This window comes from Artemia franciscana, chromosome 4 (assembly GCF_032884065.1).
Source record: "Artemia franciscana chromosome 4, ASM3288406v1, whole genome shotgun sequence".
In the NCBI taxonomy this organism is placed as follows: Eukaryota; Metazoa; Arthropoda; class Branchiopoda; order Anostraca; family Artemiidae; genus Artemia; species Artemia franciscana.
In genome coordinates this window covers 23614501-23729218 of record NC_088866.1, presented here as the reverse complement: position 1 = coordinate 23729218, position 114718 = coordinate 23614501, and the positions used below count along the sequence as shown (strand labels likewise).

The 114718-nt window shown below is 35.6% G+C and overlaps 2 protein-coding genes across 3 annotated transcripts; one reads left to right on the top strand and one right to left on the bottom strand.

Moving 5' to 3' along the window:
- The first annotated feature begins 4385 nt into the window (after positions 1-4385).
- Positions 4386-74059, top strand: LOC136026173 (probable ATP-dependent RNA helicase DDX5). Its single transcript, XM_065702497.1, has 12 exons — positions 4386-4581; positions 10116-10253; positions 19325-19450; positions 24502-24613; positions 25024-25212; positions 30515-30694; positions 38139-38311; positions 41450-41560; positions 44527-44648; positions 56634-56873; positions 58623-58808; positions 71505-74059. The coding sequence occupies exons 1-12, from the start codon at positions 4544-4546 to the stop codon at positions 71591-71593; spliced, it is 1704 nt and encodes a 567-aa protein (XP_065558569.1). The 5' UTR covers positions 4386-4543; the 3' UTR covers positions 71594-74059.
- A 12306-nt stretch (positions 74060-86365) lies between these two features.
- LOC136026172 (THO complex subunit 4-A-like) lies at positions 86366-114500 on the bottom strand. Of its 2 annotated transcripts, none has more exons than XR_010617225.1 (5): positions 114242-114500; positions 109151-109273; positions 105227-105374; positions 100178-102337; positions 86366-86603 (listed from the first exon to the last, which is right to left on the bottom strand). XR_010617225.1 is itself a non-coding variant. In XM_065702496.1 (5 exons), the coding sequence occupies exons 1-5, from the start codon at positions 114428-114430 to the stop codon at positions 86491-86493; spliced, it is 723 nt and encodes a 240-aa protein (XP_065558568.1). In that variant the 5' UTR covers positions 114431-114499; the 3' UTR covers positions 86366-86490. The 2 variants fall into 2 exon arrangements, 1 of the variants encoding a protein (XP_065558568.1); XM_065702496.1 differs by having other exon boundaries at positions 102188-102337; positions 114242-114499.
- Between the last annotated feature and the right edge of the window lie 218 nt (positions 114501-114718).

Here is a 114718-nt window from a genome sequence, read left to right as displayed (position 1 = left end):
TTCAAAATTTTCGCTTGGCCTTTAAAAATCCCATTTTTGATCGTTTTCTTTCTTTATGTTATTTTGAAGGCTTGTAGTGTAGTGGAGCCATAAGGGATTAAAAGTCTTTGTTAACTTATTTACGTTGAATTTGAAAACCCAAGCTTAAAATCAGTTAGCATAAACGTGACCTAGGCAAAAAAATCAGTTGTGCTGCCATCTATACCTATAGTAAAGTAAATGAGAACACTTGGGGTAGTAAAAAATATCGCCATCTATGAATGTTTATGAATAAATGGCGGCCAGTAGAGAAGTGGATGTAACCGAACGAAATATTTTCTGATGTTACCAAAATTCACTTTATATTATCAAATATTAGTTATTTTTCTTTATCAAGAAAATATGAAAGGGTCGAATTTTCTTATCAAAACCTAAAGATTATGTTTTTGTTTTTTCACTGTTCTTGGGAAATTGGGAGATTAATAAGAGCACTTTGATTATAACAAACTCAGCTAGTTGGTAAATTCTGAGTGTTTTCGTTACCAACTGCATATGCTGAGTTTCTTGTACTTAAAGGTGCTTTTTTAAAAAAATTTATATGTAGTCGGTAACTAAAACTCGGAGTTTCCCAACTAGCTGAGTTTGTTGTACTCAAGTGTTTCATTTAATCTTCTGATACACAGTCAGCAACTAAAAGACTCGACATTTACCAGCTATCTGAGTTTTTTGTACTCAAAGGTGTTTTTTATTACATTTTTTTATATGCGGTTGGTAACTGAAACACTCAGAATTTACCGACTATTTCAATTTGTTGAACTCAAAAGTGCTTGTAATAGATTTTTTAAAGCTCATATAAAAGATATTGCTCATAACTACGTGCTTCCAATAAATTCCACCATCTGCAAGTTCCAAATGGCACTAAAAACACCACTTTTGGTGCCATGTCTCAAGTGGAAAAGCTTGGGCTATTGGGCTAGCCTATTAGGCTAGTAAACCTATAATTATTATAAACCTATTTATAAACCTATAAACCTAGGCTTGTAAACCTATTAGGTTTACAAGAACCCCTTCCGTACATTCCCCCTCCCAGCCCCCTTAGTAAGTTTCATAAATCGTCCACTCATCAGTAAGCTACTGAAACATCAGCAGGCTACCACACATCGTAGATAGATGTTTTATGGCTCAATTAGAAGCTATTGCTTATATTTCCTCGGTTTTTACAAATTCTAGCATCTATGAGATTTCCCAGATTTCAATTTTAACTAGTTTCCGGAGATAATTTGCAATGAACTCTTTGTCATGGTTGAAGCATTAGCTGCAATCTAGTAAAGAGTGAACCACAGGTCATAGTAATTAAAAGCTAAAAAACGTTAAAACGGTCTTTTTTTCTTTTTTTTTCAGGCCTAGCGGGTTAATAGAACATCATAGGGAGATGCCAAAGAGCTTATTCAAAAGCTATTTCTCATACTTCCGTGGCTTATATAAATTCCATCATCTGCAAGTGCCATATGGCACTAAAAAAGGCAATTTTATGCCGTTTATCAAGGGGTGATTCTAGTGGGCTACCAGAACATCTTAGATAGATTTTCGATGGCTCATATAAAAAATACTGCTCATACCAACGTTCTTCCTATAAATTCCACCGTCTGCAAGTTCAAATGGCACTGAAAACGGCACTTTTGGTGCTATGTCTCAAGTAGAAAAGTTGGGGATAGTTGACTACCAGAGCTTTTTAGAGTGATGTTTAATGGCTTACTAGACAACTTTTGATCTTATCTACGTGCTTTTTATCAACTCTACCATTTTTAAGTGAGATATAGCACTGAGAACAGGCACTGAGCACTTTTGGTTCCACTTATTAAATCTTGGAAGCATAAAACGGTATCATTGTAATAACTATGGTCCAAACCTTTAACTGGATGCTTGCAAGTACATCTCCCACATGTTCCTCCTGCAAGCCCCCTTAATAAGCTATGCGCTTAAAGTCCTACAAACGCCAATATATTAAATTACATTATTAGAGGCGTCTTTCTGTTAGTATACCGCTGGACTTCAAATTAGATTGTCATGGGTTCGATTCCAACTTGGATCTTTTTTCAATCATGGTTTGTCCTTTCTTATTATTACTTTTCAGATAATCCACTATTTTTGCAAATATGATGCACTCGCTTTTAATGCATATGCTGAGAAAGCTCATTTTAAACCTATTGCTCATACCTGCGTGCTTTTTTCTTTATCAATTTTTACCATTCATAAGTTCCGTATAGCACTAAAAACGTCATTTTTGATACCACTTCTTAAGCAGAAGAGTTTTAAGCATAAGACAGTACCATTAAAATAATTATCGTCTAAAGCCCTTAACTGGTGTTTTATAAGAACCCCTCACATATAATCCCCCACCAGACCCTCTTAGTTTCATAAATCACTTACTCATCTTTAAAGTAAAAGATTATTGCGAAAACAAATTAACTAAAAGTAAAAACTTTTCAACTAAAGATCTACCAAAAATTAAGCTTGGATGATCAACAGTTTTGAATTGAACCTTTAAACTTCACTCTGCGATGAAGCCTGTGTGCTAGCTCTAACGGGGGTAATTGAGGGAAAGAGACGTCCTTGCCCCCTTAGTTCTTTTAGGTTTTTTTGTTTGTTTTTGTAGACCCTAGACTTTGAAAAACACCTTTTTAGGTCATTCCATTGGAAACGGCACTTTTTTTTCATTTAAAGAAAATGGGGGAAACAACCGAAAGTATAATTTGTGGGAATGTGCCATCAAGTCAAACTTACAAAAAGGCGTTTAGGCATAAAAGCTTTTAAATGAGCCCTTAAACAGCTCTCTTTTGTTACAGTAGCCTTGTATTTTCTATTAGTCAGTAGGCGATTTAGAGAGCCCTGTCTTCATTATGGTTTTTTCAGGCGAAGTCGGCCGAGTAAAAACAACCTTTTGCTCATCGAAAATCAGACGTTCTTGCAAAACATGTATTGTTTTGTGAAGTGTCGATAATGAACTTTATGTTATAGACTGAAAGTTTCTCGTAGCTCTCAATGTTTTCTGCAGTATTTTCGCATCTTATCTCCCCTTGGTCGGTGACAATCAGAAATCATATTAAGTGAGGCATATTAAGTTCATAATAAGTATATAGTTACTTTTTAGAAGTGTGTTGCCGAATTCGAAGATGGGGCTGACAATCCTTCTTTGCAATTTTTTCTGGATTTTATGCTGGCATTGACTGTAAACTTTATTCCAATGCTCGAGCACAGCAACAGCTTTCTGAGTTAAATTTAATAGCGACCCCACTCCACAATACATTTAATCCGAAAATTGTCTCTGATCTTATACATGTCAGAAGAGCAATTCCTGACCCAAGTTCTTAGAAAATCCCAGATACTCCTTTAAGGAAAGCAATAAACTGTAAAGAGTAAACTCCCAAGTTAACCATGTTTCAAAATTAATTTTGTTTGCTTCGCTGAACATGAATTTAATATGTTGTGTCTTATATTTTTATAAAAAGTAGACTATAAGTCAAGTCCAAAAGAATATCTTTTTTAGTTGTTTATCTAGATAAACAACTAAAATCCAGAAATAAAAATGCAATCTTTTTCTTCAAAGTATCCTAAATTACATCTAAATCAATGACAATTTCAAACAAACTAAGATACACCTTGGAAGAACTTGAACAAATGTACCCTATGCATAATATGCACCTGACTTTTTCCAGTTCTCCCCATTATTGGGGTTTTGTTTAAAAAAGGTGAATGAAGATCAATTTAATGGTCTATTTTTGCTTTTCTTGCGTGAGAACAAAATGTTATTTGAAACTGCTGGAGAGGAAAGGCGAAATAGCACCCGACTAAAGTCGATTTTTTTTAATGCCTTGTTTTTCATCCTGCAAAGCAATAGAAGGCTCCAATTCATTTCAAACATAGAAAAGAAAAGGGAGGTTTCAAATTTTAAATTCAGATGCATAACAGATGCCCCTTAAAATATGGAACGGGGATTCTTTTTTTTTTGGTGAGATTATATCAAAAGATATTTTTCAAAATATAAAGACAACAACCATCAGAAATTTCTCTTTTCACTCCCGAAATAGAACCAAGGTCTTTCCGCGCTGATTGGCTGTGGGAGTGCCAGAGGTTAACGCATAGCCTAAAGATGTGTGTTGCAACCCTTCTATGGGCAAGATACGTCTCCGCACAACTGGTGCTGCGCTACACAGCCTAAATAGACACCAGTTACACGGAGTCGTATCTTGTACATAGAAGGATTTCAACACATATAAGCGTTAGCTTCCGGTACTCCCACTGCCATTCAATGCGGAAAGGTCTTGGCTCTATTAACCTCTGGCGTCCCACAGCCAATCAACGCGGAAAGATCTTGGCCCTGCCGTCGGTATCTTGACGATAGCTATGTGTTGCTTTTGAAAAATGTTTGCGCAACTGGTGCCTACATAGGCTGTGCTGTGGTATCTAATAATACCCAAAGAAGAGGTTGAATAATCTGAGATTTGACAAAAATTTGGAAATTTCTTTTTAAAAAATCCAGTTTTCAGTTATTAGAGAAAGAAGAATGTCCTACCGTGGTAGCAGAGGAGGATCGTTTAGAGGGTATATTTTTAAATCAAAACTTCACCATAAATTTGACCATTGGTGTATAGGCCTAGGCTAGCCTATATTAACAACCTCAGCCTTATGTTGGCTTGGCAGTGCCAATTCACAATCCGGGTATTAAGAAGGAAAAACTACTTGCTATTCAATACATCTGAAATTTACTTTATTATTGAAAAAAGCCTAACCATTTAGACAAGTAAAAACCCATTTGGAGTGGTAAAAGGGAATAAATCATTTTTAAACATTGCCCAAAATGGTAGTACTAAAAGATTTGTTAATTGTGAATTTTATTGAATTGGATCATTTTTAACCAGTGCTATGAATATATCATGTGGAAAGAATTGATTTATTATTGTGTAGCATGTAGGCTATAACAACTTTTCTTCACCCATTTCATTTGTCAAAAATAAGGAAATAGGTATCACCTTAGGGTCCATTAAAAGGCTTTAAATTGGATTTATGAGTGAATTGACTCTTATATTTAGAAAGGGTGTAAAAAAAAGCATTGAGTAGTGTGCTTGCCTTGTTAATTTCTCACTTACTGAATATTTGTATGTACTTACCAAATCTTGGAATGAGTCCCACTTCAGGGTCCATTTAAGGGCTCTTAAATTTGATTTGTAAGTGTGCTGATTAAAATGTTTTGGAAGAGCATTAAAAAGGTATTGAATAATGTCTCCATCTTGTCTTCACATAAGTAATAGAATTTTATCTAAGTTTGCCCATTTTTTAACATATAGATATATAGAATAGTTATTCTTAGATTGAATATAACCATGGTAGAATTTGTCTATGGTGTATACACCTGACTTTTATCCAGGTTTAAAATCCCATGTCCAAAACTGCATATTTTTTTTTCCATTTTTAGGCTCAAGGTTAAAGAATGTTTCCATGATTAGGCTCTAATATTGACTATGAGAATCTTTAAAATTGTGTATGGGTAAAATATTCCAGCTTTCCTATTAATCAAGCTAATAATATTCCTACTAATCAATCTAATTGCACTCAATGGTGAAAGCATCCATTTTGAGGTTATATAATAAAGATTTTAATGATTTAATTGATGATATGGTGATTTTGCATCCAACTCCTGGGTATCTTACCCTAGAACCATTGCCTTAGACTACAGTGAGTAATGTTCAAAGTGACATTAATAATATTACATTATTACTGTTCAGGAAGTGGTATGTTAGACAAAGAGTGACAAGATTTAAGAAAGGATTGAAAACAAACTTCCAAGTGTTCCTCAATTGTATTTATTCACCATGTATGTTTATTAAATGCAAGATAGTCTTGTTAAAATAACCAAAGTAATTAAATTTTAAGCCATTTCAATGCTTGGTAAAGTTCTAGTTAGGGAGATTCTTGCCATGTTGGAAAGTAGATGGATTAGGTAAGTAAAATTATCAGGGATGAATTGATGGTCTAATACATAACCTGGAAGATGTTTTTGAATTTTCATTTTTGCTCTTTCTTTCTAGTGCTTAGATATTGCATAGATCAGTGGTTCCCAACCGGTGGTACGCATACCCCAGGGGGTACCCAAAACCCTTGCAGGGGGTACGCAAAGGTCCCAAAATTAATTTAGTCTACATCTTTAAAACTTGTTTCTGACTCAGTTCCAACATTTCCCTCAAAATCAGATAACATAACCCATTGTACATAATTTCAGACTCATTTTCAAAACTTTCGCTTTCAGTAACCCGCTAATTTTTCTCCATAGCCATAAGGTCTTGATTTAAACTCAGCGAGTTCAGTATCTTGTCATCTGTTGAAACACAAAGTTCGTGAATTGTGGTTGCAAACAAAGATGGATAGATTCCTGATCAGGAATAACAAGAAGCCGAATGATGGTACCCAAAACTCTGAACCTGCACCTAAGAAGAAGAAATATGATGAATCATCTGTCAAAGTGCGTTGATATTTGTCAGAATACCTAGGGCTTGGATTTAGTGCGACAAAGTCTGATCCAGTGAATGCACAGTGTGTTCTTTGTGGTCAAGTCTTGGCCAACAGTTCCATGAAACCTGCACATATGAACCGACATCTCAGTACTGTGCACCCTTCTCATGTCAGTAAGTCCATAGAGTTTTTCAAGTGTAAACAAGAAGCATTTGCTAGTAACTGTTTGGAAATTGCAAAAGTGGCATCAGTTTCTTCAAAGGCTCTCTGGGCTTTGTATGCTGTTTCATATTTAGTTGCAAAACAGAAAAAACTGCACACCATCGCCGAATGTCTGATATTACCAGCACTAGTGAAAGTCAGTGAAATAATGTTTGACACGAAAACTGCTACTGCCCTTCAGTCTATACCTGTGTCGAACAATACCATTTCAAGAAGGATAGAAGACATTGCAAGCAATATTGTCATGCAGGTTATTGAGCAAATAAAGTTGACAAAGATGTTTGCATTACAGCTTGATGAAAGCACGGATGTGTCAGGTGAAGCCCAGGTGATCGTCTTTGTTTGATATCAAGATTGTTCTGACATAAGAGAAAATATTCTGTTTTGTCAAAACCTACAGTCAAGAACAACAGGAGAAGAACTATTCAAGGTGATTGACAAATTCTTCGCAGAAGGGGGCATCTTGTGGGACTGGTGTCTATCAGTTTGCAGTGATGGAGCTGCCGCCCTAACAGGGAAGAATAATGGGCTCATGGCCTGGATAAGGAAGAAAAATCCAAAGGTGAAGTGGTTGCACTGCATCATTCACAGGCAAGCTCTTGCATTGAAAAGGATGAACGCACATCTGCACGAGACCCTCAATGAGGCTGTAAAAGTGATCAACTTCATCAAAGCCCGACCACTGAACTCAAGAATGTTCAAGTTGCTGTGCCAAGAGATGGGTTCAGAACATCAACATTTACTTCTGCACACAGAAGTTCGCTGGTTGTCTTGTGGGAAGATTTTAAACAGACTTTTTGAGCTTCGACAAGAAGTTCATATGTTTCTTCTGGAGCAAAAATCTGCATTCAGTTCACTTTTTGAAAACCAGGACTGGGTCTGCAGGCTGGCCTATCTTGCGGATATTTTCGACAAACTGAATGACTTGAATCTGTCAATGCAAGGTTTCTGGATGGACGAACTCTCCCTGAATTTGAAGATGTGTGCTTTCATCAAGAAATTGGAGTTCTGGCTTAAAAAGGTTCAAAGAAACAGCGTTAGTGTCTTCCCGACCCTTGACAAGTTTGCGGATGATAGTGAAATTGATAACCTCAACACAATCTGTGATTGTATTCGTGAGCATCTGACAAAGTTGCGAGATGAACTTGTGTCATATTTCCCATCGATTATGAACCAATATAGAACGCAGGATTGGATCCAAAATCCATTTGTTGAAGACGTGACCTCAAGCTCCGGTCTTAGTGACAAGCTTACAGAGAATCTGATCGAACTTGCCAGTGATCGCGCCTTAGAACTGAAATTCCAAAATGTAACTGTTTCCCAGTTTTGGCTGGAGGTGAAAGGAGAATACAAGGAACTAAGTGAAATCGCCATGTCTGCTTTGTTACCATTCGAATCCACTTACCTTTGTGAAGTGTCATTTTCGGCAATGTCATTGATCAAAACCAAACACAGAAACAGACTGAGTGTACAAAATGACCTTATAATTGCCGTTAGTGACATTGAGCCAAGATTTGATAATATTTTAGCAAAAAAGCAGCCTCAAGTTTCTCATTGATTTTGTACGTACATTTAAGCACCGTCATATTGGACAATAAATCTTGTGTTTTTGAAAATCTGATTTTAGTTAAGAAAAAAGTAAAACAACGATTCTCAAGAAAGGGGTACGCAAACTTTTTGGGCCTTGACTAGGGGTACGCGGACCGAAAAAGGTTGGGAACCACTGGCATAGATGACATTTTTTTACATATCTAAATTTTGACAGAAACATTTCACTATTTCTGGAGGAGGGGGGCTGTCCCCTTTTCATTGGCTAGTTTCATCTAGTTTTTGAAGATGGAATTCACATAGTTTTAGGAGGATTTTGAGCTGTATCAAGGCTTTTTCCTTAATTGAAGAAATAGATTTTCAAATCTTTAAAGCATCATAAATCAGAATTGAATAAAGGCATAAGCCTCTTCATGCTTATGCAACAACTGAAAAAGTAAGGAAATTTGAGTTCTTGTTATGAATAGACCCAAGATTAGTCCAGGTGACATGTTGTTGGTACTCTTCCAATTTTATCATCAGAATTTTAACACCTGAAATGCACTGAATGACAATAGTACAATGCACTGCATAACTTAGTATATAACAAGAATAGAACTATGTTTATGTGAGCTAGGGGTTAACTCTACTCTGGAGTTGAGAGTAATGTGAAATCAGGTGCAGCAACTAAAACTGGAACATCAGTAGAATGCTCTTGACCAGAATTTTTCATTTTTGTTTATCAGGACCTCTGGAAAGTAGCTTTCAGACTTTGAAGCATGATTTGCATGACAAGGTGGGATGAACCTACAAGGAACTACCTACAAGTCCAAATTGGTGGACTACTGTATGTGTAATGGGACTTTTCATTCATGGAAAGTTAGCACCCTGTAAGGTGAAAAGAGGTGTATTTTTGCAATCCTCTATGGCCTGAATTTGGTAAAGGACCTCAAACATAGTTTTGTTCAAATTAGGGTATGAAAAGATGATTTCTAGCCCATGCTTCTACCCCATCTATGTTTGTAAGGCTGCAAAGTGTATTTGGAAAAAGCCTACACCTGGTTTAACTACTAATTAAAAGTTGAATGCACCATGGATTCTTGCAGAAATTTTCTTTAGGGTAGGGACATATTCCTCCAAGCAAACAAAATATGTGTTATAAAAAACTAGAATTTTATGGGATTAATGATAAAAGTAATTTTTTTTAGTAGGGAAGGAGGGATAAAGTTCATTTACACATTATGGGGATGATATTTGAGCTTAACTTTAAATTTGGATAAACCAAACAATTGTGATACTCCAATGATAATTTAAATCACATTTGTGCTGGCCCTCATCAGGGTTGCTGTATTTATTAATAGCCCACCAGGCTACTTGAGCTCAATTTGCTTTCTTTAGCTCATCATTGGAATAGAAAAGCAATAATACACACCTGCAAGATCCTTGATTATAAAACAATCCCTAATTTCCTTTGTCCTGACAATTTCGGAGAGATAAGAGGGTAAATTTGAAATCTTTCATACCATACTAATGCAACAAGTATAGATGTAGACCTATTCCTCTCAAAACATACAGTTAAATAATAAAGTAAAGCTGTGGAACCTAGAGTTTCTGCATCAAGTATTGAAACTTTTTCACATATCTATTCATAGTGTTTGTTCATACTACTAAAGTTCATCTTATTTGTGCAATGTGGCAGCTGATTTTGATGTTTGCCAGTAGCTTAAAGATGTGTCCTTATCACTGACAAGTATAATTTCTGAAAGTACTTTTAACCCTCTGTAAAAGTTGTTCCAGTTGTGTACCCTTTTTAAATAGCCTACATGGTTTGGGTTTGTGTTTTAGTTTCTTTTGTACTGTTTTTTATTTTATGCATATAGAAGAGGATCAGGCCCAAGAAAAAGCTTGGGAAAAAATGATCAACCAGGCCAATCATTAAGAGCACCAAGGTGGAACACATTGCAGCTTGCACCTTTTGAGAAAGATTTTTACATCCCACATCCTGCAGTGCAGCATAGGTAAGCTCTCTCTCTCTTTTGCCAATAGAGTTGTGCTCATTCTTCTTTCACTGCACTATCCAAAGCTTAACTCTTAGCTTCCTCCTTTGAAGTCCTCACCTTTAAATGCTCCCTTTCTGCATCTTCCTACCTTGTTCCTACACTTCTTCAAGGGCCCTGTTCAGGGACAAATTCCTCTCAACTTATATTTTGTTTTTCTCCATGTGGACTGTCAAAAAGATAATTTTTTGACAATCTGTCATATATAGAATTTGACCTAATCATCATCTACGTTACTAAGGGTGCAATCCGGACTCAACAAGTAGCTACTAAATGTAATCTTTATCATTATCATCATCAGTGAAACCATCAGATTGTAACATATTTTATTTATTCCTGATTTACTCTTCTAGTCTTTGATAAGGATAAATAGTGGATCTAAAGGTAAGTATTGAATTGAAATTTGGCCTCTTATGCTTAAAACCTTTTTAAGCATTTAACTGTCTAAATGACTTTCAATTCTTTTAACTGTTTGACCCTAACTGTTTTCACTTTTGAAGCCTTGTCACAAGACCCGACTCTTGTCTTTTTCAACAGAACAAAAATAGTATCTAACTATTTGACTCTAACTGCTCTCACTTTTGAAGCCTCATCACAAGGCTAGACAGATGGATGATCTTTTGCTATATACAGGGATCGGCCCTATTCACTAAAACCACTTTTTGTCGCTTTTTTGGGGCATGCCACCATTTTGGTGAGTTTGTTATTAAAATCACTATTTTTGTTTGTATTTTGAGTTTTATTTGAGCAATTTAGTGAACAAGCGGAAGGTAAGACAGTTAAGTTCCTAAAAAAGATAAGCTCTACTCTTGATATATAATTCTGCCATAGCTGCTCATAGGCCTTTGTGCCCTGAACATCCACTCAAACTGAATCCAGAGAAGCTGCACAGTTTAGTCAAGATTCTTAGTTATGTTTCCAATATTTGCCTCTCTTTTGATGTTTGACTAATTAAAAAACCTTTCAAAAAGACAAGTTTTTCAAAGAAAAGTAAAGAGTTCCATTAAGCCAAGAATGAGCAAAAATAGTCAAATAATCTTCTAAGAGCAAAACTACCACAAATCATTATCTATAAATAAATGAAACTCGAAAAGAACAAAATTACAACAAATAGCTGACTTAAACTCAAGACAAGCAAAAATTAATATGAGTAGGGCCGATAACCCCTATGCCTTCTCAAGACCAGAACACCATTTGCGCTTTACTAAAAAAATAAACAAACAAATGAACGTGGATTATCAGTTAAATTGGCATATACTGACATGTCTTCATTAATGTTTTGATATTTATTCATTTATGAAAGTAAAAATTATTGTCAGCCCTACTCATGCTAATTTTGGTTTGTTTTGAGTTTAACTTGGCTATTTACTGTAATTGTGTTGCAAGAGCAACACCTTGGTTTTGTTGTTTTTTGTTTTTTTTTTTCTAGCACCCCGATTTCAGCTTATTCCCAGAAAGTTGTAAAAACCTCTGCTGTTTTTACAGAAAGTGTAAACCTTAGGCTGGATTGATGAATATGACCTTGCATTTTGGACAGCTTCATAGAACTCTTGCCTGGGGCCAAAAAAGATGGTTTTTGCTTGTGTTTCTACCCATTTCTGTTCGTGATTTTTGCTGAGTTTATCATTCGGTTTTTCGCACTTGGAATTGCAGTAGAGAAATGGTACCAGATAAGTCTCTTAAACTTCAAAAGTTCTCTCATTGCTAAATAAATTAGAGTTTATCCTTTGCTCCTTTCTGAGTAATTACGCTAGAAACTTTGCCTACGGCAAAAAAGTCAACTTTTGAACTAAGACAGAGAGATTTTTTTTTAGCTCTTAATGAGCTGATCAAAGTGTATGTCATCACTTTAGCACATAAGTGTATGGTAGAAAAATTCCTTCGTGAGATATACCAGTTTAAAGGGGTTGACAGCTTCAGTAGTAAGATACACACTGAAACCAAAAATAGGCCTATGCAAAAATGGTATCAGATGTGTCTCTTAAACTTTAAAAGTTCTCTCACTGCTAAAGAAATTAAAGTTTATCCTTTGCTCCTTTCTAAATGATGACGTTAGAAACTTGGCCTACGGCAAAAAGTCAACTTTTGAACTAAGACAGATCGGTTTTTTTTTCGACGGCAGTCAATAGCTCTTGATGAGCTGATCAAAGTATGTCAGCTATTTTTTGGTAGAAAAATTCCTTCATGAGATATACCAGTTTGAAAGTTCAAAGGAGTTGACAATTTCAGTAGTAAGATACACATTGAAACCAAAATTAGGTCGATACCAATTGTGAGACATATAGGGGAGTTTTAAGCAACAGTTGGCTGTTAGCTCATAATCATCTTCGGCAATGAGGGGTTCGTAACTTTTGCTAGTTGTTGTACCTATTATTTGTTTCGGGTGTATTTGATGGTAAGACCAATTTGGTTCCAGTGGCAAGACTTGTAGGGGACTTGTAAGTAATAATCAGCTCATAGGCTACAATCATCGTCAACAATTAGAGGGTTGCAACTTTTGCTAGGTGCAATGAGGGGTTTGCAACTTTTGCGAGTTGGTGTACCTAGTATTTATTTTAAGATCCTTACAGATTAACAGCTTCAGCGTTTAATCGAAGCGAGGAAACAAAACCAAAGTGTTGCTCTCGCAACCCTTTACTCGCCGAAATCGAACAAAGGTTGCCGTATGCCGTAACACCTCACGTTGCCCATGCAACGTAGATCTGGTTTCTGTTTGTTTTGAGTTTTATTTATTTATTGATAGTGATTTGTGGTAGTTTTACGCTTGGAAGATGATTTGACTTTATTTTTGCTCATTTTTAGCTTAATGGAGCTCTTTACTTTTATTTGAAAAAACTTGTCTTAAGGAGAAGTCTTTTTAATTAATTTATGTTCGTTTTTTATTGACCTGGTCTTTTTCATGAAGAAAAAATGTTTTATATTCTTTTCAGTTTTGTACTATAAGAATCCGTAGAAGTAGTAATAGTTGTATCCCCAAAATTTCAACTTAATGCCCCCAGTCTTTCTCGATATATTGCTGAAGTGTCTTATTGGCAACCATTTAACACAATGCCTTTTGATTTATATTTAGAGTACGGTAACATGTAGTTTTAAACTATAATGGGACAATTGCATAATTTTGGGGATTGACATGCCGAATATCCCTAAAGACATAGTTGCTGGACCGTTCTACTCTGCTTAACAAAATGGTTGTCTCACAATTTTGACTGGATGTGTTTGGAAAATGAATGGGCTTTAGAGTAGGGCTGATTGCCATCCAATCTCTTGTTACTCTTAAAAAGGGCACCAGACACTCGCGCTATAACTGGAGTGCATACCCCTTGCTATATCTAGTGAGAACGTTTTAAACAAGCAAAAACAAAGGGAAAATATTTTAAATGTATTTTGTTTTCCACTAAAGTGCAAATTATGTTCTGATCTTGAGAAGGTATTGGGATTGTCAGTCCTACTTCGTGTTAATTTTTGCTCGTTTTGAGTTTGACTCAGTTATTTATTAAATAAAAAAAACAAGTTTTTTTTAACTGAAAGTAAGGAGCGACATTAAAACTTAAAACGAACAGAAATTACTTCGTATATGAAAGGACATTCCTCGTCAACGCCCCGCTCTTTACGCTAAAGTTTGACTCTTTCAACTCTACTTTTTAAAACAGTAAAAAACTTTAGCGTAAAGAGCGGGGCGTTGATGAGGAAGCAGCCCCTTTCATACACGAAATAATTTCTGTTCGTTTTAAGTTTTAATGTCACTCCCTACTTTCAGTTAAAAAAACTTGTTTTTTTTTTTGATTTAATTTCTGAACGTTTTTGAATCAATGCATATTTTGATTTTGGCTCTCTGCAGATGAATAATTAAAAACGAAATTTGCATTTTTTTTTTTTTTTTTAGCTAAATGGCTTTCTCAGAGTTTTGATTGAATGATTTTGAGCAAAAAAAAAAAAAAAGCGGGCGAGGAGGCCTAGTTGCCCTCCGATTTGTTGGTTACTTATAAAGGCAACTAAAACTTTTAATTTTTTACGAATGTTTTTATTAGTAAAAGATATACGTAACTTACAAATTAGCTTACGTAACGAACTTTTGTATTCTCATGTTTTTATTACGTATATGAGAGGGTTCACCCCCTCGTCAGTACCTCGTTCTTTACAGTAAAGCTTAAATTTTGTCCCAATTCCTTAAGAATAACCCCTGAATCACAAAAGCCGTAGGATAAATAGTTGAAATTACTAAAAATACTTTAGCGTAAAGAGTGGGGTATTAGGAGGAGGTGAGCTCATCATATGCGTAATAATTTCTGTTCGTTTTAATGCTTCTCCTTACTTTCAGTTGAAAAAACTTTTTCATATTTATTTTTTCATTGTTTTTTTAACACTGATAGAAAATCCTGCGCTCCCTTCATGAAAATTTTCTTCCCCGACGACAAATTCCTCCAAGGAAAGTTTCCCCAACATATCTCCCTCTTCTCAACCCCCCCCCCAACCTAAAAATCCCCCTGAAAACTTCTGTACACTTCCAAATAACCATTACTATATGTAAGCACTGGTCAAAGTTTGTAACTTGTAGCCCCTCCCACGGGGACTGTGGGGGAGTAAGTCGCCCCAAAGACATAGTTATAAGGTTTTCGACTACGGTGAATAAAATGGCTATCTCAGAATTTTGATCCGGTGACTTTGGGAAAATAATTGGCGTGGGAGGGAGCCTAGGTGCCCTCCAATTTTTTTGGTCACTTAAAAAGGGCACTAGAACTTTTCCATTAGAATGAGCCTTCTCGCAAGATTCTAGGACCACTGGGTCGATAGATCACCCCTGGGAAAAAAACAACAACAAAAAACAAACAAATAAACACGCATCCGTGATCTGTATTCTTGCAAAAAAATGCGAAATTCCACATTTTTATAGATAGGAGCTTGAAACTTCCACAATAAGGTTCTCTAATACCCTGAATCTGATGATGTGATTTTCGTTAAGATTTTATGACCTTTAGGGGGTGTTTCCCCCTAAAAATGAGGCAAATTTTCTGAGGCTCGTAACTTTTGATGGGTAAAACTAATCTTGATGAAACTTATATATTTGAATTCAGCATTAAAATTCGATTCTTTTGATGTAACTATTGGTATCAAAATTCCATTTTTTAGAGTTTTGTTTACTATTGAGCCGGGTCTCTTCTTACTACTGTTCTTTACCACGAACTATTTGATTGTATGATGTAAAGAAAATATGTTCAAAATGTCTTAACTTTTTTAAATTAAAAATTATTAAAACTTTAAGGAATATATATCAGTATATGTAGACTAAACTGACAATCCACAGGTTTTTTTTTTTTTCAGTAAAGGGCAAATTATGTCCTGGTCATGACAAGGTATGGGGGTTGTCAAAGACATAATTTTCAGGCCTTTCAACTACACTGAACAAAATGGCTATCTCAAAATTTTGATTATATGTGTTTTTGAAATTAATGGGCCTGTGGGGGAGGCTTGTTGCCCTTCAATCACTTTTGACTCTTCAAATAGAATGAGCCTTTTTCGAAGTATCTGCGACAGCAAATGGCTATCTTAAAATTTCTATCAGATGCATTACGAGAAAATACGAGGTTTGGAGGGGAGGGGGATATCCATCCTTTGATCACGCTGAATCTTAAAAAGGATACTAGAACTTCTGATTACCAATCCAACGGGCCCTCCTGAAGTATACGATCACCCTTTCTATATATACCTTATATGCCCCCAGGACATAAATAACCTTGTTCTGAGGGCTTGGGAGGGTGGGTTGTCATCCTCAGACATAATTTACGGTCCTTTCAATTACGTTGAACAAAATGGCTATCTCCAAATTTTAATTGGACGTGTTTAGAGAAATGGTGGGCGGGAGAGGAGAGGTAGTTGCCCTCCAGTCACTTCGACTATTAAAAAGGGCAATTGCTCTTTCAATTTCTAATCGAATGAGCTGTTTTCGTATTTTCTACGACAATAAATAGCCATCTCAAAACTTCTGTCAGGTGCATTTCGGTAAAATACGAGGTTCGGTGGATGTATCCACCCCTTATCACTCTGAGTCTTAAATAGGGCACTAGAACTTCTGATTACGAATCCAATGAGCCCCCTTCGAAGTTTATACAATCACCCTTTCTATATTTACCTTATATGCCCCCTGGGCATAAAGTGCAACTCTTGCCCTGAAGGCTGTGGGGGGCTGTGATCTTCAAAAACATAATTTCCGAGAATTTCAATTACGTTGAACAAAATGACTATCTCAAGATTTTAATTGAATTTGTTTGAGGAAATGGTGGGTGGGAAGGGGGCTAGTTGTCTTCCAATCACTTCCAACTATTAAAAAGGGCCCATGCCTTTTCAATTTCCAATCCAATGAGCTGTTTTTGAAGTCTCTACGACAGCAAATTGCGATTTCAAAATTAAAATCAGACGCATTTCGGGAAAATACGAGGTGTGTGTGTGTGGACCAGGGTATCCACCGTCCGATCACTTTGAATCTTAAAAAGGGCACTAGAACTTCTGATTACCGATCCAATGAACCCTTTCCTAAGTTTATACGATCATCCTTTCTATATATACCTTATATGCCCCCAGGGCATAACTTACAACCCTTGCCCAGACGGTCTTGGGGTGTTTTTATCATCAAAAACATAATTTCCAGACCTTTCAATTACGTTGAACAAAATGACGATCTAAAAATTTGGCTTGGATGGGTTTGGGGGAATGGTGGGTGTCGGAGGAGGGTTAGTTGTCCTCCAATCGCTTTCGACTATTGAAAAGGGCACTAGTCCTTTCAATTTCCAGTCGAATGAGCTCTGTTTGATTTCTAAGACAACAAACGGCCATCTTCAAATTTCAATCAGATGCATTTCGGGAATATGAGGTGCGGGGGGCTATCCACCTTCTGATCCCTCAGAATCTTAAAAAGGTCACTAGGATTTTTGATTACCTATCCAATGATCCTCCTCCTAAGTTTATACGATCACCCTTCCTATATATACCTTATATGCCCCTAGGGCATAACTTACAACCTTTTTTTTGAGGACTCTAAGGGATTTGTCATCCTCAAAGACAGGATTTTTTGGCCCTTTCAAGTACGTTGAACAAACGGCAATCTCAAAATTTTGTCTGGATGTGTTTGATAAAATGGTAGGCGTGAGAGGGAGTTACTTGCCCTCTATGAGATACATGTCAGGAAAATACGAGGTATGGGGGGCTTATCCACTCTCTGATGTCTGAATCATAAAAAGAGCACTAGAACATCCTATTTCCAATCCAATGACACTATTCTGAAGTTTCTACGACCAATGTTTCTATACAAACTTTATATGCCCCAAGGGCACAACCTACAACCCTTGCCTTGAGGGCTTGGGGGGGGGGGAGGTTGTCATCCTCAAAGATATAATTTCCGGACCTTTTTATTACGCTGAACAATCTCCAAATTTTGATTGGATGTGTTTGGGGAAATGGTGAGCGTAAGAGGGGGGTTAGTTGCCCTCTAATCACTTCTAACCATTAAAAGGGACACTAGCCACTTCAATTTCCAGTCTAATAAGCCTTTTTAGAAGTTTTTACGACAACAAATGTCCATCTCAAAATGCCACCAGGACATAACCTACAACCCTCGCCAAGAGGGCTGTGGGGGGGGGGCTTATCATCGTCAAAGACATAATTTTCGGATCTTTCAACTATGTTCAACAAAATGGCTGTCTCAAAATTTTGATTGAATGTGTTTGGGGAAATGGTGGGCGTGGGTGGGGGGTTAGTTGCTCACCAATCACTTTCATCTATTGAAAAGGGTACTAGCCCTTTCAACTTTCAATTGAATCGGCCCTTTTCAAATTTTTAACCACAAATCCTTCGATACGAAGTGCCCTGGTCTAAAAAAAAATAATAAATAATACATTGTGCCCACATCGCTCTTCACTTAGGCAGTGCCTTTGTGCTTACTATGATTCTTACCTGTTGAGGATACAAAATTAAAATCTATAAGTGTAGGGGACATCAAAACTTAAGAAGGAATAAGCGTTTTTTCATTGGCTTTATCAGTTATTAATAGAAACAAACCCTGTTTTTGTGATGAAATTAAAGAGCGAAGTTGTAACTTAAAACGAGCAAAAAATATGATCCCTTAATCCGTTCCGTTCTAAAGTGTCTAGAGCTTTATGAAAAGCAAAAAGAAATAACTGGATTAATGATTATTATATCATTATTAGGAGAAACAGTTCCTTAGCTACTAGTCGTGTTTAAATCAATCTATCGACTCTTAGAATTTTGCTAGAGCTCATACCATATGAGCCTTTGGCTCCTCTGACCTCATCACAAGTGCCATATGATCTCTTAGCTTTTTTTTTTTTTTTTTTTTTTTTTTTTTTTTTTTTTTTTTTTGCTTTGTGATGATTTTTTTTTTTGCTTTGTGATGGTTTTTTTTTTGCTTTGTGATTAGACTGGAAAGTAGAAGTGATTTAAGTCAAATGTGTAATCATGATAATACCTAATGTTCAGGTAACAAAGGTTTTTCTTTGTTACTTGAATGTTTTTCATTTTGTCCTGCTAGAGGAATTGAGCAGTAAATTTGTCGATGAGGGAATCTTGAAATATTTGTTGATCTTGAAATATTGATCTTCTACCATATATGCCCACTGTATTTTTTTTTCTGCTTCATGATTAGACCGGAAAGTAGAAGTGATTTAAGTCTAAGGTCTAATCATAACAATACTGATTATTCAAGTAACAAAGGTTTTTCATTTTGTCCTGCTAGAGGAATTGAGCAGCAAATTTTTTGATGAGGGAACAAATTCCTTCTGGCGATTTTCTTTATGTGCGAAAATCGGGTCTTTTTTTTAGCAACTTATTCACGGGGAATTTCTGCATCTGATATTCCCGTGTCGTAAAAATTGATAGATTGTAACGTAACATAACCCTATTCTTCTTTATGGTTATCTACCTCATTAATGGTTGGACGTATACAAACACATGAATATTTATGAGTCGAACCTTTTCATGCAGGAAGGGTAAAAAAAAAACTTCATCTCTTCTTCTTTTTTTAGGTCTCACCAGGAGGTAGAAGCCTTCCGTAGAAGTCAAGAGATCACAGTATTTGGCAATCAGATACCACATCCAATCACCCAGTTTCTTGAAGGGAATTTCCCAGATTACGTCATGAGTGAAATAATGCAAGTTCCTTTCTATCTTATACTTAGGCTATTTGAGTTCTTTTGATACCAAAGTCCACTTCATAAATTTTGTTGAGACTCATTTGCCAAACCGATAACGCCAGTAGTCTAGGCTTAAGTTGTCTTAGATTAAGCATAAGTTAATTTATCTCTTAACTTAGGCTGAAAATTAAGTACCAACTCGATTACATAGACTCTTCATGCTTTATCATCAGTGTCAATCCGTCACTAATGCCAAAATAAGCTATGTTGTGATATTGATAGATAACCTGTTCTCCACAATGTGTGAAGGGAACGTCGAAATACAGTTTTTTGTGTCTTTTTTACTTTTTGTTCAGATTTTTGTGTCGCATCTCTCGAATGACTAATTAACTTTGTAAAAAAAAAAACTTTGGAAAAGAAGAGCTAATTCACAGTTTGAAATTATCCAAACTGTAATACCTGACTGTTTGGCATGCACAATTTCACGTTTTTAGTAGCCTCTGGCCTTTTCCTCCTGTTTCTTATGGGTTTATTTGTGTATTGGGATGATAGAGCGATGTAGTGGGCACAAGTGACGCATCAATGATTGTCTGGTGCCCAGCTACGTAGGCCCCGTGGAAATCGAAGGGAAGTAATTTTTTATATTGAAGGCACAAAAAAGGCATTTTTCAGAACCTAGTGGCATGGCTGTTTTTTTTCTTATGCCTATACCACAAAAACAGTATTTTTTTGTAAATTACTCCCCAGCTGGTGACCCTTCGATATTACCTATGCTGCTCTGTAATTCGTCTGATTTAGGGGGGTTTTGGCAAACCACCACCCCACGAAATAGATTTCAGCATACGTGCCTAATGACACAACGGAACATATTTTTATTTAGTGTTTGATCAGTCGCAATAAGAATCATACTTACGCCCTTGTCTTATGTTGAAATAGTTTTTAAAAAAAGAAGTAAGATTTAAGCCGGAAAATTAACATTACTTTTCCCTGGTAACTTCAGCATAATCATAGCTTCATCCACATTTTTGTTTTGTTTACATCTAACACTTGGACGACACAATGTCCGTGAAAGAGGTGAATAATGGTTTTTCTGATAGCTAAAAACCCGCTGTAATTGGTGTAGTGGCTTGTCTTCATTGACGAATAAAAGTAGTAAGGATACCTCCTTTTTGGGCACTAACGTGAGAACAATGAATATCACTAATAATGCTTAAGTGGAGCACCGTTTTGTTTTCCTTATTTATCTTAGATTTGAAGCAATTCACGTCTACTGGGATAATCTTTTCCAATTGTCTTTTAAGGAAAGGGGAGGCAATAAGAAGGAAAAGAGAGGCAGTAAGAATGCTAAGAAGAGGTTGGTATGACTATGGACTCTTAATCATCTCATACATGAATTAAGACAAGGACGAGATCTGTTCTCCGTAATTTGTGTATAGGATTCTTAAAATATGGATACATTTTGACTCTTTTTTCACCGTTTATTGTGAAGTTCTACCTGATTCTTAAATTTGTGCATTGAAATTAAGATAAAAGTTTAAGGCAAATTGCTGAACTGGTAAAATTGGCAATATAAACTACAACTTTTCTAGAAATATAAGCCTGTACCCGTTTTGATAATCACCGAGAGATTATATGCATATTAGTTTTTTTTGCACTTCGGAGAAAAAAACAGAGATTGGATTTGCTGAAAGAAAAGGTAAAAAAAATGGTACTTTAAAGCAGATAAAATTAGAGCATTTCAAATATAAAGTGTTTGTAGGAGCCCTGGAGTTTTTAGGGAGTCCTGCACTCCTTATAAGCTGAAGGGAGAAAAATAATCTTGGAAGTCTTACAGATCCTCGAAGCCGTCTTCTAGTGATTCTTGACTTCAACATTTCAAAGCTTATAAAAACGTTTACAATTTGATTTGCCGTAGGGCCAAATCGTTGGTTACTATAGTGAATTCTCTGCGCGCCTTAAAAACATTAGGAAAATATGGCAAGTAATCAATGATGTTATCAGACCATCTTCCCCGCCCCCTTCTGTCCCTTCAAGCGTTTTGATTGAAGGTGAAATCGTAGAGAGTAGCTAAAAGTTCAAGATGCATTTACTTTCTAAATTTACCAATATGGGGAAAATTACAGCCTGTTCTGTAAGTCCTTCTTTGTAAATGATCTTAGGTCCTATCTTGGACCACCTTGTTTTAAATCAATGGCTTTAGAGTCTACCTCTAAAGTTGAAATGACCAGAATCGTCAACGGTTTGAAAGGCTCTTTATATTTTGGCTCAGACCGTATTTCAACTAAGCTTGTCAATTTCATTCTTCCTGTCACCGTTTCTGCTCTTACGAAGCTTGTCATTATTTTTTGAAAGTGGTGTTTTTTCAGGTACTATAAAGTGGACTTGTTTTATTGTTCTTTTAAAAAGCTGTTCACTGAATGATCCTGCAAGTTATCGTCCTATATCTCTCTTATCAGTGTTAAGTAAAATTTTTGAAAAAGCTTATGCTTTCTCGGCTTCTTAATTTTCTTAATTTTTTTTTATGATTCTCAGTTTGGTTTTAGCGCAAATCACTCAACTGAGCATGCAAATGCAGCTCGATATATATCTCTTGACTCTGGTCTCGTACCTGTTGCTCTCTTTTTCGGTTTACGAAAAGCATTTGACGCTAAAGCACACAAGATCCTTCTTTGGAAACTATCCCAAGGGAGTACTTATTCTTGGGTTCTAGCATATTTATCTGGTCGAGTCATCTCGATTTATCCACTATTTTCCAACCCGTCTGAAATAGAGTTTGTTCCGCAAGTGATTGGGCTGGTACTCCTTTTAATTTATGTTAATGACCTCATAAATTTGGTTAAAAATCTAAAACCTACCACTTGCTGTTGTTTTGTCAACCTGCATCTGTCACTAATTGTGACAAGATTTTGTTCTTCTCCGATACACTTATTGCTTTTCCAGATGACAGTACTCATGGTACAGCCGGAAGAACCGAGTCTGATGTCCGTTTAAACATGATTGCCCTTTTTGAAAGCTATTCAGTGGCTTGATGTTAATGACTTTGCCTTATATGTTGTAAAGTCATGTTTGCTTATTTTCTCAAGAGTTTCATAGAGTTGCTGTGGGTTAAATGAAATACACGTATCGACGAGTTCCATTAGTAGGCCTGGGGATCGATGTGTTCGATTTTTAGGCATCTTGCTTGATGAAAATCTTTCCTTCAAGCATCATATTGACCTCATTAAATTGAAAGTGTCCAGAAGCCTTGGGATCCTTAAAAAAACCATTTTCAAAACTATATAATAAAGTAAGGACTCTTATACAGGACATTAACCGCTCCCTTCTTAAACCCTTGATTAACTTGAATTCTTTTTATTTTCTGTTTTGTACTTTTTTCAATTTTTTACGGTTACAATGCAAGCTTCCTGCTATCCTTTGTGGTAATTCGTCTTTATTTCTGAGCAATCGACTTCTTATTTCCGTACTTCTAATAACGTAGAGGTATCTTGAACTCCATCAATACGGTCTTACTTCAACTCTTTGCAATCTTGTAGAATGATTTGGTACACTTTCCCAGAGTCTGCGCGGAGCTGCTACTCGTAAAATGTTTAATAGATTTATTTGCTTCCTTTTATTTTGTTTCTTTCTTGTTTTTTATCCTGGCCATAGAGCCTTACGGGAGATACTATATTGAAGTGCTTGTTGTTGTGCTGTAACTATGACTAGCTGTGACAAGTCAATAAGTATCCTTATTAATTCCTGAAAATAACATTGAATTTAAAAAAAAAGAAAGTGTATATGTAATTTTGACATTTGTGATTATATAGTAAGTATATTGTTGTGTTATACTACAATTCTTTTATAAGGTTTTCAGCCAAGGCGATCCCAGGAGTGTACTTTTTGTTTCGATCCAATGACATTTTTAGGTGTTTCAGGCTATTGTGTTTGGTTACTATATGCTGTGTTCGTTCTTTTCTAGGTTGAAGCAGTCGCTGTGACTGTGACTAACCCACTACCTGTAACCTAACCCAATACCATTTATCTAAGCTTATGTCTTAGGCTATATTTGAGAGATTTTTTTTTTTTTTTTTTTTTTTTAAGAAAATACTTTGCATAAGTGATAAAACCAGTACTTTAAATGAATTGCATAGATTTGATAAATAAATACTATTATTTTTCCAGGAAATGCATTCAAGTTTCATTTTAAACGAGAATTATACTATATACAGTATTTATGATGCCACAGGGTACAGAAAAATACCCCTACCCCTGTTGAGAATAACCCTATAACCAATCATTGCGGTAGTATTAAATACTATTTGCTACATGTATAACTCATTGTGAGCTGTCCACTATATATAATTGGTAGCGTTGTTTAGAAAAGTCTGTTTGTGGAAAACCCTTTTATTTTGTATATATTATTAGACTAAGCATATAAAATCAAATACCACACAGGGTTAGCTCAGTTGCTAGAGCATTAAACTTCCAAACCATTTAGTGCTATGTTTCCTTAGTTAAATTTTCGGTAAGTCCACCCTGTTTTGTATCATGGTTGAGTGATGAAGTTGGACCTTTCTGTGATTGTTTTTGTGTGTGGGGTGGGAGGGGGGATAGGTGATTTCGGATTTCCCTTGCACAGGGCAATTTTCTCTGACTCTTACAAAAAAGTGCACTCGACGTTTTTTATCTGTGTCCGTCCTCTGATAGACTTTTTGGCTAGTTAATAGGACTCAGAACTTGGAATGATAATTTTGATGTTTTATTATTTTTCAAGTATTATATTTTAGCACCTAAAACTATTAATAGTTTAATATTATAATCTTAATAGTGTAACTTTTGGTGTCATCAAAGAGTTAAAATTTTAGTGAACGTTCTTTTGGAAAATCATACCTAAACACATGAAGGCGGTAGATAGAGTGGAGAGGTGTATTCAGTCAGCAAAGGGCTGTAAATGCACCCCTCATCTGCCAGAACTTAACAGAAGATGAACACTCGGGGACAACACATTAATCCAGGCAAAAGGCAGGAATAAATTTATTCTATTGATCTTTAAGTAGCTTTAATCAATGACTGCTGATTTTTTTTTGCAGGCGTCAAGGCTATTCTGAGCCAACGGCAATACAAGCTCAAGGCTGGCCAATTGCTTTATCTGGGCGAGATCTAGTTGGTATAGCAATGACAGGATCTGGCAAAACTTTGGCTGTAAGTTAGTTCTTAGTTTTTATTCCCTTGATACAGGCGCGGGGGATTGGAAGGGTATAACGCGCAAAATGCCCAAATCCACCACTTCTTCTTACCTCTGTACCTTCTCCTTTTCTATCCGAATCTTGGCCACTAGCATTCACGTGTATCCACTTCGTTATTTAGTCTGTCCAACGCTTGACATCTTTTAAATGTATTTCTTCTGGTTTTGTGTCTGTAAGAAATTTCAACATCGTTTTCTTTTACCACCTTTGATTTGTGGCAACTGTGTCTTTAGAATAATATATTTTCGTATATACTTATTGCTCTTACTTGGAAGATTTTGTGAAATCTGAATTGTTAGTTTTACTAACTATTTTAATATTTACTATAATAAATCATTCAAAATAATACTTTACTTCCTTTTCTAGTATATATTACCTGCTATTGTTCATATAAACAACCAAGCTTATTTGGAACCTGGTGATGGACCTATAGCCCTGGTTTTGGCTCCAACAAGAGAATTGGCCCAACAAATTCAGCAGGTTGCTAAGGAGTTTGGGGTCTCATCAAGAATAAGAAATACTTGTGTTTTTGGTGGTGCTCCCAAAGGACCTCAAGTAAGTCAAATATTTTGTTCCTGTTTAAGTTTTTTTGTTTGAAGTAGTATTTTGTAAAGAGTGTTGATCAGTAGTAAGGTAGGAGGAATTGAGATGAGACTTAACCAGTCTTAGGCTACATTATGCTAGTCGTCTTAGGCTACTTTCAAAGGTTCATATTCGATTATGCATGGATTTAATCCATACATTTTATGTATTTAAATTGTTTTAAAATTAAATCCAGTTGTCTTGTTGTAGCAACACCTCTCTTTTCTTTTTCTTTAATGTATATATGTTACACGTTTTCGTATATTTCGAGAAAGTAGTAAAGATCTCATCCCTGCAATGGTAGGGGATAGCGTGGACCTATTGTCGGATATTTGAATATCTATCTTAACAAACGAGCAATGATTGTGTGTTTGTATATAGATGTTCTAGTTCTTGAAAACGGCAGTATGACTATCACTGGAATTGACATTTTTCAGTGCGATAAAAAAATGATCTAGATAGGTTACGACTTTGGGAAGATTCGTTTCCCCCTCCAAGTGCTCTTGATATTTCTTCATAAATCGTCTACTGACTGGAATTAGAGACCCCTGAATGCAAAATACTTGAAATAGATTATCTTGAAATGGAAATCCGATGCCTTTACGAAAAAAAAGTGGTTTCTTTGCGAAACCGTTCTGTGCTGATAAGTGACGGGGCTAATCAAATTTGTGTATAGCGATTGCTTCATTAGCCGCCTTGTTCGATTCTATTTAAAAGAACAGTTCAATTTAACTTCGAAAGAAAATAGCAAGGTAGTGATAGTATTTAAATCAATATATTGTTCTTTTGGATTGGAATTTTTGTCAAATAAGTTTTTTTTTGTATACTTCAAAGGCACAAATCCACGAAAATATAGGGCATTTAGTATTTTTTGAGAGGGGGGAATTATCCCCCTCCTTACAATTTTCGTCCCTGACTTTGCTAAGAAAGCTTCATGTTCTTAATCCATCAATGAAGTTAGTGTGATATATTTATTCATTTTAAAGATAATACATATTTTTTTTTTATCGAATTGATCTTTTACGGTTACGGTATATCTTTATCAAGCTGTGAACTTTTTCTTATATAAATAAAACTTTATAGAATCACTATAACTTTTCACGAGCCACAAGGTTCGTATGTAAGATTTTTGTTTGAACTGTTCTAACCTCATGACGTACATGACGTACTAACCTCATAACCTCATGACGTTCTAACCTCATGACATACTGGAACTCTTTCTTCGTATGTACCTGATTAAGAATTAATAACTCAATGGTTTTTCTTAATGAAAAACTTGCCAAAGAAGAGAGTAAACAATTATTACCAATATTCTGATTTTTATAGGCAAGATTAGCTATCCAATAAAGTATTATGAGACTCCTTATTTTTGTGTAGACTGTTGTACAAACTTAGAAATTTTATTTTGTGTTTGGTTCCATTTTTGTCCCTTGACATTATTGTAAGTAACCCAGCATTGGAATAAGATCTTTCAACCTCTGCATATACCAAGGATGCCAATTGATGAGATGCAATTATACTCATGAGTTTGAAAAATATCTCCCCCTTTGTATATTCGCTTTAAAAAAAATTGAAAAATACACTTGTTCCCCTTCCCTATGTATAAGTGAATGGGACCTCTTACTCTTAGTGGGTTTTACTGATTGAAGCTTATACTTTTTACTCTTTTTACTGATTGAACTGTTGATATTTCATTGACTAGGCAACAAAATAAAATGAATGTCATTACAGCTAAATCTAGAATAATTACACACACCTTGGTAACATTGATTCATAGTGCTCTCCCTTTGCTTGATAACCTTTCTAACAGTTCCAAGATTCTTAATTAGTAGTAAAGTAGGAGGACTTGAGATAGGACGTAAAGGTTACTTTTGGACAGCCGTCCGAGTGTGAGAAGAAGTGCTGTTTTACTATTTATTTTAGAGAAGATATTCTGAGGTTGTTCCGCCGAGCTTTGGTTTTTGTGAAAATGTGTTTCTGCTTTCTGTTAGAAACATCTGTCCAACCAGGCGAGTAGGCAGAAATCAATTTGAAATTAAAATCTAACATTTCTCATGATTTATGACTGTTCCCTGACCTCATCAGTAAAATAATTGCTCGGGAATTATATGAGGCATTTAGAGGTTATTTAAATAATTTCTCTAAGTAGAAAATTTTTATAGGTAAAAAGTAGCGTTTTTCCATGGGTCCTTAAGTTTCATTTTTGATTATATACCGGATTGTTTTACGTCAGAACCTCTAGTTGGGCTGTGGTAGCAGCGCTTTGGTTCTGTCTCTTTCTTTCATATGAGTACTGTAATTCATATGCTAATTTTGCCTATTGTGAGAAAAGGGTAAAGTCACACCCATGAGTGTTTGTGGAGAGTGAGGACCTCTAATCGGATCGTTTTATTAAATTTGCATAATTCTTAAAGTAGCAACAACATGAAAATAAAAATATTTTTGACCCTGTGGATTCATCTTATGTATATTCTTACCTGAAAACTACGATTTTCTAAGATTTTTGTTCTAGTTGTTTTGAAATTTAGAAGCTTTTAGAGCAATGATTTTCGTCAGTGTTGCCACGTTGAATCGTGAAAATAAATAAGCAAAACTATCTTTTTGAATTTGACAACATTTTTTGTAACTTTGAATTCAAACATTAATATGTCTGTTGATTATCAATGAGAGATAGACCTAACGGTATAAGATAAACAGTAAAGATTATGCTTAAATGGTATAACTGCATTGGTAATATCGAAAACCACACTAACTTTCCATGATGATAAATAACAGTCATGTAACAGTAACATGATGATAAATGATAAATAGGGATAAATTCTTTCATTAGATAGTAAAGAAAAAAACAATATGAAATATGCTGGAAATTTCGATCACATGTACAGTGATCGTCAACAGCAGAAATACTAAAATAGGACAATTAAGACAAATGATATACAAAATAAAATAATTAAATATTGTTTATTGCTTTTATTTTTTTTCAATCCAATACGGAAAGCAATTCTTCTTGACCTCTTAGGTTCCGGTTCGTTAGCTTTTTTCCTGCTTTCCAATGGAAATCTGTATCCAACCAGGCAATCAAGCAGGTACCATTTGAAGTTAAAACTGTTCCCTAGCACCATCACTAAAACAATTTCAGGGCAATGGATGGAAAAATTTAGAGGTAAAAAGTAGTATTTACCTAGGTGTCTTAAAATGCTCATATCTAGTGTTAAGAGGAATTTCTATCTATAATTAAATAAAAAAACAAGTTTTTTTTTACTGAAAGTAAGGAGCGACATTAAAACTTAAAACGAACGGAAATTACTCCGTGAATGAAAGGGGCTGTTTCCTCCTCATCGCTCCGCTCTTTATGCTAAAGTTTTTTACTGTTTTAAAACGTAGAGTTGAGAGAAAGAGTGAAAAATAGAGTTGAGAGAAAACCTCGCTCTTTACTTTAGCGTAAAGAGCGGGGTGTTGAGGAGGGAACAGCCCCTTTCATACACGGGGAAATTTAATTTTGTTTTTAGTTTTAATGTCGCTCCTTACTTTCAGTTAAAAAAATCAGTTGTTTTTTTATTTAATTTCCAAACTTTTTGAATTAATGCATGATCGATTTTGGCTCTCCGCAAATGAATAATTAAAACGAAATTTGCGTATTAACTTTTTTTTTGCTGAATGGCTTTCTGTTAGTTTTGATCAGGTAGTTTTGAGAAAAGGGGGGGGGGAGGCCTAGTTACCCTCCAATTTTTCGGCGTCTAGAATTTTTAATTTTTAGCGAACGTTTTTATTAGTAAAAAATATACGTAACTTACAAATTAACTTACGTAACGAACTTCTATATTTGTATATTTTTGTTATGTATATGAGGCGGTTTGCCTCCCCTCCCTGTTAATACCTCGCTCTTTACACTAAAGCTTTAATTTTGTCCCAATCCTTTAAGAATGACCCCTGAATCACAAAGGCTGTAGAATAAATAGTTGAAATTAGTAAAAATACCTTAGCGTAAAGACTGAGCTATTTAGGAGGAGATGAGCCCCCCATATGCGTAATAATCTGTATTCGTTTTAAATTTTAATGCTGGTCCTTACTTTCAGTCGAAAAACTTTTTCATATTTATTTTTTCATTGTTTTTTTTTAATAATGCTAGAAAATCCTGCGCCCCCTTTGTAGTCCCGTCCCCCCACGTAGCCCCATCCCCTCATCCCCCCCCCCCCAACCAAAATATCCCCCTAAAAAGGTCTATACACTTCCCAATAACCATTTTTATATATAAACACTGGTCAAAGTCTGTAACTCGCAGCCCCTCCCAGGGGACTTTGGGGGAGTAACTCAGCCCCAAAGACATAGTTATTATGTTTTTCGACTATGCTGAACAAAATGGCTGTCTCAAAATTTTGATCCGTTGACTTTGGGAAAAAATGGTCGCTCAAATTTTTGGGTTGCTTAGAAAGGGCACTAGAACTTTTAATTTCCGTTAGAATGAGCCCTCTCGCGACATTCTAGGACCACTTGGTCGATACGATCACTCCAGGGAAAAAAAACAAACAAATAAACACCCACCCGTGATCAGTCTTCTGGCAAAAAATACTAAGTTCCATATTTGTGTAGATAGGAGCTTGAAACTCCTACAGTAGGGTTCTCTTATACGCTGAATCCGACGGTGTGATTTTTTTTAAGATCCTATGACTTTTTGGGGGTGTTTCCCCCTATTTTCCAAAACAAGGCAAATTTTTTCAGGCTCGTAACTTTTGATGAGTAACACTAAATTTGATGAAACTTATATATTTAAAATCAGCATAAAAATCCAATTCTTTTGATGTATCTATTAGTATCAAAATTCCGTTTTTTAGAGTTTCGTTTACTATTGATCCGGGTCGCTCCTTGCTACAGTTGGTTACCACGAACTGTTTGATGTCAGTTTTGTTTGGGACTGAGGCTGAGGAACGGTATCATTTTGTTCTTCCTAAATCTTATTTGTTCCACTTGCTCAAGAAATTGGTGCCTACCTTTTACTCCTTTCTTATTAGTGACATTTGAAAGTTGTGTCTATGGCAAGATAATCAATGTTTGAGCTAAAAGGAGTTTTTCGAACTTTGTTTATACACTCATGATAAGTCTTGAACAACCAATTAAGATATCATTGTTGGAACAATAGACATTAAGGTTATTAGTTTTTTGTGCTTAATGAGATACACAATTTTGGAAACTTCGAGCGCCAACACCATTGCTTTGTTATTTTATGTTTCATTTTTCAGGCTAGGTGATTATGTTAAAGTTTTAAATTTATTTCTAGCAAAGAGACTTGAGTCGCGGTGTTGAGATTTGCATCGCCACTCCAGGAAGGTTGATTGATTTTTTACAAGCCGGTGCGACCAACTTGAGAAGGTGCACTTACTTGGTTTTAGATGAAGCTGACCGGATGTTAGATATGGGGTTTGAGCCTCAAATCAGAAAAATTATTGAACAAATTCGAGTAAGCATACTTTTTCTTCTTTTTTTCATTTATTATGATTTTAATAAGCGGTATGATAAGTTACGCTGTTATTTTTAAAGAGTATCTTTAAGATACTCTAAGTATCTTTAAGATACTTTAAGATAGTACATGTTTCAAAGTGAAGCAAGGACTTTGACGCTTAAATATCCAGCAAAGTTAAAACCGGAAATAGTTAAATTGCTTTCTAAGAGTGACATTTCGTAAATTTTTTACAAGCAATATTAGTCTCAAGGGTAATGGAACAAAAGTGAAGAGATTTGGACCCAACGTAACTTAGAGCTAAAGGTTATTTTAATTTTTGTGTGATGTTTTAAATGAAATATAGCCATTTATGAGGACATTGAAGAAGGAGATTTAATATAAATGTCTATCATCCAGCATTCTCTTCCATTTCCGATTAGAAAACACCAACACTATCTAGATCATGAAGTGTGAGATGACTGTTAGAGGGTACCTAATATCGTTTCTGAACGGAAAAATAATAAACAGCCAACGCCATTTCGTGTTGCATATTGAACGTAATTCACGTATTTATGTGTTAAAATTGTGAATTAATTCCGTTTAGAGGATATTCGAAGATGTTGTCAAAATAAGTTTTGGAAATAAAATTTTGAATAAGCTACTGACTTACCCATCTTCTGTGCTGAAAGGAAGTTTTTCTGCTCCACAGCAAGTTCTTAGCAAGAGGGGTGGAGGGTTATTCACAAACTAAGTCAAGGTACGAGACTCACTTCGAAAGAAAGAACTTTACCACCACTGCTGCATAGGCTGAATATTTCTTTCCCAACGATGTAGGTTTTCATTTCATATACTGCTTTATGTCAACTGTTCGAACAAAACGCACTTTTTTGCATCTTGTACTTACGTTTTCAGATCTAGATTTTCCTTATCTCTTGGTAAACTGTTGATAATTGGACAGAACTTCCAGGGACAGTGTTCGGTGGTCTGATCCCTTTGTCGTTTTCAACCCGACAGAAAACGAATGCTGTCTTTAGAAATGATTTATGCTCATCGTTACTGGAATCAAAAGAACCCATGTTGAGCAATGCACCCTAGAGTAAAGGAATTCCTCTAGGGTACACCTTAGAGGGAAGAAAAGTCCGATTGCAATAGGAATCACTGCAAGTTGTACGTTTTCAAAGAAGTCATAGCGACTGACAGACCCATCTTTTGCACTGAAAACAAGTTTGTCTACTCTGCAGAAAGCTTGTAGCATTTGTTTTTGGGATTATTCCAGAAATAATTCAATTGGCACATCACAATCAACCTGGGGCTCAGGACCTGGGGCTCAGGACCTGGGCTTATATTGATTTTCCTCAGTCATTGTAGCTCAACATTTGTAGGCATGGATGTATGAATCGAGAGTAATAGACTTGATATTGCTAGTGCAGTATGTCGACTCTTGTTGTGGAAAACCAAGTAGTAATCAAAATGGAGGTAGGGCTCCACAAAGCCTCCATTCAACTGAAAGTTCAAGGGACTTCTTGCTGTCCAGATATAAGCTGGCTTAAGCGCTTCGTGTAGCCTTGTGTAGAAGTATTAGTCCCTGGCCTGCACTGGTTTGACCCATTTCTCTTTCTAAGGCAATAGCAATGTCAGTCATATAAATAATATAAAAATTGCGACTTGGAACTTTATAATGCTAAAAAAAACATCGTATTGACAATTTGACTGACCAATTCAGATATTTTTAATCGGACTTGGTAGGAGTTTCAGTTTTTTCTTAGTAGGATGTGGTTTAAAATCTATTCAAACACTCCGAGTGACGTATCGTTCAAATCCAAATAAACTTATGAGTCTGATAAACCCCTTTGAAACTCTCAGGGCTTTTAATATGTAATGATACACTTAAGTTCTAGGGAAACGCGACACAAGCTACAACACTCAAAAATCTGAGTTTTTTCAGACTTTAATCTTTCATGATAGTTGTCGCTGTACTCAATAAACCCAGTAATCAGACTGTCGTACCTTTTAATCACATGAGTCACAAAAGTGCAGTAGTTTTTGTTCTTTGTGTGCAGCGTAACACAGAAGAAGCTAAGGACTCAGTTGACTTGAGGGAAGAGGAAAAAAAACAAAAAAACAACAACGTCTTGCAAATACCTTATAGTGTTCAAATTAGACCCGGTTTAAAAGCCTTAATAAGGCGAAAATTTGAAAAGTGGAAGCCGCAATACATGTAAAGAAAATGGATGCTGCTTTCTGTCTCCTTTCTTGCATTCAGAAAAGTTGCAAAGGAGAGGGGGGCACCCCAAACTTATTTTTAGATTGAGTAAAGTTTTGGTAAAGTCCAAAAGTATACTGGATCCGAGAAAAAATAAAACAGAATAGTTACAGAAAAAATTTTGGACTTCAAAATTTCAGTCTGATTTCGGTTCCAATTTCAAGATCCTGTAAAGAAGGTCAAAGACTCATTAGTACAGAATTTATCAATCCTGCGAAGGAAGTCTCGTAGTGATATGTTTAGTTATTAAATGTAGTTTGTGCTGAATCAAAATCTAAAATTGTTCTGCAAATTTGAAAACAACTTGAGGATCTGGTTGAATTTTGCGCAAAATTTTAATCTTATTCCTCTATTCTTTCCGAAATCCAAATGAATTTTTTTGAAAGGGATATGGTAAAATGTGGAATTCGTTAACTTGTCATTTTCGTAGTTTCGCCAAATCTGCTCAATTTAAACTAAGAAAATAAAATCAGGTGTTGCTGTTGTTTGGGTTTGACAAGTTTGACCAATAGGTCATATATGTTTGTATCACTTGGTCTTTCCGCACTTTATATAATCACTAACTTGCTTGGGTGTCACTTCGGACAATATAGGCTATACTGAATTCGTATATGTATCACTTAACTTGCTTTTAGTAGGGGTTGTTCTCCTGCAGCATTTGCTTGCGTTGCAAAGCAAGAATCAAAAATAAAATCTGTTTCTGACCTAAAATGAGCTATTTGCTTACCAAATTTACCGCTTTTGCATTGGTTTGACCTGTTTTGATCTTTTATCGCTAAATTTAAACAGTGAGCAATAAAATAAAATAAGAAAAATATGGCCTTTGTTTGTAAGGGCTCAAGAATATACTTTCAACTCGCGGCTTCTTAGAAATAAACTCAATTTTGAATCGTTGATTTGAACTAAAAGTTTGCATCTGGCTTAAAAGAAAATAATAACGGTTGAAGTATTACCCCCTCCCCCATTTTTCAGTATGTATAATTCGAATTAAATGAAAACTGTAATGGCTTTTCCAATATTATCATAGATCCAAGCAGTGTTTTGTTAGTACATGAAATTGTGAGGTTGTCGTGGAAGATGTTTTATTGCTTAAAAGGGCACTTTTAATCCTCGAAATTCCAAATATCTTGCCACTTTGCGCCATATGAGTCACTTGAAAGACGGAAATTGATAATCCTCAATCCCAAATTTAATATATATAGAAAAAACAAAGTTTACAATGGAATGCGCTAGAAACTAGAGCATAGGGATGAAAAGACCGGGGAATGAAAAACCGGGGGAAAAAACAAAGTTTACAATGGAATGCGCTAGAAACTAGAGCATAGGGATGAAAAGACCGGGGAATGACAAACGGCTCATGGCGTGAGATTGGTCTTGAAAGTGGATCATCTTAATTCTAGATAAAAGCAAAATTGACCTGTAAAGGGGAAATTTTTTGTTGCTCCGAGCAACTTCAAATGAATTATCAAACTAAGCTGCAAGAAATCAAGAGGACTGCTGCAAATGAGAGAATAAGCTCTTTAAGGAATGCTTGCGAAATTTCTGGGAGGCCCAGGTTACCCTCTCCTCCTTAGTACCTCAATGTTCACTGTCTGTAAGCTCTTATTCCCATTTTTTGGTTAGAAATCAATATTAATAGACTTTGAAAAAGTTACTGTGTATACCGAAATCAACAAATTACTGTAAAAACATTAGGCTAAATATAGACAGACCAGGAGATTCGCCGCCAAGATTTTTCCCACGCCGGCGCGTCTTTCATCGGCATGGCTTTGGGGTTTACAGGTTAGACCGCATAAAGCGCTTTATTTAACTGTGCTATCAGCTAGACATTATCATTTGAACTTCGAACAAGCTAAGAAGTGCCTCGCATATTGACAGATATGTAGGATAGCTCTAATTTATGGAGTTAATGATTAAAAAGAAATAAAATGCAAATTTCGGTGATAGATTCAGGTGGTAGACAAATTACCATGAACATGCAGTTGTTATTTTTAATAAATTATTTGCATTTTTTTTTTACCTGCTCTATTGTCAATCTCAGTGAAACATCTATTTTCTAAAAATATGGGAATATTTGGGAATTTAAATAAAAGATTGACACAAAGTCTTGAAATTTTCCCCACAAAAAAACGCCATTATCTTAGGAAACTTAACATGCACATCCTATCTCGTTAGAGAAAAGTATTTTTTTGTGAATCAGACAGTATTTTCTTTTTTACGACTGTTCTAGCAGCCTTATGTCTTTTACTCCTTAAAAAACTGGAAAAACTAATTTTTGCTGATCTAATTTTTTGGTGCTGGTGATTGAAAATAAACAAAGTGAGAATTTTGAATCAGGTTATAGACAAATTACCATGGTCAAGCAGTTGTTATTTTTAACAATTTTTGAAATTTTTAACAAACTATTCTGTTGCATGCCTGCAGAAGCTATGTTTCTCTTGTTGTGTTTGTATGCAAAACTTTAACTTTTGGGCATCATGCGAGCTTTTTAAAGAATTGCGAAAGGAAATATGTTTTCATCAAACAGTCGTTTAGACAAAATAAGACTCTGCATAATACAAAATTACCAAAAATAGGGCTTACGTAGGTTTTCCTAGTTTGTGCTTACAATGGGGCTATACTTTAAGCTCGCTTCACATCGAAAACACCTATAATTTTTCCCTTCAGACCGCAAATTTTTCATATTTATATTTCAATATATAAAAAAGAAATTTTTCAATCAGAGAATTACCCATAAGATTCATCAGTTTATACGTCCAGTGTGAAGCGGACATCGCTCCTTTTAGAAATTTGGCCAGAAGCACAAGAAAGCAAAATGATGGTAACTTCTAGAAAAAGTAAAATTGTTGCAATGAGCACGCCTTGTGCCACGTTCGCCGACTTTAGCTAGGGGGCCTCGAGCCTCATATTAATTCGTAAGCTCTGGGGATCTCTTCCAAAAAGTAGCTACACACGGCTGTCAGGTGTTCCACTTTGGTGTTTACGACTGTGCATTATTTTTATGGTAAGTGATGGTAATTAAAGTTCGAAAGACTTTACTACATTAACATTGATGTTTACTAAAGTTTTAGTCTTCTTTTCTAAGCTTTAGTATTCATGACGAAGTGTGGGCTTTTGAACCAATTCCTGTTAAGATCTGCACAGACCAAGCCAACTGTCACAATGCTTACTTATCGAGGTGTCTGCTTTGTGAAAAAGGAGCAGAAGATATAACAAGGATCAATCGTAGAACATTCAAGGGACCTGCAGTGGAACGGCGAGACCAATGCACCATTTGGCCCAATCTCTTGATTCTGTCAATGATCAATACTAAGCAGCACAAAACATGTAGAAAGAATTTTAAGTGCCATTTGGCCTAATCTCTTGTTTCTACCAATGATAAATACTAAGCAGCACAGAACATGTAAAAAAAATTTTGACAATGAAAATCACACTGAACGTTTGACCCAGCAACCTAGTGTTCGAAATTGTGTGAGCTTCTTTGGAGAAATGCTAAATCCACCCAGCGCAAGAGCGCGTACGGGTGAGAAATTTGACTTCATATTGTTTGATCTTTTGAACACTTAGAAAGCCATCCCAGATTTGAATCTTTCAGTCGCTGAAAAAAAATATATTGGACAGCAGAAGAAGGCAGTAACGAGTATCCTTCAGTGGTGCTTACTATCAAAGGTATCAGAGATGTTCCTGATGACAACCAGCCAAGAGTGTGAGGCACCACAATATGGATTTTTTTTTATATATACAGGTTCAGAAATAAGTCTGGAAGCAGCAACAAGCATGCCATCATCAGCCAATATCTCTTTGACTATGAGATTATTTACGGCCTTCGTAGATCTCATACAGAAAAATTCTCTATTGTAGTCCTTCTGCTTCGTGGATTTCACAGACTCATAAGATGCGTGAAGGTGATGGGCTCCCTAATGGATGCTCCCTAATGGATGGCTCAGAACCCGGGGAAACCATTGTTTGAGCAAGATTTCTTCCAGAAGGCTCCACAAAAAAGTCCTTTCTTTAAAGCGCCAATCGGTTTACCCACAACGTTAAGTGTGTAAAGGATTATTGCTGTTTGGTGGGCAGCATTCATAACTTAGCTAGAAGAGACTAGATTCGTCATGGAGAAAACTAAACACAAAAACTTAATTAACTTGCTGAAACTGTCGAGTTATTTCAAATAAAAAGAGCAGTGACTATGCAAACGTGCTTGAGCAATTGGAGAGCGCTTGAAAATTTCACCTCTTTTTAACGCTAGATATGCCCCGTGTTGCGAGTCCGCGGGAATAGGTTTCTGTAATATTATTGGCAGATGTGAAGCAAATCCTAAACAAAGCATTCTCAGAGCCACCAAAATGTCCAAATTAGACGATGCATATGATGATTAAGTTCTCTATATACGTCTATTACTGTACAGTTAAACGAAAGAAATATACAGAAAAGCGGGTATAATATTTCAGTAAGACAGTGGAAAAATTTGATTTGAATGAAACGGAAATTACTCTGAAATTAAAGTGAAGGATAATATGCGCGAGAGTACGGGATTGGCTAACATTGAGACGATCGGCAGGATCGACAGACATTGGCTAAATTCGATTTCATTTGAGTTTTGAGTTTTTTTTTAAAGTCGGATCAACATGTATTGATTCAATCCAATTTCATCCACATTTGATTTCATATTCAGACTTGGTTTTTCTTTTACGCCGGACTGACAGACTTAGCTGGGGCTGCGGTATAGCCCTAAGAAGTTAAAATTTTAGCTAGAGAAATTTCTACTTATTTTATCTGGTTGGATGTAATCGGTATTTATTATTCGATCTCCTTTAAACCAAGAATATATTAAATGCAATGTAAAGAATACATTTCAGTGTTGAAGCCCCATCTGTTCTCCATTCAGATACGAACGCAGATAGCGATGCTAATTTGCAAAAAATCAGGGGGCAAGAGGATTTTTCTATTTTTATGAAGATAAGCAAAAAGGCTTTTTCAAAGTCTACGGGGTAACCACCTCTTTCCTGCCTCATATTTCCTTCAAGTAGTACCCCTAGAACCATAGTGGGGAATTAGAGTCAGTGCCCTTTCCAAAATGTTCTTATAGTCTCTAAAATTCATAGGCATTTTCCGCTCTCTGGTATATTCCGGAAGTTGTTTCGAATTCAATTTCTTTCCGATTCAAATTTCGTATTCAGATTTTCTTTTTCTTTTCAGCCGGACCGACAAACTCTCATGTGGTCTGCTACTTGGCCTAAAGAAGTCAGGACTTTGGCTGAAGAATTTTTGACTGATTATATCATGTTGAATGTTGGGTCATTGACTTTGGCGGCCAACCACAATATTCTCCAAATTGTCGATGTTTGCTCTGAGTACGAAAAGGATCGAAAGTATGTGTATATGTTATCGTGAACGTCTGAAATTGATGAATGTTGACATTCACAGGTGAATGTCAACATTCAGCAATTTCGGACATTCTGAAATGTCGGTAATGTCCGAAAAAGACATTCCGAAAATGTCTGAATGTCTGGAAAAGGGTATATTTCTTTGTGGTTACTTCATTTATCCTAGTAGAGACGTAAGTAGAATTTGGTTTTGACTGAGGGGTAGTTAGGAGATGCCTTGGTAAATTTGACCTTAAAAAACACCAAGTTGATTTGAACTTATTATAATGGTTCTTAATTATTCTGGGTAAATAAAACTGAAATTTTATTTTCTTGTACGAAACTATGATTTTCCCCCACAGAGGATCAAGTTGCTATTGATTGAAATTTTTGTGATAGTCAATCGTCTTAAAAGTGTCATCAAAGTAAAGCTCAATAGCTTCCCACTTTCAGAAGAAGTAATGCCGCATGGTGGCGCATTCGTTCCTGAAAAGTCACATAGCTCATATAAGATAAATGGTTAATATGGACATTTAATCTCAATGCTTGATTTGACTAAGTTCATATATTCGATTTTTTTTAAATTATACTTAGTGATGTATAATCACGCATCAGCTATTATGAAGGAGAGTGGTGGGTCATTGTGTAGGCGCGGGGTTGGGGGTTGCCAAACACCTTTTAGAGCCTATTCTAATGCCCAAAGAACTTCCCATTTCCGTGATCCTTTAGATCAACATAGACATGTAGGGATGCAGAAATTAATCTCGTCTCCCTTCATTTAGATTGAACCGGGATAAGAGTGTTGGAGGTGAGGATATTTCTTCTTATTGCAGAGAAGTGTTTCTGACATTTGTTTCAAAGCTTCATTTAAATAAATTAATTTGCTTCATATTTGGTAAAATATATGCAGTGATGCTCAAGTGGGCATCAACTATTATGAAGGAGGGGAGGTGGGTCATTTTTTTTTAGGCTGGGGGGGACAGATGTCTCAAAGATTGCAAGTTGATCTCCAAATATCCTAACTGACATTGAGTCTTCAGATAAATATACAATGATTCTTGGTGGAGAGGCGGAGACGTAAAAATTGATATCTAATACTTTTTGATATCCGCAAATATTTTTGGTCTGTACCTTTATTATTGGTGCTGGTGAGGGGGGGGGGGTTAGTTTGCCCCTCTTGCTCTTACAATCTTTTTCTGTGTAGCATAAAATATTACATTCACATTCTCACCGGAACAAGGGTGAAAAAGGTGAGGCGGCGCATCATGAGCCTCACGAGAAAATTTCCTAAGAGGTTAAGTTGGTATGTGCTACCAGAAGCTTTGTTTTCGGCGATTTTAAATGATATTACTTCTCTCTTCCTCTTTATTTATTATTTTTAAATGTATTTAAAAATAAGTAGTCAATGTGTTTAAACTTCAGTACTACTAGTAGTATTTATGCTAGGTGCATGTTAATTGCTAAATTGGTGCCAATAATACGAAATCAGCGCTTTTAGTAAACTAATTTGAATCCTGATGTTTTCATCATCACCAGGAGCTGCAGTTTTTCTTTTGCAGCGAATACTGAATAAGAAAATAGGTTAATAAACCAATAATATTATGAATCTAAAATCCAATGAAAGTACACAAAATAACAAAATTGTATATCAGATAACGTTTTTCTTCTAAAAACAAACTTTCCTCAAACCATAGACCTTACCTAAAGCTTTTTGTCCTCCTTCCTTCCGCTTTCCCCCTTTCAGTTAGAAAATCTGTTGGGGCCTTTGGTCAAATTATAAAATAATACGAAGTAAACAATAATAGAGAATTAGAATAAAAAAGAAGGAAGAAGTAAAATTCCACAATTTATATCAAACAGTTGATAATGAAATAAAAAAAAAATAGATAAGATAATGATTCTAATATTGGTTTTAAATACACAAAAAGTACAGAATTCTTTGCCAGATTATGCTTTTCTTCTAAAACAAAAAATCAATCAAACTCTAGCCCCTGCCCTTTTCGACTTTTTTACTTTCTTTCCCTCTCCTCTCTCGGTTAGGAAATGTGTGAATGTCTCTTATTATATTATAAAATAATAAGGTGCAAATAATAATAGAGAATTAGAATAACAATATAATAAGAAATAAAATTTCATGCTTCATGTCAAATAGTGAATAAGAAAATGGGGTAAGACGAATTAGACAATGAATTAGATAATGAACGTAAAATTGATTTAAAATACACAAAGAGTACAGAATTGTTTACCAGATTATGTTTCTCTGTTAAAACAAAACTTTTTTTTAAACCCTAACCCCTGTGCAAGATTTTTTACTTTCTTACTTATTTTTTACTTATGAAATATTAAGATGCAAATGATAATTGAAAAAAATGACAAAATAGTAAGAAATGAAATTTCACACCTTATGTAAAATAGTGAATAAGAAAATAATGTGATAAACGAATAAGATAATGAATCAAAGATAGACTGCTATTATGTTAAAGCTGCAAATATGAATGCTAGATTAAGGTTTTCTGCTAAAGCGGAACCTCTTTTCAAACCATCGACCTTACCCTAAAATATTTTGCAGTCTCCCCATCCCCCATCTTCATTAGAAAATATGGAGGGGTCACTGGAAAATATAGGTAATAAAAATATAAAACGTGGAAAGTAAGAATTAAATAATCGTAAATATAAAGAATAACACAACAAATAAAATTTCAGATTCTACGACATATCGTGCAAACTGAAAAGAAAATATTTTCTTCTTTAAATGAGGGTCAACTATCTGTGTTTTAGACCCCGAGTTAGTCTTTCGTCACAACAATTTTTAGTCAAAAATTTCATAATTAAAAATATCATGAAGGTTCATTTTCAAAACTATTGAGACCTTTTTTGATGATGAGGAAAGAGGGATTAGTATTAGTCGAGGGTGAAATTATGCCGCATCAGTGGTATCAACTCACGAAAATCTATGGGGGAGACAATTTTTCATTTTCTTGGTTTCGCTGACAATGCCTGAAAACGGATTTTTCAATGAAAATATCAAAATTTTCGGCCGAGGAATCTAGGAGGCCCAAGCCCCCACCCACCAATTGACACCACTGTTCTATGTGACGCTGCTAAGCTGGAATGTGGCTAATTATATTTTCGAATTTCTTCTAGGTTAGCTCAACTGATTGAAGAAATAATGTCTAATGACTTAAATAAGACCATGGTCTTTGCTGAAACTAAGAAAAAAGTGGATTCAATTACTCAAAGGCTTCGCCGCGACGGGTATGCGTTTAAAAATTATTTATCTAGCGCCGTTATTTTTACTTTAACCAGTGTAGTTACATACTCGGTGACGTATGTCGTTGTGCTATCCCTAAGCATAGAAAGGTGGGTCCATGAGGCAAAAAAATGCTATATTTTGATGTCCTTGGTGCTTTAAGCTATGTTTTTATTTTAAAGTGAAGTATTATATTCTTTCCTTGCATAAACTCGAGTTTAAATTCAAAACTGGACACTTTTATGTCATGCATCTTTTATGCCTTACTCTGCTGATTAAGGAGTAAGAAGAGTTGCCATGGAAAAAGAGATTTCTAATGTCAAATAGCTTAAACGTGCTATGAAAATTTAAAAAACATCTTTCCAATTTGCGTGATGGATGCCCTCCGCTCTACTGGGTAGTGGCAATACCAACTCACTGGGTATTTAAAACCCGAAAGTTGTAGCTTGTATGACTTGTCTTCTTGGGGAAATATCTTTGTGTGGCAACAACATTGTTGGTGAAGGATCCTAAGCGTCATTATGTTAATATATTTGTCCACAAAGTAAATGAACCGTGTTTATCTCGTGACTTTGTTGGATTTATTGCAGTCGGAATTTTTAACTTTTTCATGAAAGTAAGCAAGGCTAGACTCTCAAGAAAGTTTAGCCAATAGCCGAAGACTTCTGAAAAATGTCAAGTAAAAACCAATAGATAAATGGAGTCTTTAAGCTGAACAATTACTCAGTTGTCTAGTCATCAATAAACCATAGATATGTAGTATAATAATAGTGTCTACTGACCTAAGCTTTTGTGGGGTAAGAGTGTAAAAACAGCTTTAGATGTAACACCAGTTCATTAAGGGGGGGGGGAATGATCAAAAATATGTTTCTTGTTTTCCTAGCTCCACGTCTGATTAATTCAAATTATTTGCTTCAAAAAATTATAGTCAAGTCAAAGTTGAAATTCTTGTGTGAGTGGAAATAGCGCCATAGGTATAAAACTTGTTAAAGAAAAAAAGTCTTAACTTTAACGTCGTGGAAGCCCCTCCTAAGAAAAACCATCTTTTGCTCTTAAGCTGAGTCTTTATTTGCTTTCGCCAGGTAGCGACGGCCAGGCTCATCCAGGTATGTATGAATTATTAGTGTATTTTGACATCCCCTGGTCATTTTCGCTAGAAACGGGCAAATGAAGACACGACCAAAGTTAATAGATGATCAATAGGAGCTGGATTTTCGGCAATTTAACATGAAAAGAAGTGGATTGAAAACTACTAGCCCCACAGACAGTGTAGCTCCTGACGGCTTTATTAAAAAATTAGAAAATTCGAGTATTTATCAGCAGTGGTACAGGATTAAAGCACACACGTTTCTATAGCTGATATTAATCAATATTTTTTATAATGAAACATTTTAAGTCAAAATCCAGTCTACATGAGTTATTCATAAGATAACTGGGGGAAATCTTGGTAGGTTAAGAGGCTAGTTGAATTTAAAAGAGTAGGCCTGCTGGTGATATAGTTCTGTTTCCTTTACCTTGCCCTACATTATAAAATATCTGAAAAACAAGTATGTTGCAGTTTAGGATAGTCTGAAGAAAATGAACAAGATCACCAAACACTAGATGACTTTTTTTTTTATTATTCTCTTTGCCACTAGCACTAGTTTCCACTCTTATAAATCTGCTCCCATACTCTTTAGATATGACTTTGAATTTAGAATTATTCAGATAAGATGAAATACCCCCTTAGAATTGATCATTGGAAACGTAAATGGAAATTATTGTTTTTGCTCGAATATAATAAATGCAATTGAGACGGAGGAGGAGCTTGCGCAGCTGTGTTGGCCTCAGGCATGGTGCTGCGGGGAGTTGCTAGTTGCAGGAGTAGTTACTAAATGCAAATAACAAAAGAAGCTCATTCTTTTCAATCTCTGTGCTTTTCTTGGAAAATCTTTTGAGATTTCTCAGGCATTTCGATCGGAAAGTGCTCTTTCGATGTGCAATTGTTTTGTGCGTCGGTCGGAAATTGTTTTTGGATTGAGTGTGTTATGCAAGAAGTTTGGAAGTGCATATTAATATGGAATTCATCAAATTAGTGTCTAATTAAAGGGTATAGTGTCCAATGATCCAATGTGTCCAATGATCCAATGTGTCCAATGATCCAATGTGTCCAATGATGGAAAAGCTGTTTGTCAAATTGTAGCATTAATCATTGTTTTAGGGAATATTCTGTAAATATGTACCTATGTTCGAACAGACTGCATTGATGTATCATGGCGTAAAAGTTATTTGTCATTAAACAGTACTGATAATTCGATGATATTTATTGTAATTAACTATGTTATGTATTAAATTAATAGACTATTGAATTAATTTAAAAATTTGAATTGAATTAATGCTTTATCAAGACTGTGTCCAGGAGGGTACGGGGTTTGACCCACCCCCGGAACAACGATCCTGAATACGACCTTTTGTTCTATGCTAATTATTATTAATTTTTTTCCATAAAAAGCTTCAACATTAGTAACATGCTGATTCCTTAAGACTACTACGCCTTCAGAGAAAAGCTACATCTTCTCGAGATGTTTGGTGCAAATTGTCTTTAGCTTGTTTTTGGCTGATTTTTCACCCGTGTCTCTTCTTGGGCTTTTTTAATTTGGCATTCAATACTAACAATATATATATATATATATATATATATATATATATATATATATATATATATATATATATATATATATATATATATATATATGTATGTATGTATGTATGTATATGTATGTATATGTATATATTGTATATTAGTTTCCACTCACCATTTCGCTGTCCGTGGTTCTTGGCGTATATTATGAAATATTAATTTCAGTTGTGCATCTTAGTCCAAATTCTATATTTTCGAGTTGTCCACGGCTAGATGGGCGTTTTTACTTGGCTTTAGGACACTGCTAAAGAGCAGTCCCTGCTTATTTGTGATTAATTTTTTTCTTCTTAGCTGGCCGGCTATGTGTATTCATGGCGATAAAAATCAACCCGAAAGAGATTGGGTTCTTAAGGAATTTCGTCATGGGAGTTGTTCCATACTTGTAGCGACGGATGTCGCGGCTAGAGGACTGGGTATGTTTTTTTTTATATATATATATATATATATTCAAGAATGAATTACTCTGGAGAGATAATAGAATAGGCTATTCGATCTTTTGCTTTGGTGAGGAGAAAAAACTGTTAATCAAACGTGTCAGTGACAAAGTATAAGTTTTGTAGTTATCACTTGCTGTCGCAATCCGTACAAGCTATTTTTTTATGTACAGGTTCTGAAATTAAAATAGATCACTAATCTCAAACTTGCACTCCTCCCTAAAAAAACAGAAACAAACAAAAAGACTGAGTCTTTCCATCCTTTAGGCAAGCAAAGGATGTTGCGGCTAGAAAAATTTGTATGTTTGTTTTAATCCAAATATAAAGAAATGAATTACTCTGGAAAGATGACATATTAAGGGTCGCTTAAACTCTTATTTTTATTAGAAAAAAAGTATCTTTTATGTAAAGCGATCATATATTCCGAAGACCACATAATCTGAAAGAGTCAGCAATGAAACTTTACCACAGTGGAGCTGTAAACTGGCCATATCAACTAAATCTAGATGCTTTCGGTGATCTGGCTACTCAATGCAGCCAGGCCAGGAAATACTAATAGGCCCGAGCATAGGAGCGTACAATACTAGGGGGCACAATAAATTATCACTGAATGATTGTTTTCATGAAAAACTAGACAGCTGTTATTTGTCGCCAAATTATCAGATCCACTCCACCGCAGTGCTACCTATTCACAATTAATTGATTTTAAAACAACACAGGAATTCTTTGGCCGCTTATAAACTGTCAGCAATCTCTCAAAATGGTAGCTGAGAGTTTGGTATCATCTCTCTTTCATTATGGCCTCTCCTGATCTTCTTATGTCTAGCAATAAGGAGAGTAATCAAGGACGGAAAGGCGGGATCTCTTTTAAAGGCGAAATATAATCCCCACAGTTCGTGTATAGGCTTTCTAAGGCGTAGAATCCTTGTAACCCTTATTGTAGCAATTATTACAAAGATAAAAGCCATATATAGAGTGTGACAAGAAGGGCCCAAAGGAATTACAGATAATACGAACGATTAAGATGACTAACTTCCATCCACAGTATTTATAAATGTGTGCTACCATCTAGCGTTAAGGCCTTTGAGGTGGCGGTAAGCTGTAAGTTACTACAAAATAAGTCCATGTAATATTGGAGAAGTTGAACAGACTATTCAGTGTTCATTTTTATTTTCGTATATGCGCCTCATCCGATTACCACTTATCAGGTCAGAAAAATTGACTAACTAAAATTTGTTGGTTTCCCTTTTGGTCTGAGTAGGGGAAATGATTTTCAAAAATTTTTAGTTTAATTTTAAAATGATTTAGATTTGTTGGCCTTGTCATTTGCTATTAAAGGTTAAATTAGTATTCTTCCTAAACAGAACAAAAGTAAATCTGAAAATTTTTTGCATGTTATGATTGGTTAAATACTGTCAAAATCAACGACGTGACATTTGCTACCCACATCAGTTTAGTCGCTTGAAATATTCCTATATCTTTTGACAAATATTGTGCTGAATTTAAAACTATACACTGTAAAGAAGAAAAATACCAAAGTTTCATGTCTTTATATCTCCACCTGAGGGTTGCAAAAGCGGAGCCAATTCGAACAATCCGATTAGTTCACTTGTAAAGTGATCAGAATTTATACTGGGAAGTTGAGATGGATCTCCTTGGTACGGGACACATGTTAGTACGCGATAAACTTGATACGGGTTAATAATATATCGTACTAGCCTACCTGTCGCGCGTCGCTGTGATCTGAAAAGAAAGGAAATTCAAGGACCCCCCTTCTTTGGAAAACTTTCTCTTCACAAAAACCTTCCCCCAACAATCCCCCAACCTGTAAAATTTTCCTACATCTAAAATAACAATAGTGTTTTTAGATTCAAACAGATCTTGAAAATCGGATTGGGTTAAAATTATTAACTTACTCCTTGGGCGTTTTTTTTTATATAATTAATATCCAGAAAATGTGAATGATAATGTTGATGGGAGCAAGTGTCAAGTATTTGTCTTCAGGGAGCCTGTAATTTCAGTCAGTGCTAAAAGTATTCAACAGATTACGATGGCCTTGGGGGGGGGGGCTAAGAAAATTGATACCTAAAATCTTCGCAAGGCTGTAGACTGTACTCAACAACTTTTCAAAGCCTCTTCGCTATTGGATGAACAGTATAGTAATGCATACAGAACATACAGACTTACATTCGTTTTTATTATCTCTTATTGGAACGGCTGTAATATTAAAGGTTTTTTATTGTTTAAATTTGAAAATTAACTTTTTTATGAAAACGAATTTCGTGCTTTAGCCGCTAAAGTTTAGCGGTTAAAACACCATGGTATTTTACAGTACTAATTTTCATATTCTACTGATTGAGTGTCCTTTTAATACCAAAAAAATGTATTTAACTCCCCGATCTTAATCAATTTTGTCAAATCGACATTACAGATTACGACATTACATTCTACCGTAAAAATAGGAACCCATGGCTGTTGTGTCATGATAACTTTCTGATACATTACCTTCTATCCATTTGATTAATTTTCTACATCAACAAGATAGAGGCAATCAAGTTTAGTGGTCCAAAGATGACTTCTCATTTCAGGTAAAGTAAGGTCAAGGTTCGAACCAGCGTTTAAATAGGAAGCTTTTATTTATTTGTGAACAAGATTTAACGGTCGAATTTTTTTTTTCAATTGAATTCAAAGAAAAATTAAAGGAGTATTCCCTGCAGGAGGGGTTTTTTCTTCGGGAGATGTAGAATCGGCCTACCAAAGGGAAATTTGACTTCCGTCAGACCCTAGTTTTGTCGAGCATGTGAATAAAAACTTACTGTTCTAAAAGTCTCCTTCTAATCCTGCCAAGAATGAAGCTATTAGTTTCTAAGAATATTTCATTAAATTTGAGATTTAGAAGTAATACCTTCAGAAGAATAATATTGCCAAAAGAATCTCTTTGTTTATCTTAATTTTAGGCTCATTGTATTTACAAAGATGTATATAGAAGAAAAAAACACATCGGCTTAAGGTCGGGTTTCGGTCTGATGATGACAATACATCATTTGTGACGATAAAGAAAAAACGGAACAAGTAAAATATTTATAAGGGAAATACGAATAGATAATGAAATTGTGTTTTTAAAACAATTTATTTCACAGTTTTTCAGAACCACTAAATTTTACATTTTAAACTTTCCGTAGAGGGTATCCGAGAAAAAAAGTACTTTTTTATTTTTTTTATTATTAAAAGTACTTTTATAAAAAAAAATGTACTTTATAAAAAGTAAAAAGTACAATATGAGTAAACAGACAGTAATGGTAAAAGATAAGTGAGTTATCTAGGGAGAATAGAGTGGAATATCATGAGGGATATCTGAGTGAAAAGGGAATTGGAACAACCTTGGTACACTCTAAGCTTTTTAGCAGCCAAAGACCCCCGAAGAATCATACATTCAGAGCATTTAGGCTCGTTAAATTTAAATTTGCAAACCACAGTTATAATTGATTCACTTTTTTATTTCAAATTTGGATACAAGGGATGCACAAATTTATTATTTTGGACGCTGTGGAAATTTTACGATTTGATTATTGAGTTTTCTTTTATGTGTGTTTTCAAGGTATTTTAGGTCACTTATTTGTCATGACATACTATTATTATTTTGAATAATTGGTAAGTGTCCTTAACACTTAGCCGATAGGTAATCTGATAAGGATTTTGTGATGCCGCGTGACAGGTAACATTCTCTCTGGAAAATTTTTACAAGTCAGCTGGTTTTTGGATGGTCACAAAGCGCATATGTTTTTTTTTTTTTCTTTTTTTATGCCAGGAGTCTAAAGGCAAACAAGTATATCATATTTTAGAATTTGCTTTTAGTCAGTTTCATGAAAATGACGAATGTTGCACGTAGATTTGGAAGTGTAATATGTTTTAATAATACTTATTTAAATTACCCTCTTCGTTACTTTACAAAAACGCACTAAAGGAGTATACGAAGAGAAAGAAGAAAACAACGGAAAAGAAGCCTTTTTACGGTACTTTAGCGGTGAAGAAGCCATTCAAGTTTAATTTGAGCTTTTATATTCGTCGCAAAGCCTGCTATGGTGCGTTAACTGCCTTGTACAGTACTTTGTACGTACAAGGCAGTACAATGTACCTAACACTACAATATTTGCACCACTTGCACGTATAATCTCTTACTAGTTCTTGAGTAACGTGATGTACCTACATCATAGATAAGACATCCCCTGTGTTTGCTAAGGTTTTCAGCAATCCTGGTAGCACGACAGGAAACTCCCGGCGCTCTTAAATGATTTCAAACGATATTTTCTTTGAGCTGATTTTTAACATCTTCCTAGCAGGTGTGCTGACACATTCTTAGGGGTTCCTTTCCTGAACTTTGAAAAGAAACCCTGCTCTGTTCGAAAGAAACAAAATTCAAACTTTGTAAGGATATAAGTTTTGTTAAATCTGAATAATCGGCAAAAAACGAGAGAAGTTAAATTGTTTTTTAAGATTTCCGAGAAAGTTGTTGTCGGTTTTTAGTTTTCAGTCGTTTATTCAGTTCTCTTATCCAAACTCTACATGTTATGCTAAGACGGACCAGCCAATTCTCAATAGTTTGGTCAAACAAACTAAAAGTCTGTAATGCTCAAGATAGGGTGATTTTTATTTTTCGCCGTAAATCTTGCTTTTTTCCTACTAACAAAAGTGATTATAGTCTAGCCTGGGCATTTGTTAAGCCTGACCAAAAATCCTTAGAATAATATAGACCACCAGCTAACGCTTTTTAAAACGACCCCTGTATGTATTCTTTTCATGCAGAATATCACTGGTATAGATTACGCGTAGTTCCTATATACCCTGTACCTGTAACACAACCCATCAAGTCAGCTAATTCATATTTATTCAATCCACAAGAAACTAAAGTTATTCCCGAGTTCTCAATGCAGCTTTACCAACTGCTGGAATCCAAAAATATAAGCTCTTATGATACTATATTATTATTATGGACGGATTCACCAAGCTTGGTTGAGGCTCAGGATGTAAAAAAAAAAACCATCAGTAAAAGGCTGATGCCTCAAACATGTGTTTTTTTACTTAACTTGCATCTTTTTCACTGATCCCGGTTGTGTCAGTGTAAGTTCCGTTGAATTGGAATTTTACGAACAAGACGGAAATCATCTCAGCCAATGAACATGTGAGAAACTAGCTTTTGAAAAGTTTGATTGAACTAGCTTTGCAACTGACGAACTTGTTTGTTTTTTTGTTGTTTTTTTTTTGTAAAAAAGGCTGAATAAGAACTGGGGTTTCAGCAGCTTCGCTATTCAATGCTTGTGCCGATCTTGGAAATTATTCTTAGTTTGATGTCTGATTTTAGTTACTATAAGAGATCATAGTGACTAAATCTGATATATATATATATATATATATATATATATATATATATATATATATATATATATATATATATATATATATATATATATATATATATATATATATATATATATATATATTAAACACTATATAGATTATATCTGATTACAGGAAAAACTATATTCAACTTTCCTTCTTTAAATTTATGCTGATGGTTTTAATATTTTCATTAATTCTCTAATTTGATTTTATTTTCTATTCCAGAGGCACCCTAAAGATGACGCGGATCATCTAATCCGCGGCGAACAGGCTGCCTCTGACGATGCTCCTATTGCTTGTCTGTGGTGTAACACAGTGGCGCCGGAGTCCGTTCTCAACTCTTCATCTCCAAGGAAGAATCGGAAATTTTTTTACCAGACTCGTAAAGGGTCCCACTTTTAAGGGCGTCATTATCTATTTGATAGGCGCCAAAAATGGGTGGTTGAATTGAAAGATCACTGCCAAACAAAACCTCATCTGTTTGGACGGACTTCTGCCAGAGTTGCCACCACAGGCCAAGTCCCAATTTTAAGTGGGTTAAAAGTGAATACATTCTTTGTAACGCAAACGTGCAAGAATTTAAAATTTAAAAGAAGTTAAGAATAGTATTTATTAAATCAAAACTGGCTGGAAATTCAAATTGTGTTGTCATCGATATACGTATTTAGACAATTCTCGTCTTTGCAATCTCCGGGCTTATGGTGGAGCATTCATTATAGCATAAGCAGGTGCTCTCATCTTATGTTAATCGATCCCATGCGACATTTCATTCGTGGGGTTATAAGTGCAATGATTTTTTTTTCTCGCTAAGTTTGGCCTAAGAAATATTTCTTAAACTCGATCTTAGAACAAACTGAATTATAATTAGTTTGAAGAAAGTGCAAAAGATTAGATGTTGACACGAGTGCGTTGAATAGCAAAGTGAGACATTGCTCCGTAAGTATAACCCTTTTTTACTATAAACAAGTGCCTTTCACACTTTCTCTACTCAGTGGTTAATTTACGTTACGTTAAGTATAAACTTTCACACTAAGAGAAGCTCTTTCACACTAGGCTAGCGCAAAAATCCATAAAACCATCATAATCATCGTCTCAAACCATCGCCGTCAAGCAAAACTATTCAAAAATTAAAAATTATGGAATGACGATCCAAGCTGTGATCAAGCATGAAAGGATTTCTTGGGAAAGGCCTGTTAATTTCTCTTCAAAATTTATTAATTACTTATGATTATGTTTATTATTTTATCAGTGGCCAATCCAGATATTCTATTTTGTTTCTACCACGGTGACTTTTCAATACCGTAGCGTAAACTTACCTACAGTAAAATTGTATATAGAGCTAGAGTCGTACTTGGCACTGGCTACATTACGGACAAAATTGCTTCGTAAGGTTACACGGCATAGTGTAGAGTTTTATAAGTTATGCTAGCGTGAAAGTTTATACGGCTTAGTGTAAAATAACTATAAATGGTATAGAAAAAAAAAGGTCAAGTTATGCATTTATTCTATGAGACGGATATTCATTTCTAGTACTGATGATGGGAAGTAGTTTTTGTGTCAGTCTGTCCCAACAGATGTCAAAGGATGCAGAAAAGACGTCAGATCCTTCATCGTTCCCTGCTCGCCACTGCTTCTCCTCGAGTCTTTTTCCGTTTTGAAAGCCTATCGTATTTTTGAAGAATCCTGAAAACGTTAATTGCCTGAATGGAAAATTTAGAACCTCTTCAGTCTTTTAAATTAAAATTCATTGGTATTAACTACATATGGTAAAACAGGGCAAATCGCCACTTTTTGGCCTCTGTATTCTGCCGCATCTATCACCACTCTGGACTACAGATCAAGCGAATTTTACGGCGGCACACTCGACGCCATTTCCCCCTATGGTATAAACGAGCTTTCTTATGTATGTTTGCGTTAAATTTGTTGAAGACCTCCGTCCCGTATTTCGATTTGAAGTGGTGTTTTAATTGTTGCCAAGAAATTTGATTTTGGACAGTGTTTTAAACTGTTCAAAGGTTTGAACGTAAAAATTTAGCCATTTCATTGTATATTTTTGGACATAGCAGTAAAAAGTATAAAAGATCTAAAGCCGAACTGGCCAGCCATGGCAAAACAAAGAAATGAATAAGAAGCAGACAAACGGTCTGTGGCAATGAAAGCGAAGAGAAACAACAAAAATCCAACGAATATTTTGCCCGCATATAACAAGGCAGCTTCTGCGTAAAAAAACAAAAACTAAAAAATATACCTAAAAATATGTAACACTAAAATAGAACAACATAAAATACAATTACTTGCATTTACTATTTACACCTATCTTCATAAAACCACGAAAGTTATTTTCGGGGTTTGATGAAAGTAGCTGCAAATTGTAAATGTAAGTAATTGTATATTATGTATTTTATGTTATCCTATTTTAGTTTTATAGATAGGTTTTTTAATATTAGTTTCTAGTTTCTTTTTTTTTGTTTACGCTGAAGACGCCATGTTATATACGGGCGAAACATTTGTTGGATTTTTGTTGTTTCTCTTCGCTTTCATTTACTGGCCATAGCCCCGTTTGTCGTCTTTATGTTTATTTTTTTGTTTTGGTAAGAAGTATGTCAATGTTTTCGTCCCTCCTAATCTTTGGCTGGCTGCCTGGTTTTTATTAAATATTAAAAATAAGTGGTATTTGCGATTTACCTTAAATAAGCTCTAAGACCGTAAGTCAGTAAGTTGGTTATAGGTTAGTGGATTTGGATGAAAATAAAAGTAAATCCTGGAAAAAACTTCAGGTAATGTATTGTATTTGCCGGGTTGACTCTGGAGTGTAGTTAATTACGTTAAAGGGGTGACAGTAAAAAAAAAGCAGCCGTTAGTTCTATGTAAGTAAAATTAATTGTTTTACTGTACAAGGGCCATAAATAGGATTTTGGTTCGGGGTATATGTAAATGTGTGTGTGTGTGTGTATTATGCGCATATTTTGGGGGGTACCAAAAGAAGGTCTAGGGTAGGGAGTGAGGGGGCAAGTCTTTTTGCCTGTATTTTTGCCACCAATTGTCGAGTCGGGTAAATATTTGCGAGGGGGGGAGGGTTCGAAACCTGATAACCTCTCCTCCTCCCACCTGGTTTTTTTGCACAAAAAAATGTGTCCACTGAAAGAAAAGCCCTGCTGATAGCAGGGCTTTCTGCTAACCTGGAGCTGGCAAATTTGAATAGTTTTGCATATGTTGAGTAATATTATTGTAGTTCAGACAGGGGTGCTAATTTATAAAAATATAGGATGAGTTGTGTAAAATATAGGGGGGGGGCAATTTTGTTGTTTTTCAGATAACATACCTAAAATGGTTATTTTTCAAAATGAGGCCGAAATTGAAGCTCCTGTGCGCGGACAGCATAGCAAAGCTTTTAGATTCAATAGTTGGATTTTGCTGTCACTCGTTCAGCTAAAATACCGTCGATCTTTTTTCAAAAAAGAAAAAAAAAACAAGAAAACACTCCAGGAATAGGTAACTGAATTGATTAATTTAATAATTTTACTTGTCATTCTCAAGTGATCACATTTCAATCGTAGATTATTGGAATTTCTAACCAATTTTAATTCGATCATGAGTTCAATTTTAACAATATTTCAATCAAAAAATTTAAACATGCTAAAAAAATTGAAATAGCTGATATATCAGAAACTCTATTAATTGCAACAAAACCTGTTCCAAGCTCCTGGTTCCAAAAATTGATGTTTTAAGCTAAAAAAAAAAGAAAAAAAAACATAGTTCAAAATGTAGCAAACATGTTAGAAATTTTATTAGCTGTAACTAAATCTATTTCAAGCTCCATTTTCCGATAAATTGCTGTTTCAAGCAATTTTCTTGGAAAAGATAACTGAAATTCCATTGCGGGTATTTTTTTTTTACCTGAGAAAATGGATTACAATTTAATTGGATAATGTAAAATTGCTTGCAATTGTGTGATTATTCGAGTGTATCTTGGTGTATTCCTCATTTTTGTAGTCCCTTTTTAGTTTTGTTTCTATGAATACAATTTTAGCCACAAAAGTTGAAATGCCTTTTGTGTCCTCTCAGGTGGGTCAGTTCCTGCTTTTTAACGTCTATTTGAATGTCACCCCATTAGGAGTAATAATTGTTTATTTTTCTGCTATTTTAAACAGGACATGATGAGTACGAAGAACTCTGGAGTTAGCCGGCTTTAACTAAAGAAAGTTGAATTGAATTTTGAAGTTGCTTATTAATTCCCCCTGGTGTCCAAAGGTATTGTAAAGCTTATTTATGCGCTAATTTGAGGGAAGGGAAACCTGCTAAATATACTATGTTTAGTTTCCAAGAGTGTTGGATTTTTATTCTATTTGCCCCGTGTTAATTTGTGTAATAATGGTAATAAGGATTCTGAACCTTAATAAGTCAGACATGTGAAAAAAAAGTTTGCCCCCCTTATGGTTGTTTTCACGAGGATGGAAGGTGACCTGTCATCCCATCTTCCCAAGGATGCCATTGACCTCCCATGGGAGTTCAACTCCCATCCTTGTGAAAATACACCCTAAGATCGATATAAAAATAGATTAAGTACTCCTTCAAAGCCAAGATATATTAGAAAAATAGAATGGTAGTCTTGTTTAGTCTGAATGCCTTATTCACGCTATTATTCAAAAACGAAAGATTCTTATTACCATTATTTATCAATTAGGACGAGGTTTTAAATGCATGTTATTATAAGATAAAAGTTCCTCTGCATTTTCTTTTGTCACGTAATTAGGGTTTGAGTCGCATGGGATCATTACGTTTTTAAGTAAATTAGTTTAATAGATTGCTATTATTTCCATTGATTATAATAAATTTACCATTTTCGTTAGGTACCAATAGCATGCAGTACTTCATTAACGCTAAAGATTGTGCCCTAATACAGGTGCTCCCTAACTTTTCCTAGTTCTATGCCCCTTTGAATGTTCACGTTATGACACCTCTTCAGAATACAGGCTCCCAATTTGGCTAACGTTCAGTTCATTTACTACGGAGAGTATACTAATATATCTTTTCTGGATTCTTTTCATATCCCGAGACGGATCATGGCAATAATTTCTTATGAAAAAATATACTTTGAGTTAAAAGCCGATTTATGAAAGTCAGTTGCAAAGCCAATAGTATAAAATGAGATTTAACGAAGGGAAGTTGTTTTTCTTTCGTTCTTCTTCTATATTCACTAAAATATCCATACAACAATTTTCTAAGTCGCGCTTTGCTTTAGTCAGGTAATTAATAGTGCACCAATCTCTTTTTCATTCGATACGCAACCATTTTGGTTGTTTCGTTAATATTTTTGTATAATGGACCTAGTCTTTTACATTGTAAACTGCAGCTTTCAAATAGCAAAACCTCTTTTTTAAGGTTAAATACTAATATTTCATAAATATTCTTGGGGATAAATATATCATATTCTATTAATAAGCATACGTCTGTAATAACTGTGATTTATGCTCATTGATTTACATCTGGGAAGTAATTTCGTAAGACGTTCACATTACTTCATAAGCGTAAGCCGGAAAAGGAGGCTAATAGGAAGGACAACAAGTTGACTTCGTCTGATTGGTTCTCTTTTGTGAATTTAACGACCTTTGCTTAGTTCCTCTTGTGTCACCAAAGGCACCCACGGCACCTAAAGATAGCCACCAGTCATATGGGAAGTACCGCTGTTAGGTGTGACGAAGCGTATTTTTCGGCCTTCGTATTCTACGATCTCCGCCCTTCCGCTACCACTCTAGTACTTTTCTGGGGGGGGGGGGCTCTCAGCGAAAAGTTTTTTTACTCACAAGATTTTTACTAGTGAGCACTCTGTTTTTATGTTTGTCTAATTTTACGGTTGGTGCTACAAAGCTTTCCCTACCATTTTTATAGAGAAAAGAAGGATATATGGTATTGTTAAGAAATGTTCAGTTCTGATTTTTAAGCGCTTTTTTTTTTCTTGAGAACTTTAGTTGGCATAGATACGACAATCGTACATGCTATTAAGAAATCGCCAAAGAAAACTACACAGACGACTTTTGAAGTTCACTATACGATGGGATGTAGGGGGGTTACCTTAAGATTAGTAGAAAGTGAATGCTTATGCTGGCTAAAGAGGTATGAACATATCAAATATGAAAATAAAGTTTTGATGATTTCATACCAAGTAAAGCGACTTTCTTTCAACTTTTAAAAATCTTTTTTTAATCCTCAAACTTAGGTTCTTTAAGTTGTACTGCTGTCCTGAAGATCGTATCCAGAAAGGTGTTTGCAGATTTGTAAGTGGGAAGAATTAGAGTATGACTGTTTTTACTATCATAAAAAAAGGTTTATAGTTATAACTAACTCCCAGTCGTAGATAGACAAAGAATTGACTTGATTTTTTCTTTTGCTCTGGTGCTGCAACAACAACAAAAAAACCGGAAGTTTGTCTCCACATATAAGAAATCTGCTGTATTTGCACACATTTTTTTAGATAGGGAATTCCACCTATGTACAGACCTAATGTTTCGCATTATTTTGCCCAAACCTTTGGTTTACATCGGATTTTAATGCTCATTATTTCGCTAGATGTGGAGGATGTACAGTTTGTCATCAATTACGATTACCCCAATTGCAGTGAAGACTATGTCCATCGTATCGGTAGGACTGGACGGTCTCATCACACTGGCACGTCATATACGTTTTTCACCACGGACAACGTTGCCAAAGCAGGAGACCTAATTGGTGTGCTCACAGAAGCAAAGCAGGTTGTCAACCCCCAACTGTATGAGCTAGCTGAGCAAGCAAAATATTCAAGCGGTAAACAAGGTTAGTTTTTACTAGTATTATAATAAAGTAATAATTTAGTATGTAACCTTATATACTAGACAAAATATTAAATATCAGATTCGTCATACAATAAGGAAGTATTTTATTGCATAAAGTTGTTTTATATTTTAATTTTGAGTGTTCCTGTTATCAATAAAACGAAGTCATGTTGACCAAATTATAGTGCTGTGCATCTTAGGTGACTAGCATGTAAGATGAATCTTGAACAGTGCTGTTAAATTTTTAGTCGTTTTCTTTTTTTCTTTTTTTTTCTTTTTTTTTGTAGCCAAGTCATCTGATAGCCAGTTCTTGTGACAAATTCTTATGATTCCTTCAAATACAGAGTTTTTTCGTCAAAAATTCTTACGGTATATAATTTAAAGCATTTTCCCGCCTGGAACATACACTAAGCGAGAGAGAGAGAGAGAGAGAGAGAGAGAGAGAGAGAGAGAGAGAGAGAGAGAGAGAGAGAGAGAGAGAGAGAGAGAGAGAGAGAGAGAAATCGGTATATTTAAAAACTATCGTAGCATAGCTAAATTCAGTTTTTTCACAAAAATCATACATTTAAACAAAAATCACACACTACGACTCAGCATTAAAAATTGATGTGAAGAATGGCACAAATGAGTTGGCGTAACGATTAGTTCGTACTTTAGGGGGTACAAGTTTATTTTGTAACCGAGTTCGGCTATTGGGAGGGGCTGGTTCGGGTAGTATTGATCGGTGGCTCTTATTAGCTAGGACGGATTTTCCAAATTGCTGAATAAGGTGTTCAAGCATTGCCTCATAACCTTCTTCTTTTTCTTAATATATCTTTTTCTTCTTTTTAATGCTATAGAACCATTGAAAAGGCTTGTACATGGATATATATATATATATATATATATATATATATATATATATATATATATATATATATATATATATATATATATATATATATATATATATATATATATATTATTTTAATAAAAAAAAAAATAATCTCCATGTATAGTTCTGTAGTTTTTGGTTTCAGTGGAGGATAAATAAAAAAAAAAATATGGTTAAGAAATCAGCTAAAAATAAGGTAAAAACATGTGGTAATAAGCAACTTAATAAGATATAGTCTTCTTTTGAAGGGGTAGTTGTCTTTGGGAATCAAGGAAACTTTATTGTTGGGATATTGGGGATAAAAAGCGTTGTCAAATCTAACTAATCAGTTTTGCTTATTTATTTTCGTTGTTTAACGAGGCGACACAGATGGAAATGTGGTAATATCCTAGTAACTTTATAATTTCCAAACAAACAAAAGAGAAATTTTAGAAAATTGTGGTTTTCAATGATGAATAGACCAAAGAAAGGCAAAAGGGATAAATAAATGTTTCTATTTTGATGTCCTTGGTACTTTAAGTGATAAATGAAAAAATGCGTGTTAATTGTGTCAGCGGTGTGCAAAATGGAAATTATTGGCTTTTTTTTTAAATGAAACTTCCGTCGAAATTTAGATTTTGCCTATCCCGATAAAAACACTTATTGTGGCCTACTTGACTTTAGGAGGTAGAAGGAGACCTTATCTGCCGAAGTTAGTCTAAAGGGCTTTCTGAAAATAATGGTCTGAAAATTTGCTTTTCTTTGATTTTGAGCCTTCCCCCAGGATCGGGAACTACATTTGGCACAACTCTATTTGCCATTGCGTTTAGTAATATTATCTTGCTTTATATCTGGCACCGTGTATGTCACTTAGAATCTAAAAGTGTATCATTTCAGGTCGAAGTCGTTGGGGTGGTCCTCCTCATAGACAAAGTCGTGGAGCTCCTCGTGGTGGAATGGGAGGCAGAGGAGGAGGTTTTTCTCAGAGAGGACGTGGTAGTACTATGTCAAGACCTACTCGCGAAGCACCCTCATATTCTCGTGAGGCTCCCTCATATTCTCGTGAGACTTCGTCGTATTCAGGTAATTTTTTTTGTATTTTCGGATTTGTTTCGATAATGATGAAAATAATATATAATACAGCCTTGACTTACATACCTGACTCGCCCGAAGAATCGCACGAGCAGGATTCATGCCCGGTCGTTCCACAAGCGAACAGATATTCACTCTGCGGCAAGTGATTACAAAAGACATAGGAGTTTCAAAAGAAGGCGTACACGGGCTTTATCGACTTCAAAGCCGCTTTTCAAAGCGATGTTGGCTTTGCTGACGATTTGACACTTTTGAAAAACACCCTCGAAGACGGTTGGGTTAGACATTAGCTGGAGCACAAAAAAAACGCTCATCGATTCAATATTATTTGAATAACCTCCTCCTACAGTCGAAGTATGGCAAATTGAATAGCAGTTGTGAAGAATGTCATGTACCTCGGCTCCATTCTGTCAAGTGATGGATCAGTCGAGAGCGACGTCAATGTAATAATCGGAAAGGCAACTTCCCTCCTAGGGAGACGTAACAACATTTGGCACAACCCTATTGTCAGCCATCTTGCAGAGATGCGGATACATAATGCATTTGTCGTCTTAGTTCTACTATATGGCACAGAAACTTGGCCAGCAACCACCAAGACTTTGAGGAAGCTGGATGTAATCCAAAGTAAAGGACTCCAAAAGATAGAGGAACTTCTAATACGACTTTATCAGCAACACCAACCTGCTGGCCCCTACGATGCAGATTCCCTGCAAGTTGAGCAGCGTATACTGGGATGGTACGGTTACGTCCTCCGAATTTCGAAGAAACCCCTTCTCACATCGTATATGATTTCAGTCTTGTGGTCGCTGGATGAACACGACCAAGTGTCACCCAAGGACAAGATGGTCCGATAGTTTACATCATTTCCTAAGCAAGGCTAGAATAAGACCTGAAGATGTACCCGCGGCCGCTCAAGACTGGATTTACTGGAGGAGAATGGTGTCTACTCTCTCGACGCTGGCCCCAAGTCAGTAGGACTAAGATAATAACCTATAAAAGATTTAAATGTAATAAATTATGACAAGATGTTAATGCGCTTAAAACCATAGGTAGAAAAAAACTTCATAACACTCTTTTCAAATTAAAAATAATTGGTTCGATTGAAAGTTGTTGGAGTAATTTATTGGACAGATATTCGCCTGATTGGTACCCAGATACATCAACGTAAAAGAATACCAATACCAAAATTACAACGCTTTTGCTTTATTTTTTAGCAAAAATCTTATTTCCAAGCTTAGTCATCAAGTTATCCTTGTTGAAATTCTTTAATAAGTTGGCCTGCGGGGCAACCATGATAATCAGGGTTTTTCTTGGGATGGGATATTAATTTGGATGCGATTGAGATAACGAAAATATTATAATTTTTATCTATACAGTTCAAGTTGAAAAACACATCCTTTCTTTACTAGCTTTTTTGTAGATTTTTCCCCATAAGTAATTGACTAGAAACTGTTGTAAACTTTTTTTTCATATATTTTTTCTTTAGTATTTGATTTTTTTTCTATTCTTTATAACCAGTTTTATAGAACGTTTTTGCTTCTTTTTATGGCACTTGGTATTAATCAAGTGACATAGCAATCGCAAATTCTGTCGGTCTGTCTGTCGGTCCCGGTTTTGCTACTTTAGGCACTTCCAGGTAAGCTAGGACGATGAAATTTGGCAGGCGTATCAGGAACCGGACTAGATTAAATTAGAAATAGTCGTTTTCCCGATTTGACCATCTGGGGGGGGGGGGGGTGAGGGCCCGTTAATTCGAAAAAAACTAGAAAAATTGAAGTATTTTTTTAACTTACGAACGGTTGATCAGATCTTAATGAAATTTGATGTTTGGAAGGATATCGTGTCTCAGAGCTGTTATTTTAAATCCCGACCGGATCTGGTGACATTGGGGGGGGGGGGGGAGTTGCGAGGGGGAAACCTAAAATCTTGGAAAAAACTTAGAGTGGAGGGATCGGGATGAAACTTGGTGGAAAAAAAAATCCCAAGTCCTAGATACATGATTGACATAACCGGAACGGATCCGCTCTCTTTGGGGTAGTTGGGGGGGGGGGGGCGTTTATTCTGAAAAATTAGAAAAAATGAGGTATTTCTAACTTACGAACGGCTGATCGGATCTCGATGAAATTTGATATTTAGAAAGATATCGTGTCTCAGAGATCTTATTTTAAATCCCGACCGGATCTGGTGACATTGGGGGGGAGTTGGGAGGGGGAAACCTAAAATCTTGGAAAACACTTAGAGTGGAGGGATCGGGATGAAACTTGGTGGGAAAAATAAGCACAAGTCCTAGATACATGATTGACATAACCGGAACGGATCTGCTGTCTTTGGGGTAGTTAGGGGGGGGGGTAGGTAATTCTGAAAAATTAGAAAAATGAGGTCTTTTTAACTTACGAACGGGTGATCGGATCTCAATGAAATTTGATATTTAGAAGGATATCGTGTCTCAAAGCTCTTTTTTTAAATCCCGACCGGATCTGGTGACACTGGGAGGAGTCTGGGGTGAGGGAACCTAAAATCATGGAAAACGCTTAGATTGGAGGGATCGGGATGAAACTTGGTGGTAAAAATAAGCAGAAGTCTTAGATCATGATTTACATTATTGGAATGGATCCGCTCTATTGGGGGGGGGGGGGGGGGTAATTCTGAAAAATTAGAAAAAATGACTTATTTTTAACTTACGAAGGAACGATCGGATCTTCATGAAACTTCATATTTAGAAGGACCTCGTAACCCAGATCTCTTATTTTAAATCTCAACCGGATCCAGCGTCATTGGTGGGGGCAGTTTGGGGGACCGGAAATCTTAGAAAATACTTAAGGGAAGAGATCTGGATGAAACTGGATGGGAAGAATAAAAACCTGTCTTTGATACGTGACTGACATAACCGGACCGGATCTGCTCTCTTTGGTGGAGTTGGGGGGGGGGGGGGGGGTAATTTCGAAAATTGAGGTATTTGTAACTTACGAAAGGGTGACTAGATCTTAATGAAATTTGATATTTAGAAGGGTCTTGCGCTTTAAAGCTCTAATTTTAAATTCCGACCAGATCCTGTGACATTGGGGGGAGTTGGAGGGGAAACCGGAATTCTTGGAAAACGTGAAAATTGGGGTATTTTTATCTTACGAATAGGTAGATAAGATAAGATATTTATTTCAAAAAATCACTATCACAAGCCCTCAGGGGGCCGAATTCAGACTTCGGAGTCGACTAATAAAACAAACAAAGCAAAAAACACTAATAATAATGAATAATCAAATTATGTATAAAAAAAATTCAGAAAAAAAAGTCAAAAAATAAGTCAGAAAAAAGGGAAGGGGACAAAAAAAAGTCAAGAAATAAACATATATATCTACAAATTAAAAGGGACACTAAAAAAAAGTCCAAAAACTCACAAAAAAAGAACGAAGCATAAAACACACGAAAAAAAATATATGACTTAAAAGGGAAACTAAACCAAAACAGCGGGGGCAAGCAAATTAGTGTAACGACCTAAAGCACCTCACATGAAAAAAAAGGGGAGGGGAACTAGTTGGCTATTTTATTTATTTTTTCTGTGATGAAGGGGACAAAGGTTTTTTCATATCTGGAAGTAACGCAGCGAATGGGAGACAAAACTGGGATAGGCTCAGAAACAGCTCGTGGCTGTCGTAATCTGGATGGTGAGTGACGTTTGGGGAAAATACTTGCCGTCCGAGGGTTCGTTATTGCATTTTTTGAAAAACGGAGGCACAACGACGACCTCCTTCGCTCAAGGGTTTCCAAACTAGCTTTTTTTTAGGAGCAGAGAGTAAGGCACCTTGCCTTCTTTGAAAATTATTCGCAAGGCTCTTTTTTGGATTGACTCAATTTTGTCAGATTCTTTACGGGAGATGCCAGGGTGCCAAACTGGACAAGCATATTCAAGATGCGGGCGGACAAAAGACGTGTACAACCTTAAGGAGTGAGAAGGGGGGACGCTATATTTACTTAGGAGCTTAAGGAGGGCGATAGACGCATTAGCTTTATGGATGATATCTTTAACGTGGATATCCCTCTTAAAATTTGAAGAAATTGTGACTCCAAGTAATTTAACCGAGGATGCATAAATTTCAGGAGGGATAGGATTAAGAAAAATGGGCGAGGATTTGAGGAAACAAATCGGCATTATCATGGACTTAAAGGGGTTTACAGTCATATCTAGGTCCAAAGCCTCACTTCCAATTTCATTGAGAATACTCATAGGGTCGCTTATTAAATTTCTGAAGTAACTTTCAACAATCGTTAGGTCATCAACAAATTTCCAACGGTCAGGAACTTCCTTCGCGAGGCTGTTAACCATGACTGAAAAAAGGAGGGGGCCTAGGAGAGTTCCTTGGGGTATGCCATTGTAGATAGGGAGAGGATTTGAGTAATGGTTCTGGTATTTAACCACCTGGGATCTATTTGTTAAAAAGGAGGCAACCAATTTTACCAGTAAGGGATCAATGTTGAACTCGCTTTTAAGTTTCTCAATTAAAATATTGTGGTTAACAAGGTCAAAGGCTTTCTGCAGGTCAATAGAAATTAAGTTTAGCCAGGAATTAGGTTTTTCGAGGATTTTCCCGATATGGTCAATAAGAGAAACGAGGTAGTGGGAAGTAGAAGTTGATTTTAGGTTTCCGAATTGCTTCAGGTCAGTAAGAGGTAGGATTTTTTCCTTTAGCCAATCTGCAAGGAATCCTTCATACAATTTTGAAAAAATAGGAGTAAGTGTAATAAGTCAAACGCCATCAAAGCCAGGCTTTCCGTTTTTCTTTTTCAAAGGGGTAATGAAACCCTGTTTCCAAATTGTTGGAATTTGCCCAGACTTAGTAATTTCGTTAAACAGGACAGACAAGGGCTTAGACAGGAAGTCACCGAAGGCTCTAATAAGGGGAAACGGGATATCCAAAGGACAAACACTTGTCTTTCTTAGTTTATCAATTCTTCTTTCAATCTCAGACGGGGAAACAGTCGGGAAAAAGGGGGATGGGGTTCCTGTTGATAATTGGATTGGCAATGCTGGAAGGCTCTGGACAATGGAAGCGAGAAATTTATTTAGACTATTTGCAGTAACATCAGGGGGCTCTGGTAAATTGAAATTAAGCTGGTCAAGACTCCTGCCACATATCTTTTTAACCTCGGAATACCAGTTTTTAGGCTTATTAGTAAACAACTCTTCGATCTTATTTTTGTAGTACGATCGTGCCAATTTACGAATTTCTCTTTGAATTGATTTTCTTAATATATTGGCCTGATCGAGTTTACCATTTTTAAACAGCTTCAATTTGGTTCTGATTAGTGTTTTTATTGTTTGATTAATAAAGGGTTTGTCACTTGAGCACCTTTTAAACCTTTTTTCTTGGAAACAAATTTGATATTTATCAATTAGCTTTTTATGAAACTTGGCTGTTTTCTCATCAAGGTTTTGTAAACTATAAGTGTCGGACCAATCTTCAGTACTCAGCCACATACCGAAAGAAAGAAAACCAGAATTTTGAAGAGGGCGGTAAGTGCTATAAGTTTTTGAGAAAGTATGCTTAAAATTTGAGGAGGGGGACAAAATAATGGAAAGATGATAACTCCCACCTAATGGGGGCAAAGTTGAGGGAGGGCTGTAAAAATTATACATATTAGTTAAAATAACATCAAGAGAGGTATTTCCCCGAGTCGTCGGTGTTTTAACAATTTGCTTTACTTTAAGTGAAGCAAAAAAAGAATCCATTTTAAGGTCGTTGGCATCGCCAACTAAAAAAAGGCCAGCATTGGGGTACTTAGAAATAACAAAATCAGAACTTGCCTATAATTGCTGGATAAAATTACGTTTTGATTCGATACTTTGATTTGGGGAGTAATAGAAAACAGCTATTGCAATAATACTAAATGGACGAGGGAGTACTTTTGGTCTAACATTTAGCCAGAGGATTTCATCATACTCGGATAAGTTAGGGACTTGAATAACCTTTGGGTAAAGGTGACTCTTAGTAAAAAACAAAACTCCGCCACCCTTTTTCCCGAGTGGGTGGTCTGAAGGACGGAGTTTAATAAACTCTGAATAATTTGTCAGGTGTAGGGACCCTGGGTCATGGGATTGAACTTCAGTAACAGCTATAATATCTATCAAATTTGATTTTGAAACCATCTCGAGTTCAGTAAGCTTTTCAAAATTAAGACTTTCAGCATTAGTAACTAAAAGTTTAGGAAAAACAAACCGATTGGGGAATCGCGACAGGGAGACTTGATGGGCTTGAGAATTTCCTGGGTAGGGTTTTAATTTAATTTTATTATGCTTTGGAGAAGAGGGGTAAGAGAAGGATTTGCTTTGGAGATTTGGATGTGGCGGGACGGGCAAGGATATGGACGAAGCACGAGGACTTATTATATGACAATTATTGAATGTAAAAAGTCTCAGACCTGAGTCACGTTTACAGGGTAGGCACGAGGGATAAAACGAATGGGCTTTCAAATTCAGCATACAACCGGAAGCCGTTAAGTTATTCCTGTATTCGGGAGCCTGATCCTCTACCATACTAATAGAGGATTTGTCAGTGGGATTACGTTCATGAATAATTGATTTCATTTCAACATTATTAACTTGACTGTTCCGGTCAATGTCATTGCTAATCACCTGGTATGTCACTGGTTCAAACGCCCTTGACCTCTCAATTGAATTTACGAAGGGTAATATAGCATTTTCGGAATTTTTTATTTTCACTTGATTGACTTCATTATTCTTTGTTATATCACTGTTTTGAGCTACAGATAGGGGTTCAGAAATTGCGGTCGAAATGTAGCTTAACAACTCTTCTAGTCTGTCTTTTAATGGTTTAAGAATATCAAGATTTGTCTGGCAAGCAAAATCTTTAACACAGGGATTTGGATACGTTAAATTTTCTCTGGTAACATATGAGTAAGGTTCGGTCTGAACCGATACCTCACGTGAGCAGGTGCGTAATTTTCCAATGGTGGTGTTCAGAGTATAGGATGGGTCGACGGAAGAAAAGGTCTGGCACTCAGTCTGACAAGAAACTTCAAGAGGGGGGGACGTCACTTCGTGTTGTAAATAGGGAGAGGCTAGAGTCAACTTCTGTGAGGGGGGAGCACCGGCGATTTGAGCTCTTTTAAGATATTAAGTATCCTAGCTCTTGAGTTTGGAGAACGAGGGGTGTGAGGTGAAGGTAAAACAGGTGAATTTAAAGGATTTACCTTATTGATTGGCATTTTCTTAGAGGAGCAGTCAGGACAACACCAGCTCTCACTCCAATTAGCTGTATCAATTCTGGCACATTTATCCGCTCCTGCGTGAAACGAGCAATTGCACCCTCCACACTTCACAGAGTTTGAAAAGACTCTAAGCCTACATTCAGGACAAACTAGTCTTTGTCTGACCATTGTTTCTTAAGAGGTTAATGGTCCGGCTGAAAAAACTTGGCTCAACAGTTAACAACACTAGATCCTCACACGTTGGATGCTAGATGAAGACAGTTGTTCAAATCCCGACCAGATCTTTTGACGTTGGAGGGAGAATTCTTGGAAAGCACTTGGAGTGGAGGAATCGGGATGAAGCTTGGTGGATATAATAAGCAAATGTCCTCGATACGTGATTGACGTAACCGTTCTGGGTTCGCTCTCTTTGGGGGAGTGGGGGGAGGGGTTCAGTGATTTGGCGAGTTTGGTACTTCTGGACGCGCTAGGACGATGAAAATTGGTAGGTGTGTCAGGGAGCTGCATAAATTGACTTGATAAAGTCGTTTTCTCAGATTCGACCATCTGGGGGGCTAAAGGGAGAGGAAAAATTAGAAAAAATTAGGTATTTATAACTTACGAGTGGGTGATCGGATCTTAATGAATTTTTATATTTAGAAGGACATCGTGACTCAGAGCTCTTATTTTAAATCCTGACCGGCATAAAGCCTCTGATTTTCCTTTTAAATCAATCTATTTCTTCTTAGAATTTTGTTAGAGCTCATACCATATGAGCTCTTGGCTCTTAGCTCTTCTTGCCTCGTCACAAGTGCCATATGAGCTCTCGGCTCTTTTTATTTTCATTACTTTGCGACTGTTTTGATAAGCATTTTAAAAGAGACCTAGGTCAATAATATAGATGGTGGAAAACCGAGAGCAAATCATCATAATCATAAAGAAAAGAAATATAAAGGGCCTATGTACCGACGTCTGAAAAAAAAATCTTATATGGATTAAGGAGGTGAATGGGGTAAAAATCTTTCAACTAGGAATTCTTTTTGGATTAACACCCTTTCCAGAAATTTTTTACGCTAACCCCTGACTTATTTAAGTTGAAAAGCTTGACTCAATAAACCTGGTTAATTCCTATACTGGGTCTGTGGAACTGCTGACTATACTGCTACTCTCACGTTATTTCATTGTCGTGACTAAACAAATCTTCATCTTTCAGTATATATGATCCCCATCTTCTTTATCTTCAAATCTAACATTGCTTGCCAAGAAAACTTCGCTTTTTTACAAAGCCGGTTTATCGTCCGAATGTGTGCACTGAAATAAAACACTGCGGCCTACCCTTTATTATTTGGAAAAAATTAAAGCTCCATGGAGTTCTCGATGAGGAAGGTTAAGTGGGTTGAAAAAGAGTAGATAGTGACAACTGTTTCAGGAGTAATAAATAACACAACAAATAAATTTAAAAAAAAAATAAAGGATATTAACAACGTTAATCTTGATGCTATTGATATTAACAATATTTTTATAATTGATTGTATTTATAATATTTAATATTAAAAAAACAATAATATAAGTAACGAAATAAATAACACAAAGGGTAAATAATCGTACCGAGGACGTATTCATAGGCACCATGAATACGTGACCAAGGTCATAGTGTAACCTTGGTAAACGGGGTTGTCGCATTTTAGACAAATGTTAAAATGAATTTCAGACAATGAGTAGTGCTTCATTGAAACTAAAGATACTTTTAAGGGTGTCAATTCGTGGAAATGTATTGGAGAGGGGGTCTATTTCGTTACCTTTTCAATTTGTCAAAGAAAATAACAAAAAGCCATTGTTCAATGAAAACACCAAAAGAGGTATTTTCAAAATCTGGGGGGGGGATCTTAAGGCATTAACGTCCCCCTTCAGATGACACAACTTTCAGTCCAGCATTATAGACTTTTATGGTATCGTGTAAAGTGTCGGATAACACTATGCAAATCTGAGTAGTTGCTAAATAATTTGTCAAGCATAATAATTATCAAATCGGATTAGGAAATTATTTTTAAAATGATTTCATATGTTTTTATTGAAAGTTGTGACACTTTTGTTCTTGTACGACTTTTTTGTGTAAATTGTTATCTTGGGAAATCCGTGCGACTTCATTCACTGTCCATAAATTGGTACTTTAGAATCAAGGCTGTCTAGTCTAAGCCTTGAAAGGCTGTTTTTTCGAAGGTCTAATTTTTATTGTTTGATTATTTTTTTGTTATTTCCTCTTTCCATGTTAATCGGACCATGGAGCCCACTGTTGGGGAATGTCCAATTCTGGGCTCTTTTCTGTTGTAAATAATCAAGCTTGAACAAGCTTGAATAGTCAATAGACAGAGCGAGAGACTTTTATTCAGCTATCAAATAAAATAATAAGAAAATATTTGAACAGCCACCCTAAATCGTACAAAACTTGTCCAAGGGAGTAATAAAAATTTACAAATATAATAAAGAACGAAATCACATAGTTAAGTATGGCACAAGAACTATTACAGAAAGTAGACGATTTGTAACAAATATAGTCAAAAGTTAAATAAAATACACTTGTCTCTGTGATGCAACTAAAAACCTATATTTTTTCGCCCCTAAATTTTTTCGATTTGACGTCAATTAGCTGCTATACCTTTCAGATTAAACATAAAGAGAATAGAGGAAAAGAAGAGAGCCAAAAAATGATGAAATGAATGAAAGGAAGTTAAAAGAAGTGAAAAACAAAGCATCTAAATACAAAGGAAAATAAATATTATCAGAATATACAGAAAAATGAATCGACATCCAAGTCTAGGGAAAATAAATCCACAAATTACATTTACAGAGAATAAACTATGATTTACGTACAAATTTTGAATCATATTGTGAAGTGCACCCATCTTTTGTTAGAATCCTCTAAAATTAAATTCTTGCTTTAAAAATTGGCTTGTGTTTGATACATGGGGTGAGGCTGGTGGTGCTCTACTCCGACTAATGTCTGGTCCTGCCTTTGACCCCTTACCTCTATCTGACATTTGTGTATGCTGCGACAGGTGCCCTCCCTCTTCTTCTGTCCTTGGTGGTCTTGACATATCGCCAGTTGTTATACCGATGATTTTTCAAATTTCGACCGTACTCTCCAATATATAAGCAATCTCTTTGCCTCGCTACAAATTGAGTAAGAAAAACTTCTCTCTTGGATTTAACCCTGTAAATTCTGAACTTGGGAACAACGGGATAAAGCCAGTTAGTCAGGTTATTTGCCTCGATATCCTCATTGGATTCTCAATAATACACAATCGACGACTTTCTGATGGTTCTTATTGAACTTTTCGGTTAGAGGCCTGCCTTTGCATCTTCTGTTACAAATAAAATGCACTACAAATGCATCTTCTCTTACTCTTCTCTTTCAAAGTTTTTACATTTGGTAATTATTCCGTATTACCTGTGTATTGTAGCTCTCTGAAAAATATTTGCTAATTTATTATTTAAAATATTCCCTTCCTTTTCTTTGGTTTCACAAAATGTCTTCGAAATTCTCTCCCATGGGCCTGTAATTTTCGTCTTATGAAAGAGTATACCATTGCCCATCCTATTTTCTCTGAGGAAAATCAAGCATCGTTTTACCATACCAACTATTAAAGCTAAGCCATCCTTGGTCTCCAACACTGACTCAGTTGCTATTCATTCTCTTTTTTCTATTTTCAAGTGTATTCTTTATCTGCATTTATCATTCTTATTAGTGTCTATTGCTGTTAGTTATTTACCTCTTTTTTTCTGTTCTCCATATTTTTTTTTTTTTGTACTATATACTCTTATCAATAGTAATAATAATGCAGAAAAAAAAAGAATTGAACAAACATAAGGAAAAATATAAAACAAGGAGGGCCAGTGAAGAGATACCCATTTAAATTTTAGGAATTCTCAGTAATCGTGATCTCTAATCTAGTGAATATCTCCGTTTAGTCTAGTGTAGAAGCCCGTTTACGTGAACACTCCGAAACACTCAATCCCGCTGTGTTTACTTTTAGGTTCCAGCCAATTTAAAATTCCATCTCCATCTAGCAAACACTGCATCTCTTTCTGTTTTGTTATGGCGATGGAGTTAAATTTGCTTAAAAGTAAAATTAAACATAGTAGAATTTAGTTTCCTGAAGATGCGTGGAGATTAGATTCTACACAAGACTGTGTGGAGATGTTCGCTATGATGGCTATTCACGATGCACCGAAAATATAAATTGAAATAGATCTATTTTCTCAAGACCTCGTTGTGGTTCATGCAGCCCGATCTAAGGCGCAGTTTTTAATGAATCATAACGAAACTTCAAGACATCCATGAAGACGTTTTGGTCTCTTTATAGTTATATCTATTAGTGGAGTCTCTGTCGGAGAAATTGCCAGCCTAGTGGTTAATTTTGTGATTAATTTCTGAGACCAAACTTACTAATCATGATAAAACGTAAAATTACGAAAAAAGGAGAAAACGGGGACAATATTTCTCTTTTTTCGCGATTTTACGTTTTATCGTTAATTTTGTGAATCCACTTAGTAAAGGAATTTACAAAAATAAAAAGTATTTAAGCTTGAATCGAGATTCCGAGCAGATTTTCTAAATAAAAAGCTGTTCAAAGCCTGTCTCGCCAGTTTTGCTCTTTAGCTCAAGTTCTGTTTCATCGAGTATGTAATATGTGTTTCATCAGTAAGAGGGGTTGATCGGCTGGAATTTTTAATTATTTTTGTTCGGCACATTTGAACAAACAGAAATAAAAAATGGGAAAAAAAATTAACCGCACTTGAGCCTGAGTGTTTGGACTATTAACATCTGGATCCACCATCTATGCTTCAGTTTCATCTAGAAAGATATGTCTAGAAACTTATCGAAAAGCCCTTCTTAGCGTTTAAATTTGAGAAACAGTCAATTTAAAGTGTAGTATGTTTTACTATATGCTTTTGCTGTCCTACAAAACGCTTCTTAGGGCTCAGTCACTATTATAATGAATATAAAAATGAGGGAGAATGAAAATACGTCGGATGATGAAGGAAATGGCAGTGATCAAGAATCAATTAAAAAATGGCAGAAACTTTAACTGGGAATGGAAACTTGTTTTATGTGAACGTGTTTCATCAAGTATGTAAAAGCAGACAACTCAGCTATGTGAAATGTGTTCCAACCTATAGTTAGAGTACGTCTACATTTGACTTTTTCTGGAAACTAGGCTGGAAATCTAGAAAACTCCCATGATCAATATTTGCCTAGACGGGTGTGGCATGAAGTATCCTTATTTGTTGTATTTAAGGAGAATGAGAAAGAGTTGAATATTTGAGTGCGGGGATATGAATTAAAAACTACATAGTTTGTTTTTGTGACTTTATTAAAAGAGGGTAGAGCATACAAAGAAAAAAGGATGATTGGCTTAATCAATTTGTAGTTTTTTGGTTCAAGTTTAATTTGAGCTGAGGCTAAAATATATTTATTTCTAGGTCATCATGGACAAAATGGCCAGATGGCCCAGCGAGGATATCCCAATGAACGACTTGGCAGACCATTCAATTCTTATGGTGGTTTTTAGTTTTATCAGGTTTTCTTAAAATTAACTACTGTCTAGCGCAGCACCGCCATGCGGATTAATTCCTGATACCTTTTTTCCCCATCACTGGAGGTCACCTTCATTTTATCTTTCATTATAAATGAGATCTGTTGGTAATACAGGATTAATTTGTTGAAGAAGACTTTTGGGCTATTGAAATAATACAGGTACTCTGTAATGTCTTCTTATAACATTCCTTCTTTAAATTTTCTTTTGTATGGATTCTCCTTAGCTTTTTGTGGGAGAGGAAAAGATTTTTAATCGCTTCTTCTAAAAATGTACGAGGCGATCTTTATAACTTGTGAATTGGCTCATTCATATTATCAGATTTAAATTGTTTGTATAAAACTTTAAGAAAAGGGTCTTTCCTTAATGACAAATTATTCTTTTTGAAATTATTTGTCCTGAAGTATAAAATATAATTCAATCGTTTTTCAACTAGTGATGAACGAGGGTATTCACTTAAGTTAATCTGCGGGCGAGGCTGATCTTGGCTAGTGTCAATTCTTTAAAGTTGGGATTACGGACTACAGATGATTAGTATTTTGTTCTTTTTTTATTTTATGTCGTTTTTTTTTCTTCAGTTTAACAACATTTCTTAGCTCCGGATTCTGTTTGATACCTTGTTTAGTTTTCATTAGTGTATACTGTTAAAGAAGAGGACTGAGGGGCTAATCTCTGAAAGATTGAAGGGCCGAAAAGGATGCTAATCTCTGGCTGAAAAGGGTGAACTTTGTCAAATGAAAAGAACCAAGCGACATCGCTCTGTGGAATCTTTTGAATACGTTATGAAACAAACATTTGCCCTATTAAGAGAATTTTTAGGTACCAAGGGCAGTGAAAGCCAAATCTAACCGTTTCAATATATTAAGTAGAATCAATTTTATCTTAACGAATTGGAATAATCGGAATTTTAACTTTTAATATAAAAAGCTTCATATGAACTTATGCTGGTTATGGGACGTGTGGGTGCCGAATTAAAAAATGAGTTTAAAAACGGGGCAAAAACAGGGTAGAATATATCCGCTTGAAAAGAGATTAAAGGATTTCGTTTTTTAACTTCTTATGTGTTTAACTATGAAGAGCATTGTGTAAGCACATTTTTTAACATAAATCGTCAAAATAACTTTCAAAAAAATGTTGATTATTGTGCGATAAATATTTTTTTATCATCATTGTTTTTTTATTTTCATTATTATTAGAAACTTTCGTCAAAGCTTTGATCTTTTTTTCAATTGATTTGGCTTCTAAATGGCTGGATTACACGCAAAGAAAAACCATCTATGCTAATAACTTAATGAAGTTCTGCGCATTAATTAACTAATGACGGCATTAAACATAAAAAGAAAAATAGCATCATTCAAAATGATCCATCTTTCCTGTTGTGAAATTCGGATGTCAGAGCAAAATTTGACTCCTGTCGGAAAGATCACTTAAGAAGAACGGTAAAGGAACGTTGCTATGTATTAAAAGCTAAATTTATCTAGAAAAAAATTTAAATGTTTTTAATAGTTATGTAAAAAAAAAATTACCAATTTTATTCTTAAATAAAAGAACAACAGTTGTTAAACTATTTAATAAAAACATAAACTTGAAAAATACTTAATTAAAAAGAATATACTTTAAAAAAGCTTATTTAAAAACATGCTTCAATAGTGAGTTCGAAGCATTAATTTTTGGTTTAAATAACAAATTGCCGTCCAAAAAATTAAATTTTTAACTTTATCCGTAACAGAAGCGAAACGAACATAATAGTCGTATCAATGATTCGTTATATCCACTAGATAAAATTGCTGGAAAAAAAAAAACAAATAGCGGAAAGACTAATAAAGACAAATAAACAAAATGATAAATCGGTGGCAAAAAGGAAATTAATGAAAAAAGAAATTATTCCTTTTTTTAGAAAACCTAAAAAGAAAAAAATATCTAATAGTTTGAAACCTGACGAAATTACAAAGTGAAATTCAACTTATACTGGAACTTTGCTTAACCGTCCGCTAGTTTTTAACCGAATTTTGAACGAATAACCGAATTCAAATGCTCAAGGAGAACTTATTCAAGCCAATTTAATGCCTTTAATCGGTTTTGATGTGGTTGCGAGTTAAGTAGAAGTCCTTAGTTTATAGTTCAAATTTTTACTTTCAACGAGACGTGATTTTCATTGTGATACCAACTGGAAATTGTATTTTTTGTCAGTTGGTCAATTTATCATTTTTGCTACAACAAACTTTAGGAATCCGGTGAATAATATTCCTCGTGAAATGGGGGGAGGGGGGATTCATTTTCAGCTGAATTAAGCTTCACTTTTGATTTGGAGTTAAGAATTGTTCCATATGTTCTTTATGATCCCTGTATATCAAGGATTTGATTTATAAGATGGTGAATTTTCTTTAAGCATTTTCCTGATGTAGCGAATGTATTGTGTATTCAATAAATGAGGTTTGCATACTTGTACAGTATTAAATTACTATAAGCTAGTTATCTTTATGTCTTCATTTCGCCTTCCAGGACTAATTTAGGGATACAGTTCAACCACTATATATTTTAGTTCACAACATTTTAGTCACACTTACTCGTTTCAGTCAATAATTCAACTTCATACACTGGTTGCACGTTCTGGTGCTCGGCTTGTAAATGACATGTTTGGCAGAACTTTATCAATGTTTCTTGCATGTTTGATCATATTGCATCAGCACCAGTCGTTTTCTTCGCATGCGCACCTCTTCTGTAATATTTCGGGCAAAGCTTAGTCGGGGTCTATTGTGTACACGCGTCAAAGTTGAAACACTAAAAATCACCACCCTTGCGGGCACATGTCGCATGTGATGTTTAGGGCAAATCGTAGTCACGTTTTCTTACGTCTGTTCGTCAACTGCGGACCTCACGGGCACACCTCGTTTGTGATATTTAGGGCAAAACTTTATGAAGTGTTGTTTCGTCGGTCCATCTATGCCAAGTTTTCACATGCACACCTTGTATGAGGCAATTTGGGCAAAACGCATGTAATATATTTTCCATATATATTTTTGAAAATGCGACGACTGATGTAACCCACCAAATTTAAGATTTGGTTAGAAAGGTATTCCCGACTTTTTTTATGATGATCAAGCAGTTTTTGGTTGAAAACTATATGCTCTAAATCAAAGGATTTTAATAGCAACATAATATCCATTTTATGCTGATTCCAAGTATATATTTGGATATATTAAATTAAAGGATGTACTAAATTAAAGGCACCCATCGAAATGTATTAGCATCACTTGAATTTCCATAATTTCATAGGGCACTGATCTGGACTTGAGGGAAATTTTACCATAGTCGTAATTTGATTGTGGCTCCCATAATTATGGGTGCCTAGAAGCTAAAAAGTGGATTGTTAAGGCTATGAAAATAATTTGGGTTCTCTGGACGAATATCATCATCTAGCATATTGTAAGTATTCTTTTTTTATTATAAGTTTTTTAGAGAGCCTGGGCTAGCACCCAAATCGTAGAACAAAAATAACAAAATAATTAAAAAGGACGCAGTAGCACTAGGGTTTCTGGTGGGGTCCTTTGAAACGAACTTTCTGGATATTTCTACAATTTTTGGGAGCCTAATGTCCTTAATGAAACTTCTGAATAATTTCCATTTGTAAAATAATTCAATTTTCCTAAGGATTAATCCCAAACATACATTTTTGCATTCTAGAAGAAATAATCCAAGTTTGGTTGGTTCGTTTTTATTTAATGGGATGTGGATGCATTGATGCTAGATGGGACATAAGTTTCTCTCTGGATAAACGGTGCACATGCTAAGGAGTGCAGAACGAATGATCCGATGTTTGCTGAATTTATCAATCCCGTCGAGTGATGTTGAAACGTCTCTGTATTAATATGTTGTACTATATTTGGTTACTATATTATAGGAAAAAGGGTAAAACATCCTTAAAATTGGGAATAGTCGTATTGGTTGGTGGATTGGATTGGTTGATTCAGATGATTAGCATTTCCAAAGTAGGACTCTTGGACCGATTTATCCCTCCCCTAGGCCCCCGGGTGTAGATTCAACAGTACATCTTCTTTTAATTACTCAACCCAAAGAACTAATGGGTGTTGTGAGTTTTACTACTTTGAACTTATTTGATACCCTAGATGACATCATTGTTTTTTGGCGTGGTTTTGTTGAAGTGGAATATGGTCCACTTATGCACGTAAGCTGTCTTTTTTCTTGATTAGTTTTAAAAATAAACTAATGTGGAGATGCAATCTTGTCCTAGTTTTGCTTCAAATAATGGCACTTGAATAATTGATTGCTATTTCCAGTTATATCTGTATCTGGGAAGCGATTTTTAGAATAAATGAAGTTTTAGAGGTTTTGCGAATTCAGGGTGCTAGAATAAGTTTGAAAGTTAATGTAAAGAAGACCAAGTCGCTAAGGCTAGGAATAAGTGAAGATGAAAAGTTGTCATTGGGTAACGAAAATATCAATGAAGTGGACAGCTTCACTTACCTAGGTAGTATTATTAGTAAAGAAAGTGAGTGCTGTGAAGATGCTAAAAGTAGAATAGTCAAGGCTCAGGGTGAAGAAAAATCTATGAGCCAAGATTAGAACATTGGAAACTACAGTGATGACTATAGTCAAATATGGTTCTAAAGCATGGGCACTCCGAAAAAACGGAGGGAGATTATTTAGATTTTCTCCAGAGAAATTGCCTACTGATTTTTCTGGGTACCCGACAGACTGACCGTATTTCAAACAGTAGGCTTTATGAAAAGTGTGATTCAGTCCCGCTTTCTAGAGCTATAATATGAGAAGGTTGAGATGGCTAAGGGACGTTCTGCGGATGAAGGATGATCGATTGCCAAAGATTATCCTTTCCGGCGAGCCGTCTAGGACTAAACAAAAATACCGACGAAGACCGCACTGCCTTTCCATCATAAACAACAGGTAGAACAATAGGGAATTTTTTCGTAAGACAATGGAACTCTAACCTCAGATGAATAATTCAACCAAAACAAATGAATACATATATGTAAAAGGTTGAACTTCGTTGAAGTGAGGATACTGGGACTGTTTAAAAAATATTTTTTAGTTTAAAGGTCTTATTCTAATGTAATTTATATATATATATATATATATATATATATATATATATATATATATATATATATATATTTATATATATATATGTGTCCATTTGTGTTTTGCTGAGGATGGCCCTTGGATCCAAATGGCCCTTGGTCAAAATATTCGTTCGAGTTCCACTGTCTTATAAAAAAAAAAAGAAAAAAAAATATCACTATTGTTTATTTGTTTGTGTTTATGCTAAATGGAAAGCAGGTCGTCCAGGGTCGGAGTGGGTGGATGTCGTATAGAAAGATTTAAGGAAAATGGGAATTTCCTCGGAGGGTGTAAAGAGAAGGCTTTGAATATATTGGAATGGATAAGGAGCGTGCGTAGCTGTGTTGGCCTCAGACGGCTTGGTGATGCGATGAGGTATTAGTACTAGTAGTACTCCCCTTTTGCATCTAAGTCCAGTCGACATTGTTGGTAGATAGTCATAAAACTTAGGGATGATCAAGATTTTGTATTGGCTATTGGTTTGAGCAGTTCATATCGGCTGATAATTAAGACTAGGCTAGTTGGGATTTTCTGGCTACAATGTTAAAAAAATTTGTGTAAAAACATCCTGCATATTATAAAGTAAGAATTTCATTGTTTTGTTGTTTCCTTTTTACATGCAGGCTATTTTGTGAGCTATACACAGCATCATTTGGGGAGGGGGAGATTTATGAGCAGATATATTGTTTTAGGCTATTTAAAAAAAGTACAGAAAGAAAGAAGTATATTTAGGCTATCAAACTTTTTTTTTCAACACTTAAATTCAGAAAAAAGTTACCCCTCTAGTCTATTTAAATACAATTAATCTGCATAAAAATATTTGTCCCAGAATAAGTCTGCCTTTTATTTAGATACTTTGTTCTAAGTTTAAGATCCTATATCCAAGATTGGGTAGTATTTTCTATGATTAGGCTTAACTTTTAAATTTTTATCCAAGATTAGGGTGTACTTTTGACTCTGTACATTTAAAATATTCGGTATTTCATTGTTTATGGCTATGATATTCAAGCTAATTTATTTTTCAGCTAATTTAGGCTCATATCTAAAGCATTAAACATTTGAAACATTCCAATTTCTTAGTGGTTTAAGTGAAATTCTAGTGATTTAGCTGTTAAAATGGTGATTAGCTGCCTAAATACTTGGGAACTTACCCTATGAGTAGCCTATGTATAGTAGCTACTTCACCATATCTAGAGAGTTCACGATTTTATGATAAATATGTAGAAGTTGGCCTCTTCTGAAAGAAACCTGCTAAGCAAATAAAAGTAGTAGGCCTACCAATTGATTCCATGGTCAGTTTTTGCGATGCACCCCTCTACATCCCCTATGTGCAAGTTATAGCCCTGAGAATATTAAAAAATGTATTATTGTCACATTCTCACTCTCATGAAAGAAACATTGTCAAACACTGCAATCTTTATGATATTCTAAAATATGAATTGTTGTCTTATATTTTTTATTGTTTAGTTCAACAAGGTATGCAAAGCTTACTAAAATTTGATATTAATATATAAACTTAACAGGAAATTCAGCATTTGGAAATTTCGTTGCATATACACAATTTGGGTTATACGTTTAACCATCAAGAGGAGGGGGTTGAAGTTTAATGGTAGGTCTTAAGGAATGTTATCAGTAAAAAAAATTGAATTTTAAAGATAAAATTTTATTAATACATCAAAACATTCATCATTAAACATCAATTACCCCCTGCAAGGGAATATGGCCTGAAATAACTTTAAAAACTTATGCTGTTTTCACTAAGGACAACAAAGTCTTAAAAGTTGATAACACAGAAACTTGTTTGATGAAGATGACATCATCACAGGATTTAACTCAGCAAAAATATATTACTCGGGCTACATGGGACAATCGAGTAGAGGGAGGGCATATTATCAGACAAGTGACCATGACATTTGTAAGGAACACCAAGTATTAATCTATTTGTACTACTCTTATTTTATTTGTATGTCTCCTTCAGAAAATGTCGATCACTAAGTATTACCTGTTTAAGTGCGGAAGTGCATCTTAGATCAATCACAAAATAGTAACGCCAAGACATTACTATATACATGCTAAGACATATATATATACTATATACTGGTATTTCTTCCTGGTATATCAAATACCCTATAACTAAAGAGCCAAAGAATTACCTTCTGAGAACTGACTTGTTCAGAAAGCCAGGTCTGCAAATTAATAGGTACAATCTAAGGTCACTTTTCTTGACCTGAATTAGATGTGCAGATTAATCTTTATTGCACACACATGCTAAGATATACATATGTACTAGCTGTACTAGCACCCCAACACCTAGTTGGTGGGGGCGATTTGCCCCCCCCCCCCGCGCGCGTAAGTCGTTACGCGCCATTGTAGTTGTGTCCCTGTGTCCCACCTGTGAATATAGATAGATATATATATATATATATATATATATATATATATATATATATATATATATATATATATTTTTAACTACGTAAAACTTGCGAATATACAACATTCTTGGCTGTCCCATTGTCAGTGCATATAAATAGATTGTGAGGTTTACCGACTCTTGAACATGCAACATATAATTGTCCATGGGAAAATCAATCTGTATTCAGATCTATACCTCATTATTCTAATTATTGCCCTTGAGCTTTGTTGATGGTGATTGCTAATCGAACATTCTCTGTGTCCCCGTCGTCATTTATATATCCCCCTGTGCCCCCCGTTGTAGTTGCTTCCCTGTATCCCGGTCGTCATTTGTGTCCCGGTGTCCCAGTCTATAATTTCTCTTTGAGTGTCGCGGTCGTCATTTATATTCCCTGTGTCCCGGTCGTCATTTTTGTCCCGGTGTCCCGGTCTGTAATTTCTCTTTGAGTGTCCTGGTCGTCATTTATATTCCCTGTGTCCCGGTCGTCATTTGTGTCCCGGTGCTTTGTTGATGGTGATTGCTAATCGAACATTCCTTGTGTCCCGGTCGCTTTCTCTTTGAGTGTCCCGGTCGTCATTTATATTCCCTAAGTCCCGGTGTCCCGGTCGTCATTTGTGTCCCCATGTCCCGGTGTGTAATTTCGTCAATCAACAAACATGACGTCAGTCGACACAAAAACATGACGTCACTCGACACAGACAACTTATTTTTATATATATAGAAGACTAGCTGTTGGGGTGGCGCTTCGCGCCACCCCAACACCTAGTTGGTGGGGCGCTTCGCGCCCCCCCCCGCGCGCGTAAGTCGTTACGCGCCATATTAGTTATGCGCCATTGTAGTTGTGTACCTGTGTCCCACCTGTGAATATAGATAGATTTATATATGTGTTTCAAACTACGTAAAAATTGCGAATAAACAACATTCTTGGCTTTCCCATTGTCTGTGCATATACAAAGCCGTATGTACTAATAATGACGTCATATGCAAACGCTCTTTTTACAAACAAACAAACATGCATCCACACAACTCGTTTTTATATAGATAGATAGATAGATACAATACAAATTAACTGCGTAAAACTTGCGAATATACAACATTCTTCGCTGTCCAATTGTCGCTGCATATAAATACATTGTCAGGCTTACCGACCCTCGAACATGCAACGAACAATTGTCCATGGGAAAAACAATCAGTATTAAGATCTATACCACATTTTTCTAATGATTGACCTTGAGCTTTGTCAATGGTGATTGCAAATACTAATCGAATTGGGAATTGCAATCTTTTAAATTGAAAAAGCAGATCCGTTGGAATCATGGGAATGCGAGGAATAAGAACAGCCTCACCCTCATAAGGCCCTGTCAAGATTGTGGCCTCTATTAGGTTTTCCATTGTTTTTTTTACGGCAAGTCGCGTGCCATTGCAAAGCTTTGGTGGGTTGATATTTCTTAAAAGTATTATTGGTAGGCCTATTTTTAGTTGTAGCACGTGTGGTGGAAACCCTGAAGGATCTATGGAATTTAAAAATTCAGATGGATAATTAACTGCTTCATTTGGTTCCAAAACTGTGTCGACTGACTTGTAAAGGACTGCCTGGTCTCGAATCTTGGTCAAAACAATATTGTTGATTTCGTGGACGTCTATATTTTTGGGTGCGAGAATCGCTCTTTCACTTAGCCATTTATTATTTTTATAATTTTTTAGAATATTCGGAAATACTTTTTCAATCAATTCATTTTTGGACGTCACTAAATTACAGAAATCAGCAGGTAGTTGTATACGTCCTGAAATTGAGTCTACTGTTTGACCAGAGTCATCGTTTTGCAATCGGACACGCATATTTGTAGTTAATTTTAATATTTTTACGTGTGCCCATAAATTAGAATTTTTTAGGCAAGCATTCATTTCGTCTGCAGGAGTTAAACTACGTAAAAATTGCGAATATACAACATTCTTGGCTTTCCCATTGTCTCTGCATATACAAAGCCGTATGTACTAATAATGACATCATATGCAAACGCTCTTTTTACAAACAAACAAACATGCATACACACAACTCGTTTTTATATAGATAGATAGATACAATGCAAATTAACTGCGTAAAACTTGCGAATATACAACATTCTTCGCTGTCCAATTGTCGCTGCATATAAATAGATTGTCAGGTTTACCGACCCTCGAACATGCAACGTACAATTGTCCATGGGAAAAACAATCAGTATTAAGATCTATACCACATTTTTCTAATGATTGATCTTGAGCTTTGTTAATGGTGATTGAAAATGCTAATCGAATTGGGAATTGCAATCTTTTAAATTGAAAAGGCAGATCCGTTGGAATCATGGGAATGCGAGGAATAAGAACAGCCTCACCCTCAAAAGGCCCTGTCAAGATTGTGGCCTCTATTAGGTTTTCCATTGTTTTTTTTACGGCAAGTCGAGTGCCATTGCAAAGCTTTGGTGGGTTTATATTTCTTAAAAGTATTATTGGTACGCCTATTTTTAGTTGTAGCACGTGTGGTGGAAACCCTGAAAGATCTATGGAATTTAAAAATTCAGATGGATAATTAACCGCTTCATTTGGTTCCAAAACTGTGTCGACTGACTTGTAAAGGACTGCCTGGTCTCGAATCTTGGTCGAAACAATAAAGTTGATTTCGTGGACGTCTATATTTTTGGGTGCGAGAATCGCTCTTTCACTTAGCCATTTATTATTTTTATAATTTTTTAGAATATTCGGAAATACTTTTTCAATCAATTCATTTTTGGACGTCACTAAATTACAGAAATCAGCAGGTAGTTGTATACGTCCTGAAATTGAGTCTACTGGGAGCTTTCCGTTTCCAATTGCCAGCAATTGATCTGAAAATGTTTGACCAGAGTCATCGTTTTGCAATCGGACACGCATATTTGTAGTTAATTTTAATATTTTTACGTGTGCCCATAAATTAGAATTTTTCAGGCAAGCATTCATTTCGTCTGCAGGAGTTGATCTAGGTATTATAGGTAATGTTTGCCTGAAATCTCCCGCAAGCAATATTAATGTGCTGCCAAAGGGTTTCGACTTCCCTCTCAAATCTTTCAAGCATTGATCCAGAGCCTCGAGCGATTTTTTGTGTGCCATTGTGCACTCATCCCAAATAATAAGTTTGCATTGCTGCAATACTTTACCCATCCCAGATGATTTGGAAATATTGCACGTGGGAGTTTCTGTAGAATGCAAATTCAGAGGCAATTTCAAAGCGGAATGAGCAGTTCTTCCACCAGGCAGCAATGTTGCGGCTATTCCGGACGACGCAATTGCCAACGCTATATCATTTTTTGATCGAATTGATGCCAGAATCAGTTTTATCACAAATGTTTTACCAGTACCTCCTGGCGCATCCAAAAAGAAAATTCCTCCAACGTTGTGATCGACACAATGCATTATCGTATCATAAATGTCTTTTTGTTCCGAAGTTAACTTGGAAATGTTATTTTGTACATACGACAATAGATCACTCGTACTGTAACTTTGTTCACGATCCAATTCTACACATGTCGAAACAGCAGCGATACGGTTAGGTGAAGGCATTCCCAAATCCTGAAGAGGTTTGTTTGCCATACGTACGCACAAATCTTCTATAATAACTAAAGTGTAGTTATAAATTTCTGATGTAAAATCAAAAGTCATATCTGACGTCTCTAACTGTTTTCGATGGAGTATATCTTCGGACATTTTTGACTTATATTTTTCCCATAACTCTGTAGGAGCTGATGGAGAGCAAGTTGTTAAAATGATGCCAAACAATGCACGAATTTGACTTGGGGTTGACGTTTCGCACGCGTCATTGATGCAGTTATCCCAGTGTTGGTCATTCTCCAATAAATTCAGAGCTTGGCTTGCACTACGGTAAGTGTCATGTATAGTACCGTTTACAGTTATCAAATACTCAAAGGATGTCGGACCGGGTACATTCACCAAATGCAGGCGTAGAAAGAAGCATTCATGTTGATTGGGGTGAACGGTGTAGAGTCTTCCTATCGTGGTATCTTTGAAGATGGTAGGTTGGCCGTCGACTGACTTACCCTGTTTTCGACGTTCAAATACTTTATTTTTAGTATTCCACGTGTAATACGAAGGCACTTCAGTATACAGCAGTTTTTTTGCAAAGCGAAAAAAAAGCTGTTAATGTTGTATCCGGTGGATTCAGGACTCTTTGTTGCACGTCGGTTTCCGTGAAATAAACACGTTGACCATTCTGTAAATGTACCGCTAAGTGAACAACAGCTGGACCACGTTCATGTATCGGAAATGAAAGAATTCGCCAAACAGCTTCATTACTGCTTATGTATCTTCCAGCCTGATATTGTACGATTTCGTCGAAATCTTTGATTTCGGGCTGCAAGCCAAAAACTGCCATGTCACTGCCTTTGTTGACGTATTTACATATGTATTTGATTGCCTTTACGGAGTTACAGTATTCAACGTTTATGTGTGCATTAAATGTTTTTGATAATAATGGGGAATATGGAACAACCCACTGGTTATCTACTTCAATGGTGGTACCGTTACGCTTCTTTATTATTGCTGTTTTACCGCCATCTTCAGTAGATCTTCTTCTATATTGTGGGTAACCATCATTGCCAGTAATTGTGTTTGATACTAAAAGTCGAGGATATTGCTTTGTGCACCTTCCTTTGGCCATGCATGGTGAATTTTCGTTCAGTGCACCGCAAGGTCCATGTATCATATTTTTTACAATAATATCATGTAACCCCTTATCGACATTTTTATCAGGTATTTCAGCGGAAATCACATCATCAATTTCGTTCGAAGTAATTTTTTGATGTAGCCAGATTAGTATATGTGCGTGTGGCAAACCTCGTTTTTGCCATTCCACTGAGTACATCCAGCATCGCACTGACCCAAACACTTCAAGTTTTACTATGTAGTTTATCAGTGATTTCAACTTTTGCCGGAAGACACGGGCCGTAATGTCATGCCTATGAACCGCCGATTGTCCTTGAAGTAAAAGCTGCAGTATCTCGTCCCAAGATTGATTACATGTAAATGTAATAAATAAATCTGGACGACCATAGAGACGAACATACGCAATAGCATCTTGAGCATATTCATGCATATGACGGGGACTGCCAGCATATGACGAAGGTAAAATTGTTAATCTTCCAACGTTTGTGGTATTACCGTCATTTATAACTGCATCTCGCAAATGAATGTATTGTTCAGAGCGGAGCTTGGTCTGATTCAGGCGGATATATAGCAAACGTTCTGATTCAATTTTAGCATACATATCAACGACAAATTGGTGAAACAATTCACGGCATTTTAAAATATAATTTTCTTCATCCTGCCGAATCATTAGTCTATAGGAATAATAATGCATTGTACTGCATTTCTTATTCATTTCTTTGTTAGTGGCTGGATTCATCAATTTAATATTAAAGTGATAGCCGTCGGCTCCATCCCAAAAAATGATAGGATATTGTAGGGCATCGTAGCATCGATGAGTTTCAGCAATTATTAACAACTGATCGTTTCTCTTATGAAGAATAATATCTCGAGGTAAAAACTGATCACCGACCATAACGATTGCCACTTCGTCGATAGTTGGAGCATTGTATCTACGCACATGTTGGCCAGGAGGCGTTTTGTCAGCGGAAATAACAATTTTATGCGTATCAGTAGGCATCAAATCGATGGCTGTTTTGAACAGACGCACTAAATTATTATTTTCGTGGAAAAGATGTTGCAATTGGGAAACGATTGTCCTTTCAACGTTGGGAGAAATTTCGCAACGTGCATTCAATTCAGAATTTCTATCACTGATGAAGTACAATTGTAAAAATTTATGATTCTCGCCTGAGAATGGTAGAAGGGACCCAGCTCTATGATAAATTTGCCCTTTTACTTTGAAAGTAGACATAAATTGATCTGGATTTTCGATTTGGGCTCCAAACGACGTCATTTGGAAACATGAGTTGTATTTTCTGATTTGTGACAAAAAACGCTTAGATTCTGACGTAGTTCCAGTAAGGAAAGTCTTCAATGGCTCTGGTGGTGCAGCCAATAGAGGAAGTTAAACTTTTCCTGAGGTGCAACACATTCCCATTGTTTCACCATTGAATTTCAAGGCCTTGCAATAGGGACAAATTTTAGACATTGTCCCGATTTGAACACATCTACTCAAGCTATAATCATCGACTGGGTTGTACCTGAATGCCAGGCGATAACTTTCAGGTTGCTCTGATTCCTCGGCACGCTTTCTTTTCTTACTTTCTCTATCAGCAGCAAGCCTGATTTCTTGCTGTTCTTGTGATTCCTCGGCACGCTTTCTTTTCTTACTTTCTCTATCAGCAGCAAGCCTGATTTCTTGCTGTTCTTGTAATTCCTCGGCACGCCTTCTTTTTTCACTTTCTCTTTTAGCAGCAAGTCTGCTTCCGCGTTGCTCTGGTAGTTCCTCGGCACGCTTTCTGTTCTTTCTTTCTCTATCAGCCTCAAGCCTGTTTCCTTGCTGTTCTTTTGATTCCTCGGCACGCTTTCTGTTCTTTCTTTCTCTATCAGCTTCAAGCCTGTTTCCTTGCTGTTCTTTTGATTCCTCGGCACGCTTTCTTTTCTGACTTTCTCTATCAGCAGCAAGTTTTTTGGCATAGACTCTTTGAGCATCTTCATCGGCTTTTGCCATTGTAAGTTCATCAGTCATTTTAAACTTAAACATTAATAGATTTCTACGTGAACATATGTCTTAAATATCTTGAATTACGTCACCGTCAAAGCAAAAATGATATTTTTATATATATATAGATGACGTCACCGTCAAAGCAAAAATGACGACAACTAACTTCATGACGTCAGTCAACACAGAAACATGACGTCACCTGACAGACAGACAGACAACTTATTTTTATATATATAGATAGATAAGATGTCCCGGTCGTCATTTGTGTCCCGATGTCCCGGTGTGTAATTTCGTCAATCAACAAACATGACGTCAGTCGACACACAAACATGACGTCACTCGACACACACACAGAGACAACTTATTTATATATATATATATATATATATATATATATATATATATATATATATATATATATATATATATATATATATATATATATATATATATATATATATATATGCATTTTCGACACAGATTTTTGCAAAAATCAATCAAGAGGGCTCAGTTTGAACTTCCTGGTATTTGTTTCTGGGATAAAACTAAAAATGAATTGAGAAAAACTTAGGATTCTTTAATTTCACTCGTTTGAAAACAGAATTATAATAAGCACAGAGACTCGAATATTCTAAGGCAATTTTAGAAAATATAACTGTACACTGGTGTGTGACTGACATTCTAAGAAATGTCCATTTTGATGTAGGAGTCGAGTTCTTTGTCCAACTGCTCAGCCGTGAGAGGCTTTCTTCCTCCACGACCACTTCCGCGAGAACCTCGACCACGTGAGCGACCTAGAAACAAAAATCTGTCAAATACCCTATAACTAAAGGGCCAAAGAATTACCTTCTGAGAACTGAGTTGTTCAGAAAGACAATTCTGCAAATTGATAGGTACAATCTAAGGTCACTTTTCTTGACCTGAATTAGATGTGCAGATTAATTTTTATTGCACACACTTCCGTACGTTAAGGTGCATACGAACCACAGGCCTTGTATTGCTTATCAGAGATCAGTACGTTACCACAGAGAATTTACTAATGGGTCAGAATTAGAAAAAAAATACAATTTTTCGAATAATTCTATCTGGGAGGAGGGGAATTTTTTAGATTAACCTTAGGTTCTGAAACCGCCACACCTCAGTACAAGCGCGTTTATTCCGATAGAAGATGTTATTTTGTTAATGTTGACATAGGACTCGGGCATGCTGAAAGATTAACTTGAATCGATCATGTTGGCCAAAAAAGGACAAAGATATGTACTTTTTCAAAATCTAGAGCAAAAACAAATTTAATCGTTACTCGGCTATATATTAGAGAATGTGTAATACATCTTCATATGGCATTGCTGCTTCTTTTCTTTTCCTGCTTTAACGACTCAGCAAATCTTATATAGTTGACACAGTTGGTTGAAGAGAGAGCAGTAGATGCATTATATAAGAAAGGCAGTTACACCATTAACTCTCTTTCAGTTTAGCACCCCCGTATGAATTAACCCTCTTACAAACCATTTGATATCATCACTGGTTACATCGCTTTCGTTATGATTTTTATGTGATAAATTGTATGCATTCACACTCAATTTTCACCTTCAGATACCACCTTTTTTTCTACTGACGAAATCATACAAACTAATGCAGAGGTGGCAATGGTTCCATCTGAGGCCAATTCGGTCCAATTTATAAGAAGCGACTAGCAACACGCCCCCCCCCACCGTCCTTCAGAAGTGGAAAATTTTACAAAAACGAAAAACTATAAATTCAGCCCTTCTACTGGCACAAATATGTCAAATACAGTGATGTTTATCATACTTGTTGCAATAAATAAAATTTGATGAAAAAAGAAAATATGAAACCGAAGAGAAAAAAGAGAAATTAGAAAACTAATTGCGAAAGTAATCTAAGTTTCAATAAATTAATAAAATACGAAAATGAAATCATTTAACATATAAACATAGATTACTAATTAATACATACGTTCGTTAATAACTAAAGCCTAATCAAAATTATATTATATTTTTTATAATGATTCAATTCAATACATATATTATAACTTCAATAAATGCTAATCGCAACTATAAATTAGTTTCCCTGCAAGCACCAACAAGATTCCATAGCCCTTTCAAACGATTCTTCTAATATATAAATATATTGTATATCATCGCACGATCCTCGTATGTGCCCATTGTATGCTAGAACTTTCACATTTTCAGGTTTAAAAAAAAAAAAAAAAAAAAAAAAAAAAAAAAAAAAAAATCTATAACCTTTTATTGACCATGAATCATTATCGTCAACGTTGCCAATCCGTAGTGGTTCCGACCTCTTTTGCGCTTGGGGCTAAATCTTGACCCCCCCCCATCTGCCACAAAATTTTTAGGCCAAATTTCAACATAATTTTCATTTTTTAACAAAACTATTTTCAGTTTATTAATTAATGAATAATATATTATTTAATTATTTTAATCAGCATTATGTTTTGTTTATTTTACTAATTAATTAATAATGTATTCATTATTTTCATTTACTCTACCTTATCTTAATAAAAATGAAATTTCAAATATTACAAAATGATTACAACCGTTATTAGATAATTCTTTTGAAATCGTACGTCTCAAAAATTTCTGAGCACGGGGCAAGAGCCCCTTCTGTCCTTCCCCTAACTCTGCCTATGTATCACACTGAACTATAAAAATAAATAAGCGAAACTAATTGGTTTAATTTGACAACGCTTTTTTCCCCAAACATTAGCATTTTGCTGAAATCTCCCAAGGGAAGCTACACCTTCTTAAGATGTTTCGTGCCATTGTTTTCAGCTTATTTTTTACTGATTTTCGATTTTTATTTTTAAGTTTGGTGCACTGCGCATGTGAATAACAAGGTCTGCGCAACTGCACATGAAGCCCTTTCAAAGGCTGATAGAAAAAGGGCGAAATCTGAAAAGAACTTCTTACGCTATATGCATAAGTATTATTTCTTAGGGTTCTAGGCGTTTACCCCCCCCCCTCCCCCAATGGAAAACAATTTGAGTTTTTTTTTTATTTCCGTAGGGGGAGGGAATTTTTGGTAGTAGTGTATTACACGCCACTCACTCAAGTTTCGGCTGGATAAAACTTGGGAACAAACCGATCTCTTCGTTAGTTTCTTTCAACTTAGCGCGCGACAAGACAAAGACAAGTGACAGAATGTATGGGAAATAAATAAATTTGGGTTATATATTTGCACATAAGGGGGGAGGGTAAAGTATTTGGACAGTTTGAAGTCAGAAAAGAATTCCTACTTCATAATATGCAGAACAACTGTACCTAACACGTTTTGCATGCAGACCGCTATACTTTACTTTACTCCCCCCCCCCAATGTGCAAATGTATAGCCCAAATTTGTTCTAAAGTAACGAATACACAAGTACCAAAATTTCTTTCCCCTACAAAAAAAACTCATTCTCCACGGGGGGTATTTTCCGGGGGGGGGATATTTTCCGCGGGAGGGGAGGGAGGTTAACACCGGTCACCGTTTCTTAGACTTGGATTCTTGGGATTCTAATTTTAGCAATATTCTTTAAATAAAATATAAAGGATTTTTTTGCATCCTAAATTTTGGGCAAAATACCACTTACACAGTGGTGTCTATTCAGTAAAATTTGGGGAGTCGGAGGGGCGATAAAAATGTATGCTTCAAAACCTAAATGGGTGCAAATTTGCTATTTTTAAAATTTGTTTGATTATATTACAAAAATACATTTTTAAATGAAAATACTCTCCCAAAAAAAGTACTGTAAAGGCCACAAAAAAGGCCCTTGGCTGTAATATCCTTTCGGAAATGGATTTTCTACATTTATGTTAAGATTCTGGTCCTGAAACTGTGGACGCCATCACTGAAGAAGATGGGGAAAGATTCCATCGTTGATTCACCGTATGCTGGCGCATTACTGTTGCATATTAGAATGAGATGTCCTTGAAGCAAAATAGATAAGAAAATCATAAATTTATGTTGGCGTTAATATTGTAATATAAAGAATTAGATTCTTTCTAAAGATAAAAACATAAGATTTTCCAAATAAAACAAAATCAAATTGCAAAAATCTCTTTGTATTTGGAACATTCTAATTTTCTTTCTAATATTATCGCCCTCGTTCTAAGTATAACTAGAAAAAACTTTTTTATGGAAAAAAAACTATTCGTAACTAGAGGAAAGACGCTGTATCATATGATACAAATAAAAAATGAACAGAGAAATCCGACAGACCTTTTTACGCATCTCATAATACATAAAACTTACGAGGGGAAAGGAAGAAAGATAATATAGTCAAATAGAGCAGAGAGAGTTTGAGAGATGGAAAAAAGGAAACAACTGGCTCCTTATTGATACCAGCGCAAACATACAGTTGAATAAGAGCATGCCCCTATGTGGTCGTCCAGCATCACGGAACAGAAACCAGCACAACATCCACAGAACAGTCAAGGTTGGGCAAGGTCCATAAAGCACCCATACTAATATTAATCCACTAGAAGAAAAGGATATCAAGTTGTTTATTAAGGCTCTTAAGAGAGATGTGTATGAGTTTATGTCTAAGAGTGTAGATGTTTTGAAATAGGGCAAAGCAAGGGAATCTCAGAATGAGCCAGTTAAAGCACTGGTTTAAATTGTTGGCAAAAGCGTTGAAGCATTATGTATGGAGCAGTTCAAACTTTGATTTGGAAATCAGTGGAACTTCAACTACCGATTATAGGGTAACGTGCTCAAATGCTGCCACGTTCTTTCCTTATTCAAATTTTGCTTCACAGATATGCTCTACAAAGCTCCATACAAATGTATGAACACCGCTCATCCTTGAGATTTATATGGGTTTAACCATAAGAGTATCGATATTACAAAATAGGGCAAAGCAAGGGAATCTTAACATGAGACAAATCCTGACAATGGCCCTTTTCCAAAATTTGCCAGCACCTGGTTTAAAGTGTTATTACAATTGTTGGTTTGGAGCAATTTTATCGTCTATTTGGAGATCAGCACAACTTCAAATATCGGTTATGGAATAACGGGCCCAAATACTGTCGGGTCTTTTCCTTATGCAAACGTTATTTCACCGATATTCTCCATTAAGCCCAGTGCACATGTGTGAACAGCGCTAATCAGAGGGAGATATATGGGTTACAGCTTAAGATTGTGAATATTATGAAATAGAACTACCGACATGAAATGAATCCTGACACTATGATGAACCACAGATTAAATTGTTATTACAAGTGTTAGTATAAAGCAAGTAAATACGCAAAGCGTGAAACTCTGCCCCTCCTCCCTAGACCCCAAATTTTCCCGAATATATGGGCAATTCTAGTTCAAGTTATTAATATACTTTTATTATTACCTCTATTAAATAAAAAAAAATAAAATCATGGGTACGTGCCTGGTAAGAGTTTGGAGCAGCTTCAAAGCCATGAGGAGATATGCATAACTTCAAATCCTGCTTTTATGATAATCTACTTAAATACTGTCATGTTCTTTCCCTACTCGATATTGTTTCACAGATAGATTTCCCCTACGTTGACCTGACAAAAATTTACCTCTTATTTTACAGCTGCTCCCCAGATTTATTTGTCAATTACATCTCAGTTAACGCCAGTATATAGGAACAAGAGCTAAGAGCTCATATGGCATGAGCTCTAGCAAAATCCTAAAAATCAACAGATTGATTTAAAAGGAAAATCAGAGGCTCAATGCCGATCGGGATTTAAAATAAGGGCTCTGAGACACGAGGTATTCTAAATATAATTTTTTTTTTAAGACCCCATCACCCATTCGTATTTTAAAAATACGTCCTTTTTTCCTCTCCCTTAAGCCCCCCAGATGGTCAAATCGGGGAAAACGACTTTATCAAGTCAATTTGTGCAGGTCCCTGACACGCCTACTAACTTTCATCGTCGTAGCACGTCCAGAAGCACCGAACTCGCCAATACACTAGACCCCCTATCTCCCACAAAGAGAGTGGATCCCGTCCGGTTACGCCAATCACATATCTACGACGTTTGCTTATTCTACCCACCAAATTCACCCCGATCTCTCCACTCTAAGCGTTTTCCAAGATTTCCGGTTACCCCCTCCAACTCCCACCCCCCAATGTCACCAGATCTGGTCAGGATTTGAAATAAGAGCTCTGAGACATGACTTCCTTCAAAATACCAAATTTTATTAGGATCCGGTCACCCATTCTTAAATTAAGAATATCTAATTTTTTTTAATTTTTAGAAAAATTTCCAAAGAGAGCGGATTCAGTCCAGTTATGTAAATCACGTATCTAGGACTTGTGCTTATCCTTCCCACCAAGTTTCATCTCGATCTCTCCACTCTAAGCGTTTTCCAAGATTTCTGTTTTTTCCCTCCAACTCCCTATGTCCCTGGATCAGATTCGAATTGAAAATGGAGCATCTGAGACATAAGATCTTTCTATATATCAAGTTTTATTAAGGTCCGATCACCCACTCGTAACATAAGGATACCTCAATTTTCACGTTTTCCAAGATTTCCGGTTTCCCCCTCTAACTCCCCCAAATGTCACCAGATCTGGTCGGGATTTCAAATATGAGTTCTGAAGCACAAGATCCTTCTAAATATCAAGTTTCATTCAGATCTGATCACCCGTTTGTGAATTACAAATACCTAATTTTTTCTAAATTTTCTGAATTTTTCTGAAGTCCATATTTGGACTTGCTTATTCTTCCCACTAAGTTTCATCCCGATCCCTCCACTCTAAGCGTTTTCCAAGATTTCTGTTTCTTCCCTCCAACTCCCTATGTCCCTGGATCCGATTCGAATTGAAAATGGAGCATCTGAGACATAAGATCTTTCTATATATCAAGTTTTATTAAGGTCCGATCACCCATTCGTAACATAAAGATACCTCAATTTTCACGTTTTCCAAGATTTCCGGTTTCCCCCTCTAACTCTCCCAAATGTCACTAGATCTGGTCGGGATTTCAAATATGAGTTCTGAAGCACAAGATCCTTCTAAATATCAAATATCAAATATATCAAATATATCAAAATATAAGTTTCATTCAGATCTGATCACCCGTTCGTGACTTACAAATACCTAATTTTCTCTAAATTTTTCTTAAGTCCATATTTGGACTTGCTTATTCTTCCCACTAAGTTTCATCCCGATCCCTCCACTCTAAGCTTTTTCCAAGATTTTAGGTTTCCCCCTCCAACTCCCCCCAATGTCATCAGATCCGGTCGGAATTTCAAATAAGAGCTCTGAGACACGATATCCTTCTAAATATAAAATTTCATTAAGATCCGATCACCCGTCCGTAAGTTAAAAATACCTCATTTTTTCCAATTTTTCCGAATTAACCGTCCCCCCACCTTGGATGGTCGAATCGGGGAAACGACTATTTCTAATTTAATCTGGTCTTGTCTCTGATACGCCTGCCAAATTCCATCAACCTAGCTTATCTGGAAGTGCCTAAACTAGCAAAACCAGGACAGACAGACCGACAGAATTTGTGATCGTTATATATCACTTGGTAGATACCAAGTGTCATAAAAACACGACAAATAGTGACCTAAAAATACCCTTTTCATGGTTCCGACTCTAACCTCTAAGGGTCAAAACCTTTTGCCTTGAACAAAATTTATCCAAATCTCACCAGTCAAAAGTCAGCCAAAGCCAGGAGGGGTGCCAATTAACAGAAATGTAAAGGGAGTTATTTTTTCAAAGGAAATACAAATAAAAATTATACTTTTCGAAATCTAGGGGGCAATTACCCACCAAAGCTATGAGTCTGAGAAAAATTTATCTGAATTTCTAAAGAGAAGTTTGACTTGTCAAAAAATTCGTGGTAACGAACTGTAAGAGAGGAGCGGCGCGGTTCAGTAGTAACCGAAACTCTAAAAATGAAATTTTGATATCAATAGCCAGAGAAAATTCGGCAATTTTTTCGAAAAAGAGAGGAACTAAAAGTCAAAGAATCTTAATGAAAAATTATACCATCAGATTCAGCATATCAGAGGACCGTACTAAATAGGTTTCAAGCTCATATCTGCAAAAATGTAGAATTTAGTATTTTTTCCCAGAAGAAGCATAGATGCGTGTTTATTTGTTCGATTTTTTGCCCAGGGTGATCGTATCGAACGTATCCTATCTGCGATCGTACCGATCATTTGAACGTAAATTGAAAATTCTAGTGCTCTTTAAAGTGACCAAAAGATTGGAGGGCAACTAGCCCCCCTCCCACAATCTTTTTCCATAAGTCGTCTCATCGAAAATTTTTAGATAGCAATTTCATTCAGTATAGGTGAAAGGTACAATAAAAATGCCTTTGAAGATGACATAACCCCCCAGAGCCACCGGCGGAAGGGCCGCAAGTTATAAAATTTGCCCATTGTTTACATATAGTATTTTTATGAGATTTTTCAAGGGTGTGAAATCTTCTGGGGATAAGATTTTCTACAGGGAGAATTTCTTATTGGGATGGAAGTTTCTGAGGGGGCAAACTTCCCAGGGAAAATTTCTCATGGGGGGAATTTGCCAGAATTCGTATACAAAATTCTTTTAACTTGTCTTGCTTTCTCGATGGCGATTCCATTTTACTTGTGGAGATGCTTTAGGGGAATTATCAAGGGAAATTTTCAGCGGAGTTGGAATTCTCAGGGGATTTTTACGTGGGTGGGATTTCCCATGAGAGAAATTTTCCTTGTGGGAACTATCACCAGAAGAAATTCTCCATGGAAAACTTACCTGGGGGAAAGCTTTCCATTGGGGGAATTTCGGTGAAATATTTTCCACATAAGGGGGACTCCCGCTTGACCTTAAAAGGATCAGAAATTAAATGAAAACAATTCTTCGTTCAAATGAAGTATGCTAAGGAGTATTTTTCAGGCGAAACTTTCAGTGTAGGGTGGGGGATTCACAACGAGGATGGAATTGTCTTTAAGTCATGAAATTTTTCCATGCTTGAGCATAGTATTTGTTTTTGGTAAGTATATACCTTTTTGGGAGGAGGAGGGTGAATTTCATGCGGGGGGAGATTTTCCGGGAAAACGAATAAAATTAAAACCTTTTTCAAATGAAAGTATGCCAAAGAGAATTGTTCAGGCTAAATCGTCTGCAAGAAATTTTACGGGGGAGGGAATGCAGTTTAAGTGAGAAGAAATTTCCGCGTAGTAGTTTCCCGTGAGGGGAAGGAATTTTCAATGGAGGACGAGCTAGATTTACCAGTATTATTCAAAAAATGATCAGAAATTAAACAAACAAAAAACAAGCTTTTTTAACTGAAAATAAGGAGCAACATTAAAACTCAAAACGAACAGAAATTATTCCTTATATGAAGGGGTTGCCCCCTCCTCAATACCTTGAGCTTTACGCTTATTTTTGACTGCTTGTCCCAATTTTTTAAGAAAGGCTCCAAAAACACATGGGTCGTTTTGTTAAAACAATAAGATTTTTTCATTGTTAATAGCTTTAGGGTAAAGAGCAAGGTATTGAGGAGGGGGGCAACCCCTTCATATACAGAATAATTTCTATTCGTTTTGACTTTTTATGTTGCTCCTTACCGTCAGTTAAAAAAGCTTGTTTTTTTATTCAATTTCATTTCAGAAAGACTCCTAAAACACAAAGGCTAGTGAATTTGAATGAAAAGCACTTTTAAAGACCTTGAAAATAGCGCAAATAACGAGGGATTGAGGAGGCCATCACCCTCAAATACTGAAAAGTTTATGTTCTTTTTAAGTTTTAATGTTGCGCCCTATTTTCAGTTGAAAGTAGTTAATCATATCATTTGTTATTCAGCTATAGTTCAGTCAGTTCATCATATTCAATTCCGTATTTTCATCATACTTCATCATATTCAATTCTTTAATATTATTGTTTAAAAGAAAATTTTTTATTCCCCAGATGTACTAGAATATTCGACGAATTAGAAAAAAATATAGGCACCGAATCTTCTATTGCTAAAAGTATCTCTTGACCTTTTATGTTAAGCACTAGAAGTTTCTGAAATAGCATGTGCTTCAAGTTAATTTCATTAGAACGACGTTTAACAGTATTTCAAAATCGAAGACGGAATTTTTTACACAATTCTAAAAAAGGGATTATGCCAGCTTTACATCTAACTAAGACTATCTGTCTTGGCTTTTTTTTGTAACTAAACATTACTCTCAACTTCTTCATCACAGTCCACTAGGTTGGTAAAAAAAAAAAAAAAAAAAAAAAAAAAAAAAAAAAAAAAAAAAAAAAAAAAAAAAAATTCAAAGATGAAGTTTCTGAAATTGTCTTGCGTGTAACTCCCTTTTAGTACTGCCTGAATAGAAAAAGATAAATGGATAGAATTTTGTTTGTAAGGTAATACGGCTAACTCACACTTGCTCTTTGAAAAATCATATGACCAAGGTCCCTACAGTAGATAAAAAAAAAGTGTTTAAGAACTTCAGACAATAGAGGTATTATTTCATTCTTGTTATTTTATTATATCCATCAATTAATACTTCTTTAAAAATGTTTGAAGAAAAGAGTCAAATAAAAACCTTGCTTTTTAACTCAATCAGGAGTTGCCGTGCAAAAAGCGGGGTGACTTAGTAACAATGCTACTTAGCAGTTTTCATATACTAGCAAAAATTTTTGGCAGATTTTGTCTGAAAATACCAATTTTTACGTATAAAAACAAATTTGCTCAAAGAAAACCAGTCAAAACACAGGTTGTGCAGCTAAAGTGTCAGCAGCTTTTGGAATTCTGTCGAATTCTGCTACTGGCAGCTTTGGAACTTTTTCCATACCTGATCACGAGGATCATGTTTTTTAGTTTATAGTTAGGATAAATTTTACAGTGGAAAAAAATTGGAGAAAAATGCCAACCTTGACCTAAACTTCCAAGTCTAAAAAGAACAAGAGCTAAGAGCTCATGTGGGACTTGTGACGAGATCGAAAGAGCCAAGAGCTCATATGGCATTTTCCATATGGCTAAGCGTTTTCCATGATTTCCGGTTTCCCCTTCCAGTTCCCCCCAATATCACTAGATCTGGTCGAGATTTAAAATAAGAGCTCTGAGACATGAGTTCCTTCTAAATATCAAATTTCATCAAGATCCGGTCACCCGTTCTTAAATTAAAAATACCTTAATTTTTCCGAATTAACACCCCCCCCCCCAAACTAGCCCGAAGAGAGCCAATCCGTTCTAATTATGTCAATCAAGTATCTAGAACTTGTGCTTATTCTTTCAATCAAGTTTCATCCCGATCTCTCCACTCTAAGCGTTTTCCAAGACTTCCGGTTTCCAAGATTTCTGTTTTCCCCTTCCAACCCCCATGTCCCCGGATCCGATTCGAATTGAAAAAGGAGCATCTGAGACATAAGATCTTTTTATACATCAAGTTTCATTAAGATCCGATCACCCATTTGTAAGATAAAGATACCTCAATTTTCACGTTTTCCAAGATTTCCAGTTCCCCCTCCAAATGTCCCAACGTCACCGGATCTGGTTGGGATTTAAAATAAGAGCTCGGAAGCACAAGATCCATCTAAATATCGAATTTCATTAAAATATGATCCCCCGTCCGTAATTTACAAATACCTCATTTTTCTAATTTTTCCGAATTACCCCCCCCCCCAGCTCCCCCAAAGAGAGCAGATCCGGTCCGGTTATGTCAGTCACGTATCTTAGACTTGTGCTTATTCTTGCCATCAAGTTCCATCCTGATCTCTCAACTCTAAGCCTTTTCCAAGATTCACCCCCCCCCCAATGACACTGGATCCAGTAGGGGTTTAAAATAAGAGATCTGAGTTTCGAGATCCTTCTAAATATGAAATTTCATTAAGATACGATCACTCTTTCGTAAATTAAAAATACCTCATTTTTCTAGTTTTTTTTAATTAACCCTCCCCCCAATTCCCCCAAAGAGATCGGATCTGTTTCGGTTATGTCTATCACTTATCTAGGACTTGTGCTTATTTGTCCCACCAAGTTTCATCCCGATCCCTCCACTCTAAGCGTTTTCCAAGATTTTAGGTTTCCCCCTCCGACTCCCCCCAATGTCACTGGATCCGGTCGGGATTTAAAATAAGAGCTCTGAGAGACAATATCCTTCTAAATATCAAATTTCATTAAGATGCAATCACCCGTTCGCAAATTAAAAATAACTTATTTTTCTAATTTTTCCGAATTAACCGTCCAACACTCCCCCCCCCCCCCCAGATAGTCTAAAAAAGGTAAAAAACTAAAAAAACTAAAAAAAACTAAAAAAGGTAAAAAACTAAAAAAAACTAAAAACTAAAAAAGAAAAAAACTAAAAAAAAGGAAAAAACTGAAAAATAAAAGAGAAAAAGAAAACTAAAAAAATATGAATAAATATATATAAAAATAAGTTGTTTGTGGGTTATGTCTGTCTGTCGGTCTGTCGAGTGACGTCGTGTTTGTCCGCATATGACGTCTGAATTATTTCACACTAATACAAAAGAAGAAAAAAAACTAAAAAAGGTAAAAACTACAAAAAAAAACTAAAAAGAAAAAAAACTAAAAAAGCTAAAAAACTAAAAAAAAACTAAAAAAAGGTAAAAAACTAAAAACTAAAAAAAAACTGAAAAAACTAAAAAAAGACAAAAACTAAAAAAAACTAAAAACTAATAAAAAAACTAAAAAAGCTAAAAAACTAAAAAAACTAAAAAACTAAAAAAAGGTAAAAAACAAAAAAAAACTAAAAACTAAAAAAGAAAAAACTAAAAAAAAGGAAAAAACTGAAAAATAAGAGAAAAAGAAAACTAAAAAAATATTAATAAATATAAAAAATATAAATATAAATATAATATAAATTAGCAATCAACAAAGCACCGAGACACAAATGACGACCGGGACACAGGGAGTATAAATGACGACCAGGACATAAGTAAAAAAAAAAAACTAAAAAAACTAAAAAAATGGTAAAAACTACAAAAAAACTAAAAACTAATAAAAAAACTAAAAAATCTAAAAATCTAAATAAACTAAAAAAGAAAAAAAAAGAAAAAAGGAAAAAAATAAAGGAGAAAAACAAAACTAAAAAACGAATGTATATACAGACCGGGACACCGGGATACAAATGACGACCGGGACACAGGGAATATAAATGACGACCGGGACACAGGGACATAACTACAAAGGGGACGCCGGGGTGCACAGGGGGATATATAAATGACGATGGCGACTCAGGGAATGGTCGATTAGCAATCACCATCAACAAAGCTCAAGGGCAATCATTAGAATCATGAGGTATAGATCTGAATACGGATTGTTTTCCCATGGACCATTATATGTTGCATGTTCAAGAGTCGGTAAACCTGACAATCTATTTATATGCACAGACAATGGGACAGCAAAGAATGTTGTATATTCGCAAGTTTTACGTAGTTAAAAACATATATATATATATATATATATATATATATATATATATATATATATATATATTTATCTATATTCACAGGTGGGACATAGGGACACAACTACAATGGCGCGTAACTAATATGGCGCGTAACGACTTACGCGCGCGGGGGGGCTTGGGGGGGCGCGAAGCGCCCCCACCAACTAGGTGTTGGGGTGGCGCGAAGCGCCACCCCAACAGCTAGTATATATATATATATATATATATATATATATATATATATATATATATATATATATATATATATATATATATATATATATATATATATATATCTGGATCTCTCATTCAAGATTTACAAGTTATGGTAAGATCGCCCAATCAATTCTAAATAGGTCGGCCACACATTATAAGAAAAAATATAATGGACACCCCTTTTAAGGCCATGATTGCTAATGTGGGGCACAGGTCCCACCTGTGGGCATAGCAATATTATGGCGGGTAGTGTGCAGGATGTGCACTCTTTGGCTGATTATACTCTAGAGCCTTAATTTCGAAAAAAATATATTTAATGAAAATGAAGGCATATTCATCTGCATTTAAAGAAAAAAAAATGTACATAATAGTATTACAATGACGTCATGCATTACATAAAAGCTATTGAATACAGACAAAAATTCTCATTAGTATAAAATATGCCTAGAGAATGCCTAAAAAGGCACCAAGTTAATGGCTTTTCAAGCTTCCATAAGGTGAATATGCATAGTTTTCAGTAACAAAATTTAATAGTCACGAGGGAGGGGACGACGATTTTATAAATGCCTGGGTTGGGCATGGCCCAAAATCGGTTGGGAACCACTGATCTAAAGTACTAACTCCTTTTGATGCAGATAAACTGTGCTTGCTTTCGAACTAGATTTACAGGGTTTGGACTTCAGCCTGGTTCAAAGTACTTTAGGGCAAGCTTATCAAAAAAGTAACAAATAAAGCTTCCAACTTCTTTAAGAGAGCTAAAAAACCTTACCTTCTTGGTTAAAAGGAGCAAGATAGATCCCCTGAGAGGAGGAAAGAGAAAACAATTTTGAGAAGAGCAGACCATCCAAACGTCTTAACATTGAACTCCCGTCTCAAATTAATGAAACACTTCAGACACAAACCATTATTCTGACAGTAGATTGCAGACATTCATATTAAGGCCCTTCATCAAGGGGACTTGTAGCATAAGATCAATCATGTGCAAAGGCTTTGAGGGTGATAGAAGCATTCTATTTTAGCTATATATCAAATCTTGGATTATATTTGTATCCATTATCGTATTAGTAGATTATCTTCTAAATAATCTATTCTAGGTCATTCATTCTAGTGCACTTCTTTGTAAATTGTATTACCCATGCAGCAGAGAGATCTAGAGGTATAAGCAATATAAAACCATCCTTTCTGTGGTTTTCAGTCCATTAGATTATCTATGCAATAGAGGTGTCTTCACGTATAAGGCTATTCTAGTATAAGCGATACAAGGCCATTCTTTCTTATAGCTTTTTAGTATATTGGATTATAAATGCAGCAGAGACATCTATAATGTCGTTTTTATTTATTCCGTCAGTATGACCATAGTTGAGCAATGTCAGTTGGAGCAGCAAATATTCAACCGTTGACAATGACATAATACGTTGTTGACGGTCTAATGAAATAAAATGTCCTGAGAAGTGACAAATACTCGGCTATTGTCAATGACATATTGCTAGACACTCCATCATTCAAATTAAGTTCATTGTCATTTTTGTACATTTTGCATAGTTCCTATAAGATATCATTCAGAGAAGATGCTTATTTCTTTTCACTATGTCCGATATTTGTGACAATTTCAACCCACTTGAGCGTTGTAAAATCCTTCATTTAATACAGCAATAACCACACATGTACTCTTTTATGCCAATACAAAATGGGGAATGGTAATAACAATGTCATTTTCCTCTCATTATGGCGTTATTAATATCACAGTGTGCAGTAGGGTATATCAAACACAGTACGAACTAACAACAGTCTTAATTTGAATATCAAATGTCAGATATAAGCTAATTTCGAGTATACCCGCACATCAATAGAGGAACACCACTTCACAGCATAAATCATGACCCTATGAAAAATCTTCACTGTAAGGTACATCACAAAGTTCGAATTTGGGATAGTCTTAATGTCAAACATGCCATTTACCAATTATGTGGTTAGTCATATATCTTTGAGAAACTCAACATCATAGCATGACAGTAGAAACCAAAATGCTTCATATAAATCTTCACTGTAAGGTATATTACAGAATCTGAATCTATACATCAATCATCAGATACTGACCAATTTCGTCACTCATACATTTATCAGAGAAGAATTTCTTACTATGACAGCACAAACTATAATCTTTCAAAAGCTCCAACGCATCGCTGCTATGCTTTCGATTTCAGAAGAAAGCAGAATTATTAGTACGGACTTAATCATAATAAGCCAGATGATATAAAAATTTTGCAATTGCATAACGCCAATTTAGATTTGCAGACACAATCAAAGATAGGAGCTATTGCATGGACTTATAACACAGCAATACATGGTAGTTGAACTTTCCATTTGAGATGATATTTAATAAAATAATTAATATATCGATTTGAGTATAATATTTTTTGTTGAGAAAATCAACAAATCCACAGGAATAAATTCAGTTTTGAATTTGAATCCAAGGACTATTTTATTACTTGTTTGAACACAATGTAGATTTGCGTACAGACCGCTTCTCATCAGCCACCGCTTCAATATACTCATCTACCTTTATCCAAAACAAGTAAGAAATCTATACAGTACCAAACTTCTTCATTTAAATATAATTTCTATAATCTAAAACCTCTCAAAGCCTTCTGATCAAGCTACAAAATGTCGTATTTCACACCTCATATTGCATGCAGGTGTGCCATCTTTGAAATTCCAGTAAATTTATTTCTCCCATAATATATGTCATGAAATGGGCACCCTAAAAGGTGCTACTAACCTCTGCCTCTTCCGCCCATGCGGCTTTGACCTCGGTTATCATTCCTATATCCCCTAAATCTTCCAGATGGGATTCTTGGAGACCCTGATTTCATAGCCTGTGCCACGGCAGGTATCTCAGACAAGCTGATCTCAATTTTCATTTTTCGACCTAAAATAATAAGAAAACATTATTGATTCAAATCAACTACTATACTTGAACAATAGCAAGTGGTGCCATAGAGCCAGTAGCAGTTCCCGCCTTTAGTTTGGATCAGAGCAGTCACTTGGATTTTGGATCCCAACAAGAAAGAATACACTTTTTTATTTTTTGCCTAAAGACAAGCGAGTATATTATGGTTTCTGCAGTACCTGCTGAAACCTAGTTTGTAAAGTATATTCTGTTTTGTCTCATGGCTAGTGTATCAGGTTAGAACTTCCAAAATATTTTTTAAGGTGGGGTGGATGGGTAAGGGGACTTAGAAAAGGAAAAGTAGACAAAGATACAGTATCTCATCAATAAGTTTTCCAAAGTTTGCTTTTTTTTTCCTCTTATTGGTAATCATTCCCTGATGATTGTGCAATTCAAATTTGTCTGCAATATGGTACATTTTTTTATTATTTAAGAATTAACGACGCTTCTTGACTACTAAGGTCCTTGCGTCGGCCCTGCAGTGCATTGCACTATGGTATAGCAATGAAAACAGGCGAGTTTTGTTTTATCCCCTGTAGATGCTACACCCAATCTCATAGTGTAGCAGCAGAAATTACGACTGCGCCACTGAACTTGCCGTGCTAAGGTTAGGGAAGGTCCGTCTCAAATCAAGATCAATTCTTGAGTAGATACTACGTTTTGACTAAGGACAGTTGCACTGACGATGTGTCCTTGCCCACTAGGAGCTAACAAATCCAAAAAAAAGATTAAATTGAATTTAACTTTAACGTATTGAAACATGTATTTTATGAACAAATTTTCTACAGTCAATTTCATTGGGATATCGCCCTTGTTTTCCCTCAGCATAATTCTGTTACGAGTAAGATCAGGTTACATGTTCAGTAACAACTAATATAAAATAACGTGTATAATATAATAAAGGCTTGTAAAATATAGGCTTAGTACACTATTTTAATACAAATGTATTAAAAACCTTTGCTTGTACATTCCTCATTTTTTTCCCTTTTTTTCATTTTTTTTTTTTTTACTTTTGCTTGTTTGCTTCCTTAGATTTTCTGAAAGTAAGCAAATACATTTCTTTACAACAACTCGTTAATTTTCTTTGCAACAATTCGTTATTGTTTTAAAAATAGTTAGGACCAGATTAGTATACATAAGATCAAGGAGATAATATACTGACTGATAGGCGCGTCGATTAGGAGACAATTGCCTACCCCAACTCCCCAAAAACTTGGCCCCTCCCCTTCACTAGACTTTGATATTTTGGCCCTTTTCTTGTTTTAGTATTCTTTCTAGTGCTGTGGTATAATGTTTACACGAGTATTGCGTACATTTTCAAGCATCCATTTAATGATACAATTAGCTTTATCAAACGCTAATTATAGTTAAAACCCCATTGTTTTGATTAAGCGCGCCAATTAGGAGAAAAGTAACCACGCCCCCTTCCCCATCTCTTAGTTTTTCACTTTACTTGGTATTTTTAAGTCGAAATTTTCCTTTATTTCTTCCTAAAGACGATCTTGAGTAAGTAATCGGATCTGTTGAAGTACCTCTACTATGGCTAAGACAGTTGAAAGGCTAAGGGATACCCAACCATTGACCCACCTTACTCTACCATCCTAAGGGATTTTTGGCATTTTAACAAAGTCCATAATTGTACTTTTTTTTTCTTTTTTTTTACAAATGAGATCAGACATCTATTACTAGAGTATACAGAAACATTTTCGCATGCTGACCACTGGTCTGCTTAGTGCAGCTGCCGGTCTCCTAATTCTCTTTCTTCAGCCGGGAGTGCTATGCGTGGTTGGGGGCAAATCATCCAGCACTTTCCATGTTTTCCCCTAGATTTCTCCAGGTACCTCTTTGGAACTGGCTTGACTTTGGCTAACCTTAAATCACGCCACTGATCCCTGTTCAAAACTAAATAACCAGCAGCACAAGGGCTCAAATCCCTGCCCTTAGAGACACTGGATAACAACAAAGACACACGACTTCTCTGATATAGACAATAGAAGTCCGCTTCAACTCAAAAGCTGAAGGCTCTGGCTCGGTTACTGGCGAAAACTGTCCTTTTTTACCTATTCAAAATGTTATGTCATATTCATCAATCCAATCTGAAGCCCATACTTTCCATAAAATGGAGTTTCATGGCCAATTTCTGTTGAAAGCTATTATTGATCTATTTTTCTTTAAAAATGGAACTAAAAAAAGCATACTTTTACAGCACTACACTCAAATTTGTGCTTAAGCATAGTGTTTTAGGTCAATCTCAACATTGGAATCTTATATATTTCATCCAGTGTATAAGCATAACTAAACCATTCTCCACCCAGTGCCTAAATCTCGAACAAAATCAATTTTTTGATTGCTAAAATTTCTAATACCAGAGTTTTCTGAAGGCCTTTACCTTTTTTTGTCTATTATCATTCGGGCCACACAGTTCTCAATTTTCCCAAGGCCACCAATTGTACAAATTTAACTTAATATTATACTGAATAATGCAAAGATACATCAAACGCTAGATGTTGTTGGTAATTTTTTTTTGGTTAACTAATGTTAACCTGGATGTTAGCATCTGGAGAGGACGCAAAATTTTGGCAGTTTGACGATTTTGGGCATTTTCAAATACGCAAATTTTAGCGTTTCTGATGTTTCAGCATCACCTAAAAGACCTCAGACCCATATCTATTAGGTTTTAACATCAATATTCTCACTGGCATGACAAAAAAAGGTTCAAAAGAACATCTAAAATAGGCTGAACTGCAGACAACTAAACAAAATACCAATGTGTCTTCTCTCTCAAATTAATCAACTATCTTGTTTTCAAAAGATTAAATCACAAGTTTTAATGTAATAGTGAGTCCTTTGAGAAAATAAGATACATACCATCAAGGGGGACATCATTATACTGTTTCATAGCCTTTATAGCATCTAGTCTTCGTTCATAGACAACACTAGCTGTACCCAATGATCTTGCAGTTCTATCATAGTGGACTGCTGCTGACTTTATTGGACCAAATTCTGAAAACAGCTCCTAAAACCAAAGATGAATTAATTAACAACCATGGCTGCCCCTTTGGGGGCAGTATAAAACAGATTAATTTACTGACAGTTCTATAGACCAAACACCAAATGGATTAAAATAATTAAAATACAGAGGTGTCAATTGAGAGGAAAGGAGCCTTTGACTCCCCTCTCCCCGATTTTGGGAACTACTTTTTGGAGTGTTTTCATCAAATAAAAATGTTGTTTTTGGTATCGTCATTTTATAAAAAACAAAATTGCTCCTTCCCCAGTTAAAACAAGAAATTTTGCCTTCCCTGTACACATTCATGAATTGAAGCAATTGTTATAAGAATCCAATAACTGATCTGTTAATAATAGGAAAAAAATGATGAGAACTCCATTGATTGTAGATAATTATACTGGTATTGTCCTGCTTAAAGTTTGTATCAGTTGAGGTTTTTTTGAAAAACCATTTGCTAAGCTGTTCTCAGAGGGAAGATCGACAGGAAAGTTTACATAAGGAGAATCAGAGAGGGATTAATATTACAATTTATAAAATAAAATAAGGGATTTATTTTACAATTATTTAAAAAGCAAAAAAAGCGATATAATATTCCCACTTAAGTTCCTTAAATTCTGACTTCTTTGCATTAATTAATTAAGGATGATTAGTAAATAATTAAAACGAAAGCATCCCTTTTTTCAAATATAAGGGGATAGTTGCCCAGAGGATGCAACTCCAGGAGCTATTAGTCTGAAGTTCCTTTAACATGGATCTAAGATCAAAACTGTTGTAGATGTGGTCCCAGTACTCTCTACTCCACTATTCCACTTGAATTCTATTCCACTTGAAAATTCCATCTCAGTTAATGCAATCGAAATATATCCTTGCAATGTCTCTATAGCACTGAATCAACTAAAATTATCAAAAATTCTTCCAACCACAATCCTGATACCTTCCACAAGGCCAGAACAAATTTTTACCTTTACCTTAAATACTGAAGATACAAAAAATATTATGAGGGGCAAGTCACAAATTGAGTTGGGCCCACCTGCAAATTTGTGCAAAATAGAAAACTGTGCGCATGTAAATGTGCTTTTTCAATGTCAACTCTTCTCTTTTGAAATTGTGAATTTACACACCTAGGACAATTTATAGCTGGAATGAGCTAAAGTTAGGGTATGTTCTATATTTAGACAATAATAAAAAGAGGTTTTTTTGTTAATAAATTCCTGACAAGCTTGTTATTTTTGCTTGGTTACTGTTGTTTAATGACTAAAAAGTATAAATTTGACCCATTGAGGTTTGTGATAGACATTTTTAGAAATATCTGGCAACTAATGTTCCAATACCCAAAAAGGAGCCCAGAAAAATAAGCAAAATTGGGTGTTTTTAATCACAAAGGAATTGAGTGGTTCCACTGCTGGTTGGTCTTTTTAACTTTCTTGACATTACACAATCAAATAGAAGTTCTTGGGACAGGTCAGTTTACAGTTGGATAATTTTTGGTAAGGAAGTTAAAAAGACCTTGTCCACAGTCATGAAGGTGCTAGTGGGTCAAAGTCAGTAAAAGAAACACACTAACTTTAAATGTCAAATGCTTTACAAATTCAACACAATTTTCACCATTTAATAAACAACAAAGTTTCGAAAAACTAGAATGGGGACTAATTATAATTATTGTACCATCAGCATTAATTTTGAAAACAAGAGCTAAGAGCTCATATGGCACTAGTGACGAGGTCGGAAGTGCCAAGAGCTCATATGGCATGAGTTGTAGCAAAATTATAAGAATCAATAGATAGATTTAAAAGGAAAATCAGAGGCTAAATGCCGGTCGAGATTTAAAATAAGAGCTCTGAGACAAGAGGTCCTTCTAAATATCAAAATTCATTAAGGTCCCATCACCCACTCATAAGTTAAAAATACCTCATTTTTTTATTTTTCTGAATTACCCCCCCCCCCCTCCCAAATCCCCCAAAGAGAGCGGATCCGGTCCGGTTACATCAATCACGTATCAACAACATTTGCTTATTCTACCCACTAAGTTTCATCCTGATCTCTCCACCCTAAGCGTTTTCCAAGAGTTCCAGTTCCCCCCTCCAACACCCCCCAATGTCACCAGATCTGGTCGGGATTTAAAATAAGAGATTGAGACATGAGTTCCTTATAAATAACAAATTTCATTAAGATCCGAGTCACCCAGTCTTAAGTAAAAAATACCTCAATTTCTGTAATTTTTCCAAATTAACACCCCCCCCTACTCTCCCAAAGAGAGCTGATCCGTTCCAATTATGTCAATCACGTATCTAGAACTCGTGCTTATTCTTCCCTTCAAGTTTCATCCTGATCCCTCCACTCTAAGCGTTTTCTAAGATTTCCAGTTTCCAAGATTTCTGTTTTCCCCTCCAACCCCCTATGTCACCAGACCGAATTGAAAATGGAGCATATGAGACATAAGATTGTTCTATATATCAAGTATTTTAAGATCCGATCACCCATTCATAAGATAAAGATTCCTCAATTTTAACATTTTCCAAGATTTCCAGTTTCTCCCTTCAACTTCCCCCAATGTCACCAGATCTGGTCAGGATTTAAAATTAGAGCTCTGAAGCACAAGATCCTTCTAAATATCAAATTTCATTAAGATCTGATCACCCGTTTGTAAGTTACAAATCCTCATTTTTCTAATTTTTCTGAATTACCCCCTCCCAACTCCCCAGAAACAAGATGAGTCTTTATGTTGATAATTCAGTTTATTGGCTCTGCAGTCATCAGTTACCAGGGTTTCCATAAAAGAAGACCTGAATTTTATTTAACTATAAATTCAAGTTCACTAACTTGAATTTAACATCCAAAATTGCAAGTGAATGCACTTTGGGAGAATGAACATTATGTGACAGTAAACTATGATAGGAGGGTATGGTTCAAGACAATTGATTGACTCTTTAGTAGAAGGGAGATTTGGAAATTGTTGTTGATGGGGAACTTAAATTAAAAAAAAAACATGCACAAACAGGCATCCCAGACCCTTGGCATAAATCAAGCATACCGTACACAGTAGATCATCCAAAGTTATGACCAAACCATGCAAGGGTCTTGTGCAATCAGTTCTAGAATTCGAGATGAATGTTGCAACACCCCTGACCAAAGGTGATCAGTAAAAGATGGAATATGTCCAAAAACAGGCAAAAAAAGCTGTTGATGGATGCAAGAATCTTGACTATCAATCTCAATTGTATAAGCTAAAGCTCCTAACACATGGGTACAGGCATCAAAGAGGTGATATCATAATACCTTAAAGCTTTGAAATTCTGACTTCTCCTATCAAAGTCCTTTCAATTTGATGAGACAAGACGGTATAATAAGAATTTGTTCTGGAAGAGGGCACATACCTGAGTCTGCAACCACTACTTCTCCAATAGTGATTACTCATTGGAACCATCTTCCTGATACTGCTGTCATTGCTCCCTCTGTTGACGCTTTTAAGATTGCTGTTCACAAGGGTTGGTTCAATGAACCATGGAAGACCCAGTGGGATGTAATTGAGTCAATGGCTTCCCATCATCACTAACCAGCAACTCTGCAGGATTTTTCCTTATTTTGCTGGACAATGCAATAATAGGGAATGAAAAGGGCAAGAAATTTTCCAAAAATAATCCAAATCTGCCAGTATGGTAACAGAACCCAGCAGAGTACCAACAAACCCAAGGATTTCAACCTTTCTGATGAATGTGTGACATGCAATATTATTGCTTCAAGCAAACTAGAGGTATATCTACAAAAAAACAATAATTACTTACACGAATATCTTTGTCATTCACTTGAAAATCAAGATTAGATATGAGTAGTTTTGTTTCACCACCACCAAGCTTTGCTCTTACAGCTGGCCTTCTTATCTCAGCTGACTGAAAAGATTTTTGAGCCTGAAAAAAAAAATATGATCAGCTTTGTCATATTCACACTCACTGTTCAGGGCAATTGTCAAAGTACATGATTGAATCATATAGCAAGTAGGTGTAATTTATCTTCAAATACACCTTTTATAAAACTGAGTTTTAAATTTTTACTGCCTCACAAGCCTGCTGAAAGATAGACATTGTAAAAGACAGAACCAGTGAACACAGCTGGCCTACTCATACAATAATTCCTTTCATTTTACAAAAAAAAAAGACTGTAAATCAATATAATATTCAGGCCATAATATTGCTTTTAATTCTGTTTGATATTACATCATTTACAGAGAATAGAAATAGAGAGAGGACTTTTTGAGAGGTTATTTTTCATTTATCCTAGTTTAATGGGACTGTCAGGCACAAGTTAGGATCTGGAATGGTTTCTTGGATTCTCTGAAGACAGCTAATACCTATCCTAGCTTTAAAAGAAGAAGAAAATTAGCTTGGCAAGGTAGTACTCTGGATGTCAGCCTGATTCTAAACTAAACTTATTTTTAAGTTAATCACAAACTGTTTTTTCAAAGTTGATAAAAAAAAATTGTGCTTGAGTTTAACATATTCACACTCCATTTTCAAGGTAACTGTCAAAGTACATGTTTAAATCCTTTAGCAAGTAGGTGTAACCAATCTTCAAATAAACCTTTTATAGAGCAGATGTTTTAATCACAAGCCTGCTGGAAGATAGATATAAGAAATTGCAAAAGACTGCTTGAAATTTGGAAGAAATTTTGTGGTTGTAATACAACTAACAGCTTAATTAATAGTTGGATATCACTATAAATTTCAAACATTATTTCTTCAGATATAGAACAAAACATTCTTGATATCAAGATCTGATTTCTCCAGGTTTGATGACAATTTATCATTATAATTACTTTGTAGTACAATTTTAAATTGGCTGTTTTTTTTACTCTAACATGCATTGCATTGCTTATTTTAAATTGCTTAACCAGGTCTCACACTGGTTTAGTAAAGGTCCTTAAGATTATAAACATTGTTCTGATTCTCAGATCAGTTTTTGCTGAACAATTACAGAACCTTTTACATTTCAATGTTAAGCAGCTTAAGAACCATAAGGGAATTAACTGTTACTGAGATTTAAATAGCACTAATTTGTTTTCCTATAATTTTCTGATTAGTACTAGCTAAACCTGGGTATCAGTAAAATCTCATTGTGAATAGGGCTTTACATTACACTTGCAGGTCAATTATGGTAAGAGGTAAAAAACAAAGGTAAAGAATACAGGATTGAACTTAACACTTTCTGCCAGTGAGGCTGATATATGTTTCATGGTCCTTCAGCCAGAAAGTGCAATGGGGGTTGGGAGCCTGCCATCCTGTGCTTTTGCACACCCTTCCTGTTTACCTACCCCAGATTTCTCAGGTACACATTTAGAGGTGGATTAATTCTGGCAGAGTTTAGAGTCACATCACTGATCCCCATTCAAAAACAAATAACCATCAATACCAGGACTCAAACCCCCTTCCTCATGGACAAAGAATTTCACGTCTAGCATGCCAACCACTCAACAAAATGGCTCAACTATAACAGAGCAGTAATTTAATCAAAAGATGACAAAATACTTAAGTCTTCAACAGAAGCAAGCTGTTGCTGTGTGTCTATGTAGTAAAGAAGTAGAGAAATGTAGATTTTTGCAAACTTGGAAAGATATGCCATTTGAATGAACTTTTCAGAAATGTCTGTACAGACCAAACCAAGGAAAGTGTTCTCAAGTTCCTATTTAGCCCTGCCTCCCACAATGGTCACCTCAATTGAACTTGGAATAATGCCTTGAAGCAACTGAATATCCAATAACCTAGTATCCTAAGAGTCTTTGAAAAGAAGTACATGAACAAAATTTCTTGGAGTAGGTCCAAAGTCCAAACTAGTATAATTCCTAGGGCTTTGGGAATATTGAAAATGTATATTTTTGTTTAATTCCTAGATTGATTTTGAATGGAGTCTAAACTATGCAAGGTTCAGCAGAGGATTGACTAACCCATCATTTATCAAAGTGGGATTATAAACCCATAAACAAGGGATTGTAGTTTAAAAAGAAAAAAGGTTAAGTGCTTTACATGCAAAGAACCTTTTCTTTATTATGAATCTAATAAACAAAAGAACAAAAGAATGAAGAAGCAAGCATTGTAAATGACTAAATAGACGATTAAGCTCTTCTGATACAAAGATAACTGGCTCAAATTATTATTTAAGAGAGGGGTTGTGAAGTAACCTGACTTTGTCAGTTACTGAGGGGTAGGGCAAGACATTTGTTTAAAGACAACCTTACTCAGAATTATAAATTGCAGGCAAAACAAACCTTAGCCCCCTCCCAAAACAAAATCTTCCCTTGTGCATTTGAACAACCTTCTAATGCCTTTCAGTCAAAGATAAGTAGAGTATCAGCCATACCTGACAGTTTCTCTTTTCTTTTAAGTATCTTGAGACCCAATTGGGATACAGGAAAAGATTTAAACCCATCAATACAGCAAACACAGTTTAGGAATATAGACTACAAATCTTACTTGGGCAAAAACTGTCACATTCACTTTTTATTGTAGCCAATGTTTGCCCACAGATCTTTCTAAATATGCTATTTCCAGCCCTATGAATGGAAAATTATAGGACATGATAAACACATTTCCATGCACTAACTTTGTGTTACACATTCATCCATGAAAATGTCACTTTCAAGACATCAGGGGGGGGGGAGGATTAAGCCAGCTTTGATCCTCCAATTATAGACTAAAAATCTGAGTATGACCAACTATGGGCATCAGCATTTCACAGAGCCTATTGCTGTCCTCTTTTTGTAAATGTTAAAAAGAGGATCACATTTGAATAAAGCTTCAAAAGTTCTGACAATAATAACAATCAGAAAAAGCCAAGGCAATCTCATTCTTAAAAGTGTAGTGCTTCTTTTATCCCTTCCCCTATTTCTAATCATTTGGTGAGTATGTAGAGTAGCAGCTCTCCAGAGAAAGCTATGCTAAAACAAAAAGAGAAGTATTTTTAGATTGCTAATTAATGCTTTTAATAGGGTTAAAGTTGGCATTTTGCCCACCCACTCCCTGATGGGGATATCCCCCTGTTGACACCATATATTCATCCTTAGGATAGAACTACCATGAGAGGTTTGTGGAATTGAAATTTCTAAACCTTTTTTACCAAAAATCTAGTTCAGCTACTTTTCACTATCTTGGAAAGAGGTTAGGTAACTGAAACTCTCAGGGATGAGTCTAAAGACTAAAGTAAGTCCCAGGAAGGTGTTTTGAAGAACCTTCTCCCTATAGAGGGCAGTGACCTTTGATGACCTTTAAAAATCATTGAGTCATGAAAGTGAAACCTTGCAAAACAGATCTTCTGCTGAAATGAAGTACAAGAAAACTGTTTTCACAACTCAGCTCAATCCTATTTATGAGACTTCAAAGATCTGCAATAAATTCCTTAAATTTACAAAAACAAGAGCCAAGAGCTCATATGGCACTTGTGACAAGATCAGAACCTAAAATTAGACTCAGTACTAGAATTATCAATTTCATTGTTGTAGAACATCAAGAAGCACCAAACTTGCCAAAGCACTAGAAATCCCTCTAACTCCCCTAAAGAGATTGGATCTGGTCTGCTTATGTCATCATGTATCTATAATTTGTGCTTATTCTCAAACTTACCAAAGCTTACTCCCCCAATGAGTGCAAATCTGGTCTGGTTCTATCAATCATGTATCTAGAACTTGTGCTTATTCTTCCCATTAAATTTTATCCCAATCTCTCACCTCTAAGAGTTTTCCAAGATTTCCATTTCCCCTCTCCACACCCCTATGTCCACAGAACTGATTAAAATTGAAAATTGCTCAATCCTAATTTATAAGGTTTTAAAGATATGCAAATACATTTCCTAAATTTTGAAAAAAAAAACATTGATATGGCTCAAAATTCTACTCAAATAACAGGAATTGCATTTTCAGAACTAAAGGCAGAGAAAAAGCAACTGGTGACTGAAAATTAAGGTAAAATGTTGTTTTGTCAAAATTTTAATAGGTATAGACATGTCATGTAGGCAAATTTCAGGGCTCTCTAGAGGGAGAAGGAGTGGAGATGGGTACTTTGAAATACCTTCCTGGGATATACTTTAGCCTATAGACCTATCTCCAAAAGTTTCATTTTCCTAACCATAACCCTTTCTGAGATAGCAAGAAGTCATGTAACTAGAGTTTTACTGAAATACTTTCTCACTTAGTCAGTTTTTTCAGTCATTTGGTTACAATGGGCTGTTTTGAGCCCTTTTAAGGCTCAAAATGTAATTTCATCTGAAAGAGATTATTGAATTTTTAAAGAGCATAATAAAGGCATCAAGTGGTATTCCTCTTTATAGTTGAAAAATGACCATAGAATAAAACCAAGTTTTTATTTTATGGTAAAGTTCATGGTAAATTTGCAGTGGGCTATACAATTAAGATAGAATGATGATGAAAACATTATTTGGTATTTTTTTAATGTTATTTCATAATTCAATTAATACTTTTGGGGCCCCTTTGAGGGCTCAAGATGCAATTAGCCTCAGAAGTGATTATTAAAATATGAAAGATCATAAAAACTCTGTCAAATGATATTTTTACTTTCATCCTAGCTAAATTATATGGCCCACTGCATATTTACCTACATTTTTAGTCAGAAAACAGTAAGTTTTCTGTTAGTATCTTAAACACTTAAAAATATATAAACCTCAAAAAGAGGTCTTTTCTCCTTAAATCTTTAAAGAATCAAAAATTGACTAAGGCTATTAATTAGACTATAGAAGCAGGCAAAGGCTTTCAATGCAGTTATAAATACATGGCCTATCCTTGAACTAGGCTACTTTGAATTCCAAATCAGCCTAGGGTAGTCACGCTTCGATAGCAAATTAAATAATAGCAATCCAATTGCTACCATACTTACACTTATCTGGTTTCTGGAACGACTGGGGCTACCTCGTCCTCTAGGACTGCCCCTGCCTCGTAGTCCACCTCGTCCACGCCTACCACCTCTTCTCATTTGGAGACTTCCACGCTTTGCGACTGCACCACCTCTACCTTTTCTTACATTTATTTTTCTGGCTTTAATAAACTCATCCAAGGACTGATCCATTCTTAATTTTTCAAGCTTCTTGGCTTTAAATTACTTTAAAATGGCGTTATAATGAAAATGACGAAGAACAAAGAAAATGAATATGAAGATAATTTGTACTAATAACGCTATCTATATTTGTTCGGGTCATTTTTATAATTTTATAATCAAGGTATGAGGACCTATTTTTGGATTGAACCTGTAACTAATATTTGGTAAAGGATTATCAATCACTACCTGACCCGTAGCCAATATATTCATAATAATTAAATCAGTGACCAAATGAATTATAAATAAGCGGATTATTTT

Bases quoted from the DNA above. Each gene is read 5' to 3' on its own strand.
- LOC136026172 (XM_065702496.1), bottom strand. From the start codon at position 114,430: ATGGATCAGTCCTTGGATGAGTTTATTAAAGCCAGAAAAATAAATGTA. The intron at 109,274-114,241 runs GTAAGTATGGTA...TTTTTTTTTCAG, and splicing joins GTTCCAGAAACCAGATAAGT to GCTCAAAAATCTTTTCAGTC. The intron at 86,604-102,187 runs GTTAGTAGCACC...TTTTGTTTCTAG, and splicing joins CATGGGCGGAAGAGGCAGAG to GTCGCTCACGTGGTCGAGGT.
- LOC136026173 (XM_065702497.1), top strand. From the start codon at position 4,544: ATGTCCTACCGTGGTAGCAGAGGAGGATCGTTTAGAGG. The intron at 25,213-30,514 runs GTAAGTCAAATA...ATTTATTTCTAG, and splicing joins GTGCTCCCAAAGGACCTCAA to CAAAGAGACTTGAGTCGCGG. The intron at 58,809-71,504 runs GTAATTTTTTTT...ATTTATTTCTAG, and splicing joins TGAGACTTCGTCGTATTCAG to GTCATCATGGACAAAATGGC.